The sequence below is a fragment of the Capra hircus genome, chromosome 13 (assembly GCF_001704415.2).
Source record: "Capra hircus breed San Clemente chromosome 13, ASM170441v1, whole genome shotgun sequence".
NCBI classification, from domain to species: Eukaryota; Metazoa; Chordata; class Mammalia; order Artiodactyla; family Bovidae; genus Capra; species Capra hircus.
Window position 1 is genome coordinate 76989403 of NC_030820.1, and position 127149 is coordinate 77116551.

General features: G+C 48.9%; 1 protein-coding gene across 1 annotated transcript; it reads right to left on the minus strand.

The window, feature by feature from the left end:
• Positions 580–117027, minus strand: KCNB1 (potassium voltage-gated channel subfamily B member 1). The gene is made up of 3 exons (XM_018058007.1): positions 116603–117027; positions 114650–115382; positions 580–11530 (listed from the first exon to the last, which is right to left on the minus strand). Exons 2-3 carry the CDS (start codon positions 115214–115216, stop codon positions 9521–9523), a joined length of 2577 nt encoding a protein of 858 aa, XP_017913496.1. The 5' UTR covers positions 115217–115382; positions 116603–117027; the 3' UTR covers positions 580–9520.

The window sequence follows — 127149 nt, forward strand, 5'->3', positions numbered from 1 at the left end:
GTACACCCTTTTATTTATTTTAAAAAATTATTTATTTATTTTTGCGGCACTGCATAACATGTGGGATCTTAGTTTCCCTGATCAAGGATTGAACTCGAGTCCCCTGCATTAGAAGCACAGAAAGTTTGAACCACTGGGCCTCCAGGGAAGTCCCAAGTTCACCCTTTTAGACAGGAAATGTGATCCTCCGTTTGCCACACTCACCACCATTCCCTTATGTCTCTTACCTGGGTCGCTTTACTCATTTATGTTACCTGCTTGACTCCTATGGGCATTTGAGCTTGTAACTTGTACTAGGAGAATTTTTATGAGGTATCGAGATCAGGAATACCCAGGCATGGTTGACAGGAGTGTCAAATGACCAGGACAGGAGTTCCATGGACACAGCATGGGTTGGGTTACCACTGCTTGCATATTGGGATGGCAAGTCAGCTAGATTCTCATACTTCTTCTCTTTCGGATGAAGAGTAACAGTTATCGCTGCTCCTCTAGGTCCCCAGGCTCTCCAATTCAGCCTCCCTTATGGATCTTCACATCCTCACGCCCCTGTCCCCTCCAGAAAATAAACCACCACGCCTGTTTTCTCCATACCTTTTTATTGAATTCTGCAGACTCATTAAGGGACCATTTGCTTAGAAATTCTTAAACATTTGGACGTATTTTACAAGACAGGACAGCAGCTGGAGGTCACAAATTTCATCTCATCACATGCATAAAAAGACACTGGGTTTTTTGTTGTTTGGTTTCCGTGTGTGTGTGTGTGTGTGTGTGTGTGTGTGTGATGCTTGTTTTTCACCTTTACAGGAAGGACTAGAGACAGCAACTGACCAGAGATGAACAGAATCCATGAACGTGACTCCAAGAAAAGAGTGGCTAAGGACATTGGTCGTTTATGGCTAATGTGATTGGCTTGGCCCCTGTTATGGGCGGGGCGATCAGAATGGCTTTGCTGGCAGAAAAGCCTCAACCTCACCCCGTGGTTCCTGGGAGAGACAGAGGGTCATAGCTGGCAGGATCAAGAAGCATGCTACCATGGGGGGGCACTGGGCTCAGAAAAAAAGGAAGACCCTTGGCTCTGAAAACTGGAGGACAGGCTGGCCTTGCTTTCCAGCTCAACTGCCATGGCTCAGGGAATGCAGTCCAGTTTCCAGATATCAGCTCCCACATTGCTGCCCCCAGCAAGTCCCAGCCCAGGGGAAGCCGTGACCTCGGACCCTTGGCTTAGCCTACTGGAAAACCACCTTGTGCTATGGGCTAGGGTGAGCTAAAGTAGGGTCTGAGGGTGAAAATGCAGGGCAGGAGAGCCGAAAAGAGACTGGGCCCCTGGAAGTGTAGCTCCGAGAAGACCCTCAGGGCCGAAAATTTGACTGTCATCTTGGCCCCCAGTTGAGTCAAAGAACAGATGGCAATGCTGGGGGTTACAGGCTTCAGTGGGAGGGGTTCCCCATTTCTTCCTCTTTCCCAGAATGAACTCCTCTCTCCACTCACCCATTCACTCATTCATTCATTCACTGGGAAGTCAATCATTTTCACATTTACTCACTCACTCAAAAACAAAACAAAACAAAACAAAACCAAAACCTACAGGTTGGGTGCCAAAGTCATATGTTAGGGGCTAACCCTGAGTCCCTTGACCTTGGATTGAAGCCAGGACAGCAAAGGGGCCATACAGCCCGACCCCTGCTGGTCTTCCTCATCCCCACCCCCAGGCACTCTGAGCTCAGATGTCACGCTCATCGGAGAGAGACCCCCAAAGTCCTAGTGAAGACGAGGGGGCCTGAGCCACACTGAGAAGTCCAGATCCTGTGGGCATCTTCTCCCATGCTTCTTTCCTTGTTTTCCAAGCCTGGATGAGCTTAGGGAGGCAGGAAGTGGGTGGCGATCCATGCAGGACTCCGGAGGGCATCCCAGTGGGAGAGAATTGGGAGTTCTCTTCATTTTCCAGAACGCTCATGTCATGGGAGCCAGCCACTTGCACTGCTTCTGCAGGACAGGGCCTCAAGGGGGGTCTTGGAAACTGGGCTTTTGTTGAATTTTGGTTTGGGAGGAAGGCAGTTGCTCAGACTATCCAGCCAAACCTCTGTCTCATCCTATGATGAAGCAACCTGAGACTTCCTGGATGTGGGGTCACCCTGAGGACGAAGTCCCTGCTCCTCCAGGCCCACCATCCACAATTAGGAGGAAATTTAAAACCTCTTTTGTCAAATGCTGTCCTTGGATGTGGACGTTCCACCTGCAGGCCGCCGTAGCCAAAGCCTCGTTTTGTAGTAAAACTAGATTGCAGCTGTCTCTCTCTTTTGGCCCTTCTGGACTTCCTTCATTGGGTGGGGACTTTCAAGGGTCTGGAATGGGATTTCTTGTTTTATTTGTTGAAAAAAAAAAAGCCCTTTGGGGATGATGCTGTTTGCCATTGCCTGGCCAGTCGGTTCCTTAGGCAGCTGGCGACTGGGTAAAAGTTAACTGTGTCTCTTGTACAGAAAGCCTGAGGCCCACGAGGGCGCAGGACCTGGGCAGAAGGCTGAAGCACCGTGAGCAGGCCAGCCAGAGAAGGGGGGTTCACTCCGTGGCTGGCCTGTGGGAGGGGAGCAGGAGCCTCATCCCAACACAGTGTGGTCCCTGTCAGGGCACTGGGGACGGACAGGCAACCAGCGGTGCCACAACAATCGTCCAAGACAGGGAGCAGAGAAGATCGGGGTGTCCTGCTGCCACTTCCCTCCCTGATACCCTCTCAGAAAGCGCCACACTCTAGAATCTGAGCTTCTGCTAACTGCGCCCTCTGCCTTTGCCCCCGTGGCTTAAGCCTGTGCTCAGATGTTCAGACCACACACACACACACACACACGTGCACATACAGGCATACACTGGAAGGGGGTGGGGAAGGGGTGGTAGAGACAGACTTTCCCTGGATATTCAGTCCGGTATGCAGTTGGTATGCAGTACTAGGTGCCCTCAGCAACATCCGTTTCGTACATCAAATAGCCTCTTTTAAAACACCTGTGATGTCAGAGATCTCATGACCCGACATGGCACCAAGTTCCATTGGGAGGCAGCCCTGCTTAGTAGAAGGACTTTCTTAATCTGAGCTGAAATTGACTGCCAGGTCCCTTTCATACAGGAGAAACTTGCAGAGCCATCCTGTGGTTAGGTGGTCCCTTCTTCAGGTGAATGGTCCCACTCCATCCCATCCCCCTCCAGCCTTTAGATATTTCCAGGATCCTCTCAAGAAGGAGTGGAGAGTTAAGAGTTAGCAGTGAAGATGAGGGGCTACTCGACGAACAGACTCCCTTCCACATCCATTTCTTCAAGCTGGCATTTGGGGGAGTTCAGGAGAAATTCCAGGTTCAGACAATATCAGGGGCAGTGGATGGAAACCCCAGAGACACAACGTTTTCCTAGATGAACCACCCACAGACACCCACAGGCAAGGGTGTTTGCTTTTCTGACCATCAAGCCTAGCAAACTGCTGGGAGACAGTTTTGTTGTTGTTCTTGTGCAAAAGTTTTTTTTTTTTTTTTTAATTCTTGTCTATTTTATTTGGCTTTGTTTCAAACCAGATTACTGGGAATTGGGGAGGTGGGAAAACTGATTAGAGCCTTAGCCCAGAATGTAGTTCAAATGGTAAAGAATCAGGGTTCGATCCCTGGGTCAGGAAGATCCTCTGGTGGAAGGAATGGCAATCCACTCCAGTAATCTTGCCTGGAGAATCTCATGGACAGAGTAGCCTGGCAGGCTACAGTTCTTTGGGTTGCAAAGAGTTGGGCACGTCTGAGCGATGAACACACACACCAGAATGATACGTTCATTGTTCTGTTGGCTTCCCCTTGGGGTTGATGACTCAGTGGGCGATGGTTCACTGCCATCTAGGGGGTCCTGACTTGGCTCAAATCTCTGACCTGGGCAGAGGCCAGAGCCCTGCCCAGCAAGGCAGGTGGGATATGACAGTCTACAGATGCCCGCTGGAGATGATCTGGGCTTTCTTTCTCTTCTCGCACGAACTGATGGATGGAGAATTATCTTCTGGTGAAGATGCTGCTTCACGAGATGTTGCCAGCCTATCCGAGGCCTGGAAACCGCCTGGTGGAATGAATTATCCGTACAGTCCAGACACTCCCTGATAGGTGGAAGCTGGAAAAACACTACCATCCTTGCCATGAATCTCTGGCTCTGTGGAGTCAGGTAGCTGGAGAGGGAAGGGGAGATGAGATGGCAGATTCTGGGGACAGTCCCTTCTCAGGATTTGGCTGCAAGCTTGTCTGGCCGAGGGTGGTGGTGAGGCTGTTGGACGCGGGTTGAAATGCAGAACTGATTAAAAGTGGATGATATCTGAGGCCCAGGATTTTCTCTGGGTTTTGAGAACCTGAAAGTGCTCTGATCTTCAGATCCAATCGATGTCACAGCAGCAGGGCGCCGGATGCAGTGACAGGCCAGCCAGAAGGGGTTTCGGTGTCCTCTGAATCTCAGAAATGCCAGAGGGAGGCTTTCTTGCATGAGATTTTAGACTCCAAGATCTCTGGGAAGAAGAAAACTCAGTCCCTTTAAAACCCCAGAAGGGTGTGGGGGATGAGCTAAACCTGCCCACATCCCATCCCGACTTTGAGGGCCATCTGTAGCCCTGCTCCCCCTGGTCTCACTCTTGTATCTGTGCTCTGGATTCTTGAGAACAATAAACAAGAACAGACAGAATGAGGAAAGTAACAGGTCAACAGATTCTAGGCCTTGTGTTAGAAAATGCCTGCATGAGGCAGTCAGAACCCCAAAGTCTTTCCCCACCTCCAGAAAATCAGAATAAAAAAGAAGAAGAAGAAAAAAAAAACAGTCCAAGGAACAATGGGAGGAAATGAAAGAGACCAGAAGACATCAGCTGCAATAATGACCAACAATAGAACTCCCAAGATGTTACTGTGTATTACAAAAGAAGAAAGTAGACTCAATGGCCCAATTATAAATTTGCTAAAAATACATATATATATTATATATATATTTTATTTGAACAGAAAAATAGACTACTCTGAGATGCGTGGACATCCTATGATGTAGTCACGCATCAGATATTTCTAGAGCCAGAAAAATGGCAACAGAAAACGCAGAGGTAACTCTTATTTCTGGATGTAGCCAGCGCTGGTTTGGGTCGCCCGGGGTTGAGTAAAAGCATTTGGATGCTGTCATGTAAGCAGTGGGAGGTGAGGAAATTTCAGCTCAGGGCTGGAGGTTCTCCACTGTCCTGCTGGGGGAGTCACGGGAGGACTCTTTCAAGTCCTGCCAACTTCATGGTGGTAGAAAAAGTCCTTTCTCAAAGGATCATGTGCTAGAGGCTTTTCGCCTCCCTCGCAGAGGATTCAAAGTTACTTGACTGGAGGCTGAGGCTTGGGGTCATGTTACTTGAGACTAGTTAGTTGGCAGAGAAATGAGGAAAGGAGAGAGGGAGAGAGAGAGAGACCAGGCTTTAGTGACCCTTGTCTGGTAAATTTTAAATTCCCCCCGTGCCCATGGACTACACACTCCAGCCAAGACTTGGAGCAAGACAGAAATATACAATAGTTACAAACATCAACAATACATTACAGTTTTACAGAAGAGAATACTGTTCTGTTTTTTTTTTTTTCTCATTAGAAATGTGGATCTTATTAGGAGAAAGGGCAAGGATGAGGCTTACAGATACCAAGACACGGTGGAGGAGAGGTTGGGTAATCAGTCTGAAAAAGTCTGTGTCACCAGCAATTCTCAGGGGTGAGCCAGGTGGGTTGAAAGGAAATGGCCTCCTCAGGATTTTGCTGTTTCACCAACGTCACATTCTTCCTTCTCGATCCCCGATGCCTTGAGAGAAAGGGGCTTTCTGGGAATGAATGTTCTTTCCTCTTTTTTCTCTCCCCATTGAGTGTGCTTAAGATAAAACTCCTAAAGAAGGCACTGAGAAATCTACTGCACGGAAGTCCTGTTGCTTTCTTTACCCCAAGATAAAAAGGTGAGTAAATGGACTCCTCCAGAGCTTGCTCACCTCTCTCTGCTGGTCGGCGACGGCCCCCTGGGTGATCAGGGTGCACAGCTACCTGGTCCCTTGTTTTTGTTGTCCCATGTAGCCTATGTCTTGAAACACACACTCAGCTGTGTCCGGACCTGGTCCCTAGCCCTTTTTGATAATGGTGGAAGTTTGCTGGGGTTCTTGATGAGTTTTACTGAATGTGCCGAAGGGGCCAGGCATCCATCTACCTCCAGCCCCTAGATTCATTTCTTTGGGATGAAATAACATTTCTTGTTTTTTCTCCCACTTTCATTGGTTCAGGAATGGGTGGGACCACCAGGTTAAAGCAGTATTTGCCTCCAAACCATTGCTTTTCTCTCCTCCATCAATACCAGTCTATCAAGGTTAGCTTCTCAGTGGAGACTCTTAGGTAGATTTCCCAGTGCACGTACACAGTACATGTACAAGTAGGGTGTACACATCTTAAAAAATCTGGGCATGTTTCTTTTTGGCGGGTGGGGGCCTGGGAAACCTTACAATACTCTATTTTGAATCGGCACAGGGTAACAACTATATTCCTACGATAACATCCACACATAAAAGGAAAACCCAAAACAAAATGCAATACTTTCTAAGCATAGTATATGCTGAGTTTCAGTTATTCTGTTTCTATAAGAACTCTATAGGACTCTGGCTATTAAGCCTGAACAGGTAGGTTCTTCATGATACTTCTGAATTCATCCTTCAAAAGTGACTCAATAAAATGCTACTTTAAGTTCAGACAAAATACATGAGGAAGGAAAGGGATAGGTCCTGCATGACCATGCAAGGCAGATAGGGCCTTTGGTTACAAGGAGAGTTGCACCAATTGGTTATTAGTTTTTTTTTTAAAAAAAAAAGAAAAAAGAAATCATTTCTAATCTGTACACTTCTCGACTGCTTCAACCAGCAAATGAAATGCCTCGATTTGAAGAAGGGGTGATAAGTTCCTTCTCACTATATATGGCTATATTTAAACATGTTCACTTTCCTGATATGTAAAATAGACTATATTATTATTATTATTATTAATTTTTACAGATAGCATCAGCTCTAAAAATATCTGAATCGGAAATCACAACTATTTACTTTTATCAAAAAGCATTTGTTTGTTTTCCCTGAATTTTCACGTTTGTGCTGATGGCAGATGTGAATGGCGACAGAAACAAAGAGACGCGAGAGATGGCCCTGGGAAGACGGTCTTGCAGCCACTCCTCCACCGGCCCCCAGCCTGTACTGTGTGCTCAGCAAAGCACCTGGGGGGCCCTGCGCTTCCTTTTTCCGGTGAGCCACCAGCCCAGGATAACCTCGTACTCCCTGCCCCTTAAATCCCTTAGGATTTGATGCAAGAGTACTCTGGTACTTCCGGAGTCAAGACACTGTGTTAACGCAGCAGAAAACAGGACTGCGCCCTCTTGGAGGGATCTACAGTCCTTGGAGATGCTGAGAAGCAGTACGAACTGGGTGCATATGCAGCAGAGGATACAACATTTTCAAGGGCAGTGGAATGACCTCGTGTCATCATACCTGCGACAGTTGGCCCAATCTCATGCCACTGTGCAGAGGGCAGGCAGAACGATTCTGTGATGCTTGTGTACTGACAGGTGGATTGTGCCATTGTACTAACAGGCAGACCAACAACAGATTCTATGAAGGACAGGCAAACCACATTTTGTTCCATCAGGAAGACGAATGCCTGGCACTATATTGAGGATCGGCAGAGCTACGCTATTGTACTTGGGACACCATCCATCAACATTGTGTTAGGAGAACGACATTGCCCCATTGTACTGAAGACAAGGAGATCAATAACGTGTCATTTTCACTAACAGATGGGCCAACAGCATGGCATCGTGCTAACCGGTGGCTCCACCCAGTGTTCCTGAACTGGGGAATGGCCAGCACCACCACGCTGTTGAGCTAAAATCAGGCAGGTCAACGCCAGGTCATCAAACTACGACAGGAAGACCAACACCGAGAGAGAGCGACCAGAACTGCTCACAACGCACACAAATACTTATTGCTTTTGTCTGTACTGGCTGCACTGATGGCTGCAGAAAGGAGAGCTGAGCTGTTAGTACAGACAGTGACACTGAAAACACACCCACACCTGGTGGACAAGAAAGAGAACAGAGTACAACACCCAATGCCCAACCATCTACATCCTTCTTCTGAGATGCTCGTGTTTCCTATACACATGACTTGAGCACAGGACCCCACACAAGGGCCAAGTACCCTTTTCTGATGCAAGAGGGTTAAGGGGAAGCTTGAGGGGGACAAGGAAGGAGCCCACAGACTTTGACAGCAATACCAGCACAGTATCACCCACCGTGGCCAGACACACGCCTGGAGCAAAAACTCAGCTGTAGTCCCAATGAAGTGGCCCACGGGAAATCATGCTCGTTTTAAAGTGCGAGATGTTGACACTGTCCCTGGTAAAACCTATTTTTTTTTTGTAAAACATAAAGTGCTTTTTATTTTAACTTTTTTCTTAAAACTTAAATACCACAGGAAACAAAAAAGAAATTCTATTATAGTAAGTACTTTCCCTGCCTCAGCAGGAAGGATTCAAAAGTCTGAACTGGGCATTTCGATTGGGGATTTTTTTTTTCCTTTTGTTTTTTCAGATTAAAAAAAAAACAAAACAGATTTTATTCTGTTCTTCAGTAACATACAGTCACTTTGAAGAAGCTATTCTTTTGCATATTTGACACTTGCATATCTTTTGAGTCTACCCTAGCGATGTACAGAAAGCATTTTCCTTCTCCACCCTAAAGCAATGCTCAGAGTTCATACTGTTGCCTGAGCACCCGCCTTCTGAACCCTTTCCAGATTGCCAGGGGGCAATTAGAATTGAGTACAAGTGGTGCAACTCACCCTGATGATATCTCAAAATAAAATCTCAGGTACTATGGAATACTGAAGTCAATGAAGACATTTGAGGAAGGGTTTTGCGCTGGGATCCTGGCTTACGGTGCAGCTTTCCCCAGGACATGAGCATGCCCGGTAGCCTTCTAACAGTGGGATCCATCCAGCAGGTGACGGACAGAAGTTCCTAGAGGTGGCCAGGCAATGCCCAAAAACAAAATGGTCAACCCACTCTTCGAACACCGGCCACCTGTTCCAGCATCCTTCTTCAGCAGAAGCCAGGAGGGATGAAGATGTTGCCCTCGGAGGCTGTGATGGAGAGCCATGAGAACAGAATGAGGAGTAGGTGGCCTCGGTGGCGTCTGGAACATGGTAGTGGTGGCTGCGAGTTCTGTTCTTGTCATCTTCCAAAGAGGGCAGTAGAGTTGTTACAAGGAGGCGCCATACCCCATGGCTTGGCCGGCTTTGCTTCTGATGGACCCGTTAACAGCTCTCAAGGTTTTAAGGGAGCGTCCTCTGGAGTCTCTCTTCTTTCTGGGGGTTTTGCAGAGCCTTTCTGTTTCAGAGTTCATGCAGAAAACCTCCGCGGCAGGTAAGCTGAACAGCACCCCTCTTTGGACCCTGCCAGAAGTCTCTTCTCAGTGTGGGGGTGGTTCAGATGCTCTGATCCCGTGAGCTTCCGTGGGCTCCGCCCCCCGGCAACACGCGGACGTCCGGGGAGATGTGGTTCTCAAGTTTGCACTTTTCCGGACCACTGGGAGCTTTTCCAGTCAATGCTTCTGTAGAGTAAATACAGTTCTGCCTTAAGAACTTAGGGGAGGTGGGTAAGGGGGAGCTTTCAAAGTGGTTCTTCTCTGACCTCGTCCCGACACTGAACTTGGGACTCGTGTTCCCAGGGAGGCTCTTGGGAGGGCTGGAGTCCACACTGTAGAGGACTTGCCCTTCGTCATCTGTGTCCGCATCAATGTACTGGTGGATACCTGCTTCGAAGTTGAATGCTATTGCTGTGTGTTTCTCTGGCGACCGGGGGGGTGTCCGAGCACTTGCTGTGGTGTAGATGGAGGACTCTGGACTCAGCACAGGCCTGTCCAAGAGGGTGGCACACTCCAGTCCCGCCACAGCTGCTGCAGCACCCCCCCGGTTCCTAAGAGGGTCATGGTACATCCCCAGAATGGGGACTAATGGACTGGGATCGCCCTCCATGAAGTTGACTTTAAGAGCTCGAAGCTTCAAGGGGTTGGTGGTCTTCATGGAACTCTTGGGGCTCTCGATGAAGAAAGTGGAGTGATGGCTGGCATCAGGGGTGGAGTTGGCCTCCACAAACCTACCACCAGTGGCACCCAGAGCTCCCCGCCAGCCAACCTCTGGGGCCATGCCACCTCCAGTTTTGCTGGGAAGCGATGCCAAAGGGCTGTGGGAGAATCTGGTGGCTTCAGGGAAGTCTGTGGCACAGCTAATGAAGCTATCAATGCTTGACATGCTTCGCATGTCAATGACCCCTTCTGTACGAGTAGGCAGAGGGGCCACGGGGCTGGGGATGCTCTCCATTTCAAGTTCTTCCTTTGGTTTGCTCTGGGTGGCTGACTCCTTAGTATTGAGAATGGGTTGAGATTGGGTCTTGGCCATCTTGTTGTACATGTCTTCCAACTGCTGGACGTTCAGGTGCTGAGGACTAGAAGATGATCTGGCTTTCTCAGGGGATCCCTGCTCCTTGGTTTCAAAGGATTTGCTTGAGCTGGTTTCAGACAGTGTCCTCTTGGTCCATTTCCATTTGCTGGGAGACAAGTGATTATCTTGCACTTTGTCTTTCTGACCCACATTCTCTCCATTTTTCTCAACCACAATGTCCATCATCTCGATGCTCCGGGGGAATGCATCCTTCATATTCATGGATACGATGCTGCCGTTCCTCTTGGCTCTCTCCAGAGCCTCTCTCCGCTTGATGGCTTTCTCCTGCCTCTTTTGCTCTTTGTAAAACTCGGAGAAGTTATTGACAATGATGGGGATGGGAAGAGCAATCACCAGGACCCCTGCGATGCAGCAGAGACCCCCCACAATTTTCCCCAGGAGAGTCTTGGGGTAGATGTCTCCATACCCAACAGTCGTCATGGTGATGGTGGCCCACCAGAAAGAGGCCGGGATGCTTTTGAACTTGGTGTCATCCTCATCCTTCTCGGCAAAGAAGACAAGGCTGGAGAAGATCATGATGCCCATGGCAAGGAAGAGGATGAGCAAGCCCAGCTCATTGTAGCTCCTCCGCAGGGTGAAGCCCAAGGACTGGAGGCCAGTGGAGTGACGTGCCAACTTAAGGATGCGGAGAATACGCATAATCCGAAAGATCTGGACCACGCGGCGGACGTTCTGGAACTGCAGCACGCTCTTGTTGGATTCAGTGAGGAAGATGGTGACGTAATACGGCAGAATGGCCAGTAAGTCAATGGCGTTGAGTGGGCCCTTGAAGAACTTCCACTTTTTTGGGGAGGAGAGGAACCTCAATAGATACTCCATGGTGAACCATGCGATGCACACGGCCTCCACGTGGGCCAGCTGGGGGTTGTCTGTGGTCTGGCCGAACTCATCAAGGCTCTGCAGCTCGGGCAGGGTGTTGAGAGACAGGGCAATGGTGGAGAGGACGATGAACATGATGGAAATTATGGCAAGGATCTGTGAGGAGAAGAGAGTGGGATTTAGTTAACAACCAGCAATGGGATGGTCATCCTAATACTCTGGCTCTGCAGGACATTCCTGAATTCTCAAGAGCATTTTCATATCTTGTGAATTAGCTAATGGCTGGATGTTTGAGATAAAAATATTTATTCAAATCCATTTATCACATAGACTTGGAAGTGAAGTGAAGGGAAGTCACTCAGTTGTGTCTGACTCTTTGCGACCCCATGGACTGTAGTCCACCAGGCTCCTCCATCCATGGGATTCTCCAGCCAAGAATACTGGAGTGGGTTGCCATTTCCTTCTCCAGGGAATCTTCCCGACCTAGGGATCAAACCCAGGTCTCCCGCATTGCAGGCAGATGCTTTAACCTCTGAGGCACCAGGAAAGCCCTAGACTTGGAAACTGATGTCCAGATAATTGAAATGGTTTAAAGCTAATCATCAAGCCCAAGGGTCAATCAAATTTGTCTATGAAGGGCAAGATAGTAAATATTTAAAACCTTGAAGCCCATGAATTCTTGGTTACCACTACTTAACTCTGCAGCTGTAGCACGAAAATTAATGAACATAGCTGTTTCAATAAAACTTTATTTATAAAAACTGGCAGTGGATTGAATTTAACCTGCAAGTTATAATTTGTTGTCTTGTGATCTATACCAGTGGTTCATAATATTATGGAGTGGGGTACTGCTTTCCTGACATGATACTAATGATAATAAGTTACCCTTTATAGAGTGTTCATTGTATGCTAGGCACTGTGCTAATCACTTTCCATGAAGCTCCTAATTTCATTCCCTTTTTTAAAAAAATATTTATTTAGTTGGCTGTTCCAGGCCTTTACTGTGGCATGTAGGACCTAGTTCCCTGACCAGGGATCAAACCTGGATCCCCTGCTTTGGGACCACCAGGGAAGTCCCCTTATTCCACTCTTACAACAATCCCATTATCGTATTGTACCTCCAGAGAAGAGATGAGGAAACCTAGGCTTCCAAAGCTAGTCAGCTTCAGAGCCAGGATATTTACCTGGGTTTGTCTGCCCTCAGTACATGAGCTCTTAAGGTTATGTTAAAAATGAGATAAAAACTACAGACCTTTTTGCTAAACACTCAAGATTTTGCAGATGATTTTCAGGGAGGCATAGACATCCTGGTCTCATGTTAGTAATTCCAGAGTATGACTATGAGTTTTTGAGGCTAAGGATCACAGTTTAACTACTTTTGAGTTCCTGGAATCAAGAAGAGGATCTGGGGGCTTCCCTGGTGGCTCAGTGGTAGAGAGTCTGCCTGCCAGTAGTGAGGACGTGGGTTTGATCCTTGGTCCAGGAGGATCCCACATGATGCAGAGAAGCTGGGCTGGAGCGCTCTGGAGTCCAGGAACCCCAACTGATGAGCCCACTAGCTGCAACTGTTGAGGCTCGAGAGCTCTGGAGCCCGTGCTCTGCAATAAGAGAAGCCTCTGCAATGAGAAGCCAGCATACCACAACTAGAGAGCAGGCTCTGCCCTCTGCAACCAGAGAAGAGTCTGCACAACAACCAAGAGCCAGCACAGCCAAAAATAAAAGGAATAAATAAATTTCAAAAAAAAAAAGAGAAAAGGGTCTACTCTAGATATTTGGGCTCACTGGATGTTTATCGAAATTAATAGAACCTAGGCTAGACCACAGCTTAGGCAGAAATGCAAGCAGATGTAATACATTGCTCTAGGGTCTTTTTTTTTTTTCTTCAAAAATACAAATCCAATAACATCACTCTCCTGCTTAATAAATTTCCAGGCCTCTTCAGGAGAAAGTCGAAACTTCTAAACTTATCTATCAGCCCTCCTCACTTCTCCCCAAAACTGTCCTCTTCTCATAGGCTTGCCCCTCTCTTTCTTCTGCCTCTGCTGAAGAGCTGGGGATGGGGGTGAGGGCTCCAAGCCTGTATTAGTCGATCCTGACTACCGCTGAATGACTCAGGGGTGGATAGAAAATCCAGGCTGGGCCGAACCAGTTCACCATGGGAGATTTGAGTTCAGGGATCCAGGGGACGGTAGGTTACAGGGATGGTGAGCCTCTGAATTAAATGGTTGAGTACCACCTAGGCCTGAACCAGCTTCATGGTAAGCCCAAGCCCCAAGCAACTTATTCCCAAGTTGTAGGGGATCAGAAAAGACATTAAAAAAAAAAAAAATCAGAGAAAGCTGAACCTTTGAGAGAAGCCAGGGGTTAAAGGGAAGAGGCAGAGAAAAAGGGGCAGAGAGGACACAGAGGATTTGAAAAAGGGTGGAGAGGGCTGCAGTTAAGAGCTTGGGCTCTGCTGTCAGGCTGTTTTGGGTTCACGTCTCAGAGCTGCCACTTTCTTACCTTGAGCCAGGCATGTAACCTCTCTAAGCCTCAGTTTCTTCATCTGCAAAATGGGATGATAATAACAGTATCTACCTCAGAGAGCTGCTGTGAAACTATATGGGTTAGCACACACAGAGCACTCAGGACAGCTTCCAGCAGCACCTAGTGAATGTCTAATAAATGCCAGCTGTCATTACAGGGGAAATAGCTCAGCACAGGCCACCCTGTCAGCCCAGACCACCCGGCATCTGAGCCACTGGCTAGGCTTCGCTTCTCACCCTTGACCTGAAACTGCCTGCCGTATCCTGAAAGGAAACACCAGTGCTGTTTGGGTGAGCATGAGTGGGTTCAGGCCCCTGCAATGACTCTGCCATCAGGACGTGTGGTTGGCAAGTCCCTCTAGATTGAACTCTGAATCCTCTCTTTGGTGTCTCCTACCACAGGTACCACACTATTGTTGGTCAGTTCTGCAGGTTTGTGCCTCTTCCTCTCTGTCCAGTGAATTCCAATCTATCTTTTAAAATCCAGCCACATGGCCTCTCCCTGCAGGGGTTGTCCCTAGAGGGGCCAACCACTCCATCCACGGGGCCCCCTCATCATTTTGCCTAGCACACACAGCCTGTGTGTGTGTGTGTGTGTGTGTGTGTGTGTATGTGTGTGCGCACCACTGCCCAGAACCTGTGAGCTTTGGAGGGGACAGGGATGGGTTCTGAGATTCATCTCTACACCCCCAGGGCCCAGGACAGCTGGTTCCCATGGTGTTTCTTGGCTGTGGCTCAAGTTCTCGGAGCACCCATGGAAAGGTCAGGATCAGAGTCAGTTTTCAATTTGGTCTACTGTTTGTTAACCATCTTCGACGACTGAGGCGTGTTGAAAGGCGCTGGGGGTACCACAGGTAGCAGGAGGGCTCTAGCGTCTTTCCAGGCCAGCTCAGAAGATGAAAGGGAGTGTCGTGCCACGCAGAACTTCCACAGCCTGTTATTCCACCACCTTCTTGTTTTGGGTTTTGGTTTCTTTTGCTTTAGCTGCCTGGAGGAGGCCATGGCAACCCACTCCAGTATTCTTGCCTGGAGAATCTCATGGACAGAGGAGCCTGGCCGGCTACAGCCCATAGGGTTACACAAAGCTGGACATGACTGAAGTGACTTAGCATGCATGCATAGCTGTCTGACATGTTCCGTATCGTAAAAAGAAAACTTTTGTGTTTTAATTTCTTGATTAGCACTCACTGAAAAAGTAAAATTATACACGCATAATTGAATCACTTCGCTGTACACTGGAATGACATTGTAAATCAGCTATATTTCAATAAAAATAAATTTTAAAAAAGTAAGATTCTATAGTAACCTTCTAAAGTGACCTATCTGGCACATACAAAAGTAGACCTAATTTATGTACTTTTATGAACCGTATTCAAACCAACACCCAAAAAACAGGGCAAGGAGCAGTAACACTGACACTTCCGGTGTGTCCTCCAAGCCTGAGATAATCGGAACTTCTATCCAAGTCCCTTTTCTGTATAGTTTTTAATACAAATGTATGTATCCCTAAACAAATTATTACTTTCTCATTAATTTTTTATTGGCATCTAGCTGCTTTACAATGTTGGGTTCGTTTTTACTGTACTTCAAAATGAGTCAGTCGCACGTATACATATATTCCCTCCGTTTTGGACTTCCGTCCCATTCAGGTCACCACAGAGCATTAAGCAGAGCTCTCTGTGCTATCTGCTTGCTCGCTTAGTCGCTCCGTCGTGTCCGACTCGTTGCAGCGCTTTGAACCAGGCTCCGGTCCACGGTGTTTTTCAGGCAAGGATACTGGTGTGGGACCCAGGGATCGAACCCATATCTCTTACATCTCCTGCACTGGCAGTCAGGTTCTTTACCACCAGTGCTACCTGGGAAGCCACCACCAGTTGTACTACACTTCCCTTAAGAATAAAAAACAACAAATACTACTTACTTGGTTTTATTTTAGCCTTGTCCTAAGAAATAATCTTTGCAAAACTGCTGATTTTGCATAGCTAAAGTTATACGTATTAAATATTAATTAAAATATATAGGTGATCATTGGAATAAGCATGTGGAACTCTCGCATTGAGGTTAGCAATGTGGACCTGGGGGAAGTCCTTGGCAGTCCCCTGGTTAGGTGTCCTCAGGCCCGGGGCTTGGGTTCAATCCCTGGTCGGGGAACTGAGATTCTGCAAGCCAGGCAGTGTGGTCAAAAAAAAAAAAAAAAAAACCACACACACACAAAAAAAAGATGTGGGCCCTGGAGTTGGAATTCAGCTCTGCCATTTTTTGGTCAAGAGGCCTTGCACAGTGCAACTTTTCTTGCTTCAGTTTTCTTCTTTGTAAAATGAGGGTCTTCCAGTGGTTCTTAACTAGGTATGCCCCAGCCCCATCCTGGGAGACATTTGGCAAATTCTGCAGAAATTTTTGGTTGTCACGACTTGGAGGAGGAGTGTTACTGGCAGCTGGTGGGTGGAAACAAGGATGCTGTTAAATATCCTATAATGCACGGAACAGCCTCCGCCACAGAGAACGATCAGGTCCCAGATGTTAACAGTCCCAAGGTTGAGAAACTCTGGGATATACAGCAGTCAGCTTCTCAGAAGCCAGAGAATGAGGGAAAAGACTTGTTAACCCAGAGCTGGGCATAGAGGGTCCGACCTTCCAGGGTGGCCTGCCGGGGACCTTGGGCTGAGTCCTCCCTCCACGGGGAGGCACTGCTGTCTCTGACTTCTGGCCCCAAGGGCCGAGGGTGGCTGCAGGGGACGGAGCAGATTCCTGGAGAGTCTGCCGCTTTAAGAACTGGGAGGTCTGGTTTCCCCCAGAGGCTGGCAAGGGAAGCCTGCTCCAGTTTCTAACCCCCAGACAACTCCAGGGGAGGCCCACATAATTGATGTCGGCTGACAGTTGCATGAATTATGCACCCACCTATTGTACAGTCCTTGGCGCTGTTGTTCCAGGGCGGCTCCCCCTACTTTGTACCTAAGAATGTGCGCTTCCCTCCCCTCCTCTCAGCCTGAGATGCTTAGGGCAGAGGCTCACCCCATCCTGGAGAGGGGCTGAGGCTTGGGTTGGGAGGGTCAGAGCGTGCCCCGCCTCCTGCCTTGGTGCACGCATGCATCAAGTATCCTGAGTGCTAACACACTGAGACCCACTCTCCTCGGCTTGCCCACAAGACTGCTTTCTCTTCCAGACCTGCTGAAACCCTTAGGGTCAGGGTTAGACTTCCTGACTAGGGAGATTTTCAATGTAAGTTGAACCCTCTGTGTCTTGGTTTCCTCATCTGTAAGAATGGGAGGGTGGCCACTGCAAGGTGGCAAAGAGAATTCAATGAATTCATTAGGCCTTTGGCTCAACTTTTATTGCTTTTATCATTTCACAGCATCTTCTTTATAAGCTGGTTGAACTTGGCTTCGAGCACTAGTGTTATTCCCCACTGGCTGTGTGGCCTTGGACAAGTCACTCCCCCTCTCTGAGACTCCATTTCTTTATCTCTAAAGTGGAGAAGAAAGTAATTAACCACCTACCACAAGCTCTGGTAATTGGCGATGGACAGGGAAGCCTGGAGAGTTGCAGTCTATGGGGTCGCATAGTCAGACATGACTGAGCAACTAAACTGAACTGAACCACAAAACAGTCACTTAATATATATTTTATGTTATTAAATTATTATTTGGGTAATTTATTGTCCCCCCTTCTCCAAGCCTCTGGACTGGGGGCTTCTGGAAGTCCAGGACTAGGTATGTGGACCCCAGTGCCTGGCTAAGGCAGCAAGCATCCTCTAAACAGTCTTAAACCCAGATGAACAGCGTTTTTTTTGTTGTTGTTGTTATTGTTTGTTTTTATTTTTTTAAGCTGTTTTTTTTTTTCCCTCAGTTCTCAGTCGTTCTTTTTGCTTTTAATTTTTTTTCAAGCTGTGTGATTCTGTACTGAATGACATGCAGGATCTTAGTTCCCTGACCAGGGATCAAACCTGTGTCCCCTGCATTGGAAGCATGGATTCTAAACCACTGGACCAGCAGGAAAGTTCCCCAATGGACAGTGCTGATCTGATCTCTGGGATGGGCCCCAGGGACTGGGGAGCAGCTTGTGCCCAGTCCTTCTGACCCCAGCTCAAACTCCTGACCAGGCCTCTGCATCTCCAGCCTTGCTTTCCTGGGATCTGAGCCCAATCAGGTTTGGGCAGGACTCCAGGAACCCAGGGAGCAGGGAGGCAGGAACCAGGACCAGAATTTGCAGACTGTCCCCAAATTCCCTCCCTGCGAAGAGATTCTGAATCCTGCAACCCACCTGTCTGCACCAAATGTGGCAGGGACCTTTGGTCCTCTGAGAGAAGAGATTAGCAGGTCAGAGCGCCCAGGGAGGGACTCAGAGGTGTTGGACCCAGGCCTCTGGCATCCTAAAAAGAATTTCTTTTTGCCTCTGGTGGTTGACCATGGGATGACTACCTTTGGCACCAGCAATAAACAGGCTGTTTATTGTTTGCTTTGAACACTCCCCTGGTCTTCCATGAATATGGACAAAGCACAGAATGTCTGTGCAAAAAAGGGCCCAGGCTCCTCTCTGGGAAGATGAGGGGACTCAAGCAGAGGGAAGGGGACTAGCTGATGGTCACACAGCTCATTGGGGTCAAGTCTGTACAGTGACACTAGAAACTCTGAAGGGCTGAGGGCTGTACCGAGTGTTCAGGTCCTGCAAACTGTTTTCATATACCTCCACCTTCACGGGAGCATTATTTGTAAGAGGCAAAAAAGGAAATCAATCAAAATGTCCATCAGCTGATGGAGAAACAAACTGTGATCTCTCTATACAATGGAATACTGATGCATGATAAAATATGGATAAGTCTTGAGAACATTATGCTGAGTAGAAGTCAGACACAAAAGGCCACATAGTGTATGATTCCATGTATAGGAATTGCCCAGAAAAAGTGCATCTATAGAGACAGAAGGCAGGTTAGCTGTTGCTGGGGTAGGGACAAGGGGTAACAGTCAATGGGCATGAAGGATCTCATTGGGATGATGAACACATTCTAAAATTGATTGAGGATGATGGTTGTACAACTTGGCAAATTTACTGAAAAGTCATTGAATTGCTTACTGGAAAAGGGTGAATTCTGTGCTATGTAAAATAAGCCTCAAATAAGTTAAATAAAAGGCTGCTTTCCATAAAGACTGTCCCATTGCTTCTAATCCTCACAATCACATTGATGGGTTACAGGAGAGAAGCAGAAATCTGAGCGAGCCGCAGCCCTGCTGTCAACCCTGCAATAGCTCCCTGTCAAGTTCCTATCTCTGGCATTTATTAGGCATGTATTTACCGAGCACTTACTAAGTGCTATGCTCTTTGCTAGAGATGCAGCGTGGATAAGAAAGACAATTTCCCTGGCCTTAAATAACTGGTAGGTAAAAGCAGGCCAAAAAACCCATAAACCAATAAAGGAGCAAAATGATGTCAGATAGTATTATGCGCTACATGTTACTGAGAAAAACAAGCCAAGAAGCAGAGAAGCACTAGTGGCGTCCACATGAGGTTGGGTGGTCAGGGCAGGCCTTTCACGGGAGATGTCCTGGTTCTGAGACTTGAAGGTGAGGAGTGTGTCATTCAAAAATCTGAACATTCCAGGTAGGAGCACAGCATGTGCAAAGGCCCTGGGGTGGGAATGAGCTTGGCATACCAAGCAACAGAAAGAAGCGTGGGTGGGGCTGCATGAACTAGGTGGAGGGTGGGAGCAGATGAGGTCAGAGAGGCAGGAGGTGCAACAGGAGATCTGGATTTTGTCTTAAGACCACCTTCCTTCTCTCTCCAGACCATTTTCTCCATTTCCCATTGCATATTCCATAATGAATCCCAGCAAAACCTCGTACAATTCTCAAGCCTCGAGCCGCTCTGCCATGGTTGCTCACACCTCCAGATACTTGCCTCTGCCTGGAGTACCCTTTCTCTCCCCCCCTCTTTTTTTAATTAGTTACATTTATTTATTTACTTGGCTGCTTCATGTCTTAGTTATGTCACGTGGGTTTAGTTGTTCCGAGGCATAGGGGATCTTAGTTCCCCGACTAGGCATCAAACCTGTATCCACTGCATTGGAAGATGAATTCTTAACCACTGGACCAACAGGGAAGTCCCTCTCCTCCACTTCTCCTGGCTGATTCTACTGCCCATTGAAACTCCAGTGAACCTTCTCTGACCCTGATGTGTAGGTTGAGAATATCCGCCCTCGGGACTCTCACAGCCCCTGAATTTCTCCTTTCACAGCATTGATCTTGCTGTGCTGGGATTTTCCCCTTTGTGTCCTGAAATAGAATGTCAGCTGCAGGAGGGCCCAGGCTTGTCTGGTACTGTTGTATTTCCAGTTACTGAAATGGTGCCTGGCACAGAGCAGGTGCTCGCTAAATAGTTAAGGAAATGAACAAGCAAATGAATGAAAAGGAGATTCAGAGAATGAAGTGACTTTTCTAGGGCCACACAACTTGCAAAGATTAGATCTGGGACTCCCAGCTCAGGTCTGTGTTTCTCCCCAAGACATTTTCAAGGACGTAGGAGGTAGCAGTTTCCGGACCATCGAGCCTTGCTCTCCTATTATGGTGTTTCCGCTTCCCCAGCTTTAAAGGGGGATTTACAGATGGGGAGTTTTAATCAGAAGGGTCACTGGCGCAGATCCGATTAAGGGGATTGGGAGCAGGCTGATGGTTTTGACTGTCTTCTCTAGAGGTAGGGGCCTCTGGTGGGGGTCTGGTGAGCAAATGGAGTCAGGAGCCTGCAGGAGGCGCTCATGGGCACAAGAGACAGGAATGTGGGGATGGGAGAGGATGAGAGCCTGAGGCTGAGCCAGGCAACAGAGGGCTTCACCGTGAGAAGGCAACCAAGTCACAAAGGTGTAAGCAGGGTGCGGTGGCATTGCTGGGGGGTGTCCCAGGCATCATAAGCCAGAGGCCTTGGGGCTGAGAAATTTGTTTTTACTTATTTGCCCAAGTGTCCAATTTCAGAGGCTTCACATAAAACTCGAGATGTTCAGATTGCCCTTGGAACATCGGATGCTGAGCCTCCACACTCAGCCTGCCTTCCCTATGGCAGCCACTTGCTGGCGCTAAGGAGCAAGTGCCCCTTTAGACAGGGCATGTGCTCCCCAGGGTCCACAGGCCCCTTTACCCATTTCATTATTTTGTCAGGTCTCTGCTAGGTGTTGGGTTTGCCATCCTGGTCTCACTGAAGACAGTGACACTTAACTGACCTGCTACCATATACAAAGAACTTTCCAGACAAGACCTGCATCTAATTGCACAAACCAGGGACTTAGGGGTCACATTTGCCTCATCCAACTCTATCCTTTGCCTCCATATCCAAACCACCGTCAAGTGTTCATTCAGGCTCACAAACATCTTAGATCTGTTCCATTCTCCCCACCTGCTAAGCCATGACCTTGTCCCAAGTCAGCATCACCTCCCATTGGACCACTGCAAACAGACCTCTTTCTGGTGTCCCCAAAGCCACTCTGGCCCACTGTGGCAAAGACCACTAGATATCCTCAATAGCTATCCTTCCCTTCATTCACTGTAAGAGTTTTAGCAGGACAAAAGGCTACCCAGAACGAAGACTACATTTCCCAGCTTCCCCTGTAGTTAGATATGGCCATGTGACTAAGCTTGTCCTGTGGAATGTGAGCAAAAATGATGCTTGCCCTCTCTCGTCCTCCTTCTTGCTGGAGGGGAGGCAGATGTGATGGGCAGAGCTGGAGCAGCTATCTTGGATCTGAGATGGAAGCTAATTCCAGCCATAGAAAGGCCCTTTACTGGAGAAGTTTGCTAACTCCTGCTAACATCCATCTTGTTGAAGCCACTGTGCTTTTGGGTCTCATAGTTACAGTCGCTTAGCCTGTACCCTGCCTAACTCTCCAGCCTCGGCTTGTTCCACGTTCCCCTTTGGTTTCTCATCTCAGACACATTACCCTTTCTTTGGTCTCTCGTAGTCTCCGTGATCCTTCTTACTATGAGGACTTTGCCCTCGCTGTTCCTTCTGCCTGGAATGTTTTTCCCTCCTCTCTGCCTGGTTAACTCCACATCCTCTTTCTTAGCTCAGGCACCACCTCCTCAGGGAAGCCATCCCAGACCAGGTCAAATCCCTCATCACCGGCTCTTATAGTATCACGTCTTTCTCCTCATGATGCTGTCCAAGTGGCAATCTTACAATAACGTTCTCCTCTGTAGTATGTAAGCAACCGGAGGACAGGGCTTGCATCTGATTTTTCTCAAACTTGAATCTTCAGAGTACACCGTAGATGCTCAATACATTATGAAATAAAGGATGTCATTTTCACCCCCCAAACAACCTGCACGGTGTGCTGTGACCCCTCTCTCCATTTTATAGTTGGGAAAACTGAGGCTTAGAAAGACAATATCCAAAGCGACAGGAAAGGGGCAGAGGCAGGTTAAACATTTACTAGACTTTGAAGCGTCCCCCCTTTTCTTTAGAAACCAAGGACCACTCCTACCATCTTATGCTACCATCCTGCGGTCTGGGTTATGTTTTTAAATATATGCCCTCACTTAAACCATCTCCCCTAGATGACCTCTCTCTTCCCAACAAGCTCTGGGTTGAGTCTTCCTAACATGTCATCTAAGTTCCCATGAGCTTTGCCAAAGCAGGAATTCTAGAAGCTGGTGATGTTACAACGTCCTGCCCATCTGAGGACAATGCCTCAGATGGGGGAGGCAACTTGACTCTGATCCTGGTAGAAGGAGGAGGTGATGGGTAAAAATGTGGGGCAATGTCCTTCCTGCCTGAGTGATCGCCAAGTCCTGATATCTGCTGAGGGAGGAGGAGCTGAAGAAGGGATTGTCAGTCTTAACAGTGATGAATGGCATCAGTCTATCTCTGCTGCAGAGAGCAGTGTTTGGAATAAAAAAAAAGGCGCGTACGAGATGTTAAACCAGGACAGTGTCCACAGGCTCTGCTGAGCCCCAAACCTGTCCCCTTGCCTGCTGAGTCTGGCAGGATTGGGGTGGGAAGGATCATGTCTGAGAGCTTGGCCGAGGTGGCTGGGTTGCTAGAAAAAGCTAAATATGTCAGTCTGGAAGCTGAGATTTTGGGTACTACTCTGGCTAATGTCAGAATGATGGTCCATAGTGGTCATTCTTGACAATAGCCAGGTTTGCTGGTTAATGGCCAATGTATTTTTTCTTTTACTCTTTTTTTTTTTTTTTGGCTATGCTGCATGGCTTGTGGCATCTCAGCTGCCCAACCAGGAACTGAATCTGGACCCTGGGCAGCGAAAGCATGGAGTCTTAACCGCTAGACTGCCAGGGAGTTCCTCTAATACACATTTAGAAAGAGGCATTTGGGTGGCTTGTCAGTAGCTCCTTTTCATGTAGCGTTTTAGTCTTCCTAGAGATTCATATTGAAGTAAAATGGATGTGTGGATGGTTGAGAGGCCTACTTTTAATTCTGGCTGGGCATTCTTAGGGCTTCCCAGGTGGCGCTGGTGCTAAAGAACCCGCCTGCCAATGCAGCACACTTAAGAGACGCAGGTTCAATCCCTGGGTCGGGAAGATCCCCTGGAGAAGGGAATGGCAATCCTCTCCAGTATCCTTGCCTGGAGAATCCCGTGGACAGAGGAGCCTGGTGGGCTACGGTCCCTGGGGTTGCAAAGAGTCGGACATGACTGAAGCGACTTAGCACAGGCATTCTCAAGTGAAGCGTCTTCACATTTCTGATCTTTCTCACACAATATCCACTGAGGATCTGTTGCTGCAGGAACAGAGGTCTCATGTGGGGAGGATGGGGCTACTGGGTTCTCAAGTCACCACTCAGAAGAGAGCTGTGCGGGATTGTTACTGGTTCGCTGGTGGAAATGGCACGAGTCAGGAATAAACTTTGACGGAGAGTCATGAGACTGTGTGTGTGTGTGTGTGTGTGTGTGTGTGTGTGCGCGCGCGTGTGTGTGCTGCAGCATGATCTCGGGTATCCGAGTCCGCCTGGTGGAGCTGAAGTGCAGATTCTTTACTCTGTGTCCTGTGTGCTCAGTTGCTGAGTCGTGTCGCTCTGGCGACCCCATGGACTGCAGCCCACCAGGCTCCTCTGTCCGTGGGATTCTCCAGGCCAGGATACTGGAGTGGGTTGCCCTGCCCTCCTCCAGGGGGTCTTCCCCACCCAGGGGCTGAATCCTCTTCTCTTACGTCTACCTGCATTGGCAGACGGGTTCTTTACCACTAGCACCACCTGGGAAGTCCTCAGTACTCTGGTGTTAACCAAACTATTCCTTGAAGACAAAGATAAGAGTGAAAATGAAAGTAGCTCAGTCGTGTCTGGCTCTTTGCAACCCCATGGACTATATGGTCCATGGGATTCTCCAGGCAAGAATACTGGAGTGGGTAGGCTTTCCCTTCTCCAGGGGATCTTCCCAACCCAGAGATCGAACCCAGGTCTCCTGCATTGCAGGTGGATTCTTTACCAGCTGAGCCATCAGGGAAGACCACAGACAACGATGAATGGCTTACAAAGATCCTCGCAAAGAAACAACCGCTTGGAGATAGTATTAATAATGCAAGCTCAGGTGATCAGCAAGACAAACGCTAAACTGATGCTTCTCCTCCAGCCGTGAGTCTTTCAATAGTACTGTGAGGTTAAAAACAATGATGATCTTAGCAGATCGTCATTGTCGGGGAGACTCTGTAATATGGATTTTCATTCACTTTCTTTAGCAGTGAGCCTGGCTTCATTCATTCGTCACATATAAGCAGAAAGTGGGATAAGTGAGTTTAAAACAATGAATGAATGAACTAGGTCCAGTGAGATGGAGGTACTAGAATGTACTGGTTAAGAACTAGACCTGCATTTTAATCCCAGCTTCTTGATTTTTCCAGCTGTGAGGTCTTGGACAAGTTTCTTAACCTCTCGGAGCCTCTCAATTTCTTCATCTCTGCAATGGGGATAAGCAGTTCCTACTTCACTGAAGATTCACTGAGATAATGACTGGCACACAGTAAGGGTTCAGTGAACGTTAGTGGCTCATTAAAAAAAAAAAACTGAGAGGAAGACTTCAGCTCAATATAAGAGTATTCTTTTTTCTTTTTTTGACACCCCATGTACATGCAGGATCTTAGTTCCCCAATTCGGGACTGAACTTGGGGTCCCTGCAGTGGAAGCATAGTCTTAACCACTGGACCACCAGGGAAATCCCAACATAAAACTATTCTAAGGTGGGACTGTTACAATTAGCTATTGCTGTTGTTCATTGGAGGGAGGCCAAAGAGTTTGTATCCCTCACACAGCTTTGAAAATTTACACAAGGAACTTCACCTCTCTGAGGCTCAGTTTCCCCATCTGTAAAAAGGGAATAATAATATCAACATGGTGAGGTTTTTATTAAGATTGGCCTCATTCATTTGTTCAATGATGCCAGGTACCATTTTAACCTCTAGGGATATAGCAGTGAACAAACCAGGCAAAAATCCCAGCTTGTGCAGAGCTGATCATCTTGTAGAGGGAAGGGACATGCAGTGAACAGTAGCAAGCCAACAGGATAATTTTGGGTGGTGACAGTTGCTAGGAAAAAATGGAGCAGGTTATTGGGAAAGAAGATGCCCATGAGATGAGTTTACTGCAGCTGCAGGGGTCAGGGAGGGCCTCTGTGGGGAGGTGACATTGGAGCGGAGACTTGAATGATAAGGAGGAGGTGCCATGTGACCATCAGCAGGAAAAGCATTCCAGGCAGAGGGAACAGCGTGTGCAAAGGCCCTGAGGTGGGAATGTGTTGGCCAGTGCAGTTGAAGCAGGGTGAGTGAAAGGGAGAGGGAGAGGAGACGAGGTGAGAGAGGTCATGAGGGCGGATGGGAAAGGATCTCCGGGCCTCACACACTAAGGGCACGACAGATCGTGATTAGCATTTAGTATTAGTAGCAGGAATTTTACTCTGACTCGCTTCTTCCTGCCCCACCAAGGATCTGCTTTGGAAAGGAGTCCCTCAGATATTCAGCCAAGGATCCTGTCAGGTCAGTTTGGCTAGAATCCCCCCTTTTATAAAAAACGTCTATTTTTATTTATCTTTTAATTTATTTGGCTGTGCTGTGTCTTAGTTACAGCCGAAGGATCTTTTTGTTGTTGTTGTTAGTTGCAGCTTGTGGGACCTAGTTCCCTGACCAGGGATTGAACTTAGTCCCCCTGCACTGGGAGTGTGGGCTCCTAGCCTCTGGACCACGAGGGAAGTCCGCAGAGTCCCCCTTTCCCGCTGGTATTTCCTCTTAGTGATCTTCCGTCCACTGACCCCACCTTGTTCGTTGGCTATAACTTCCACTGGCTCTGGCCGTGCGCTGAGCTGACCCCCGCCTCTCTCCTTCCGTAAAACCCCATCCATTACAGTGGTCCCCATGCTGGTCTCAGGGGTCCCGAATAAAGTCGGCTTCCCTGTCTTAACAAGTGTCATTGATTTTTTTCTTTGACGCCTTCCTTCTCTGGATCCCAGCAGCCTCTCATTTTCCTGTCTTAAAGGGGTCAGCGGACCCCTCGGCATGTTCTCATTTGCTGCCCCTGGGCCTGGAGCGCCCTTTCCCCCTCCCTCACACAGCTTTGCTTCCTGACTTCTTTCAGGACCCAGCAGAAATGTCACCTCCTCAAAAAAGCATTTTCAACTTTCCCCGGACTGAATTAAATGCCCTTCTGATGTGTGGCTCAACTCTTACTGTCCCTGTCATAGCAGCCTTTTTAACGTGAGGCCTTGTCCTTCCCCTTCTTACAGCTGCCCCCCCCCACGCCACCCCCCAGCGGCTTCCTATTGCGTTCAAAATAAGGTCCTGTCTCTTGTGGGGCTTACAAGACCCTGCCTGATCTGATCCACGTGAGCCTCTCAGATTTCTTCTCCTCTGCTTTCTCCCACACGATCCCTCTCTCCTATCATACTGGCGTCCAGCTGCCCCTTAACATACCAGGATCATTCCTGCCTCAGGACCTTTGCACTTGTTACTTGCTCCCCCTCAAATGCCCTCGCTCCAGATTTCTCTGTGGCTGGCTCCTTCTTATTCCTCACATTTCTTCCTCAGAGAGGGTGCCGCTGACAACCTGATGAGTAAACTCCTCCCTTCTCGCTCAGTCTCACCACACACTCTTTCACTTTGTTGGGGATGAGCCACAATCTGCAGTTATCTTGTTTATTCGTTTGCCCACTCATTTATTTTTCCTTGCCCACCCACCCAGATTAGCACTGTGAGGGCAGCAACTGTGTCTCTCTCGCCAGGCTGGATCTCTATTGCCCATCACAGAGCTTGGTAAGGAGTTTGTAACGCTCAAAAATATTGGTGCAATAAATGAACAAATGAATGGACAGATGAGTGGATGGTTGTTGGATGGATGGATGAGTGGGTGGGTTCAGAAACGGTGGCCCCAACTAGACCACCCAAAAGCAGCAAGTTTATTGAGTCATCACCCTGCGTGAGGCATTATGGGGAAACACAAGCTGGAATTAGCAGCCGAACATCTAATAACAATGATATAATAATAACAGCTAGTGTTTATTGATTACTCATACTAGGTAGAGTGCCAACTGCTTTCCACCGGCAGTTCCATCTTATTAACTCCTTAAGTCAACCCTAAGATGAAAACACTCTCATTCTGATTTTGCAGTTGGAAAAAACCAAGGCACAGAGAGGGAAGCCTTCCTTATCAGGAGGACTCATCTGGACTTAAGGACTTGAGATGGATTCCAGCAGGTAGAGATGGAAGGAGGAGGTGTTTCAGGTGGAGGTTACCGCAGGTACAAAGGTTTGGAGGTAGGGATTGAGAGTCAGTCCAGTCTGGCTGGGGCAGGTGTGTACAGAGAGGGAAGGCTGGAAGAGTGGAAGCGGCCACCTATTGAACACCTACTGCATATCGTTTACTCACTCTAGGCTTTTACTCACAACCATCCCAGGAGGTAAGTTTTATCACTTCCACTTTTCAGAGGACCAATCTGAGGCTTGGAGCAGCTAAATAACATGCCCAAATTCACAAGGAGAATTAGGACTGAACTTGAACCCAGCCTTGCCTAACTCTAGGGTGGGCATGCTGAGTCAGGGGGATAGTCAGGGGTTCAGGAGAGAGAAGACAAAGGCAAGTTATTAACCGAGCAGGTACTAAGAGCCAAGCCCAGCATATTATCTCTTCTAATTCTCACAAGTACCTAGGAGGTAGATACTTTTGTCTTTTTTTTTTTTTTTTCCTGTACTGCACAGACAGCTTGTGGGATTTTAGTTCCCCACCCAGGGATTGAATCCAGGCCCTTGGCAGTGAGAGCGCTGAGTGCTGACTACTGCACCTTCGGGGAGGTCCCATGTCTTTTTTGATGTTTAAGACTTCAGCGTTTCAGGAGGAAATCAACCCTCCTCCACTCTTTTGATTGAGTGAAGGTGACTGTAGTCCTCAGTCCCAGGGTGGGTAGGAACGAGATCCAAGTTTACCAGCTGTTGTTGTTGTTCAGTTGCTCAGTCGCGTCCGTCTCTTTGTGACCCAGTGGACTGCGGCATGCCAGGATTCCCTGTCCTTCACCATCTCTCAGAGCTTGCGCAAATTCATGTCCAGTTGAAGCGGTGATGCCGTCCAACCATCTCATCTTCTACCATCCTCTTCTTCTCCTGCCTTCAATCTTTCCCAGCATCAGGGTCTTTTCCAATGAGTCGGCTCTTCCAGTGAGTGGCCAAAGTGTTGGAGCTTCAGTTTCAGCATCAGTCCTTCCAATGAATATTCAGGGTTGATTTCCTTTAGGATTGACTGATTTGATCTCTTTGCTTGTCCAAGGGACTCTCAAGAGTCTTCTCCAACGCCACAGTTCATCTATTCCCCCTGGACACAATGATTGGTTTAGCAGTGTGGGCCTGTCTCAGGCTGGCTAATCAAGTTTTGTTCTGGGATTGCTTCTGAAAATATTGGGAAACAATTTCATCAGAGACTGCTGAGTTGACAGGATATCCACCTATGGGGGCCAGAGAGTAATTTTTGGCCCTCTGGGAAGAATCTGCCCAAGAATACAGCCAGTGTAGAGGGACTCCATGCTAAGAGACAAAGGCAGGTTTCTGATGACACTAGCTGAGCAGCTGGATACAGCCATTCCTGAAATCATTCCCTGGACTTTGAAATAATATGAATGCATCAGTGCCCTTTTTTTGATTTGGGTTTCTGATTCTTTCAAATAAACAGTGACCTGGCTAACAAAATTTTTCTCTTCATTTAACCTGCAAGAAAATTAAGATTCATGGAGGAAAAGTGACTCGCCCAGGGACACACAGCCAGAAAGTGACTGAGCCACACTGAGATACGACACAGAAGCTGCCTGGCATCCAGTAAGTCCTCAGTAAATGCCAGTTCCCTTCCCCCACAAACCACAGGGTGGTGGATGGAGGACTGGAAGAGATACACCATGCAGAGCTCCAAGCTGCTGTTCAGGTTCCAGATTCCATCTGGAAACCTCCAAACTGTGTTGGGGTCTGGTAGGAGTGGGAACCAAGGCTTAGGAGTTGGCAAATAAAATGAATCAGCTGCCAGGATGTCAGTGTTTAAACAAAACTCCTGAGATTTCTAGTCCCTCCAAAAAATGCCATCTGAGGGTCCTGGCTGCAACCCAGGGTTTCCAGGGAAGGGCCCAGGGTCCTAGCACTTAGAAACTTACACTTACTAGGTGTGTACACAGGTGACGGTTTCAGCATTGTCAAGGATTCTGTGGCCGTTTGATTCTGTGGCTCTTTTCAGAGCTGCTTTTCTTTGGAGCGGGACAGATAATAAAGGGTTTAATCTGCAGGCTCTGACACTGGGCAGAAGTTGGGCTGTAATCCTGGCTCTTGCCAGCCGGGTGACCTCTGGGACACCTCTCTGAGCCTCAGTTTCCCGTTGTATGAAGGGGACAGGAATGGAGGAAGAAATCAGGCAAATTGGGCGAAACCTTTTAGTTCAGAGTTTAGAATCTCTTTAGCATCGGGGCCACACGAGTGAGTGCCATGTAGAGGCTGAGCCCTGGCATGGACAATCACACCTCTCTCTGAACCTCAGTTTTCTCATCTGTGACGTGGGGTTCAGGATAGTCGCCACCACACAGGTGTTTGGGAGGCAGGGATGAAACCATGGGGGAAGCATGCACACCCCAGACTGCCACTTGGTACCGGTGAAGGGTGAGTGGCCATGCCAAGTACGAACTGAGACCACCCTCCAACTGGAGGGCTCCACCTGCCTATGGATGGGTAATTTGAGCCCACACAGTAATTATCTGCCAACATTTATTTCGCTATGAACCCAGCTTTCCAACTTCTCAAAAAAAAAAAAAAAAATGACGCTCTGGCTCCTCTGGGCCCATGTTCCTCTGTGAACCCCAGGCTGGGGCTGAGCGCCAGCTCGTCCAAGCCTGAGCTTTTAAAGTCTTACAGGCGGCCCACGCAAGCTGTTTATGAGGCCTGCTTGGCCTCTGCAGGATCTCGGTCTGTGAGCCTAGGAATAAATCATTAGAAGTGTGGCCAGCAATGAGGGAAAGGATCAAGCAGTGCCAAGGAAGCAGTCACGGGCCCCTTAAGGACGCTGGGTCTGCAGCTGGGCCCATGGGGCACTCTGGATAAGGGGTGTGGGGCTGGAGTCTTCGCCCGCTCTAGCCCCCCACCGCTCTGTGCTAAGGCCTGCTCTTCCTGGTCGTGCTGTGCCTTCCTCAGTTGTTCAGTCGCTCAGGCGTGTCTGACTCTTTGTGACCCCATAGACTGCAGCATGCCAGGCCTCCTTGTCCTTCATTATCTCCCGGAGTTTGCTCAAACTCATGTTCATTGAGTCGATGATGCCATCCAACCATCTCATCCTATGTTGCCCCCTTCTCCTCCTGCCCTTAGACCCATCTTTGCATTTTCTTCCATTTCCAGACCTCCCTGAAGCCCTCCCCACCACCATTTTCCACTCCTCATCCTGCCAATAGAACAAAGTAATGGGATTTAAAAAAATAGGGAGGGGAGGAGTGACTACTTTAGTACGAGTGGCCAGGGAGGGCCTCTCTGAGGGGCTGACATTTGGGGGCAGATCTGAGGGATGCAAAGGAGCCAGGCATGGGAAGACATGCAGACAAGGTGTCCCAGGGAGAGATAACAGGAAGTGCAAAGGCCCTGAGGCAGGGAATAGATTTTAAGAGGAAGAGAAAGGCGAGCTATGCACCCAGAGCTGGGAGGAAGACAAGGGGTGTCGGAGATGAGGTCCTAGAGAGAAGTGAAGAAAGCCTTGAAGACTTGATAGGATGTTTAGATTCTGAGAACCACATAAGCCGCAGAGGGCTTCTCAGCAGACTAGTGGCACGGCGTCACGCAGGGTTTTAAGACCCTCCAGCTGCATTTGGTAAACGGCCTGTGGGGAGACTGACACGGAAGCAAGGATCTAAGTGACAGGACCTGGCAGGTGTCCGAGTGAGAGACAGCGGTGGCCGTTGAGAATCCAGAAAACAGATTCAAGGCATATTTTGAAGGTGAAATGAACCAAATTGCCTACGGCTCAGACGCGTGAGGTGAGGGAAAGAAGAGTCAAGAAGGAATCTGGGTTCTGTCCTGAGCAACCAGCAGGCCGGTGGCAGCCACTTCTGAGATGGCGAGAACAGGGAGGAACACGCCGATGAGGCCAGAGGAGGACCGGGGGCCGTGAAGACTGGCTGCGGGGCCTGCAGGGGACGCTGCAGGCAACGGGGAGCCATGGAGGGCTTTTGAGCAACAGCAGAATAGTCACTCAGTCATTCAGCCAACGTTTATGGGACAATGATCCACATTCGGGCTTCCCTGGCGGCTCAGACGGTAAAGAATCTGCCTGCAATGCAGGAGACTCGGATCCGATCCCTGGGTCGGGAAGATCCCTTGCAGGAAGGAGTGGGCAACCCACTCCGGGATTCTTGCCTGGAGAATTCCACAGGCAGAGGGGCACATTTAACTCTCTTCCAGACAACGATGCTCCTCCCAACCAACAAAGGATTTCGGGGCTCAAATCACCTTCCTGAGACCAGAGCAAGGATAAGGGAGGTCTCACCTGCTGACCCATGGCTTCCCTTCCCCTCCTCCATCCCCTGCTTTAGGAGCTGAAGTGCATTTAAAAACAATCTTCATTTCCTCACTGACTGTCTGTCCCGCCTTCTAAAAGCTCCAAGAATATAGCAACCACCTTTCTCACTTCTGTGTCCCCAGTGCCGAGACCTGTGCCAGGCACACAGTAGGTGTTCCATGACTATTTATTGAGGAACCACATTTTTTTTTAAGCCATCTTTTTTTTTTTTTTAATTCATTTTTTGGCTGCATGGCATGTAGGATCTTACTTCTCTGACCAGGGATTGAGCCCATGCCCCCTGGAATGGAAGCGAGAATTCCTAACCACGGGATCACCAGGGAAGTTCCCCCACCCAGTCTGCCATCTTGAAGGACCAAATGAGAAACCATCAAGTGCTGGGTTCAGGCCTGGAACATAGGAGACATTCAGCAAATGGCAATGAAGATGCTCGGAAAATACAGGCATGCTGTCTGCCAGCCCCTGCCCAGTGTCTGCTGGGTCAGACAGGATGGGCCTGAAAGGTGGGGACACAGAGGTAGCCTATGACCCACAATCCTGGGCCCCTGTCTCGGTCCTGGACAGGACAGGTAGGCATGGTGTCTGCACTAATCCCTGCTAAGCAGCCGGACATGTAAGGATGTGTAATCCGAGCGTTCTAGCCTTCCGGCTTTAGCCTGACCTTGGCTGGGCTGACCCAAGTCAAGGCGGACACCCTGGCCCCACGAGGCCCCCCAGAGCTGCGACCCTGCACACAGCCAAGCAGAGGGTGACAGGCTCATCCAGGCCCCCCCTCCCCCCGGCCACCGCTCCACCCCGGCCATTGTGGGGAGTGCGGCTCTGCACCGCTCGCCCATGCCCGCATCTCTATCCCAGAGTCCTTCCTGATGTGGGAGGCACCGTACAAAGACATTATGTCAGGGGAAAAAAGAGGAATCCATTCATTCATCTGGCAAATGTTTTTTTAGATTTTTTCTTTCTTTTTTTTATGTGGACCATTTTTAAAGTCTTTATTGAATTTGATACAATATTGTTTCTGTTTTATGGTTTGACATTTTTGGCTGAGAGGCATGGGGGAATCTTAGCTCCCCGACCAGGGACTGAACCCACACCCTCTGCATTGGAAGGCGAAGTCTCAACCACTGGACCACCAGGGAAGTCCCCTCAGCAAACATTTACAGAGCCAAAGCTATGTGCCCGGCCCTGTTTGAGATTCTCAGGAGACAGCAGTGACCAACACAGACTTTGTCTTCAAGTCTCTGACATTTGGGTGTGGGGAACAGATATTAAATGAGAAAACATAAATTAACAAGGTCGCTTCAGATACTACAAAGAAAATGGGTTAATGGAATAGAGAGTGACCGGGTGTGGGGAGGGTATTATTAGCTGTGGTGGTCAAGGAGGGCTTCCTGAAGGAGGTGACATCTGAACTGAGACCTGAAGGAGAAGGATACAGCTGTAGGAAGATCTAGGAGACAAGTGTCCAGTCAGAGAGAAGAGATTTTAACCCCCATAAGTTATATAAATTGGCAACATCACTTCTATTTATTCAGCACTTACTATGTGCCAGGCCCTGCTCTAAGCAATAAGTTGTTTAATGCTCAAAATAACTCATTTTTGTCATCTCATTTTATGGATGAGAAAATTGAGCCACAGAGAAGTTAAGTACTTTGCTCAAGGTCACACAGCTAGCATATAGCAGAGCCAGGATGTGAACCCAGCTCTGCTCTGTCATCCAGCTTAAGAGTTGTTCCCTGTCCCCGGAGCACAGGGAGGATAAAAGTTAATTGCTGAGCACCTACCAAGCACCAGGCCCTTTGACCCCTGGCACCTGCCGGCCCTGCCTCTGAAGGCCACCCACTGGTTTCCTGCCATGTACATCTCTCTCCTCCTTCCCTGTTGTCACCTATCCGCCTCCAGTTCTAGGAGTGGCCATACGACCTGGGCTGATGCAGTCAGCATATTCTGACCCTCCTAGACACAGTGATTGGCTGCGTGATGGACATGTGATACAAAATGGGCCAATGAGAACAAACTCTGGGACTTTGGATGGCATCCTGGGAGAGGAGCAGCTTTCTTTCAAAGGGGAATGTCTAGCTGGGAGATGGGAGGCCAGGAAACCCAGAGAGCTTGCCTGAGAATGAAGCTTACCCAGGGGAAGGCAGAGACCAAAGATGGAGAGAGACTAAGTTGCAGTGACAAGTCCTCACAATATGGTTCGAGGGCCTGTTTATCTGGGCTAGAAGCCAGAGCTACTTCTGGACTTTCCAGTTGCTTGAGCCAATAAATCATCCCTCCCTTTCTTTTCGAGCATAAGCCAGTTTGAATTGGATTTCTGTCACTTGCAACTGAACTCGGAATATTTTTTTCCTCCTAGAACGTCCTCCCTTCTCTCTTCCCCAGCTACTGATAGTTTTGTTCTTCCTATCACCAAGAAAATAACCATCACTGTCATCATCAATAAAATCGCTGCTTTCATTAATACTTCTATTACCACCGCCAGTAATAACACCATCATCACCACCACCAACGTAATCACTTCTGGGGCCATTATTGCTCCTATGATAGGTGCTAATGTTACTACTATTGCCTCTATTAATGTCACACTTTCCATCTATAAACCTCTCCCTAGTTTACAAAGCATTTTCCTTCTAAAAATATTTATTTATTCATTTATATGGCTGCATCGGATCTCAGTTGCAGTTCACAGGATCTCTGACCTTCCTCGCAGCATGTGAACTCTTAGTTGCTGCATGTGGGATCTAGTTCCCTGACCAGGGATCGAAACCAGACCCCCTGCACTGGGGAGCTTGGAGTCTTACCCACTGGCCCACCAGGGAAATCCCACAAAGCTCTTTCATAATCCATGGCAGGGGCGAGGGCACTGAGGTTTGCAAAGGTGATGGAGTCTGCCTCCTGCCATAGGACTACTAGGCTTCCATTCATTCATTCCCTCACCTACTCATTCATTTATGGAAGAAACGCCATTGACCGCGTTCTGTGTGAGGATGGGCTCCACGAGATGCCAGGGTGCAGCGGTGAGCACAGACGTGGTTCCTGCCCTCACCAAGCTGCCAGTCAGGGAGACATTTCAGCAAGCTTCCTCGCAGCCCACGCAAGAAGCCTGGCCAGGATCTTCTGCTCCTACTCAGGGTTCTGAGACTGCAGTGGAGGAGCCCGGTTTGCAGGCTGACTTGATGGACTGCTGTGGATTGTAGCTATTATCTGAGCTGTCTTAGCCAACGGACCTAGCCTCTGAATATTTCTCCCCAACTGGACGGTGAATTCCTTGTGTGCGGGGGAGAGGGTTCTGGAATACGGAAGTGAGGTGGGGAAGGAGCCTGACTTTATTTCTCTGTCTGTACAGTGCCTAGAATGGGGCTAGGCACACAGTGGGGGCTCAATAAATGCTTATTAGTGGATTGTTTTTCAGAGGCAGACCTCAGCCTCCTTTCTTCCATCCTTTCATCTATCCACTCAATTTTCTACCCATTCATTCATCTACCATCCATCAGTCCCTTCCTTTCACCTACTCTCCATTCTTACGTTCAGCCAGCCAGCCAGCCACTTGCCAGTTTAGATTTATGGGTCCACTCCTCTATCCATCCATCCGTCCAGCTAGATACGGTCCATCTCCCTCCCTCTCACTGCCCTACTGCCTACCTGTTCATTCATCCACCCAGTTTTCCACCTGTCAGTTCCTCTACTTTCCTTTTCTGTCTTCCTTATCTTCCCTCCCTCCCTTCATCTTTCCTCCTTCCACTCATTCTGCGTTTTAAAATTCACCCATCTTCTATCCACTTATGCAGCATCCAATATCCTTTAGTCCTCTACCATCCATCCATCCATCCTTTCCTCTCTCATTCCCTATCTTCGTCTTTGTCTCCATCTTTCTTTTCATCAGTTATTCATGCATCCCTCAAGCATGTCAGGCCCTGTGGCAGCTGCCAGGGGTAAGGTACTCACCACTCAATTCCCTCCTCAGAGAGATCACAGTTGAACCGGACCAGTGGTTGCTCAGGACCAGGCTCCCTTACCCCGTCCCTACAGTCTGTCTCCTGAGCCCTCAGCCCTCCAAGGACCCCAGCTTTCACCTAACATTTTTTTTTTGGTCTTGCCTGTGTTTGGAATCTTCCCTAGAGTTCCAGCCCACAGCCCAGGCAGAGATGATAAACACAGCTACTTTCTCCGGCTGTTCCTAGAGCTGTTAAGTCCTGCCTTCAGAGAATACAGCCCTGAATGGGGCCAAATTGCCACACAGCTCCATGCACCTGTGAGGAAAAACAGTCCAATGCTGCTTAAGCGCCTACTGTGTACTGGGATGATGATGAGTGTAATGAAGAAGATGACCTCAAATTTCAGAGCCTGAAGGCCCCTCCTTGGTTCAATTCTTCCCTTTTACTCATTCTAAGGTAAGAGTCTAAGATCAGCCCAGAGAGGGGAATGACTGACCAAGGTCTCCAGGCCAGTCGGCTGCAGGGCAGGACTAGATTAGGGGTCTCCTGACCTGGTGCTCCATCCCTATCTGATTGGTCCCAGCCTCTGCCCACTTTCCTTGGGCAATTTAGGAAGATTCCAGCATCCAGGTTTTTGCTCTCACTATGCCTCTTCTCAGCCTCCATCCCTAGAATGTTAACATTTTCCTGGCTCTTAGCAATTTGCGATGAGCTTGCAAGATTGAGCAAATAAAACCTGATTCTCTCAGCCACTTTTGAGGCACTCGAATTCCGCCAGGGCTTCTTATCTTCCCTGACAACCCTCTCCCTCGCTTCCTCTTAGAACCCTTCCTTCCAGTTTCCTAAGGAGTGCTCCATCCCTCCCCCTCCCTCACAGCCAGCCAGGGGTTGCAAACGGGGTGGCCACCAGACCCAGGCAGGAAGTGCAAACAGCTCCAGCCAGCCGGCTGGATGTAAAATTCCCAGAGTGGGAAGGGATGCTCAGGCCCCTCTCACCAGCTCCTGGAGGGAAAAGAGGTGGTCCAAAGGCAGCCTCATTTTCCGACTTCTTAAGAGAAGCAAACAAAAAAACAAGTCTAGTTTTTCCCCATGAAATCTTCCAAATTGTTAATGCTGGCAGCTAATTAAAATATGTAAATACAGTTCAATTCAAACAATACACATTAGCAGGCTAGATCTGCTTCTTCCTTCACAACTTCATCTGGTAGCTGGTTCCTTCCTCCCCCACAAACTGCCACAAGAGAGCTTTGCTCCAAAAAGAGCTTACTGCTTTGAATACAAATGACATAATCATAACAGCAGCAACTACCACAAATTGGATAGTCAAACACTCAAATCATCCCTATGAGATACTGGTGTCATTTTGCAAATGAAGGGAAAAAAAAAAAAAACAACGAGAGGCTCAGAGAGGTTAAGGAATTTGCCCAAGGTCACATAGCTAAATGACAACCTGGATTTGAGCCCAGGTCTGTGTGACTCCAAGACCGTGACCTAGCCTAGTGGTGGTGGCACTGTCCTCTGGGAGGCATTGGGAAAACTGCAGGTGGGCAGGCATTTCTGATTGTCACATGTGGGGTTGGTATTCAGTGGGTGGGAGCAAGGGACAGGAGAAGCCCTGTGATGCACAGTCTTGCGTTGAAGTCTCATCCCACCCCCAATGCCAATGCCAGTTTCTCTCTTCCCCCACACTGGCAGCTATTATTGTGTGCCAGCTGTATGCCAGGGATTGAGATCCAGCCACACAGTGAGGTAGGTCCTGTTAGTAACACCACTTTATAGGTGGGAAAACTGCAGCTTGGAGGTGAGTGGGTGGTAACTTGACAAAGGTTATATTAAGTGGCACCAGGGCCAAGACTAGAGTGAAAAAATTTAAGGGTGCAAAACTGAAGTCTCCCCAAACTCAGAAATCAAGATACATAATATTTTAGGGCACTATTTTAGAAAATCATACTTAATGCAAAAAAAAAAAGCATGACGAGCAAAATATCTATATCTTATATAAAGACAGGATCTGCCATGTTGAGCCATCTTGGAGTCTGAAAGAAAAGAAAAAATCAATAATATCGATTCTGGACTTTTATACCTTGCCGGCCTCACCTGAGCCCCACCCCTGAGCAGCCGAGGCAGGGTTTGAACCCAAGGCAATGTTAATGGTACCCTGTCTCTCTATCACTAGCCTCAGTAAGACAGGGAGTAGAGAGGCCAGTCTTCTACTCGCAACTCTCTGGGGCTTGATTGCAACTGGTTAAATTATAGGCCCCAGAAAGCCGAGATTTGTAAGCCGAAGACAGACAGGCCTTTAATTAGAGCCAGGCGGGTGGGTGGCTGGTTAATACTAAGTTCCGTAATAAGAGCTGTATTTTTGAATTCCCTGGCTTGATCACACACATTCTGGAGGCCTCATTGGAAACCTGTTCATAGAAAATAGGGTAAACAGCTATTTCTACCCTGGGAGAAGGAAAAGGACTCTGCAGCGGGGTGACTGTAACAGGGTGGGCTCTGAGAACAGTGGATCTGGGGTGAACTCCAGCTTTGCAGTGGACCTGTTGTGTGACCCTGGGTGAGTCACAGCCCTCTCTGAACTTCTGTTTCCTCATCAGCAACACGGGGATGAGAAAGGTCTATCCTGGAGGTGGTGAGGATGAGTAGAATAACACACAGTAGGTCTGCATGCCTCATGGGTTTGGTTCCAAGGATAATTATATAAGATGAATCATGAATCATCATCCTTTACTCTTGAAAGATTCCTAGCTTTCAATCGGGAGGACTTAAAATCTGGACATTCTAAAGGCAAGAAGAGAAGTACTTTATTTCGGAAAAGATCGCCCTCTTGGAGACCAGGAGGTGCATGTCTAATTGTGGTGGGTGGCAGGGCTTGTTAGGGAAAGGTGAAAGATGAAGGAGGAAATAAAAGAAATTTTCTTTTCCTGTCTCTTCCTTCTCAAGGGAGAGAAAGCCAGCTATGCATTGGCTGCTTGGGTAAGGAAGTCTGTTGAGTTAAGTCTTTGGCTCATAAGGACTTCCCTGGTGGTCCGGTGGCTATGACTCAGCACTCCCAATGCAGAGGGTTCGGGCTCGAACCCTGATGAGCTAGCTAGATCCCACCTGCCGCAACTAGAGATCCCGCATGCTTCAATGAAGACTGAAAATCTCACATACCACAGCTAAGACCCAGCACAGCCAAAAAAAAAAAAAATCAACAAAATTATTTTTTAAAAAAAAGGCTTTAGCTCATAGAAGCACTCACTATGGTTCTGGTTCTAAAAAACAACTGCAGGGATACCAGACCTCATGAGCTGCCATTTCTGCTTGTGAGCACACAGGGGAGCTGGTTAATGTCCACAGGGCTGGTCTAGAGCAGCTGAGAATTCACAGTGGAGTCAGCCAGGGGCTGCTGACTTCTTGGGAACAAGGCTGGTTCAGATCGGTCAGGAGGAAATTTCTGCTGATATTGTCTCCTTTACTTAGAAGGCTAATTGCCTAGGACGTGCACAGATTGGAAAAAAAAAAGGCTACTGTCGGCGGTGTGCCAGGCCCCTGATAATGTAAATAAAGCGTAAACAAGCCATTAGGTTGAGAATAGAAGGACCAACGGATAACAGAGTGGCCTTCTGTTTGGACACTGGGTGTGAGCTGGAGGCTGTCTCCAGTGATTCTGCCCAGAAGGCCTGGAAAAGTGTGAGGCTGTCCCGAGGATAGGGGGGGACACTCGGGCACCCAGGGGGCAGAGGCTGGTACGCTGGGCGACCTGAACCACACAAAACAGAGCTGCTTACGACTTCTCGAACCTAGACTCTGGCTCCATTTTACATCTAAACACATCAAATATCTTCCATCAGTGCCAAGGTTTAACATATCCCAAATTTTCCAGAAATGCAACCACTGACTGAAACAGCTGTAGAACTGTACTTTCATCTGTTCATAACTTTACTGAGAGTTACTCACCACATTGGAAAAACACGTGACTGATGGCAACGCCACTCGTGGTATCTGGGCTGCCAACACACCTGTGGCTCTGTTTTCCACTCGGTCACACTTGCAGCGCTTCTATGTGTAGGGTACACACCTGACGCTTCATCGTGTTTTCTGGAGTCACTGTCGTGACCAGGCATTTGTATATTGAAATGCATACAAGTTTAATATAAATTATTTTCCTTGGAATTCTTTCTGCTAAATTTGGGGCATTACGTGTATTGATTTGGCTGGGGGATGAATAGGCAAAGTCTATTATCTACCTCTTTTCTTTCTTTTGACTGTGCAGCATGTGGGATCTTAGTTCCCCAACCAAAGATCAAACCCTTGGGAGTGCCCCCTGCAGTGGAAATGCGGAGTCTTAACCACTGGACTGCCAGGGAAAAGTGAAGTCGCTCAGTCGCTCAGTCGTGTTCTACTCTTTGACCCCAGGTACTGTAGCCTGCCAGGCTCCTCAGTCCAGGGGATTTTTCCAGGCAAGAATACTGGAATGGGTTGCCATTTCCTTCTCCAAGGAATCTTCCTGACCAAGTCAAGTATATTATCTATGACTTTCATTTAGTGGTGAGGCGTTCACAGAATATTTGTCATATAAAAGGGGCTTGGATTGGTTAGGGAGAGCCATTACCCTGAGTGATGTGTGTGTTTATACATCTTCCCTTCTCAGGGCTGCCTTCCATGACCCTCTCCTGCCTCCCTGATGAGGGCACATCTCTCTGCTCATGCTTTCAGGGCCAGGCTGAGGAGGGGGCATGCACTGTACCACCTCAAGAGTGAACATATTAAATTTTACTCCCTGGGTGCCTCTCTTCCTGGCCACACCAACGTGAGTTGGAATGTTTGCAGGATGAGGTGCAATGCGCATCTCCACCGCTCTGCGAGGAGCGCTGTGCAGTGGAGCCCAGTCTACTGTGTTCATTGTGTCCATCGCCAAACCTGCAGCTCCTAGCACTGTGGTGCCTGATGCGCAGGGGTCGCCCATTGAATGAATGAAGGCCTGGTATACTGCATATACACCTAAATAAAAATGCATACATTTTAACTAAAGGAAATCAACTCTGGGCCAGACACCAGGTCTGCAAGAGCAAGTAAGACCCAACCCTCCTTCCTGTCTAGTAGCAGAGGGACAGACACAACTTATTGCAAAGCAGAGTAAGAGGGTCCAGGGGAGAAGGGGAGAGCCCACTGCCTGGGAGAAACTGAGTCTATCTGGGAGCAGGAGGGAAGACTTCCTACAGGAGGCACCACTTGAGGCCTGGGATAGAACAGTTGCCAGGCCCCCCATCCCATCCAGTCTAACCCATTTTACAGCCGGGGAAACTGAGTCTGGTTCTAGGTCCAGCTCTGCCATGTGTGACCTCAGCAAGTCTTTCCCCATCTTTGGGCCTCACCCTCCCCATATGTACAATGAATGACCTTCAGAGTCAGCCTAATTTTGTGACTGGGAATAAAACTGGGAGCTTGGCCTGCCTCTCCTGCTCCCTCCTTGACTTCTCTGGTTCAAACCTTGAGGCAGAGGTCAGTGGCTAAGACTCTGTACTTTCAATTCAGAGGGCCCAGGTTCGATCCCTGGTCAGGGAACTAGATCCCACAGGCCGCAACTGAGGGTTCTCATGCTGCAACTAAGACGCACCGCAGCCAAATAAATATTTCACCTCTCTATGCCTTTCTGGTGAAAACTGAGCCCTAAATTTGCATGTGAAACAGAAACAAAGCTGCCTCTCTCCGGGCTTTGAGTTAGATTGCAGAGGGACTTTCTGACAGTGGCAAGTAGGGGAGTATGCAGAAATGGCATGGATGGTGGGGTTGAGTGGCAGGCAACATGGGGGCCGAGAAAAGAGGCTTTAGAGAGAGCGCTGAGTTCCAGTGTTTGCGTTTCACCCTGGACCCAGGACAAATTCCTTTCCCTCTCCAAATCTGTTTCTCCATCTGTGAAATGGGCGCAGGGATCCTTCGTCACCCATTGAGTGGTGAGGATCTGACGGGAGCGTGCCTGTTGAGGGCTGGTCCAGGGCTTGTTCGGTAAGGCGAGCTGGGGTAGCTCCCGGGTTTGTGGAGGCAGGAAGGTGACTGGAGAATTCCAGAAGGCAACAGCATGTCTTCCTCTCCACGGGATAAGAGGAAGGAAAAGGCTCTTTCAGCTGCCTTGTTTTCTCTTTCAGGAATTCTCCCCAACTTTTTTTTTTTTCTTTTAATGTTTATCTGGCCTCACTGGGTCTCAGTTGCGGCATGAGAGATCCAGTTCCCCGATAGGGGATGGAACCTGGGCCCCCGGCATTGGGAGTGTGGAGTCTTAGCCACTGGACCACCAGGGAAGGCCCTCTCCACCCACTTTCATGCCACAGAGGTCTCATCTCAAACCTTAGCCGGCCGCCCCCTGGGTGCTGAGTACTTCGCCAGGAGAAGAGCTTAGAAGTTTGGCTCAGCCCTTCTCTGGGGCATGTTCCACCTTTTTCGTTCATTCAGTCACCAGGTACTGAATAATTTCTGAGTTCTAGGCACTGTGCTGGGCTCTGGGGGGGCACAGCCGTGAAGGAAGCAGGAAGTCATTTCTCAGGAGAGAGGTGCAAGTGTACTCAGTCGCTCAGTTGTGTCTGACTCTGTGAACCCACGGACCATAGCCCGCCAGGCTCCTCTGTCCATGGGATTCTTCTGGCAAGAATACTGGAGTGGGTTGCCATTTTTATCCTCCAGGGGAACTTCCTGACCTGGGGATCGAACCCGCCTCTCCTACACTGGCAGTCAGATTCTTCACCACTGAACTGTCTGGGAAGCCCCAGGAGGGAGGAGGAGCCAATAAACAGATAAATAACAGCAGGGATGCGGTTGTGGGGAGAGAGATCTGTGAGGGAGAAGGCAGCCGGTCAGGAAAGGCCCCTCGGAGGTGGCTGTTGAGCTGAAGTCTGAGGATGAGCAAGATGGAGGAAGCAGAAAGTACAAAGGCCCTGAGGCAGGAAGGAGGTATATTTCGGGACCAGAGAGGAGACCAGGGTGAAAGAAGCGAGGAAAGAAAGGTCAGAGATGATGACAGAAAGGCAGGCGGGAAGCAGATCACGCGGGGTTTTGGAGGCTGGAGTGAAGTGCTTCCAGTTTCTTCTTAAAATCCCAGAGGAAAGGAAGATCTTCCCGGGTAGGAGAGCTGCCTTTCTCCCCGGAGTTCCAGGGCTCGCGGAGACCAGCCTCAATACTGCCTCCTCGACTCCATGTAGGCAGGCTTCCCTGCCTGGGTCACCCCTTGCTTTCTGCTCACCTGTCCAAACTCCTCCTCAGCTCACCCTTCCTCAGGAAGCTCCCCACCCCCACCAGCTGCAGCCCGTGGGGACTCCTCTGGCTGACCACCCCTGAAATCCTCTGGGGACTCTTGCTGACAGAGCATCCTGGGTCCTCTCCACAGAGGCGGATTCAGGAGGTCTGCAGTAGGACTCAGGGATTGCCTTTGTTTTTTTTTTTAAAAAGGATTTATTTGGCTGTATCAGGTCTTGGTTGCAGCAGTTGGGATCAAACCCAGGCCCTCTGCCTTGAGAGTGTGAGTCTTGGCCACTGGACCAGCAGGGAAATCCCAGGAACTTGCATTTTCAGCAAACTCTTCCAGATGATTCCATTGCCAGGCCTTGGAGACACAGTGGCTGGCATTTTTGCAGAGCCATCTCAGGCAGTGGGGTGGGTGGTGGGTGTGTACATGGAGGGGAAGGGAAGGGGGCAGTCAGTGGAACCAGAAGACACTTGTGTTTAAATCTCAGCTCTGCTACTCACCCAGCTGGGTGATCTCGGGCAAGCGCCAACACCTGTTTGAGCCTCAGTTTCTTCATCTATAAAATGGACATAGTCACACCTAACTCCAAGTGCTGAGATGAGATTTGTCCACATAATGTTTCTAGCCCAGGGCGCAGCCCACAATTAAAACCCAATCTGGCCCCTGCACCATAGCAGCTTCCCAAGGGCCTCAGTGAGTAACACCATCTGAGGTTTGTTGTGTACCAGGCAACGCTCTCTAGACGAGGCTTCGGCAGACTTTCTCTGTAAAGGGCCAGACATTGTGGGTCACACAATCTGTCACAATTGCTGCACTCTGCACTTGGCACAAGTGAAAGTGTTAATCGCTCGTCGTGTCTGACTCTCTGCGACCCCGTGGACTGTAGCCCCCCAGGATCCTCCATCCATGGGATTTCCCAGGCAAGAACACTGGAGTGGGTTGCCATTTCCTTCTCCAGGGGATCCTTCCAACCCAGGGACCAAACCCAGGTAGGTCTCCTGCATTGCAGGCAGATTCTTTACCATCTGAGCCCCCAGGGAAGCAGCGTCTTTTGCATGAGGGCAGCCAGAAACAAATGAGCTGTGTTCCAATAAAACTTTATGGGACAGTACAGTTTGAATTTCATATAATTTTCATATTCTCTGAATTGAGATTTCTTCTTTGATATTTTTCAGTGAGTGAAACATGTAAGAACCACTTGTAGTTTGCAGGCCATACAAAAACAGGTGGTGGGCTAGGCTTGGCCAGTAGGCCTTGGCTTGCTGACCCCTGCTCTGGACATTTTGTGTGTATCCATTCCTGGGATCGTTATGAAATAGGATGTTATTACCAACTGAATTTTCAGATCGGAAATGCAAGCTCAGAGAGGCTAAGATCCTTGTGCCAGGTCCACCTGACCTCAGTCGTGAGAGGTGGTGGTGAGATTTGGATTCAGGCAGAGCTGGGTTCAGAGCCCTCTCTCAACCACTGCACCTGCCCGCTTTGTGGGGGCCTCACATACCTCAGATGTATATACTGCATTTCAAGAACCAGTGACCTCTCCTTACTGAGAAAGAGAAGAAACATATTTGATATTGCATAAGTCACGTCTATTTGGGTCTCTACCACAGCAGCCAAATCTGTATTGTCCCAGAGTAATTCTTAGAATAGTTGGGGGGCTGCTGAGCAAGGTGGTTGATAACGGCCTTTCTAAGAGGAAATGTTTGAGCTAAGATCTGACTGTGAGAAGGAGGCTGGGGCAGATGGCCCCAGGCAGAGAGCAGTAAGTACAAAGGCCCTGGGGTCAGAAAACCTTTCAGAGCTGAGATGATGCTTGCATGCTCAGTTCTGTTTGACTCTGCCACCCCATGGACTGTAGCCCGCCAGGCTCCTCTGTCTGTGGGATTTTCCAGGCAAGAATTCTGGAGTGGGTTGCCATTTCCTACTCCAGGGGATCTTTCCAACCCAGATATCGAACCCGTGTCCCCAGCATTGGCAGGCAGATTCTTTACCTCTGTGCCACCTTGGAATTACTGTAGCTTCCGATTCACATCCCACCGGCAGACAGTGCTATGATCATCCATAGGGGTCTCTCTCCTGTGATAAGTGGTTTGATTTCTCATCTGAGAAATAAGAATAGTACTCTCTTCATAGGGCTTTTGTGAGGATTGATTAATGCACATGAGGTTCTTAGGATGGTGCCTGATCCATAATGGGTGCTGAATACATGGTGGATCTGTTTCCTATCTTCTTTGAAAAGAGTTGGCCTCTGAACTGCTTGATCCTTGAGGTCAGAAGGGAGCATCACCAATGACTTAATGTGTAAGAACAGCTTTCTCATGTGGAAATTGTCTCTCTCTCACACCTTTCTTGTCTTTTTCTACGCCATCCACCTCACCCGTCCTTCCTTCCTTCCATCTACCCATCTATGTACTTATCCACCATCCATCCATCATTTAGCCACTTGTCCATCTATAATTCATCTACCCACCCATCCACAAATCCACCCACCCATCTACTAGGTATCCATCCATCTATCTTCCTACGTATCCATCTATCTATCCAGCCACCCAGCCAGCCAGCATGTATGGAGGGCTTGTGCCAGATTCTGGGGATGCAAAAACTAAATAAACTCAATCTATGCCCTTGAGGAGCCCAGAGTCCCTTAGGCACAGAAGTACCTAAGCTGCTCTGGAAAACATGACAGAGTGTAGTTTGAATTTCTGCCACCCCTGCCGCTTCCCTCACATGACCTCAAGATCGTGACTTCACCTCCTTCAGCCCTAACCTGCTCATCAGTAAAACAGAAGCAGTCATCTCTATCTCCAAAGATTAGATGAGGCCAGCAAGATAAATTACTTTTTACAGAGCCTGGCACTTAATAGGCATTTAAAATATGGTACCTATTATTCTAAGTGGAAAGCCAGGAAGGTTTCTTGGCGGCTTCTGGGCTTGACATAAAGGGATGGAGAGAATATGTGAGAGCTGAGAGGGGAAGTAGGGTGGAGGGACTTCCCTGGAGGCGCAGGAGTTAAGACTCCACCTTCCAGTGCAGCGGGCACCGGTTCCATCCCTGGCTGGGGAACCAAGGTCCCACATGCTGTGGGGTGTGGCCAAAAATTAAAAAAAAAAAAAGAAGAAGAAGAAGAAAAGGAGGGGAAAGGAGATTTTAGGCAGAGGGTAGCAACAAGAGCAGAGACAGGGGGATCCAGGGCTCACAGATGGGCCAGGGGAACCGCAACGCTCTGGGTTCCCTCCATCAGTGTTCCTGGGGCTGCAGGGTCCAGAGAACTGAGAACGCCAGAGAGGGGAGGGTGGGTGTGGGACAAGCTCTGCGGGCAAGGCCCTGCAGTCCAGGTGACCCACATAGCCACCGGCAGACAGAACTGGGTCATGGGAATTAATCTCTGCTGCAAGGCGGGCTCCCCTCCACATGCCATCTGGGCAGGCAGGGCCGGGCTGGGTGGGAGGAGGTTGGCTTTGACACTTGGATGTCCCACTGGTGTCTCCAACTTCATGAAGCCAAGCCAAGCCCCTACTTGCTCTGTACTGGCTCTTCCCTGTTGTGGCAGAGGGCATTCCCATCTTCCCAGAGCCTCAGGCCACCAACCTGGGAGCCCTCCCTGACTGCTCTCTCCACCTTCAAAATGGACCCAGAGTCTGACCACTTGTCCTCACATCCCCCACCACCACCCTGCTCCAGGTTCCTGAGTCCTGCAAGGACAACGTTAGTGGTCCCCTTATTGGTGTCCCCCCTCACCCCTGCAACCCATTCTCCGCTCAGAAGCATCTTTTAAAAACACGATGATTCTGTGACTGCCCTGCTCAAAAGACCCTAGGGTGCCCCGGTGCACTGGGAACAAAAGCTGATCAAAGGCCTCAAGGCCCTGCCTGATCTGGCTTTGACTGCCTCTCCCATCTCACCCACCTCTTCCTCATCCTGGCCTCTTGGCCCTTCAGCCTCAGGGCCTTGGCACTTGCGGTCCACTATCCTGAGGCCTCCCTAGGCCTCTTTCCTCCTCCCCCTTCAGGTTTCAGCTCAGATGTTACCTCCGCAGAGAAGCTTCCTGACCATCTTGGTAAAGTAGCCTGCCCTGATCCTCACTTGTTATCCCAAGACCCTCTTCCAGGGATTTGAAAGCACTCGGTCATTTCTTTCCTGGCTTGTTGTCTCATGCACTAGAATGAGGGGCAGGGACTGGGTCTGCCTTGATCCCCCATGTGTCCCCAGCTCCCTGTACACAGGAGGTGCTCAGCAAATGTTTGTTGGATGAATAACTACACGAGGCCTTCCCCACTGGGGAAGTTGAGGAGATTTCTCAGAATCAGAATTGCAGGCTCATGGGAGGGTTTTTGAGACATCTGAGTGGTGAGTTTCCTAAAGGGCCTGCGAGCCAACATGCCCATTATACAGGTGTGGAATCTGAGGCCCAGAGAGGGGAAGGAATTGGCCCTCAGGCGCACAACCCTGCTGGGGAAGAATTACGCCTGGGACCCAGGTTTCCCGCCTCTCAGCTGAGGGCCTGTTTTCTGTTGTGACCTCATAGTGGTCCCCTCCCCTCCCCCCTTCTCTCCCCTCCTCTCCCCTCCCCTCCCACCTCCTACTCCTGCCTTTCCACAGCCTGCAGACCCTGCCAGACTGGCTGCCCCTCCTCACAGCCCTGCACAAGCCACTGCGTCTTCCTTTGCTCCACTTGGGAATTTCCCCTAGACTTGCTGGCTTTTGGAAAGTCCAGAAAGAAGCAGAAAAACAACAGCCTTCTCCCCTCTGACATGGGGGTGGGGTACTAGAGAGGCAAGATAACTGGATTGGGGTTTGTGCTGCCTCTGGGGTCACAGCCAAGGGTAGCCCCAGCCCCAGAAGCCCCTGCCCAGACAGACCAAGTCCTGCCAGGCCGGAGTTCTCATTAGCAGTCAGAGGATTACCCCTCCACCTCCTGCAGATCTGGGGCTTCCCAGGTGGAGCTGGTGGTAAAGTATCCACCTGCCAATGCAGGAGACTTTAGAGATACAGGTTTGATCCCTGGAGGAGGGTACGGCAATCCACTCCAATACTCTTGCCTGGAGAATCCCACGGACATAGGAGCCCGGTAGACTACAGTCCATGGGGTCGCAAAGAGTCGGACATGACTGAAATGACTTAGCACGCATGCATGCCTGCAGACCTAGATAGGGGAGGGTAGGCAGTACTCAGGCCTGGTCAGGCCAGGGTTTGCAGCTCTGCTTGGTCCGCTGCCATGAGACAGCCTCTTCTTTCTCTGAGACTCAGTTTTCCTGTGTGTAAGGTGGGGTGAAACTACTGCTACTGTAGAGAAGACAACAGGAAGTCTTTTCTTGCTACCCACAAGAAAACATCAGCCACCACAGTTTGAGTGTCTACAGTATGAACTTTGTTGAGTATTTTAATTGTACTTTCAAGCCTTCTAGAAGGGCTGCCTGAGGAAGAGAGACATTTTCAAAACAAACCAGAGAGCATTCCTGCTCTGAAATAAAGGCTCCTCACACAACATGGATTCTTAGTGATGACATATTCTGGCATTTTTGTTTGTTTGTTGTTGATGCTCTTGGGTTTTCAATGGTGGTTGTGACCCACTAAATTGATTTTATGACCCTCAGGTTGAAAAGTACTGTGTTAACTCAATTAAACCTTTCAGAACCCTATGAAAGAAGAATTATTAATACCTCAGTTTATAGCCCAGGAGGGAGCTTGCCCGAGGAAGTGATGGGGCTTTGAGGCCAAGCCAGACCTCAATCCCTAGCCGCCACGCCCAGCTGCCCCTTTAAGAGCCGGGCCCCTTCCCGGGACCGGGCGTTGGAAACCTTCCCACAATGCCCGGCGGCTTCCCAGGCCTGGCCCCGGGCAGATCCTCTTTTGGTTTCCCTAAGCAAGATGTCAGGCTAGTAAAACAGATCCCAGAGTTTAATTAAAATAATGAGCTCTGCCAAAGGAAGGGCGCCAGGGCCAGCCAGCGTGGGGAAGATGAATTAAGAGTTCTGTTCAGGGAAGCGGCGGGAGGGAGGGAGAGATGGAGCCGGCGGGAGAGGGGAAGGTGAGTGAGTACGAGAGAGACACGATGGTAGGAGAGAAGAGACAAGGAGGAAACAGGGAAGGGAGGAGTGGGAGAGACAGAATAAAAAGAGGGGGAAGGGGGACAGAGGAGCAGGACGGACGGACAGACACACCCGAGAGGGCAGTCATGGTTCCAGTCGGCGCTGCCCACTCTCTTGCCTCCTCTAACCCTTCCTCCCGGAGAACCCCAAGATCAGACTTGTCTGCGGGATCTGAACCCTCACCCCTCTGCTTTCGAGCTTCCTATGGCTCCCCAGTACCTTGGGAATGAACTCAGACCCCAGAGCTGTGGCTCTCAAGGCCCTGCAGGGTCTGGCTCCTGCCCCCCTCCCCCTCTGGTCCACATGTCCTGCCTCACTGCCCCACAGCCCGTCGCCCCACTCCCCTTTGCCCACTGGGCTGCCCCCAGGGTCCACACACGGGCTCTGCTCTCCCCCCACCCCTCCTGCCCCAGATAACTCTAGACTTCTCCAAGGTCTCTTTAAATACCACCTGGGTTCAAGGGCTGAACCCTTCCTGAGCTCACTGTTCAGAACAGGAGCCCGATGACACACAAGCAATGAATGAAAGGAGATGAGATTTAAGGCCCTGGGTGGAAAAGCAATGCCCGACCTTCTGAGCACTCTCTGTGCCAGACCCTGCTCAGAATACTTCATGGGCATTTGTAGCACCTCGCTCCAGCCCTGAAAGGTGGGGGCCGGTACCACCTTCACCCCTATGAGCAGTGAAACCAGGCTGCTCACAGCTTGTCTGGGCAGAGTGGGGCTGTGAAACCACCAGGCTTCCCCGTGGCTCCAAACCGGTGAGGAGATGGGGGCAAGTTGGGCAGGTGGGTTGGGGACCGGGGGAGGGAGGTAATGGATCATTTGTGGCCTAAGAAGGTGAGCTGCTCAGAGAGAGATGGGCTGGCCTTGCAAAGATGGATGAGAGTGTTTTAGAGGGGCCAAAGCAGTGGGATATTCTGAGCTCTGCCCACTTTAGCACCCATGAGTTCCCATCATTTAAAAAACCTGTGAGATTTCCCTGGTGGTTAACTTCCCTGGTTTTGGTGGTTAAGACTCTGTGCTTCCAATGCCAGGGGCACGGGTTTGATTCCTGGTGCAGAACCAAGATCCCACATGCCACGCAACACAGCCAAAAAATAAATAAAATAACAATAAAAATAATGAACAAAAGTGCTTGCCCCATGCCAGTTTGGCACTGGGAGAGGCCAGAACCCAGCTGATTGAAGACCTAGCGGGTTCCAGCCCCGTGGCAGGTCACTGGGCTCCTTCCTCTCTGTGGGTGACCTTGGGGAAAGCTCTAGCGGACCCAAGGGGGGCGGCCACCAATCTTCCCAGAGGTCGGGGAGGGCCATGCCTGTCTCTTGGAATGTGATGTCTTCAGTTGTCACTGAATGAATGTCAGTGCCTGGCTTCATTCATTCATCAGCTCCCTCCTGCCTCACCTCACCATGGCTCGATTACCCGCTGAAGTCCTCTCTAACCTCTCCCCCTCACAGGTTCCACCCCACCCACAATGGCCTGTTTGCCATTTCTGAATAAATTGAGCTCATTTCTGCACTAGGGCCTTTGGATTGCAGTCCCCTCTGCCAGAAATGTTCTCCGTGCATTTTGTGATGCTGTCCTTAATCAAGCTTCAGCTTCCAGGAGGGGGTTGAAGGTATGTAAAAAAGGAGCCATTCCTCCCAGACCTCATAATCCCTAAGGGTCTTCAACAAGTTTTCATGATGTAAGCATAAAGTAACTCACTGCATTGTTGTTTATTAGTTTAGAAAGTTCTGAAACAACCTCAGCGTCCATCAACAATGCAAGTTAAATCAACAATGAGTCAGCCATGCAATGGAATACTATGCAGCTGTAAAGAAGGGGCAGGATGGCTCAATATGTGCAGAGAATAATCCCTGAGGAATAATGTTAGCAAACAGAGCAAGATGAGAACAATGTGTGTAGCCAGCCCCATTTCAATAAAGCAAAGAAAAAGGATCTGTGCACACATGAATTAGGATGAGCTTGTATGTGGTTAAATTGTTTTTGGAAGGAATCGAAGAAATTAGTAATTGTGGCTGCCTCTGGGGAGGAGGGCTGGGGACAGGGGTGGGAGAAGGACTTTTCACTGTGCCTTTTTTAACACTAACTTTCACATCAAGAAAATATATCACCTATTTAAAATACTGACATCCCAATATTTTTAGAATTTTGACCTTAACTCTAAATGGGTAACATACCCAAACAGGGACACAAGTGATGATGATGAGAAAAGACGGCTTTTGCCAGACCTCACCACTCTTGCATCTCATTACTGGCTCAGGGTACGAGAACAGCATGAATTTAAAATATAAATATGTAAGCACATAAAACAAATACTGTGGTTTTCTTGTGAACCTCACACATACACTGTGTTGTAATTTTGTTCAGGTAGGTCAAAAGCAGGAATTTGTTCAATTTAATATTTTAAATGTTATGCAAATTTTGGGAGGTCTTCATTTAGGGGGTTTAAGAAAATAAATTCATATTCCAGGAATCTCAAAAAATAGAAGTCTTCTAGTCTTCGATACTTTGGCTACCTGGGGCGAAGAGCAGACTCATTGGAAAAGATCCTGATGCTAGGAAAGATTGAAGGCAGGAGGAGAAGGGGATGACAGAAGATGAGATGGTTGGATGGCATCACTGAGTCGATGGACATGAGTTTGAGTAAGCTCTGGGAGTTGGTAATGGACAGGGAAGCCTGGCATGCTGCAGTCCATGGGGTTGCAAAGAGTCAGACACGACTGAGCGACTGAACTGGACTGAAGTTTCTCTTGCCCTGAAGGACCCAGTTCTAAGGGAGAGACCAGGGAAGCTTGGAGAAGAGGAACAGTAAGCCCACGATCCACATTTAGCCACTCCCAGGGGACAGTGACAAATTCACCAGGATGCAGCCGCGGGGCCTGGCTCCCCTCTGGGAACCTTGGGTGAGAGAGGGCATGAGGGAATACCAGGCTGGAAGGCTGATCTGCCTGTGAACTGAGGGGATCATTGGGTTTTTTTTAGCTGACTTTCCAGAAACTGAGTTAGAAGCTCCACCCAGTTCTGTCTGACCCCACATGCAGCCCAGGCTGTTTAGCCACAACATTGAAGTAAAAGATGTATGTTTTCACTTATAAATCTAAGAAAATGAAATAAATGAATCAATATAATAAAATGGAAACAGACTCACAGATACAGAGAATGGACTCACAGCTAGCAGTGGGGAGAGAGGCAAGATCGAGTAGCAGATTAAGAGAGATAAATTACTAGGTATAAAATAAATAAGATACAAAGATTTAATATGCAGCACAGGGTAGCTCAGATGGTAAGGAATCTGCCTGCAATGCAGGAGACCTTGGTTCGATCCCTGGGTCAGGAAGATCCTCTGGAGAAGGTAATGGCAATCCACTCCAGTATTCTTGCCTGGAGAATCCCATGGATAGAGGAGCCTGACGGGCTACAGTTCATGGGGTCGCAAAGAGTCGGACACGACTGAGCGACTAACCCACACACCAACACTACAGGGAATATAGACAATCTTTTCTGATAACTTTAAATGGAGTGTCATCTGTGAGAATATAGAACCACTAGGTTGTACACCTGAAACTAATATTGCAAATAAACTATACTTCAATAAAAAAGTGAGATGTGTTCATTTAGCATAGCTGTGGCCTGACCTGAACCAAGGTCAAAGTTGCCCAGCAGCCCGTAGGACAGCAGAAATGACCAAACATCACTACTGATAACGTGGTTGAGTTTAACCCCTTTGTGAACGTGGCCCTTTATTGTCCTCGGAACTCATGCCCAGCCTGCATCTGACTTCTCACGGCCACCCCAGGAGGAAGTAGGGTTGGTTTCAAAATTCCCACTTCACAGATAGGCAAGCTGAGGTTCAGCATGGGGAAGGGGACTTGTCTAAGGTCACACAGTGGTGGGGTGTCACCCATGGTAAGGCTCTTCAGTCCAGAACTCTTTCTGAGACACCACCTGGGAGAAGCCAGGGAGGCCCTTGCCCAGTGCCTGGGTCCCCAGGGCATGGGTGGACAAGGCTGCCATCTCCTCAGGTGGGCAGAGCCCAGCTGAGCCGGTCTGGATTGTGCTGCTGAGTCTGCTGATGGGGGAGCAGGTGGAGGCACCAGTGACAGGGAATCTCAGAAGAGCTAATGCATCAGCAAGACCTGTCACATCTACTTTCAAGGGGTTTGGGGGGAATTTCCCTGGCGGTCTAGTGGTTAAGATTCTGGGCTTCCACAGAAGGGGGCGTGGGTTCGATCCCTGGTCGGGGAACAAAGATCCCATGTCTCACAGTGTGGACCAAAAAATAAAAAGAGGTATCCTGAATGTACCCACCTCCCCCTGCCCTCACTGATGCCCTGGGCCAGGCCACTATCCTCTTCTGCTTGGTCTGTGGCAGGTGCCTCCTCACTATCTTTCTGCTTCTGTCCTTGTGCCTAAAATTTTCCACATTCATTTGAGGGGTCCCAGAACCTAAGCTGGCTCATTTCTCTCTTCTTGGCTCAAAACCCTACTGTCTCCCACTGCACTCAGAACAAAGGCCGACATCCTTACGAGGCCCGCAAGGCCCTGCGTGGTGGGCCTTTCTTCCCTCTCTGGCCTGCCTCTCTCCGCTCCTCCCCTTGCTCACTCTGCTCCACCACCCTGGCCTTCTTGCTGCTCCTGGAGCACACCAGGCACTTCCAGCCTCAGGGCCTTTGCACTAGCCACTCCCTCTGCCTACAACACTCCACCCCCCCCCCCCCCCCCCATAACACTCATCTCTTCTTCACTTATTTCGCATCTCTGCTTAAATGTCATATCCCCAGAACGGCTTACCCTGACCTCCTTCAAATGCCACCAACTTTCCCTCAAAATCTGTGTGCTTCCTTATTACATCTGTGGATTTATTGTTGTTTAGTTGCTAAGTCATGGCCAACTCTTTTGTGCCCCAAGGACTATAGCCCACTGGGTTCCTCTGCCCATGGGATTTTCCAGGCCAGAACACTGGAGTGGGTTGCCATTTCCTCCTCCAGAGAATCTTCCTGACCCAGAGATCAAACCTGTGTCTCCTGCATTGGCAGGTGGATTCTTTACCACTGAGCCTCCAGGGAAGTGCATCGTGTGGACAGATATTATATATTCCATGGTGTCCTGTTTTTTGTTCCTCTCTCCCTTCTAGACTGTAAGCTTCATGAGCTCTGGGGCCTTGGCTCTTTTCCTTCATCACTGTAGGCTCGGAGCCTAGCAAGGGGCTGGTGTACAGTAGACACTACAGAGAGATTTGTTGGAGAACAAACAAGGGAATCCAGACTTCTTAATACTCCAACTGGACTAAGGAGCTCTGAAATGCCCTGTGGATTTTTCCTTCCAAGAAATGCAGATCTGAGTTCCCATTGGGGTTGCCAGTTTTTCTGCTGGCCACCTGCCCACATCACTGCAGTAACAATACCTGTTTTGTGTGTTTGATTGGAGGCAAAGCAAGCTAGTCAAGAAACACAATGAGAACTTTTTCGGGCTCAAGGTAATATTTGTATAGTAACATACTGCTCCAAATGCATGGTTACTAAGGAACTAGGAAATGTTCCTTTGTAAACAACAAATGAAATCTTTTTAAAATAAAATATTATTTATTTCTTTAGTTGGCTGTACTGGGTTTTAGCTGTGATACTCGGGATCTTTGATCTTCACTGTGGCATGTGGACTCTAGTTCCCCAACCAGGGATTGAACCCGGGGCCCCCTGCTTTGGAAAGTAGAGTCTTAACCACTAGACCCCCAGGGAAGTCCCAGCAAATGAGATCTTACGCAAAACTGGCTTTTCTTGGAATTGGCTCCCCTTTCCAAAAGACCATTATTAGGCAGAAAATGATCATTCATCATAACGATAGTTACGATTAACTGAGCAGCTATTATGGGGCAAAGCACTGTATGGAGTATAATAGGTACGCTGTCTACTTCATTCTCACACTATCTGGGAATGGTATTTCTGCCTACCAGAAAAGGAAACAGAGACTCAGAGAAGTGAAGTCACTTGCCTGATGACCCACAGCCACTAACAGTGGAAGACAGCATCCAAAACCTGGTCTTGTCCCCTCCTATCCAAGAAGAGATCCTCTAAGCACACTGGTGTTAGCAGTTTGCTGCTCAGACAGCCATGCAGGTAAGCACAGGCCTGCTGCCCAGGGTCTGAAGAAAAAGGATTCTAGAAAATCCAGATGACAAGGGTGTCTAATCATGTGGTACCCTGAGTTCAGGGGGGTTACGCTTCACTGCTGACGTGTTCCCGGAAGAAGCTGGAGAGCTCTAGCTATTTTCCCTAAAAGCTCTGATGAAAGGTGTGTCTGGAGAGGTTTTTTCTGGATTCCATTAAAGCAGGGGCTTAGGGGCCTGGCGCACACACGTGTGTGTTGCCAGACCAGCTCACTAGTGGGTCTCCCCATTCTTTTTTTTTCTTTTTAAAGATTTTTTTTTTTTTTTTGCTATGGACCATTTTTAAAGTCTTTATTGAAGTTGTTACAACATCATTTCTGTTTTTTGGCCAGGAAGCATGTGGGATTTTAGTTCCCTGACCAGAGATGGGACCCACATGCTCTGCGTTGGAAGGCTTAACCACTGGACTGCCAGGAAATTCCCTGGGTTTCCCTACTTGTGAGAGGATGTTGTGGGCCAAGACTGAGCAAGAAGGCCTGCATTTACAAAGGCAAGACACTGATCTGGGCGAGTAGAACTGGCAGTGTGGGGTCCTGCTTTACGTTTGGCCCATGGGACAAAATGAAATTTGGCTGAAACCAACTTTGGCCAGGGGCTTTCCAGGTGGCTCAGTGGTAAATAATTTACCTGCTAATGCAGGAGATGCAGGTTTGATCTTTGAGTTGGGAAAATCCCCTGGAGAAGGAAATGGCAACCCACTCTAGTACTCTTGCCTGGAAAATCCCATGGACAGCAGAGCCTGGGGGGCTACATTCCAAGGGGTCACAAAGAGTCAGACACAACTGAGTGACTGAGCAGGTATGCCATGTTGGCCAACACGAGGCAGTCGGGGGGTCTTATTCTAGGTTTGATTGTCCCATCACAACTTCCTCCAAAACCTCCTGACCTGCTGACGTGCCATGAACTTGCTAGCCATGTGAGTCTTAAAACTTCACGTTCAGGGCCTTCCCTGGTGATCCAGTGGCAGGGGGCACGGGTTTAATTCCTGGTCTGGAAACTAAGATCCCACACGCTGCACAGCACAGCCAAAACAAAACACTGCCATCACGATCTTTGCCTCTCATTTGTCACGAAGGGTGGCTGATGTTCCTTCCTCCTGAATTTGGGCTCTGCAATCGCTTGTTCAATAGAGTGTGGTTGAAATGATGTGCTGGCAGTTTCAGGACCAGAGCCGTGAGAAACGGCCACCTATCACTTCCGGTTTCTTGGTGTGATCACGCTTGGAGCCCAGTTACCGTGCTGTGAGGAGATGCTCCATGCAGAGGAACGACTCCTAGGCTGGGCTGTGTGAGGGAGCCCCGGCTGAGGTGTCACAGTGGGCATCGTGTGCCCCATAGAAATGAACTAGCCCCACCCATCCCTGTACCCACTGCAGATTCGTGAACAAGTCAATGATTTTGTTTCAAGCCACTAAGTCTTGGGGGTGGCTTGTTACACAGCAATAGGTAACCAGAACACCTCCCCAACACACTCCCCAACTTGGAAGGCATTTCCTACATCTTGCAGGAACCCTAAATCCAGATGTAGGATGCGAATAACAACGGAGAAGCCTGGCTATTTGAGGAAAGGAGGAAGTGAAGTCGCTCAGTTGTGTCCGACTCTTCGAGACCCCGTGGACTGTAGCCTGCCAGGCTCCTCCATCCATGGGATTCTCCAGACAAGCGTACTGGAGTGCATTGCCATTTCCTCCTCCGGGGGATCTTCCCGACCCAGGGATCGACCTGAGTCTCCCACATTGCAGGCAGACTCTTTACTGTCTGAGCCATCAGGGAATCCTGATTCCTGGTTATTTGAAGGAAGGTCAATAAATCAGGCCAGAAAACTTCACCTGCTGACTTTTCCCCCGTCTCTCTCCAGCTCATCAACTAGAATAGCTAAGAATAGTCGTGGACTCTTCCTTTTTTGAGACAGAATCCTTTATTAACCAAACACACCCCCAGAGCCTCCATAGTCAGGGGTGAAGGTGGCAGAGGTGGAGAACAGATGTTTTCCTTTAATTCCGTATTGCACATATTTTTCAAGGAACATGAAATTATCTGGGAGTTCTTGTCCTATTTGGAATGTCTAAGGAGATAAGGCCATTGGATAGGAAAGCACCAGAACCCTCTCCTGCTCTTCCCTTTGGACGATCATGTGGGACTGCCGTGGAGATGGAGCTGGGAAGAGGCAGGGGAATTTGGCCTGTAAAATCTTCATGAATGCCTCTTTCTCCAGGGCTTGGACTGGCTCCATGGAAGTGGGTTTGCTTGCTTTTCATGGAAGTAGATGTGCCATGTGGTTTTAAAAGTCTCTAAAACTCCATCTGCCAAACTGCTCCTCTATTTTCAGCTCGCTAGGACTCCCCAAAGGGCCAAGATGACAGGATAAGGCCTAAGGAGTGCCAATAGCAGGATCCCCGCTGTGACAGTCAATGCCCGTGCTGGAAATGGCAGCATCCCAAAAGCTCTCATCAGGAACCTAGGGAAGGTTATTGGGTACAAAGTGTGGACTGGACAAAGAATGGAATACTACTCAGCTATAAAAAAGGGATGAAGTGCTGATGCATGCGACGCTGCAGACAAACCTCTAAAGTACTATGCTCAACAGAAGAAGCCAGACGCAAAAGGCCACGTATTGTGTGAGTCTGTTTCTATGAAATGTCCAAAAGGGGCAGATCCAGAGAGACAGAAAGCAGATGTGTGGTTTCCTGGGCCTGTGGGTGGGAATGGGGAGTGAATGCAAGTAGGTGGGAAATTTTTTCTTGGGGAAATGTTGTGAAATCGGGTCATAGCACAGCTCTGTACATTTACTAAAAACTACTGCATTGTACTCTTTAGAATGAAGGAATGTTATGGTATATACATTATTTCTCCAAGAAAGCCATTAAAAAAAAAGAACCCAGAGAAGTCAGAGGGAGGAGCCAGGGTGTGGACTAGGGGCTGTTAAAGCTTTGAGGAGCCCGGGAGATAGGTGGGTATGTCCTAGTGAGAAAGGATAGAAGCTGGGATTTTCTTAGTCACCTAACTGGGAAACCACAGAGCAGAAGGCCTCTGACTTCCTACTAAAGAGAGATTATATTATGAAGGGAGTTCCCTGGTGGTTGAGGGGTAAAGAATCCGTCTGCCAATTTAGGAGATGCGGATTTGATCCCTGGGTCAGGAAGATCCGCTGGAGAAGGAAATGGCAACTCCTTGCAGTCCAGGCAAGCATTCTTGCCTGGAAAATCTCATGGACAGAGGAACCTGCTGGGCTACAGTCCATGGGGTCACAAAGGAGTCAGACACGACCTAGTGACTAAACAACAGCAAAAGCTGAGAGTCATATGATAACTGCTGACATTATTAAGTGCTTATTCTTTGCCAGGTGGTCGAGTGAAGCAGTTTACATGTATGAACTCTTTTGCTCTCCCAACAGCCCTACAGACTGATGCAGGAGACGATTCTCCACGGGTCACTCCATATCTGCCTGTCTTCCGAGCAAGAGACAATGAGAGCCTTGTTCTGGACTCTCTTCTCAAGGATGTCTAGCCAGCAGCCTTGGAAGATAGAAATAGTACAGTGAGAGTTGTTTCCCCATCAGTATAATAAAGATGAGGTCTCCTACCAGGGCAAAGGCTGAGCCACTTTGCCAGCAGCTTTCTTATAAAATTGGGGGTTTCCTAAGCCCAGGGATCCTCAGCTGTGACAAGTCCAGGTGGTGCAGCAGCCATGTGGGACACCTTGCAGGGCTCCCACGGAACCTGGGGGCAAAGAGGGCTGATGGGAACGTGAAGTTCATGCTGCCTACTGGGCTGTAATAGTCCTTTGTCTCCGACACAGCCAGCTGATGTCTCCTGCCAGTATCCACTCAACTGTGGCAGGCTCACTTGTTAGCTTACAAGCCAAGTGAAAGCTCAGACCCTCCACAGTTCTTGACCATTGGTGTTCACATCACCCCCATTTTACAGATAAGGACTTTGAGACCCAGAGAAGGAAAGCTTGTCCAAGGTCACCCGGCTAGCAAGTGAACGGAGTTGGGACTGAAACCCAGACAGACTGGGAAAGGCAGGAGATCTGGGCAGGGGATTGGTAAAGGTACCGCCCAGGAGAGACAGGAGCCGAAGTCTCTGAAGACGCTCAGGAGGTCGTGCCTCTCAGCCTCCCAACCCTACACGCCCCCAGATGCTGCCTGTCCCCATATCCGGCTGCCAGGGCTGAGCTGCCAATTTGGGACGGCCTCGATATATTTAACGGTGAGTCACGCTCTCCCCCAGCAATCAGCAGTGGCAGGCTCGGGGAGGATGCAGGGAGCATCTCTGGGAATCCATGCCCGAGGGTCGCCATGGCAACCCCACCAGACTCGCTTGCCAGCAGCTGGGACGCCAGTGCCTGAGTCAAGGCAGAAAATAGTCTCATAGGCCGAGTGCGGCCAAGGACAGGAGCTGGTCTGCCACATGCTATCACCAGTGGGTTAACCAGGGGTGGCTGCATGAGTCCTGAGGACTTGGTGATCAGAAGTCTCATGGGCACGCTGGGGAGCTCAGAGTCCTCCAGTGGAGGCCGGGTGTCCCTGGCCTGCTGGGATGAGGGTGCTAGACGGGCACTCTGGTGAGCCCCATCTCTTTCTGCCTGGTTCCTCTCCATTTGTCTGTCTTTCTCATACATACCCACCCTCATGAAGACCCCTCTCCATCTGAGGCTTTTAATCAAGCACCATTAAAACACCTCCAGACCGGGCGATGTTAACCACAGAACAACGTCTTCCAGCATAATTCTGAAGACTTCAGACCCTAAGACAAAGCAGCCACACCCACACTCCCACAGCAAATATGGATATTCCGGTGAGCAGTTTGGAACCCATTCATTCATCCGCTCATCCATTTGTTGTCTTCACTGTTCATTCTGAATTAAATTCAGGCTCCCACAGGCCCTGTATAGATGTGGACCTGGTTATTACTCCTCATCCCCTTCCCCTCGCCTCCTGTTCTACTCCGCCCCAGCCTACAGTCTTGCTGCTATGTCTCAGACACACCAGGCTCTTTCCTGTCTCAGGGCCTCTGCGTTTGCAGTTCTGACTTCCTGGAAAGTTCTTCCTCCAGATTAACCACAACCTGACTCCCTCACTCCCTTCAGGTCTTTGCACAAATCTTATCTCCTCAGAGAGATACTGTCAAGACCACCCTAGGAGAGAGCACCCAACCCAGCCTCAAGGATAAGGCCAAATATGTCTGTATCACTTATAACAGGGGTCCCCAACCTCTGGAATTGAATGCCTGATGATCTGAGGTGGAGCTTATGTAATAATAACAGAAATAAAGTGCATAATAAACGTAATGCACTTGAATCATCCCCAAACCATCTCCCCATTCCCCTCGTCCGTGGAAAAATTGTCTTTCACAAAACCAGCCCCTGGTGCCTAAAAGGTTGGAGACTGTTGACATATAACACACTGTGACTTAGCTTCTTCTGTTTGTAACAAGGAAAGGGAAATTGACAATTGGTGGCCTGTAAATTGAATCTGGCCCATAGATACATTTTGTTTGGTCTAAAGAGTGTTTCCAAAACATTGAATTAGTTGCTAACATTCATATAATTGAGGAGATTTCATTTTATAACCCCAATTTTCACCTTCTCTTGCAAAACTGGAGGATCAAGCTACATGTTCCTGCATCTCAGCAGCTGGGGAGGTCTGAGAAGCATCCGCTCCGTTACACTGAGCTTGGGAATTTCTGTCTGCCGGGCACCCCACTTGGTCACCTTCATTCATTTACCTGACCACACGCTGTCTCTGGGGAATTTTACACTCTCAAGCCAGGTCTCTAGGCTGAGGTCACTAAGCTTGGTTTGGGAGGGAGGGAGTGGAACATAGACTTTTTTTTTGCTTTGATTAGATAGAATTGAGTTGATGGACTAATCTAGGGGTTCCAGGTGGGTAAGCAAAGGCATGAAAGTGTAGGGCAAGTTCTAGGACTGCCAAGAAGTGGCCTGGAGTGGGAAGAGGCCAGCAAAGTCACTTGGGACAAGAACCTGGAGGGCCCTGAATGCCTTGTTAAGTCCTGCAGCTTCTCCTGAGGGTAGTGGGGAGCCACAGAAGATTGTGGAGCAAGGCAAGGGACACGGTCAGAGCCAGCAGGGGTGTGGGGAAGCAGGAGTGAGAATCACCCTTGGTATCAAGTCTGGCTCAGCGTTCTCTTGGGGCCAAACTCCAGTCTGGAGAGCATACAGGGGTGATTAGGGTGGTGTCTTCCATCAGCCCCTCCTGGCTCCTTTCTCTCCCTGTCTTATAATAACAGTGTTTTCAGTACAGACGTTCTGGGTTCCCTGCCGTGGCTCGCTCAGCCACCCTTCCAGAGAGAAAACAAAAAGCAGTGTTTTTCTGCATCTATTTTAGACTGCTGCCTACATCTTTGTTCTTCGTGAGGAACACACACTCCCAGAGGGCCCCTTTCTCAGTTGTGGCCAGCAGGCAGGTCTAGACCACCAGGCTGGGTTCCACTACAGGAAAGAGCCAGAAGATGTAGCAGAATCATGCCTGTTAGGCTGGGAGCTGCCTGGGGATAGTGGTGTCACCAAGTCCCAGAGATGTGGAAGAGAGGGGGAAGGAAGCTTGTTCTAGTCCACACACCTTTCCTGGATGGACCATCTTAAACTATTCTGAATGTCTAGGAAGAGCCCACTCTCCTTTTTCCTAAAGATGATCCCTGCAGTTTGGGAGTTTGTGTCCGTGCAGTATGGTTCATTTGTGCCCAGTATGGTTCATTTACTGATGGACTGCACCTGGATGTATCCAGCACACCCCTTTAACAGGTGGTAAAACTGAGGCGTGAAAAGGAAGCATGGTTTGCTCAAGATTATAGAATGGCTGGCCACAAGACCAGAATGTAAAATCTCAGAAGGCGTGCATTTTATTTGCCTTGGTCACAGGTCCATATCCATCACATAACATAGTATCTGGCAAATAATAGGCTCTTGATAAATATCTGTTGAATGAATAAATAACATCTCTGCTGGTGTGCTGTAGTCCATGCGGTCGCAAAGAGTTGGACACGGCATAGCAGCTGCACAGTAACACACAGCTGTCTTTAGCTTTTACAAATTCTTCTTTCACATGTGTCCTCATTTTGACTGTCATAATTATCTTTCAAGCTAGGAATGGCATCTTTCCTTATTTTGCAGGGAAGGAAATGGAGGTTAGAGAGGTTTAGTCACCTACCCGAGATCGCACAACCTTGAAGAAGCAGACCTGAATCCCAAATGTCTTAATGTGGGATCCCTTTAGAATGTTCAAGTAGAGGAAGAAAGCTTGGTAACATCCAACTACGAGGTGAAAGCCTTGGCCCACAAGAGCAGCTCTGACCTGAATTCTGCTCCACAGTCTGGGGGGAGAGAGACCCAGAGAGCGGTTCCTCAAGCTGTTAAACGGAGGTGCCCTACGGGCCAGCAGTTCCACTCCTGGGTATAGATCCAAGAGAACTGAAAACCTCTTTCCACATGAAAGCATGTACACGAATGTTCATAGCAGCCTTAGTCATAAAAGCCAGGAGGTAGAAAAAACCCAAATGCCTAAACTGACGAAGGATGCGCCAAATGTGGCATATCCGTACGATGGGATATTATTCATCCATAAAAAGGAGTGAAGCGCTGATACCTGCTACAACAGGGATGAGCCTCGAACACACAATGCTAAGTGAAAGGAGCCAGATGCGAAAGGCCACCGGTGTAGGATCCATTTATAGGGAGTGTCCAGAAGAGGCAATTCTAGATGGACAGAGAGCAGGTTACTGGTTGCCAGGGGCAGGGGGAACCCATGAATGAAGCGTGACTGCTCATGGGTATGGGGTTTCTTTGGGGGATGATGTAAATGTTCTAGAATTAGACTGAGGTGATGGCTGCGCAAACTCTGCAAATACACTAAAAACTACTGAGTCATACCTTTTAAAAAATATATAGGTTCACAGGGTTTTATTTTATTTACGTATTTTTTGGCCACACTTTGAGGCATGTGGGATCTTAGTTCCCTGACCAAGGATTAAACCAATGCCCCTTGCAGTGGCAGCTCACATCTTAACCACTGGACTGCCAGGGAAACCCCTGAGCTATACTTTTAATGGGTAAATTTTATGCCATGAATTACATCCCAACCAAACCGTTAAAAAAAATTTACCAAGAGAAGCATTTCCATGACAACAGAGTTTTAGTTAGAAAGGGAAACACACAAATAAGAAAATATCCCCAGTTCAGGCAGCCCCATGCTGTCTTTCTGGATGTCTCAAGAAGGCTTTCAAGACAGAATTCCAACCCCAAGCCCCAACGTTTCACCTGTGGGCTTGTTTCTTGATGCCTTGCTGAAGCCACCCACCTTGCTTAGTTTGAGAGAAACTTGCCACCCCGATTATCCTGGCAAAGAGATGGAGGCTCAGAGAAAGGAAGTGACTTACCCAAGGTCACACAGGGTGTGATGCTTTCAGCTATAGCACAATACAAGCAACTAGCCAGGTGACTTGGGGCCACTTGCTGGGGAATGCCAGTCAAGTTCCTCGCTCTCTGTGGGCCTTAGTTTCCCCATCTGAACCACAAAATCCCAGCTCACTGCCCCCTTCACTGTCCAGGTGGGTGATTCAGCTAGAACACTCCTCACTACCTCTGATAGAATGATTCTCCACATTTCATCAGATTTCACTTGAACAAAGCCAGCTTTCCTCAGACCTCCACCCACCCAGGGATTTTAGGCTAAATCTGTGCTGTTTTTCTCGACTCTGTCCTTCCACTGCCTGGCAGGCTGCTCTGCACTGTGGCGGCCTCTGTAGCCACTTCTCAAACAACCCTGATGTCTAGGTTCAAGGAAGACAAGGTTGTTGTCTTGTGAAGCATTTGCATAATGTGATTTCACAGGCGTGCTTTCTTCAGAGCTGAATGAGATGCTTTTCAGGGGCCCTCCCTTTACTTTTGAAGTTCTTTCTAGGTTCAGCTTTGGGGTTTGCAGACCTCAGAAGACTTCCCCACCAAAGTGTACAGGCACAGCTTCAAACACACACCTTTTCATATCTCTATCCATATGCCCACCCATTTCCCCATTCATTCATTATTTCAACAAAAATATATCGAGGGTCTCATACGTGTCAGGCACTGTGTTAGTCACTGGGTATGGTGGAAAGAAAAGATAAAACAGGTTCTTTGTCCTCCTGGAGCTCACAGACTAGTAGAGGAAGATGAGTCTTAACAGATGCATGAAATATTAACACAGACTGGATGAAAGCCACCAGAGGAAAGTTCAGAATAATAAGGGCAACCTAATTTCTACCAGGGAGCAAAGGAGATCTCTGTGAGGAAGTTGACATGTGAGATAAGGTCTAAAGCATGATTTATCAGTGAGAAATGCTCTTGGCTCATGAAATAGAAAATTCTGACTAAGAAAGGGTCAAACAAGCAGGAGATTTATAGCTTCACACAACAAAATGTCCCGAGATATACTTACCCCATCACTGAGGTTCACAACAATATTATCAGAGATCCAAGTTCTCTACCATCTGCTCTACCAGCCTCAGAGGATTGGCTCTTTTCCCAGGCTCACTCACCTCATGGACCCAAAGTGGCTGCCATCATTTGACCATCATGTGAAGACATGACCACTACCAAGAACAGGAAAAAAGTCCTTCTCATCCTCCTATCATTTTCTGAAATAGATGACAATCCTTCCAGAAATGTCCCAGCAGATCTGATGGGTGGCATCACATATCCACATCTAAGCCATCACTGGCAAAAGGAATGGGGCCACCGTAATGGTCTCAAACCAGCAGTTTTTATCCAAGGTGATTTTTTTTCCCCTCCACAGGACATTTTTGGTGCAATAATTGTGTGTGTGTGTGTGTGTGTGTGTGTGTGTGTGTGTGTGTGAGGGCATATCCAGGATGCTACTGGCATCTAGTAGGTAGAGGTATGTGATACTATTAAACATACTATAGTGTACAGGACAGTCCCCACTACAGAATTATCCAGATGTCAACAGTGCGGAAGTTGAAAAATCAGAGGCAAATCCTGGGGACTCATGGGGCCGCAGGTGGAAGAGGGGTGGGGAAATTGGTTAGGGAAGGTTTCCTGGAGGCTATAAGAGCTCAGCTGAGTCTGAAAAGACAGGACATTGCCCAAACCAATCCAGGTAATGAGTCGAGCCTAGCATCTCACCAGTGTCTGAGCAGAAATGCAGATGACCCTTCCATTTTCCCTGCCTCTACCAGCAGGAGCTGAGCTCATGTGGGCAGGGATCTTACCTATCCTCCTCATGGCTCCATCCCCATTCCCAGTCAGAGGCTGTTCGACAGGTCACTGGTAATGAGGATGTGAACGGACGGAGGCAGCAGTCTTTTGACTGTGGAATCTCTGGAAGTTTCTGGGCATCACACAGAGTGGACATCATGTCACACAGAGTACATGAGCATAGCAGGGGCAGTCCGTCAGCAGTAGCCAGACCCTCCGAAATGATCCAGCCCCATCGTGGTACAGATGGACGGGGAGACCCTGGGAGGGCGGAGCGTTCAAATGCACTCGGCAAGCTGGGGGCAGACGCAGGCCACGCGCCCCTCTGTGAGCCCAGGATCAACACCAACAGGGACTCGCCCGGTGGAGCAGTGGCCAAGAATCTGCCTGCCAGTGTCTCCTCACAAAGCGGTTATCCTGGATGCGCTGACCTCGCGACCCCAAAAGCGCGGATGACGCTGCTCCGCTCTGGTCGCGGAACTGGCCAGACAAAATGGCTGGCCCACGCACGTGTTTTGTTTGGCCCACGCTGTTCTTAAAATTTTTACGATGTGCCGTCTTTGCCAACAATAAAAGTAATTGGGAGAGTGAGCCTATAAACCAAGCTTCTCATTTAGATAATCGGGAGGTTTGGCAGTACTTTGTGCCCATTTTCTGGCACGGTTGCCATTTTCCGGAGCTCGACTGTGGCCTCAGTCGGGATACCAGCGCTCCATCCCAGCTCAGGGGCACCTCACTCGCCTGCAGCTCCAGAAAGGCGTTCTGAGATGAGTCCAGCCCCAGCAGAGGGAACCCATACGGGAGAGGGCGAGGCCGTCCGGGGACCCCCAGGCAGGCCACTCCCCACCCTCCCTCAGAAGGAAGCGCCTTAGTGACCATGGCAACAGGCTGCCAGTTGCAACGTATCTTCCATTCGAAACAGAGAAATGAAAGGACACCTCTCTTAGCGCCGGCAACATCAGCTCCCAGTACCCCCCAAATCTGAGAGCCAGAGGAGGAGTGTGATCTGTCCTCTCCAATCTGAGCCCCCAAACACCCCCATTTGTCCAACCAACCCAGAGATGGGGTGTTGGGAGGGGTTGATTAGATTCCACCTTATATAAAAAGACCAGAAAGTGTTTGATTAGAGATAGAGGAAGGCGTGGGTGTCTGAGACGGGGCTCTGTTTCTGGGCAAATGTACACGTTCCCTGCTGTCTCCCTCCCTCTCCCCTTCCTCCGGGCAGAAGCACTGCCTCTCCTGGCGGCTCAGCGCAGCCATCTTCCGCTCAGCCGCGACCTCAGCCCTTCGTCAGTATCCCGGAGCCCCCCGTGCATCCGGCGTGTTTCTAGACTGCTTACAGGATCAGAAGGAAATGAGGGAATGGAATGAGAGAACCATCCAGAAATAAGAAAATGCCTCACGCGATATTTCCCTTTGAAACGAAGAAGCTGAAACCCAGAACATTGGAAATCGGCAGCCGCATTGAGAAAAGAAGGAAAGGGAGGAGAGCCAGTTAGCGCCCAAGTCCCCTCCTGGGACTGAAAGCCATGCATATTAACGGCCGTAACCATCTGGTATTAGTCATAATGCCTGATAAATTTTCCCGAGAGTAAAGAGCCCTGTTGATGGCAGCAAAAGGTGACAGTGCTGTTGGCTGCGTGACTGGTTGGCCCACCAAGGTGATGGCATAAATCAGAAGACCCAGGTCCAGTCTGGGAAGCGGGGTAGTGGCTTCTAGAACAGGTGGGCTGGGGGTCCTGGGACAGGGCTGATCTAGATGTAGCTTCAACAGGTGCAGGCTGGGAAGATAACGCTTCCAGAGATGGGACTTCCCTGGTGGTCTAGTGGTTAAGACCCTGCCCTTCCACTGCAGGGAACATGGGCTTGATCCCCAGTCTGGGAATGAAGATCCCACATCTAATGCAGTGTGATAATATAAATAAATAATTTTTTTTTTTTTTAAAGAGAGAGCTTCCAGAGGAGGTGAGTCCAGGTGGTCAGGGAGAGGGGGAGTATCAGGGGAGGCGAGTCCCAGGGTGCAAATGCTCGGGCAGAGAGCAGAGATTCTGGCTGCCGCCAGTCCTGTTTCGTTGCAGTCGCGGTGTTTCTTCTTCCTCTGCCTTCTCCCTGCTCCTCTCTTCTCTTTTTTCTCTGCCTTTACACCTGCCAGCGCCAACTTCTCTATGAAACGCCAGAGGGACAGAGCGTGGGGCTCACGTGGATTCTAGGGACCTCTCCCCAGTGTTCTCACTACTTTAGAAGGAAGACCATGAATTTTTAATTTTTTTGGTTGTGCCGCATGGCTTGAGGGATCTTAGGTCACCGACCAGGGATCAGACCTGGGCCCTTGGCAGTGAAAAGCAAGGAGTCCTAACTGCCGAACCACCAGGGAAATCCCCGAAAGACAACGGACTTTTAGACTGCAGAAGGTGTTTTCATATGTAATCTTACTCTGTTCACCTTTGTATCAATGCAGCCATCAACTGTAACGTTTAGTAGTTTTTGGGGAGCGAGGCCAAAGTTCTCAGGGCCCGTGAAATGGGTAACATGGTCCTGCTTTCTGCCACGCCCCTCTGCTCCATCTGCCTCCCCTGCTCCCACGAGCCAGGGGATCTTAAGCAACAGCATTGCCTTGCGGAGTCTCAGCTTCATCCTGTGCAAAACGGACTGATAATAATAACAATGATGATGGTTCGGTGAAATAACATTAGGGAAAGCTCTGGGCACAATATGGTGCTGACCAGTGGTGTTTCCCTTCCCTTCCAGGAGGTTTCGGGGTCCTGGGAGTCAGAGGTGTGATTTATAGAAAAACCTCAGGGGACAAAGTCCCTGATAATCAGCACCCTGCCCCCATCTTTTTTTTGTTGCTGTTGTTTAGTCACTAAGTCATATCCAACTCTTTGCAGCCCCCACCTCCTCCCTATTAGAGCATCGAGCGGCCCTCTCTCTCCCTGTTTCCTGGGCTCTCTGATTTGTCTTTTAGAGGAAACTCACAAGCCGCTTGATGAGAGAGATCAAATAATGTCTCCAGGTCCCAACGGAAAGCAAGCATCCATTTGGCTGGCTCTGGCAAGGAAAGGGGGGCCTTCTAGCTCAGCTCCGTGTCAGCCAGGGCTGGATGCCCGATATACAGAACCCAGTGCCAAGTGAAAATGCAGGGCCCCTTGTTCAGAAATTATTATGATTTTCCAGACAGTGACAGCAGAGCATAAACAAAGTGTGGGGCCCTTCCGAGCGTGGAACCCAGCGCTACTGCAGGAGTTGGGAGCTCGAGACAGTGCCTGTGGTCGGTTTGGAGCTGCTGGCCTGAGGGTAGGGGTGGCAGTGGGAGGGGGAGGTGTCCGCAGTGATTCTAACTCTGGTTCTCCATCCCCACTCCACTTATGCCTAGCCACAGGCCTGGCACATCATAGGTACCCTGCAAACTTCTTTAAGAAAATTTCTTTTTATGTGGACCACGTTTTAAAAAATCTGTATTAAATTTTTCACAGTATTGTTTCTGTTTTATTTTAATTTTTTTGGTCATGAGGCAAGTAAACTTTTAGCTCCCCCGGCCAGGGATCAAACCTGCAACCCGCACATTGGAAGGGGATGTCTTAACCACTGGACCGCCAGGGAAGTGCCCTTTTGAGTTCTTCCTGACTCACAGCTCACTCACTTATCCTCTTAGCACTGGGCCTACGATGTCAGATGAGACCCCTCCTGGGGGTCTGTGCCCTGGACCCTCCCCCTCCTCCCTCTGCCCCCAGATCCCTGGCTCCAAGTTATGCCAACCAGAAGCACCCCCACCCCTGCCCATCACACACAGTATAGGGCAGGAGTAAAAAAAAAATGAAAAAGCAGTTGAAATAATAAAAGCCAGATTTGTTAAGCATTTACAAGGTGCCAGTCTAAGCACTGGGTCTATCTCACCCCACTTTTTTAAAGCTTCACTTGAATGTATTTTTTTTTTAAATACATGTATGTATTTGGCTGCGTCGGGTCTTCTTTGTGGCACTCGGAATCTTCCCTGCGTCATGGGGGTCTTTTTGTTGCAGTGCATGGACTCTCCAGTTGTGGTGCTTGGGCTCCAGAGCTCGAGGGCTCAGCAGTTGCGTCGTGGCATGTGACATCTGAGTTCCCCGACCCGGGATTGAACCCACATGCCCTGCACTGCTAGGTGGATTCTTAACCACTGGACCGCCAGGGAAGTCACGATCTCAGCCAATTCTCACACAGACCTTCTGAGGTGAGATCTCCATTTGGCAGAGAAGAACCTGAGGCCCAGAGAGGTCAGGTCCCTTGGCCAAGGCCACGCAGTCGGGAAGTGGCGGACCTGGGCTCCAGTGAAGGCTGATGCTGGGCCCCAACAGGGCTGGGAAAAGAGGGTCACGTTGTGTCCTCCCAGCCACTGGGCAGGAGAGCTACAGACGCCCACGAGATGCCTTCTCCTGGGAGTGGAGAAGAGAGCAAGTGTGACAGAGAGAGTGTGTGGCCCCTGAGAGAGCCCTGGGCTACAGGTCCTCAGAGCCAGGTTCAAATCTGGGTTCTCTCTAGAGGTCTCCCTGCGAGGTCACTTACCCTGATCTGCACCTCCCCTCAAGCTGCTGACCTCACCTCCTGCTCCCTCCCTTTCCTTCCACACCCGCACACTGGCCTCCCTACTAGTCCTAGAAACTACTAAATGCATTTCTACCCCAGGACATTTGTACTTGCTGCTTTCACTTCTGGAGCACCCTTATGCTGCAATTCACACGGCTCATTTTTTCTGGTTTAAAGTCAATGCCCATGAAGTGTGTGTTTGTGTGTGTGTGTGTGTGTGTGTGTGTGTTGCAGGGGTGGGGCAGTCCTCTTAGCATTAGGCTTCAGCCCTGCCCTAATCTGGAGAGCAGTTGAGTTGGCTGAGCCATGTAGATTTTGTCATTCAATTCACTCTCTCAAGTAATGTTCATGATTAGCCATGAGGGAAAGGCAAGTCAAAAACACTGGGAAGGGACTTCCCTGGTGGTCCCATGGCTAAAACTCCACAATCCCAATGCAGGGGGCTTGGGTTCAGTCCCTGGTCAGGGAACTAGATCTCACATTCTGCAGTTAAGTGTTTGCATGCTGCATCTAAGACCCAGTGCAGTCAAGTAAAAAAAATTTTTTTAACTATATAAAAGAAGAAGGGAAATTCCACTTCATGCCCATTAGGATGGCTAGAATTAAAAAAAAAAAAAAAAGGAAACACAAAAAACAGACAGTAAGACGTGTAGATCAAGATGGTGTACTCGCTCACCTAGAGCCTGACATCCTGGAATGTGAAGTCAAGTGGGCCTTAGAAAGCATCACTATGAACAAAGCTAGAGGAGGTGATGGAATTCCAGTTGAGCTGTTTCAAATCCTGAAAGATGATGCTGTGAAAGTGCTGCACTCAATATGCCAGCAAATTTGGAAAACTCAGCGGTGGCCACAGGACTGGAAAAAGTCCATTTTCATTCCAATCCCAAAGAAAGGCAATGCCAAAGAATGCTCAAACTACCGCACAATTGCACTCATCTCACATGCTAGTAAAGTAATGCTCAAAATTCTCCAAGCCAGGCTTCAGCAATACGTGAACCGTGAACTTCCTGATGTTCAAGCTGGTTTGAGAAAAGGCAGAGGAACCAGAGATCAGATTGCCAACATCTGCTGGATCATGGAAAAAGCAAGAGAGTTCCAGAAAAACATCTATTTCTGCTTTATTGACTACGCCAAAGCCTTTGACTGTGTGGATCACAATAAACTGTGGAAAATTCTGAAGGAGATGGGAATACCAGACCACCTGACCTACCTCTTGAGAAACCTATATGCAGGTCAGGAAGCAACAGTTAGAAGTGGACATGGAACAACAGACTGGTTCCAAATAGGAAAAGGAGTACGTCAAGGCTGTCTATTATCACCCTGCTTACTTAACTTCTATGCAGAGTACATCATGAGAAACGCTGGGCTGGAGGAAGCACAAGCTGGAATCAAGGTTGCCAGGAAAAACATCAATAACCTCAGATATGCAGATGACACCACCCTTATGGCAGAAAGTGAAGAAGAACTAAAGAGCCTCTTGATGAAAGTGAAAGAGGAGAGTGAAACAGTTGGCTTAAAGCTCAACATTCAGAAAACTAAGATCATGGCATCCGGTCCCATCACTTCATGGCAAATAGATGGGGAAACAGTGGACACAGTGGCTGACTTTATTTTTCTGGGCTCCAAAATCACTGCAGATGGTGACTGCAGCCATGAAATTAAAAGACATTTGCTCCTTGGAAGGAAAGTTATGACCAACCTTGACAGCATATTCAAAAGCAGAGACATTACTTTGCCATCAAAGGTTCATCTAGTCAAGGCTATGGTTTTTTCAGTGGTCATGTATGGATGTGAGATTTGGACTATAAAGAAAGCTGAGTGCTGTAGAATTGATGCTTTTGAACTGTGGTGTTGGAGAAGACTCTTGAGAGTCCCTTGGACTGCAAGGAGATCCAACCAGTCCATTCTTAAGGAGATCAGTCCTGGGTGTTTATCGGAGGGACTGATATTCAAGCTGAAACTCCAATACTTTGGCCACCTGATGAGAAGAGCTGACTCATTGGAAAAGACCCTGATGCTGGGAAAGATTGAAAGCAAGTGGAGGAGGGGACGACAGAGGATGAGATGGTTGGATGGCATCACCGACTCGATGGACATGGGATTGGGTGGACTCCGGGAGTTGGTGATGGACAGGGAGGCCTGGTGTGCTGTGGTTCATGGGGTCGCAAAGAGTCGGACACGACTTAGCGACTGAACTGAACTGAACTGAACAAGTGTAGAGGAACTGGAACTCTCAGATATTGCTGGTGGGGATGCAAGAAGGCACAGCCACTTTGGCAAACAGTCTGGCAGCTCCTCAGAAGGTTAAACGTAGAGTTACCAAATGATCCGGCAATCCCACTCCTGAGCATATACCCAAGAGAAATGACAACCTATGTCCACGTAAGAACTTGTTTACAAATGTTCACAGCAGCATTATTTATCATAGCCAAAGGAAGAAACGACCTGAATATCCATCAGCTGTTGAAGGATAAGCAAAATGCAGCATCTTCCATACAACGGAATGTTACTCAGCCATAGAACTGAATGAGCTACTGATACATGTTGTGTGAAAGAACTTTGAGAACATTATGCACCTGAAAGAAGCCAGACACAGAAGGCTGCATGTTGCATGACCCCACTTGTGTGAAATGTCCAGAAGAAGCAAGCCACAGAGACAGAAAGTAGATCAGTGGTCGCCGAGGACTGGAAGGGGGAAATAGAGAGTGATTGGTTAGTGCGTACGGGTTTTCTTTCTAGGATGACAAAAATGCTTCAGGGACTTCTGTGCTGTTCCAGTGGTTAAGACTCCATGCTCCCACTGCAGGGGGTTTGGGTTCGATCCCTGGTCAGGGAACTAAGATCCCACATGCTGTGTGGTGCGGCCAAAAAAATAAAATGATAGAGCATTTATGTGAGCAAGGTTCTCCTCTTATCAAACAAAACTATTTTAAAAATGCTTTAAAATTGATTATGGTGATGGGTGCACCGGCTCTGTATATACTAAAAATGATTGAACTGTACATTTTAAATGGGTGAATGACACATCTCAATATCTCAACAGAGCTGTTATATATATGTGGACGTGTATGCAGACAGATAGAGATATTTATGAGCTGAGTGAGCAAAACAAAGTGCCTGGCCTCTCAGGAAGCTAACAGGAGGAGACAAGGGAACAAGCAAAAGTGTCATTTGACTTGTGGAGATAAGAAAAATAAAGCAGGAGGGGAAGACAGGGATAGGTGGCAGGGGCGAGGCCCTGCGGTTCAGGGAGGCCGCTCTGAGGAGGTGACTTTTGAACCTGAGTAAAGAGATGGAGGAAGTCACTGATATCTGGGGGGACAGCACCCGGAGAAACAGCAAGTGCAAAGGCACTGAGGCAGGAGCAATAATCCAGTGGGGCTGGGGACTTCCCTGGTGGCCCAGTGGCTAAGACTCCACACTCCCAATGCAGGAGGTCTGGGTTCAATTCCTGGTCAGGGAACTAGATCCCACATGCTGCAACTAAAGATCACATGCAGCTCCCCTCTCCCCCCACCAAAAAGAAGTTTAAAAAAAAATCCAGTGGGGCTGGAATATAAGGAGTCAGGGGGAGGGTAGCAGGAAGTGACACCAGAGAATTGATGGGGGCTGGATCATGGAGGGGCTGGTAGGCCATGCTGAGAATGGTAGCTTTATTCTGAGTGAGGTGGGAGCCTTGAGGCAGTGGAGAGTAGAGGGGGGATGGGTTCTGACTCAGGTGTTTGGACGCCCTTTGGCTGGGGATGGAGAGTGGACTCGGGGGTGGAAGTCGGCAGGAGGGAAGCTGGGAAACCAAGGAGGAGGCTACCATGACGGACCAAGGCGAGAGGTGATGGGGGCCTGGCCTGGAGGCTGAAAGAGGAGGTGTGGGAAGTGCTCAGGGGCTGGTGTGGAGTGCACCGGCCCATCCCTGGACTTGCCTGCACCTCCCTACAGCCCTGACATTTGCAGGGACTTTTAGAGAGCGGGCTTCCCACCTAATGAACAGTCTGAATTCCTCGCACTGTCCAAGGTCAACACCCAATGCGCAGACCCTACCCAGAACCCTGAAATCTCCTGTGAAAGCATAGATTCAGGATCCTTGCTGCATCCCTCTCCTGTGACCAAGTGTCCCTGTCCCTGCCTGGGCCCTGGCTCAGCCTCTACTACCAATTTCCATGAGAAACCCAACTCCATCCAGCGCTGCCATTCTGGCAGACTTAACTGCAGACTCAGTTTCTTTTTTCTTTTTTGCCGGACCACATGGCATGCAGGAGCCCGGTTTCCCCACCAGGGACGGAACATGCACCCCTTGCATTCAAAACTCAGAGTCTTAATCGCTGGACTACCTGGGGAAGTCCCCAGACCTAGTTTCTTCATCTATAAAATGGTAATAATAATTGACCCCTTGAATGACTGTTGTCTGGGTTAAGTGAGCAAATGTATGTAAGAGCGCTTGGGACAGTGCCTGGCACATGGTTGGCACTCAAAAAAAGCTATGAAAAGCCTAGACAGTGTATTAAAAAGCAGAGACATCACTTTGCCAACAAAGGTCCATATAGTCAAAGTTGTGGTTTTTCCAGTAGTCATGTATGGATGTGAGAGTTGGACCATAAAGAAGGCTGAGCACGGAAGAACTGAGGCTTTCAAATTGTGATTCTGGAGATTCTTGGACAGCAAAAGATCAAACCAGTCAATCCTAAAGGAAACCTATCCTGAATATTCATTGGAAGGACTGATGCTGAAGCTGAAACTCCAATACTTTGGCCACCTGATGCAAAGAACCTACTCATTGGAAAAGACCCTGATGCTGGGAAAGGTTGAGGGCAGGAGGAGAAGCGGGCAACAGAGGATGAGATGGTTGGATGGCATCACCAACTTAATGGACATGAGTTTGAGCAAACTCTGGGAGATAGTGAAGGACAGGGAAGCCTGGTGTGCTACAGTCCATGGAGTTGCAAAGAGTTGGACACGACTGAGCGACTGAACAACAATGCCCTATTCCCACCAGGAATAGGGCATTGTTTATCTTCTGTTTATCTTCTGTATATCTCATGAAGCATAATTTCACTCCCTTCCTGGGAAGCATTGGCTGCACCCCTACTGCCTCCAGAAGCTCACTTATTTAAAGAGGTCTCCGCAACAGCACCGGGCTCCTGGGAGGAATTCTCTGCCAGCCGCTCAAAGAATGTGTGTTTCTGTATCTTGTTCAAGGAAATGGAAGCACAGAAAGATGAAGATACATGCCCTAGATCACAAAGCTTAGACGTGGCAGACCTGGCAATCTAATCCACAGCTGATGCTAAAACAAGTGCTTAAATAGAAGGTCAGCTTTACTGAGAGCCTATTATATTCCAGGCATTTTGTAGACATTGCCTCTTTTCTAAATTACATTTTTACATAAATAATATTTTTTGAGAAGGTAATACATGTGTATCATTTGAAAATCAAAACTGTACAAGACGATATACATACAGCTAAAGGGGGGACTCCCTCTGTCCCCATTCCTTGTGGTTCAGCTGCCCTCCCTGGAACCAAGCACTGTTCCTAGTTTCTTATGGATCCTCCCACTGATGAGCTATGAATGGTGGATCCCCTACTCAGTATCCATCCTCCAGCTTACTAACAGAATCCCAACAAGGATCAGCCCTCAGTTCTGTACAATGAAATGTAGGCAAAAGTCTCTGGGCAAAGCATCCCTTTCTACTTGCCCCCAAAGACAAAGCACCTAGAAAAGAAGACTTGTCTTTTTATTTTCCTTTTGCTCTTTGTCCTTCGTTTTCCTTCCTGCCTGGAATGTGGACTCGATACCTGGAGGCAGTGCAGCCATTTTGAAACCACAAGGATCAAAGCCACACACTCTGAATGGGGAAGAAGGAAGAAGGAAGATGCTTGAATCCTTGGGAATTTGGGTTGGCACTGGTTTACCCAACTCTGGACTTTTGTTGTGTTTGTTCATTCATTGTCGAATGTTCTGTTCCTTGCAGCCGCATGCCTTCCTGACTAATGTACCATTCATACATAGCATTTATATTTTCCCTGGTGGCTCAGACGGTAAAGCATCTGCCTACAATGTGGGAGACCTGGGTTCAACCCCTGGGTTGGCAAGATCTCCTGGAGAAGGAAATGGCAACCCACTCGAGTATTCTTGCCTGGAAAATCCCATGGATGGAGAAACCTGGTAGGCCATAGTCAAAGGGGTGGCAAAGAGTCGGACACCACTGAGCAACTTCACTTCACTTCGTATTCTTTTTTCCCCACGAAAAGGTAGCACTCTTTATACCTACTCTTCAGGATCTCTCTTATTCACTTAATGATATGTCTTGGAAGTTGCTACAGATCAGTACACAAAAGGTCTCAAAGTTATTGCGTCAAAGACTTTGTATTCATGTCCCATAAGTCCTTCAACCAGCCCCCTCTTAGGCCACATTTCTCAACCTTGCAAAGATTATCCAGGTGCATATATTTCCCACATGTGAGGGCATAGCTGTGTACACGTGTGTGTTCCGTGTGTGTGTGTGTGTGTTTAGTCAGTCATGTCTGAGTCTTTGCAACCCCATGGACTGTAGCCTGCCAGGCTTCTCTGTTCGTGGGATTCTCCAGGCAAGAACATTGGAGTGGGTTGCCATGCCGGAGATCCAGGAGTAGAAATGGCAGATGTCATTTATTTTTTAATTTAAATATTTCTTTTTATTTACTTATTTGGCTGAGCTGGGTCTTAGTGGCAGCTCTCAGGTTGTTTGTTTTGGCATACAGAATCTAGTTCCCTGGCCAGGGATGGAACCTGGGCCCCATGCATTAGGAGCATGGAGTCTTAATCACTGGACCACCAGGGACGTCCCCAGATGCCTTTTAAGTGTTCCCAAATGTCAGATCATCCTGCAAAGAAATTTGGCCAATTTGCGTTCCACCAGCAATGTGCTAGAGCCCCCAAGCATTGCCTTAACCCTTTCAATGACAAAAAATTCTAATGCCCTTTTTACTGAGGCTCAGAGAATTGTACGTGGCCTACTCAAGGTCACGGCAGGTAACTGGTAGAACTAGGATTTGAACCAAGGTCTGTCTGAGGTCAAAGCTGTGCTTGTGAACACTTATATGACATTGCTTTCCAGGCAGGCTGGACTCCAGAGGCTCTCTTCAAAGAGGGAGGAATGACTATAACCTGGATACCAATCTGTGCCTGAGAAGGGCCTTTGGGTGGAGCTGCTCAGATCTGCCGCTGCCTTGCTGTATGAGCAAGTCTTACCCCCTCTCTGGGCCTCAGTTTCCCCATCTGTAAAATTAATAGCTTGTGGTTGTTGGTCTCTAAGACCTTTCCATGCTCAGCTTCTGGAAAATCCCCGACATCTGAGGGTCCCCTGGGAGCTGCTTTTTCAGCCCCCAAAATGGAAACGGTCTTCTGAGCAGTTTTTTCTCCATTCCTGACCGATCAGAGGTCAGTAGCATCCAGGGGCTTCTATTTCTATCTGTGGACTATAGTCACACTCCCTGAGGGAGGCTGGGCTGCGGAGCAGGGAACGGCCTGGCTGCCCTGTTTTCGCTACAGAGCACATCTTCCTCCAGCTCACTCTGACACCTAGATTCTCAGGGCAAGGATTCCAATTATGGTCTCATGTACTGAGAGTTTACCATAGGTGAGCTCTTGCCAAAGTGCTGTACAAACCTAATACATATAAGTTTGGGAGAAAGGGCATCTTCTTTTATTTGCTCATTTATTTATTTATTATTTGGCCATGCCCGGTCTTAGTTGCGGCCCATGGAATCTTCAGTGTGGGCACGCAGGGTCTTTAGCTGCAGTGTGTGGGAATCTAGTTCCCTGACCAGGGATCAAACCCAGGCCCCTGCATTGGGAGCTTGGACTCTTAGCCACCAGACCATCAGAGAAGTCCCGAGAGTGCCTATTCTTATTCCCATTTTACAGATAAGGAAACAGGTACAGAGAGGTTAAACAGCTTGCCTAAGATCGCCCAGCTGATAAACTTCCTTTGGTTCCAGGAAGTCTGGGCCAGAGTCCATGCCCTTCACACAGGGTTGCTCCACCAAGGCACCATGGGGCTGGATCTTTCTTGTTTAGAGAGCCGTGAACTGGAGGATGTTTAGCACCATCCCTGTCCGCTACCCGCTAAATGCCAATAGCACCCATCGTCCTGGGTAGGATAACCAGAAGTGTTCCATACATTGCCAAGTGTCCCCTGGGTGCCAAAACACCCCTGGGTGAGAACTGTTGCCTTAACCACAGCTCTGGAGGAATGGATCCCAGGTCCATCTAGGGGCTCTTACTCTCCTGAGCCTGCATTAGGCTCTCGGGAAGCATTGCAAAGTCTGAAAGACCCTTGTTGAAGGTCCATACCCTGTACAGGAGATCAAAGTGTTGCAGGGAAGCTTTCTCTGAGATTGGTGATGGAAAAACTCAGTGGTGGGCCTCAGTGTGGTGGTGGAGTGGGTCTGGAGGTGTGCTGGGTGAGCTAGGGCAAGTGACAACCCATCTGAGATGTTGTCTTAGTAAGAATCAGAGACAACTGCTTGCAGAGTCAATGCATGGTATCACAAAAATGGAGGCCAGGACTTCCCTGGTGGTCCACTGGTTAAGAATCTGCCAGCCAATGCAGGGGTCACAGGTTTGATTCCTGGTCTGGGAAGATTCCACATGGCCAGGGGCAGCTAAGCCTGTGAGCCCCAACTACTAAAGCTCAATAGCCCTAGAGCCCATGTTCTGCAATAAGAGAAGCTACCTCAGTGAGAAGCCTGCACACTGCAGCTAGAGAGTAGCCCCTGCTTGTCTTAACTAGAGAAAGCCCTCATGCAGCAATAAAGATTCAGCTCAGTCAAAAATAAATAAATTAATTACATTAAATTAAAAGAAAAATGAAAAAAACAGAAACTACCTCAATGGAGGGTCTAATTAAACAAATTATGGTTCATCCATGGCCTGGAAGATGATGTAACCATTAAAAACAAATGAGGTAAATGTGTTTTTGCTGATGTGGAAAGAGCTCTAAGGTTTATTAATTTATTAATAGTTAAAAAGCAAGGTACAGAGCAGGATGTATGACATAATTCTATTGGTATTTAGGAAAAAAATTGAATTTTTAACATGCCCTTATTGAAAACCTGCTCCTTGCCAGGCTCTGTTTTAAGCAGTGGGAATATAGCAGTGGATAAAACAGACAAAAATCCTTATTTCTGCAGTGCTTGTGAAATGTTTGAGTATGAAGAAAACAAACACATGAAAAAGATTTTTAAAAGAAGTATAAGAAAAAAAATTTTTTTTTCCTGAGCCTGGAGATGTGGGGGTGAGATTGCTATCTTTCCATTTATACCCTTTGGTATCATTTGAATTAGTCTTCACTGGGTAGGTGAATTCATTTTAATGATCAGGTTTTAAGATTGGATCAAAAAATCAGAGGCAAAGCACAGTGCCTGGATACCTTTATTATGATCACATATTCAGTAACTGTTTCTTGAGCATGTACTGTGTGCAGCTGCTACACTGGGTGCTAAGAATACAGCGTTAAGCAGGAAAGATGAGAAACCAGCCCTCAAGGGGTGGATACTATAGTTGGGAGCACAGATCCACTGGAGAAGTAACTACCAGCATTATTCGTAATACATTGATGGTGTCCAGGAGATTACAGAGGCATTGGAACTTAACAGAGAGAGGGCTTACAGATCTGAGGAGTTGGCCAGGGGTCAGGAGCCTAGGCTCAAGCCCTCTCTCCCCTGATAGGACTTCCCTCCTAGGCTGTTCACAGAGTGTGGCCCCATGTGGCTTTGGAACTAAGACAATTAAAACCCAGAACTTACAACCTACCAGGCGCTTTGTGGGCAGGAGGACAAGGGGGCGACAGAGGATGAGATGGTTGGATGGCATCAGAGACTCAGTGGACATGACTCTGAGCAAACTCTGGGAGATAGGGGAGGACAGGGAAGCCTGGCATGCTGCAGTTCATGGGGTCACAAAGAGTCAGACACAACTTAGTGACTGAACAACAACAAGGCACTCTGTTGGCATTTTACACGTATTAATTTACTTAATCCTTACTTCAACCCTATAAAGTAAATGGACGTAAAGTGTGGCTCAGATGGTAAAGAATCTGCCTGCAATGCAGGAGACCTGGGTTTGATCCCTGGGTTGGGAAGATCCCCTGGAGGAGGGTGTGGCTACCCACTCTAGTATTCTTGCCTGGAGAATCCCATGGACAGAGGAGCGTGACGGGCTGCAGTCCATGGGGTTGCAAAAAGGTGGACACAACTGAGCGACTAACATTTTCACTTTCATGAAGTCAATAGGATTTTTATCCCCATGTTGCAGATAAGAAAGCAAAGGCACAGAGAGGATAAGTAACTTGCCCAAGGTCACACAGCTGGTAAGTGGCAGAACCAGAACTGAAACCTGGGCTGTCTACTCTGGATCCCAAACTTGTAAATACTTCCTTTCATGACTTTCTTCTCTTTTTCTTCCTCTTCCCTGTTCATCAGGGGCACTCCTCTGCCTCTACACCCTCCTCCAGACCTGAGGATGGCTCTCTGGTCCCACCTCCAGCAGAACACACAAGGGTGAGGGAGCACCCCTCTGTAGCTCACTTGACCCCGAGGCGCAAGTGGCACCTTGGCTTTGCCCTCGGAGCCCAGGGGCAGGAGGGAGCAGGATGGGCAGGAACCACCAGGAACTCACAGTGCCTCTGCCTGCCTGTCCTTTAGGATAAGGACCTGAGTTGGCTGTTAGAGCCCAAGGATGCAAACTGAATCTAGTTCCGGTCCCTACATGAGCCCTGCCCTGGGTCACAAACTAAGCTCTAATCCTGGTCACACTGAATCCTGATTCTGGCCACAGATTCCTTCACGACCCTGATCCCAGTCTAAGCCCTGACCCTGCTTACAACAGAGCTCTCAATTCGGTCACGGTCTGAGCCCCGGTTCTGGTCACAGACCTAGTGTTACGCTAAGAACTATGATCCAGGTCACACACTGACCTCAGTCTCTGATTTAGCTCTGATCCTTGTCAAGAATTAGCCCTGACCTGTATCACCCTGAGTCCTGGTCCCAGTCACACTCTCAATCCTGATCTTGCTCATTGCTTGAGCCTGGAAACTCGTCCCTGACAGATCCCGAATTCTGGCCACAGAGCTAACCCTGACTTGGCCCTAGGGTGAGCCGTGACCTTGGTCACAGGCAGAGAGCCCTGCTCCTGGGCACACGCTGAGCTTTACTTGGCCTCAGCTACAGAGGACCATCCCCAGCTGATGCAGTCTACTGTCCAGTGGTCTGGAGAGCTTCCAGAATGCCCTCGTCCCACCGTTCCCTGAGCCTGGACCAATCCATCCCTCCACCTGCATGAGCATCGCCCAGACTGCCACCTCTGGGAGGCAGGGGGGGCAGCCTGGCGAGACCTGGGGAGCCCTGAAGAAGCTAAGGAAGCCATGATTCAGATGGAGCTGGATTCTTGGGAGGCCCCTTTCCATCCAAAGGCTCTCAAACCCCTCCTTTTTCTCCCTGCCCATCTCCTCCCATAGTCATGCACAGTAATTACCCTGAAATAAAATCCATTGGCAGGATTCTGTCTTTAAGGAAGGGAGGTCAGACAGCCGCCCCGCAGCTGGGAGAGTTCTGTCATCAGGAGGAAGCTCCGCCAGTGGGAAAGGACAGGGCCCTCTTCTTTCTCTGCCGAGCTTAACCCACTCCCCAGAGCCTGGCTCCATTCTGAGGGGCCGCGGAGCTCCCTGTGGGAGGAGGAGGGCTGCTGGCAGAAGGAATCTGTCTCCTGCCCCTCAGACGGCCGGCCTGGGAATCCGCCCGCCGTGTGTGAACAACGTGAGTGTAAAGACTGAAAAGGATCCCCCTCTTCCAAGGGCGGCAGGGCCGGGGCGGTACTCAGCACTCTGTGAGCACGACCCTGTGATCTCCCTGAAGCACGTTTCCTCTGTAAGGCCTCTGGGGTTCCCCGAAAACAGGGCCGGGGGATGGGGTGAGGGACACACGTTCATCACGACTTCCTCCCCCTGCCCAGAGTGCAGACAGTTTGAAATCGTGGAGACGAGCAGATGCTGTTTCCCACCCAGTTCCCTTCCCGCCTTTGGAGGGGAAAGGACTTTAGCTCCTGTGGGTGGCGGGGGCTAAGGCGGGGGGTACATGGGGGCGGTGGGTGGAGAGATGGCGGGAAGTGTGGTTACTGAGGCGGGCTGGGGATGTTCCAGCCGGGCGTCCTTCAAGCCCTGTCACTAGCTGGGACAGCCTGTGAGCTGTGTCCTAGCTGGGGAGTCACGTGGAGGTGAGAAAACAGCCAGTCATCCTGTCGGCCATCTTGTCAGTTGGACACAGAGACAGGCAAATACAAGCCAGTCATTCAGCCATCTGAGCAGGCACACGGTCAGTCAGTCAGACAGACAGACAGACACTTTGTCATCATCTATTAGTCAGATTCAGCAGACACCCAGCAGACAGACCGACAAACAGGCTGTCAACCCTCTTGCCAGTCAGACATGGAGACAGGGAGACAGCCAGGCAGGCAGGCAGGCAGGCAGGCCAGGAGATGAAGAAATACATTTGGTCATACATCTAATTACAGCCAAACACCCTGGAAAACTGATAGCCCAACAGACTGTCAGCCAGTCAGAGAGACACGGAGGCAGGCAGATCATCAGGCGGTCACTAAGCCACTGGGGTCAGACACCCAGGCAGACAGACGGCCAGTCTGTCAGACGCTCACCAAGGTGTTTAAACAAGGAGACGGACAACCTGTTATGCAATCAATTAGTGAGATACAACACTCAGTCAGTCAGTCATCCTTTTAGTCAGAGCTCTGCCAATGTTGTCAGACAGGGAGCCATTCAGTTTTGCAACCACTCAGCCAGCCTGGAGATAGAAAAAGAGTCCGTCACCCATTCAGTCAGCACAGGTGAGTCAGGCAGACACCTTGCTGGACAGAAAGACACAGTCAGACAACTGTTTATCCAGTCAGTTAACCGTCCAGTCAACCAGACACCCAGGCAGGAAGACAGGCAGACCAACAGTGACCTGGGCGTGTGACCAGTTTGTTAGATGGACAGGTCATCAGGAAGACAGGCAACCGCCAAGCCAATCACTCAGGCATTCCTCCTCTAGTCAGTGGTTTGGTCAACAATCCAGCCAGTCCGACCCAACCTGCCCCCGACCCCTGCCAGAGACCCAGCCGGTCATCATAATGATACAGGCTGGGCAGAGTAGTAACCGGACCCGTGAAGGATGTTGGGAAACAGGTGGTCACGGAATAACCATCTGGGGGTCTGAACACCCCTTGCAGGACCCTGATACAAACACCCGCACAGTCAGGGAAGACTTCCAAGAAGAGGAGCGGGGAAGACCAGGCTCAACAGGCGGGAGCACAGCATTCCAGGTGGGCTAGCTGCCCATCCCTCAGCCAGGATTGGAGGCGATTTTCCAGCTTGTGTCTCCTCTTTCCTTAGCCTCAGTCCACTAGTTGTACTGGGCATGGGGTCCACACACATTCCTCAGTGTCTGTATTTTCACCATGCCCTGTTCCATCCCTGGAGCCCTTTCTTCCTATGAAGTAGCCAAGGGCCTGGGACCACCCTACAGCCTTCCTATTTTTTACAGGCTGCCGGGCTGGAGAAGGGCTGTAGTGTGTGTGTGTGTTTGGGGGTGGTGCGTGGAGTCCTTGGCTGGGCCCCCTCCTTTCTCACAGCTCTGCCAAGTTCTCCCTTTCCTCCCTCCTTCACCGGAGCTGGGGGTGGGGAGGCCCTCCCCACCTCCCAGGCCACTTCCCATTTTGGGAATTGGTCTGAGAACTATGCAAGGAGACAGAAATAATTCCTTTTTCGAGCCTGGCCAGGGCCAGAGCAGCCCAAACATTGGCCCCAAACCAGTGTTGGGGAGGGGCCCAGGAGGGGGCAGCTGGGGGCGGGGCTGAGCCCTGGAGCCCAGGGAGACAAAGGCTGGGGAGTCCAGAAGAATTTCCTCGGCCAGCCCCAGGGCTGGGTATCAGGAGGCTGAGAGACTCAGAACCTCCCAATGGGGCACTGCCAGGCCAGAAAAGGTTGGGGGCAGGGTATGAGGAGCAGGATAAAGAAAGAGGAAGAGAGAAGTCACAAAGTCCCCGCTAGCAAATACAACTTGAAAAACAGACCGTTTCTGGAAGCCAAGAAGGGATTTCTGATATCTCTGGAGAACAAGCCCCCTTCCACAGGGGCTACTCTATGGCTTAGCGGGTAAAGAATCCGCCTGCAATGCAGAAGGCACAGGAGACGTGGGTTCACTCCTTGGGTTGGGAAGATCCCCTCGAGGAGGAAATGACAACCCACTCCAGTAGTCTTGCCTGGAAAATTCCATGGATAGAGAAGCCTGGCAGGCTACAGACCACAGGGTCACAAAGAGTCGGAGGCAACTGAAACGACTTAGCACATAACAGCACACAGACAGACCGGGTTTTTGGCAAAATGGGGACAGGCCCACTGAGTCCTCAAGCAAGAGATGGTGTCCAGGGAAGCATCTGGCACACAGGTGGTCCACAGGGAATGCAAGCGGCCTTTTTTCTAAACTTTTTATTTGGCTGAACTGGGTCTTAGTTGCAGCATGTGGGAGCTTCGATCTTCCTTGGGGCATGGGGGGGCTCTAGTTGCAGTAAGTGGGATCTAGGTCCCTGGCCAGAAATTGAACTCAGGCCCCCTCTATTGGGAGCTCAGAGCCTTAGCCACTGGACCACCAGGGAAGTCCCATGAGATGCAAGTGTCCTTCTGATGGGAATTCATATACAACCAGCTTAGTACCCCAGTTGCACCATTTCCTAGCATGTGTGACTCTGGGCAGGTCACTTTGAGTTGTTCAATGTCACATTTCACATCTGTATAGTGGGAGCAATGACAGAACCTACAGAATGAATACAAGGATTAAATGCCATGATGAGGGTAGAAAGCCTAGCTTGAAGTAGGCATACAACGCATTTTAGTCCTTCTTTTCCTTCCTAAAGCATTATTATTATCTCAATGTGATCTAACAGCAACCCACCAAAGGCAGATCTCAGCTCATATTTTCTAGGTGACACCCACCTGGTACCTCTTTTCCCTGAGCCTCAGTTTCCCCTTGGGTAAACGATAGTGAAGGACAAGAAATGTCCCTGAGAACTCTTTCATCCTTGTCACCACTAGAGTCTCTGGTAATCTTCAGCCTCTTATCGCATCATTCCCAGAATGCATTTTTCCCTTCCCAGCCTCTTCTTGGTCAACTAGAGATCCATTTGGTCCTCAAGAAGCTGACTCCACGCCTGCCCCAGGGATAAGCCAATCAGCATACTGCATCCTCTAACCACTGAGATTGCTCAGAGTGTGACATGTGACTTTAACTAGTCCAATGAGATTGACTTCTGAAACTTTTGCTGGAATGCTGGGAGTTCTCTTTTCTTCTGGATGACATTGTATGCAAATGTGAAGCCTAGAATTACCTTTAGGGCTCTCATGAGGGGAACCAGCCCAAAAGCAAAACTGACTCACAGGGAAGGGCAAAGCAGAATAAGCCATAGACACTAAAAAGACATGTGACTCCTCTTTCATCCCTGGATCAAAACTCGCTGAGACTTTTCTGTTACACCATCCAATAAATGCCCTTCATTGCGTTAGCCAGTTTGACTTGCTTTTCTGTTTCTTGCCCCCAAATGCCTCCTTGCAGACATATTCCCTTTAGAAAGACTTTCTGCCATTTTTAATCCTCATCGTGACCTTTCTAAATAGGTTCTATCTTTTTTACATTTTAGAGATGAGGAAACAGGCTCAGAGAATGAAGTGACTTGCTCAAAATCACAGAGCCAGGAAGAGTGACCTCTGGGATTTGAGTCTGGAAATGTCTGTGCTCCTTTATTCATGCTATTTGACCTCCCCTTTTCTCATCTATCTTTGAGCAACTGAAAGGGAGAAAAACAGTAACAACCACTATATTCCACCTAATAATTGTTCCAGGGAAGACAAATCTCACAATGTCAAAGCCTGGAAGATTCTTAGAGATCATTCAAGTCAACCTCCCTCAACCCTCCATTTTGTCGATGCAGAGAAGGGAAGGGGAACAGGAAGCAAGAAGCAGGTTGGGAACCAAGGCCTGGGAGAGTAAGAGGAGATTGTTCCTATGAGAACTGGGGTGTCAACTGCTGTTTCGTGTCTGCCTGGGGGGCTTCCTCCTGGTAAAAAATGCCCTCATCTTAAAAAAAAATTAGTTTTTAATTTTTGGCTGTGTCAAGCATGTGGGATCTTCGTTTCCCAAACAGGGATCGAAACCTGGGTCCTCTGACTAAGAGGTGAAATCTTAACCACTGGACTCCCCGCTCCCTCTTTGGAGGAACTATCCCTTGGCTCTGGAGCCATGAGGCTCATTGAGCTGAGCTCACCAATCAGAACTGTGCATTCCCCTGGCAACAAGGATTGGCTCAGTTGGAGCACATGACCAAGCCAAGCCAATCAGAATGGACCCTGGGATTTTTGAGGAGATGGCAGGAAAGAGGTTCTCCAAGTCCCAAACTCCAGGCTCCCAGCCTGTGGCAGGCCACAGTATAATAATCTGGCTCATTTACACACTTTTCTTTTTTAAACTTGCCTTCCATTCAGGGTAAGCAACTCAACCCCGTTTGCTAGGACCATCCCAATTTTAAAACTGAAAATTTCCATGTCCAGAGAACTGCCTCGGTCCCAGGGGACAGGGAAGGTTGGTCACCCTACTTCAGTTTATGGGTATCTGATCCTCATTTTCCATTCATGATAGAGTCCTTTGAAAATAAACTTATTTTAAAAATTTAAGTGAACTATTTATGGGAAAAATACTAAGAAAACAATAGCAGCTTTAGTAAAAGGAAAAGGCAAAAAAAAAAAAAGAAAACTACATGTGAGTGCCTGATGGTGGTGAGAGACACACATGACTGCAAGGCTCTGGGTCCTGGGTGCCTGGCCTGCTAGCTGTTTGACCCTGCACAGGTTGCTAAGCCTCTCTGAGATTCCATGTCCTCCCTAACTCACAAGGTGGTAGAAAGGACAGAGGCCGGGCTGGCGTGAGTAGACAGGCTCTGTTCATACTTTTAGAAGTGTGGGTTCCTTCCAGGAACAGCCAAGAGTGGCTCACAAGTTGGTGGAGGCCCATCACCCCCCTGCTGTGCTTGGCTGATGGGACATGTCTGCAAATTAGCCACCAGTCAGCCAAGATGCCCTTTAGAGATGCTAATTGCCTGGTGCCCATGAGTCCCCACCCCTCCCTGGCACAGGCGGCGGGCTGTCGGTCTCTTGCCACTATTGTCTGAAAGAGCGTTTGATTTGTCTACACAGATCAGGGCCTGGCACGCCATTAGCATCTGGCTACGGTCCAGTGATGCTCCTGCATATAGCACACAGGTGCTGGTAGACATCTATTCCTGTGCGTGTCTCTGTGGACATGTGTGCACCCTCGTGCCTGCCTGCTGAGGCCCTCAAGTTTGGGAATGAATGAGTGTATGTGTGTGCTCGGTGACCCGCTCCTACGTCTGCACAGAAAGAGCTGCAGACAAGGTACACACAGATCCGGGTGCCTGAGTGCAGACACAGGCATGCTATGTGGGGCTGCTGTGAGGAGTAAGTGGTAGACACCAGTACGGCGCCCAGAACAGGGCCTGGCATGTGGTTAGTTCACCCTCAGTGAACGAGATCGCATCCTGATCATTTTCCTCCGAAATGCTTTTATTTATTGAAATACAATTTACGCATATAAAATGCACAAGTTTTAAGTGTTTCAGCACAATATCTTTTGATAAATGGATATACCTGCGTGACTACCATCCCAATTAAGGTACACATATTTCCATCACCCAGAAAGTTCCCTCGGGGCCTCCTTCCAGTCAACATTCCCAGAGGCAACCACTGTTCTGATTTCTTTCAACAAATTTCATTTTGCCTGTTCCTGAAGCTCATATAGAGATGATGACTAATAACATATTCAGACACATTCAAGTAAGATGCCATCCAACCATCTTACTTGCACATATGTGCATGGATGTACCATGTACAAGCAGAGCCTTCATTCACCATCCTTAGAGGACCCCTCCTCCTGGAGAGACTATGAGGGTTACTATCTCCACAGCTGTTGTTCAGTCACTCAGTTGTGTCCCACCCTTTGCAACCCCAAAGACTGCAGCACACCAGGCTTCTCTGTCCTTTACTATCTCTCTGAATTTGCTTAAACTCATGTCCATTGAGTTGGTGACGCCACCCAACCATCTCATCCTCTGTCGTCCCCTTCTCCTCTTGCCCTCAACCTTTCCCAGCATCAGAGTCTTTTCCAATGAGTTGGTTCTTTGCATCAGGTGGCCAAAGTATTATCTACATCTTGCTTGGAAAATCCCATGGACGGAGCAGCCTGGTAGGCTGCAGTCCATGGAGTCGCTAAGAATGGGACACGACTTCTCTTTCACTTTCACTTTTCACTTTCATGCATTGAAGAAGGAAATGGCCACCCACTCCAGTGTTCTTGCCTGGAGAACCCCAGGGATGGGGGAGCCTGGTGAGCTGCCGTCTGTGGGGTCGCACAGAGTCGGACACGACTGAAGCAACTTAGCAGCAGCAGCAGCATGCCCTGAAAAATAGTAGGCGCTTAATAAATGTTAGATGTGGCTACTACCAAGAACATTTGCATTCCCTATCTCAGTGATGTCCCAGCACAACCCTCCTTTACAGATGAAGAGACTGAGGCTTGGAGAAGTCAGTGGCAAAAAAAAAATCCAGGTCTTCTGATTCAAAATTCACATTCTTTCTATTCTCCCAAGTAGGGCTATGCTATCCCACAAGGAAGGGACTTTGTTTCATTTATTGACAGACAGAAGAGCCTGGTGGGCTACAGTCTGCAAAGAGTTGGACATGACTAACGGCTAGCGACTAACACTACTACCACCAGTCCCAAAACCTAGAAGAGTGCCTGGCACATACTCAGCACATCGTAAATGTTTTTCCAATGAATGGGTGCATCAGGGAGCTGGGAGGAATCACCCAGCCCAATGCCCTCCTTTAGAGTTGGGGGATCAGGGACCCAGCAAGGGGGTGTGATTTGTCCAAGGTCAAACAGGGCCTTAGGACCATTGAATCTATCATTTTCTCCCTGCCTGGCTCACCCTCTCTACTTCCTGACCTGAACAGGCCAAAATCTTTTGGGAGCCCCTGAGACACCCTCAAGGGCCATGTTAATGGGACCTGGCACACACCCTCTCCCAAATTCATTGCGCAGTCCAAGGTCGGTTCGGAGACTGCCAAGCCAAACCTTAGAAAACACCCAGGCCAAAGGGAAACAAGGCTCAGCTTGCCAGCGCTTTCTACTGGGGAGGGGAGGTGTTCCTGGCAGAGAGGGCAGGGAAGGAGGGCCAGGCCAGCCTTTCAAAGCCTGTTGCACACAAAGGCTTGAGCTGCAGCCCACTCTGGCTATTGTCCCCACCGAGTCAGCAGAAGACGCTAAAGCTTTCAGCCCCGCAGGACAATGGGGAGTGGTCTGGGGTCACCCTGAAGATGGAAGGGAGATAGGAGGAGGGCAGGAATGCTGGGGACGGGGTGGACTGCCCTAGATGGAGGATCGCTTTTAGTTGTCAGTCCCTAGTACTTGTGTGTGTTAGTTGCCCAGTCATGTCCGATTCTTCGTGACCCCGTGAACTATAGCCCACCAGGCTCTCCAAGAATATTGGGATGGGTTGGCATTCCCTCCTCCAGGGGATCTTCCCAACCCAGGGATCGAACTCAGGTCTCCTGCATTGCAGGCAGATGCTTTACCACTGTCTGAGCCATGGGGACTTGCCGGATGCCTCGGTGGTAAAGAATCCGCCTGCCAGTGCAGAAGACCTGGGTTCAATCCCTAATCCTGGAAGCTCCCACATGCCGAGGAGCAGCTAAGCTCCTGCGTCATAACTAATGAGCCTGAGCTCCAGGAACTGCGACGACTGACGCGCATGTGCCTGAGAGCCTGTGCTCTGCTCCAAGAGCAGCCGCCGCAACGAGAAGCCTGCGCACCGCAACGGGAGTAGCCCATGCCCACCACGATGAGAGAGAAGCCTGGGCAGCGGTGAAGACCCAGCACAGCCCACACTCGAGCTAAGTAAATTAACACAATCATCTTTAACAATGTCAACACAAACACTTCCCCGATGACCATTAGGTGGGTGTCCCTAGAAGCAGACACTGAGAGCCTGAAGCCCAAGCTTCCCTGAGGAAGAACTTTAGGAGACAGTGAGTGAGGGAGGCCCGGAAAGGGATGTAGATGAGGTTCCTACAGCACCCAGCCTGTGGACTTACTGCGTTAACTCATCAAGCCCTAAACATCCCTGATCAGGGCTTGACCCTTGGAAGAAAATGAGGAAAAGACTGGAGTGAGCTGAGGCTCAGTTTCTACCATCCTCCCTGCATGGCAGGCCAAGGAATCTAGTATTTGAAAAAATAAGAAATTAAAAAAGAAACAGCACTTTGCATATCTGGGTCCACAGAGTACAAGTTAGAGTTATCCTGTTTGTAGGATTCTAGAATCTGCGAGGCCCTCAGGGTGGCACGTCGGAATCATTGCTATCAGATGCTCTGAGCTAATTTGCTCACTGGGGAGGCCTCACCCAAGGAGGTCGGTATGGGGGCCAGACTGGAGGAACAGGCAGTGTGGACGAAGTTACAAGGTGAAGAAAGACAAAGCGGCCTGGCTGGGCCTTGGAGAAGGCCCCAGAACAGGCCGTGGGAGGATGGTGGGATCTGATCCTGTGAGAAGGGGGCATGGTGGAGCAGGAGAGGTGAGGCAGAGGGTCCTGGGGAGGTGAGGGCCTGGCCTGCCCCCACCCCAGCTGCTAAGGCATCAGACCCTTCGGCACTGAACTGGCCCACACCTCCCCTTCACTCATGCCAAGTTCAAACCCCCTTCCCTGGGAACAGCAATCTACAGTGAGCAAAACACCCATTAGCTCAGAATTTTGAAGTGGGTAAGTCAAACTTCTGCATGCGTGCATGCGTGCTAAGTTGCTTCAGTCATGTCCGACCCTCTGTGACCCCATGGACTGTATATGTAGCCTGCCAGGAATTCTGTCCATGGAATTCTCCAGGCAAGAATACTGGAGTGTGTTGCCATGCCCTCCTCCAAGGAATCTTCCTGACCCAGGGATCAAACCCATGTCTCTTATGTCTCCTGCATTGGCTGACGGGTTCTTTATCACTAGCACCACCTGGGAAGCTGGAGTCAAAGTCTATGCGTGGGGAAACTGAGGCTTAGAGAGGTACGGTGACTTCATTCATTAACAGTTCAGTTCAGTTGCTCAGTCGTGTCTGACTCTTTACGACCCCACAAACTGCAGCATGCCAGGCCTCCCTGTCCATCACTAACTCCTGGAATCCACTCAAACCCATGTCCATCGAGTCGGTGATGCCATCTCATCCTCTGTCATCCCCTTCTCCTCCTGCCCTCAGTCTTTCCCAGCATCAGGGTCTTTTCAAATGAGTCAGCTCTTCGCATCTGGCAGCCAGAGTATTGGAGTTTCAGCTTCAACATCAGTCCTCCCAATGAACACCCAGGACTTATCTCCTTTAGGATGGACTGGTTGGATCTCCTTGCAGTCCATTACACGTGTTGATTAAATACCTGCTGGGTGTCTGGCCCTAGTTCAGGTGTTAGGGACACTTTAATAAACAAAACAGAAAGCTCTGCTCACAGGGAGCATATATGCAAGTAGGCCGGGAGTTAGGGGGGCCAGGAGGGGACAGTTGCTATGGAAGAAAATGACAACGAAACAGGGAAGGCTGAGAGAGTGCAGGAGCAGAAGGGGCCGTTTGGAAGTGGCTGGTGAGGCCTTCCCTGGCGGCCCAGCAGTTAGGAACTCTGTGCTTCCGCTGCAGGAGGCGTGAGTTTGATCCCTGATTAGGAAACTAAGATCCCGCATGCCAGTGCGCGGGGAAAAATTAAAAATGCATGCAGAGAGAACTCCAGCTTTGGAGTTAGGCAGGTTCAGTGTTTGAATCCCAGCTATGCCATGTACTCATGGCAGAGCTCTGGGCAAAGGACTTGGCCTCTCTGAGCTTCAGTTTCCCCACCTATAAAAAGGAAAGTGAAAGTGAAGTCGCTCAGTCATGTCCGACTCTTTGTGACCCTGTGGACTGTAGCCCACCAGGCTCCTCCGTTCATGGGATTCTCCAGGCAAGAATACTGGATTGGGTTGCCATTTCCTACTCCAGTATAAAAAAGAAGCTACTGGGAAAAGGGTGTGGCTCATCTGAGCTGAAGAAGAGGTTTTTATGGTGAGCCCCAAGGCAGAGACACCATGTTTTTAAAGTGTACTTCAAGGACCACCAGCATCAGAATCAACTGAGATCCTTGTTCAGAATGCAGATCCCAGACTGCCTCTAGAGACATTGATTCTGTAGTCTGGAGCCTGGACCTGGGAATCTGTATTCTGCTGGAGTTTGACAATCCCTGACCTAGGGCTTGGGTGGGCGGTTGAGGAGCCTGTGGCTGCCTCCCTGATGAAGATCCATGGATCCCCAGGGTAAAAATGCCCTAAGGATCACACAGCCCAGCAACGTGTCCCCCGGGTGCAGACGAGGAACCTGAAGACCAGAGGGGCTGAGTGACTTGCCTGGGGCCGCACAGCTAGCCTGCCCCAGAGCTGGGTCTGGGATGGCTGGCAGATGGATGAAGAGGTAGCAGCTGGTTCAGATAGCAAGCAGTCAGACCTCAGATTATCAGACGGTAGGGTCAGGGTGAGAGTTGAATTTCTTTCCAGGAATCTTATCCTGCTGAACTGGGAGATAGATGAGTGTTTCCTTCCATTTTGAGTGTGTTAAATGATCCTCCCTGGATGCCTGCTCACTTAATTTCTTAGGGAAAAGGGAACCTGCCTTTGGACCACTCTGACCAGCCCAGGGCACCCTAGCTTCTCAGTGAGCCCCTACCTGCAGCCCAGTGGGGTTGCTGAACCTCTGTGCGTGCCACTGCGGAACACACACCGCCAGTACCAGACACATTGAAATCTGATTTCTCAATCGGGATGCACACTGGAATCACCTAGGAGCTTGGCAAAATACCAGTCCCTGGGTCCTACCCCCAGAGAATCTGATTTAATTGGTCTGGGTCAGGGGTGCTGGCATTGGGATTTTTCAAAGATCTTCAGGTGATTCTCATAGGCAGCCAAGATGGGTTTAGCTGTTCAGGGAAAGACATCAAATCCTATTGATTCAAAGTGAGATGGTGCTGGCTTTTCTGATTCTCCTTTGAACCTTCAGACTCCCTCAAGGGGAAAGTCCGTGTTGGAAGCTACTAGGACTGTCACAACTCTCTAACACACAAACGTGGCCCCTTTGAATCCAAAGAAAGCAAGGGTCAGGCTCCAGCATCTGGCTAGAATATCACAACATGATTTATGGCGAATGGTGCCAATTCTTCATGATAACTCTCTTAAAATAATTTGATTGAATTAAAATAAATTAATGAACTTAAAGAAGAATATTAAGTAAATATTTTTTAATAAATACGTTTCGGGTATTTCCCCTGCACTCAGTGGTGGTTTCTGACCTAAGCGGGTCCCCTTGATGATGTCCTCCTCTGGCCACAGGGATTGGTTCAGAGATGAGCATGTGATCCAAGTGTGGCCAATTAGAGCCAACCTTGGGACTTGGCGGAAACAGCCAGGGAAGAGGAAGGGAGTCTCTCTCCTGGCATTGGTCTCAGAAGATGAGGTTCAGAGAAAATGTCAGCTCAGAGAGAGAGGAAGTGACCTGTTGGAGGCTCCAGGCACTTGTGATGGAGCTGGGATTTGAACCAAGTCCATCTGCCCCCAAAGGTAGCATTAACTTCCAACTGCACCATATTTCTGGTGAATCTTCTGGGATCTTTCATTTAGAAACCTCCCTCAGAACTTCTGTTTCCTGGGTTTAGAGTCTTCCAATGTGGCATTTGCTTTAGAAAAGCTCAATAGCACCCTATAAAAGATAACGCAAGTAAGCACCTTTTTAAAAAGCTGATAGAAGACTCTAAATATCAATCAGTACATTCTGAGCACCAGAGAAGATATCTGGCTCTTTGGAAAGAATCTGGTACCTTTGTTCCTTTCAGTTTTGGATGATAAGAGCCTTCTGGTTGGAGTTCCAGCCAGACATTTCAAATGATTTCACCCATTCCTCACTCAAAAGAGTTTGATATTTGCTTCGTGCCGATTGTGACTAACCTCCAAATTTTTCCATTCATCAATTCATTCAACACAATCCTACAGAGTGCTTACATGGAGGTAGGCACAGTGCTAGGTGTAGGAGAGACAGGGGAGCACAGCAAAGTCCTGCCATTGGGCGGTTCACAATCTGCATGTGCAAAGGAAGGCAGAGTAATCAGATAGTCACCAAAATGGATGTGAAATTACAGTGGGAACAAGGGCCATCCAAAAGAGGTGCATAGAACTTTGAAAACCATTACTGGGAGGTTTGACCCATTTGGAAGTCTTCCTGGAGGAGGTGACATTTGATCTGGGAGCTTCAGGATGAACAGGCAATAACTGGGTGAGGAAGAGTGGGGAAAGAATTCCAGGCAGAGGGCAATCATGTGCAAAGGCCTGAGGTAGGAAGGAATTTAGTATGAGATTAATGTAGCTGGACACAGGGAGCCAGGAGACTGTGGCAGAGATGAAGTCAGAGAGGTGAGAGGCCTTGCACAACCCTAGGAGGACATTTAGCCTCCCCTTCCACCCTCTCCTCCAGCAGAGCAATTGGAAACCACCACCTTTCCCCTCCACCCACTTTACATCACAAAGGTGGAAAACACCCACTGCTCAATGCTTTCTGGAATTTGAAAAATACAGCAAAACATCCACATAATTGGGGTTCTTTTTAAAACTTGGAGGGTGTTTGAGCTACTTACGGAGAAAAGGGAGACGAGTCACAAGAGAAAGGCAAGAATTCCAAGAAGGAAAGGAAGAAGCACATGAGGGAGGACTGTGGAGAGAAGAACAGAGCGGGTGCTGGCCCAGTGTCTGGGCTCTGCAGGTGACCGCCGGAGTCAGACGCTGCCCTGCCCCATCTTAGTTGCATCCTTGTGTGTATTACTCCGTCTCTCTAGGGCTCAGTTTTCACATCTGTAAAATGGGGATAACTGTTGTACCTCCGGGGCTTCCCCAGTGGTCCAGTGGCTGAGATTCCATGCTCCCAATGCAGGGAGCCCAGGTTCAGTCCTTGGTCAGGGAATGAGACCCCACAAGACACAACTGAAAGATCCCACGTGCTGCAGCTAAGGCCCAGTGCAGATAAAGAAATAAATATTTTAAAATGACAAAACACAGTCTCTTCCTCAGAGGGGGACATGAGGGCTGTCTGAGTTAACATCTGTATGGGTGCAGGAGTGCAGCTATGTGGATGTGGTCAGAGAAATAGGCGGGGTGGTGCCTCTGAGGTCCTCAGAGTCCCCAGGGAGGCCTGGACAGCTGGTGGGTGAGAGGTGCTGAGCGGACACAGGGTCCACAGTGACGGGTTAGTATGAGACAGACTCAGGAGGGCAGCTAAGAAGTCTTCCTGGGAGATGAAAACTCCTCCTCCCTGGAGTGAGAATGCCTCATATCTGGGAGAAGGAACCAAGTTCTGCATTTTTCTGAGTGAAAGGGAAGAGACTCTGGGCACCTCCTCCAAGGAACCTCCAGTTCAGGGAAGATTATCTCTGAGTTGTGAACTTGGGAACCCACAAGCAGTGACTGAGGAGGGTCTAATGACAAATCCTTGAAAGAAATATCAGGGCCCACTGGACGGCTTAGAATGACATCAAGTTTGGGAAGTCAGGGGGCTTCCCTGGCAGTCCAGTGGTTAGGACTCTGCACTTTGCAGACAGTTTCGAGTTCAATCCCGGTTGGGGAACTAAGATTCCTAAAAGCCATGCAGCATGGCTAAAAAATAGATAAATAAATAAAAAGTGTGGGGAAAAAAAATTTTTTTAAAAGGGTGGTGGGGGTAAAGAAGAATCAAAAGTTTGGGAAGTCAAGGGAAGGGTGTTCAAGTAGAGTTTTAAAGGATGAGTTAAGGAGGCCAAGAGGCCAGGGTGGGAGCAACTGGATTGTTCTAATCAGCACAGCATGTGCAAAGGCCCTGAGATGAGACCCAGGATGGTGTCTGGAAGATTTGAGAAAGGAGATAAGGAGCCATATGACGTGTGTGCAACGTGAAGGTGGGGTGGCAGCTCTTACAAGCCCTTAGCAGCCAGATAAGGATTTTGGAAATTATTCTGAGGACAGTGACGAGCCCCGGAGGGGTGGATGTCTCTTCCTGTCACTGCTCCCCCTTATCCCCATCTAGACTGTCCAGGTGGAGTGGATGCTGCTGTAGGAGGGCTCTGCATGAGAGAGCGCTCATGATCTGAGAGCTTAGAAAACTCTCTAAGACTACATTAGGGACTTCCATGTGGTCCAGTGGCTAAGACTCCACGCTCCCAGTGCAAGGGGCCCGGGTTCAAACCCTGGTCAGGGAACTAGACCCCACGTGCTGCGGTGAAGACTGAAGATCCCACATGCCAAAGCTCAGACCTGGTGTAGCCAAAAAAATAAAATAAATATTTTAAAAAAGACTATATTAGAAGGGGCCATTCATCAGAAGTCATTCATTCACTTGTTCAACAAACATTTATTTATGAACTGCTAAGTGCTAGGCACAGTTTTAGCACCGGGAAGATAGAAGTAAAACCTGACCAAGTTCCTGTCTAATGGGGCTTATAATCCAGTGGAATGAGACAGGCAAGAGTCAGATAAACATATAGCATTCTAGGTGGTGGAAAGGGCTATGAGAAAACACAAAAGGTAAAGGAGTGCAGTGTGTGAAGGTGGGGAGAGGGGGCGCTGTAACCATTTTCTAGTGGATGCGACCCAGCAAACTGTCCCTGCAAGACCCCTCCCCACTCAGTGCCCCTTGAGTGTCCATTATTTGCAACATTGTAAGCAGAGTTTTGGGGCTTGCTTGATGGCTCAATGGCAAAGAATCTGTCTTTCAATGCAGGAGACATGGGTTTGATCCCATGGGTCGGGAAGATCCCCTGAAGAAGGAAACGGCATTCACTCCATTCTTGCCTGGGAAATCTCATGGACAGAAGGAGCCTGGCGGGCTATGCTCCATGGGGTTGCAAAAGAGTCAGACATGACTTAGTGACTAAAACAACAAGAAGCAGAGTTTAAAGATGATTTTTTGGCACCTCTCCACCCCACAATCATTGAAGCTCCCCCTCCTGTTGGCACCAAGAATGCATTTGTGGTGACCACAGTGACTAGCAAACTCTTCCACACCCCCCCCCCCCGCCCCCGTGTTGCTGCCAGCCACATGTGGGGAAGCCATGAGCCCTTGGCACTCTGTTCTCACCTTGCCTGACACCGTTTGTCTTTCTCTGAATAACAGGGTGGTATGATCATCCAGGTGCCCCCCAAGGGGTTGGCAGGACTGTGCCTCTGGCCCTGCTCCAGGCCCACCAGCAAGAAGAAGTGGAGCTGACAACTGGCTGAAGGGTCTTTGGCAAGGGTGGGGCAGGGGAGTCACTCTTGGGCTGCCTTCCTGAGGCATGTCACCTCTAATGGCACCACCTGAGTGGCTGGGCGTCAGAAATGAAAAGAGCTATAATAGAACCCCGCTGGCTAAACCAAGGTTTGGGGGCCTTCTGTGGTTTGTATTTCTTCAGGGACTCTGCCATGAAGGTGAATGATGAGTGGTAATGTCACATACAAGGGATGAGACCCACAAATAACGAATTGGAAACAAGAGTTCCAACTCTAAACACCAGTGTTCCAAATGTGCCTGCCAGAATTCCAATCACGAGGGCCACTGAGGTGCCCTGACCTTGAACCTCAGAATTCCAACTCCATCCATGAATTCCACTGGAAACATCAGCAATTCAACCTCGCTGATCACTCTGGCTGTGTACTTCTTTGGGTACAGTGACAAATCTGAGGATTCTGACCTTGAACCACAGAGCAGTGACCTTGAATGGCGATGCTCCAAGAATGAACAATCAATCACAGCAGTGATCTTGAGTGACAGAATTCCAACCCTGAACACCAGAATTCAAATCCCAGTTACCCTAGTCTCCACCAAGAATTTCTGAAATCTCAAGATTTCCCACCTGAATTTGGAGAGCCAACATGACTCCACAAGGATTTAAAGTTGAACTCTACACAATAAACTCTCCCACAGGCCCACGGCCCCCAGAAAAAAGTCGGCAGCTTGGATGATATGAAGAGGATGAAAACGAGAATATGAATAATCATTCAGTTCAGTCGCTCAGTCGTGTCCGACTGTTTGCAACCCCAAGAACCGCAGCACACCAGGCCTCCCTGTCCATCACCAACTCCCAGAGTCCACCCAAACCCATGTCCATCGAGTCAGTGATGCCATCTCATCCTCTGTCATCCCCTTCTCCTCCTGCCCTCAATCTTTCCCAGCATCAGGGTCTTTTCAAATGAGTCAGCTCTTCGCATCTGGTGGCCAAAGTATTGGAGTTTCAGCTTCAACATCAGTCCTTCCAATGAACACCCAGGACTGGTCTCCTTTAGAATGGACTGGTTGGATCTCCTTGCAGTCCAAGGGATTCTCAAGAGTCTTCTCCAACACCACAGTTCAAAAGCATCAATTCTTCGGCCCTCAGCTTTCTTTCACATCCATACATGACCACTGGAAAAACCATAGCCTTGACTAGACAGACCTTTGTTGGCAAAGCAATGTCTCTGCTTTTTAATATGCTGTCTAGGTTGGTCATAACTTTCCTTCCAAGGAGTAAGTGTCTTTTAATTTCATGGCTGCAATCACCATCTGCAGTGATTTTGGAGCCCAGAAAAATAAAGTCAGCCACTGTGTCCACTGTTTCCCCATCTATTTGCCATGAAGTGATGGGACCAGATGCCATGATCTTTGTTTTCTGAATGTTGAGCTTAAAGCCAACTTTTTCACTCTCCTCTTTCACTTTCATCAAGAAGCTCTTTAGTTCTTCACTTTCTGCCATTAAGGGTGGTGTCATCTGCATATCTGAGGTTATTGATATTTCTTCTGGCAATCTTGATTCCAGCTTGTGCTTCTTCCAGCCCAGCATTTCTCATGATGTACTCTGGCTAACAATTATTTGTTGTATTTTGCTGAGCGCTTCACACGCTATATATCATTCTATCCTCTGGACCAACCCAGGAATTTACTATTCCCATTTTACAGATGAGGAACCTGAGGCTCAGAGTCAAGTTGGCTTGCTGATTCAATATTCAGTGCTTTACTAATCACTTCAGCAGATTTTTCTTCCTGCTCTCTTTGGAGGCTGGGGAGAGGGACCTAGGATCCTATTAGCTAGTCAGTTTAGGACAACACATGGATTTCCCTGACATGTGTTGGCATTCACCAGGAATGGGCTGCCTCGAGTTTCGGAGCCAAGTTCCATCTGTGTGGGACAGTCATTCATTCAACAGACACTTGCCACCCTGTGTTGTCCTTGATGCCAGGAGTAAGGAGAGGGGAACTGTTGCTTCTGTCATCCAAACTCTATCCCGCTCACCCCACTCCCTTCCGGATAGGAGGGTCTCAGAGGCAAGAAGCGATCTCCCCTGCCATTTCTAGCCATTGAAGGTTCTATGCTGCAGGGGTTAAAAAGTGGAACCCCAAAGGCTGAATATGGCTCTCAGAGGCATTCTGTTTGGCTCACTCACATGTTTTTAATTTTTAAAAAATTCTTCAGCCACATTGAAAAATTGGGATATCTCAGTGAAAGCTCACGTTTCTGGTTGGGCCCAGAACCCAGGCTGGATGCAGAATCCAACCTAGACCTGAATCCAGCTGCCTCATTAGATGGGCGCGTCTGCCCCAGGTCACCACGGTACGTACCACTCCCTCCTGCCTCCCTGACACTAAGGGTGAGTGTTGAAAACCACCTCTTTGGATTGGCCTATCCTCCCAGTCATGAGGCCAGCAAGAATCTACAGTTTTTATGCAGGGCGTACTGGCAGGTAGAAACCTGGAGGGAGGCAGAGGGCCTAGGGGACTTAGTTTGGGTTGCATTTGCTTGGGGCTTCGTGTAAGATGGGGAAAGCTCCATGCATCCACATCAAAGGATGCAGGGGTGATGGAGACTGGGGAGAAGGTTAGGGGAGTGTCTAAGCCCCCACCCGCAACTCTGCAGTTACTCCTTGGCACAGTCATTGCAGGAAGGGTTTGAGCACACAAAGGCCTGATTAAGGCAAGGTTTAGTGTAGCCCCTCCTCCCCCGCTTCCTCTTGAGAAAAGGAAGAGAGAAGGAAGATAAGCAACGTGAGTGGAGCATCCCTGCCTGGCCAGCGCAGTGCTGGCCACTATAGCACAGGGGAGTGCAGCTGTCTCTCCAGCAGTCCTGCTTGACAGTTTACAGGCCTATTTTTCAGGTAAAGAAACTGGGAACCAGAGAAGAGCTGGATCTGTTTGCGCAGGGTCTCAGAGCTCCTATGTGGTGATGCTGGGGTTATGAACGCAGGCCTCCAGAGTTCCAAGTCAAAGCTCTTTCCACTCATCCCACCAGGGTGATGGCATAGGAGACAAGGAAAAACACTGGTGAAGAGGAGGGGAAGGACGCCTGCCTCAAGTGGGCCTAATCTCAAATAAACCAGAGAGATTTTTATCACGGAAAGAGCAGAAATGTCACCAAGTCCAAACTGGTAGTTCAAGGTCAGGGAGAGTCTTTCTGAAGAGGTGCCATATAAGCCAAGATCGGCGGGAGAAGGGGCAGCTAGCATTGCAAGATACAGAGACAGAGGCCCAGAGAGGTTAAGTGATTTGTTCAAGGTCACACAGCTAGCTTGTGCCTTAGCTCCCTCTCTCCTGTCCTTCAACAGACTCCCTCTGAAAAAGCCAGCCACTTGCCTGCATCAGGCTCTGGGATGAGTTTAGAACACAGATCAGAAAGCTTTCCCTCTAATGCTGTTGTTTCCAAAAGTGGCCCTTGTTAATAGATAAATGAACATGATGATGTTCCAGTAAAACTTTATTTACAAAACTGGCCACCCCTCCTGCTTTAGAACACAGAAATGAGTGAGATAAAGTCCTAGACTTTGAGAATATCCTGCTGTAGCTGGAGCTATAAGACAGGATGAGAAGAAAATAGAACACAAGAGGGAGCATGCTAAATGGTGCAGGAGAGGTTGAAACAGAATTTGTAGAAGACGATCACTACTGTGGCTCAGAAAAGAGAGAAATCAAGTTCAGGGTCTCAGAAAGGGCCACCTGCGCCCCTCTTTGACCTTGGCCTGTTACTCTCTATCAAAACACCTTCTTTCCTTCCCAGCATACATGCTACACTTTGTGATTATTCTTTCATTTAACTTTCTGTTTGTTTAATGCCTATCTCCCTCCAGCAGGCTATAAGTTTCCTAATGGCTATGGGTTATTTCTGCCAGCTTACATTTATTCTCTCCTTTCTTAGCAACAGTATTTCAATTCTCCTTTGAAGAACTATCTATTTCCTATTCTCAGTCTCATTTTAGAGCCAGCCATTGTCACATGACCCAGACCTGGCTAAGTAATTGGCTTAGGGATGGGCCAGTGAGAATCAGCCCTGGGATTTTGCTGGAATCATTGGGAAGGAAACTCTCTTTTCCCCCAGAATGGAAACATACAGTTGCTGGATGCTATCTTTCCAGCCATGTTTGCACAGCCTGCTGAGAAGCCAGCATGGTTAAGAAGAAACTAACCATGGATTGGAGACCAATCCTTAATGACATAGTTAAGCCCCTGGATCCAGCCCTACCTGAAGCCTTACCTAACACAGGTCTTTTCAATTATCTTTTTTTTTTTTTTTTGCTTAAGTCCATTTGAACTTTAAGTCTATTTCAACAACCTCAGATAGGCAGATGATACCACTCTAATGGCAGAAAGTGAAGAGGAACTAAAGAGCCTCTTGATGAGGATGAGAAAAGAGAGTGAGAGTGGCTGGATCTGAGATGAGACTGAGAATGGGAAATAGGAAAAAGCTGGCTTGAAACTCAACATCGAAAAACAAAGATCATGCCTGGAGTAGGAAATGGCAGCCCACTCCAGTATTCTCCCCTGAAAAATTCCATAGACAGAGGAGCCTGGCGGGCTACAGTCCATGGGATCTCAAACAGTGGGACATGACTGACTGGCTGAGCACACAAAAAATGATTAAAGTGGTCAAAAGTGGATAATATGGATTTATTTAAAGAGAGTGTTTAGAAAAAAAAACCAAATAATGATAATTTCTGCAAAACTATAAAATAACTATTAGAAATTTAAATTTAAAGATAAATAATAATGAAATAAAATAAATAATTAAATCGTTTAAGTGCAAAGAAAAAAAAAGCCAGAAAATGGGTGTGAGATTTGGAGAAAAAAACTAAGATCATGGCATCTGGTCCAGTCTCTTCGTGACAAAAAGAATGGGGAAAAGTGGAAACAGTGACAGAATTTATTTTCTTGCAGATGGTGAATGCAGCCATGAAATTAAAAGATGCTTGCTCCTTAGAAGGAAAGCTATGACAAACTTAAACGGTGTATTAAAAAGCAGAGACATCAGTTTGCTGACAAAAGTCCATATAGTCAGAGCTATGATTTTTCCAGTAGTTATGTATGGACTTGAGAGTTGGACCATAAAGAAGGCTGAGCACCAAAGAATTGATGCTTTTGAATTGTGGTGCTGGAGAGGACTCTTGAGAGTCCCTTGGACTGCAAGGAGATCAAACCAGTCAATCCTAAAGGAAATCAATCCTGAATATTCACTGGAAGGACTGATGATGAAGCTGAAGCTCCAATACTTTGGCCACCTGATGCGAACAGCTGACTCATTTGAAAAGACCTGATGCTGGGAAAGACTGGAGGTAAAAGGAGAAGGGAGCGGCAGAGGATGAGATAGTTCGATAGCATCACGACTCAATGGACATGAACTTGAGCAAACTCGGAGATGGTGGAGGACAGAGGAAACTGACGTGCCGCAGCCCATGGGGTCGCAGAGAGTTGGACCACCTGTCTTTCCTCTTCTCACATGCCCCTGGCAGGGCAATCATAGGTTGCCTCTTTGTTAAGTACAATTGGGTCTACAAAGACTCTAAGAATCAATGCTGGCCAAGGTCGAGGGCCCTAAGGATCACACAAGCCTTGGAAAGTCTCAGGGATGGCCCTAGGTAGCAATTAGAGAAATATAATGGTCTATTTTTAGAAGCTGTTTGATTCCAGGCCCATTACCTGGCGGATGAGAATGATGTGTGAAACTGGCCAGTGTAACATTATTCTCTCAAAGACAGTGTCTGCGTGCCAGGCCATGGTGGGCAATTACGGTGGAGACCAGCCCGCCTACAGAGCAAAAATGGAGCAGTCAAGATGCAAGAGAGCATCTCAAGTATCTAATTTAACCATGCCTCCCTGCTATGAATGGAAGCTCAGAAGTCCTTTCCCAGGAAGCGTGGGGATGGTGGTGGGCAGGTCGACTAGGAAGATGGGAGGAGACTGGGGTGGGGGGAGGGTTCGCCTGGGAGACCCTTGCCTGATAAGAGAGATCCCTCTGACCACCATACGATCATGCCAATTGGCTCATTCATTCACTCCACAAACATTTATGAACCCTTAACTGCAATACAAAAATAACAACAGCAGCAGCAGTTAACTCGTACTGAACACTTGCTGAGCGCCAGGGGCGGCTTTCCTATAGAATTGTCATGATGATTCCGGAGGCACCCGAGTTACGGCTCAGGAAATCGAAGCCCGGAGAAACTGTCATTCCCCCAAGGGCCCACAGTTTGAATCGCCACTGAGCTGAGATGTGAGTGTAGGCAGTCGGGCTGCTGAGCCTGCTCTCTTACACGTCCCTTTCTCTCTGCGGGCCTGGCATCCACAGAACAACTCATAAGCTAGTCTTCAGAGCGTTTTGTGCCAGGAAGGTATGAACATCAGTTTTCCGGAGCCTGGACAGGGGTGGAGGAACAGGCAGCGCTGCCTGAAGCGGGTGTGGGTGGCGTGGGAGGCAGAAGCTGGCTCTTGAAGGGCAAGGAGAGAGGGAGGCTGCAGGCAGATAGGAGGAAGAATGGGGTGCAGGGCGGACAAGTTGGCTGGATGGAAGCGTGGAGCAGGACCCGGGCAGGCTGCAGTATTCGGGGAGCATGAAAAGGTGGGTGTGATGTGGGCAGAGGGTACCACGGGGAACAGACAGGAGACCACGGTGGAGCGGTGAATTGAGGTCTTGAAGGTCAGGCTGAAGAGTCTGGACTTGACTCTGGGGGCAGTGAGAGCCACGGAAGGGTGAGCATGAGCAAATTATCATCTTTGAGAAAGACGGCTTGGCTTCCCAGCAGGCGATGGCCTCGAAGGGGACAGCTGGAGGCAGGGAGGCCAGTGTAGAAGCTCAGACTCTGAAGAAAGGCCAGAGTCCCACAGCAACAGTGTGGTCCCTCTGATCTCACCCCCCCAGCCCACGCCTGCCCCACTCCCCCCGCCATTCTGGCCGCTGGCTGTTTCTTGACTCGCCCAGGTGTGCTCCTGCCTCAAGGCCTCAGCACGCACTATTTTCTCCATCGGAAACACTCTTCCCCTCAAGTGCACCTGCCTCCCTCTCTCCCTTCCTTCAGGTTTCTGCCTCATTGGCACTTTCTTTTCTTTAATTGTTTATGTATTCATTCAGCTGTGCCGGGTCTTAGCTGCGGCACGTGGGATCTTTCGTTGTGACCCACAGACTCTCTGGTTTGGTGGGTCAGCTCCATTGCTCTGAGGCATGTGTGACCTTAGTTCCCTGACCAGGGATGGAACCCGAGTCTCCTGCATTACAAGGCAGATTCTTAACCACTGGACCACCAGGGAGGTATCTATATTTGTTTTTTTGGAATGGTGTCTGTCTCTGTGCTGTCCTGTGCTTACTCGCTCAGTCGAGTCCAACTCTTTGCGACCCCATTGACTGTAGCCCGCCAGGCTCCTCTGTCCATGGGGATTCTCCAGGCAAGAATACTGGAGTGGGTTGTCATGCCCTCCTCCAGGGGATCTTCCCAACCCAGGAATTGAACAGGGGTCTCCTGCATTACAGGCAGATTCTTCACCATCTGAGCCACCAGGAAAGCCCAAGAACACTGGAGTGGGTAGCCTATCCCTTTTCCAGGGGATCTCCCCGACCCAGAAAAGATTCCACATGCCTTGGGGTAATTAAGTCCATGCACTCTGGAGCCCAGATGCCTGAGGGCGCTGCAATAAAAGATCCTCCACGATGCAACAAAGATTCTACATGCCCCAACTAAGATCTGAGGCAGCCTAATAAATTTATTAATTAAATCACGCAGAGACTGTTTCAATCATGGGGCCTGGGCACAGGTGTTTGTCGAAGCTCAGGTGACCCAAATATTCAGATGGGGGTGAACATCCCTGCTCAGTGAAGAGCAGCACCCTATCTATTATTCCCACCCCCAGACTTGCAGAAGTGAGGAGCCTAGTGGGTTCATACGGCCAGGAAGCAGTGCGGGTGGAATTGAACCCAGGCCATTCCCGTACCCGCAAGAATATGTCTCATGTGGTTACATTATGTCTTATTTGTTATTGATGTCATCAGGGAAATTTTTAAAGGAGAATTGGTGCTCCTGATACGAACGTGTGAATTTCAGCTCCTCCTCCAATGTGGGAGCTGGGGTGTCCATCTGTCCCTGCCCACCTCTACCAGAGACACCAAAATCGAGAACACCCCCCCTCAAGAAGGTGGAGCTTGATCTATTTAAATTATCCATGAAAATAAAGCTTATTGCTAAGACCGTGTCTCCAATAGTTCTGGCCCATAGCCCTTTGGGGCCAAGCTCATAAAGGAGCAGAAGCCAGAAACGCTCCGAAGTCAGGTGGGAGACCCTGGAGGCCTCTCACATCCAGAGCATTTCCATTCTCCAAGGTGAAGAGGCCGCGTGAAACTTGCTTCTCACTTCCTGACGGTCAGTTGCCTGGTACGGAGGCCAGATCGCAGGCTCACAGACCTCCCATTCACTGTGTGACCCTGGGCCAGTGACTTCACCTCTCTGGGCCCCAGTTTCCACAGTTGTGAGATGAGAATAATTACCCCTCCCTAGTGGGGTGACTGTGGGAATTGGATACCACTGTGCATCCAATGCTCTTTGCACCGCGCTCAGCATTCAGCAAGCAGAGGGGTGGCCGCTGCCACGGCTGCTGCTGTTTTTATTTTCTGCAGGAGATGGAGGTGAGGCTGACTGAGCCCAGTCAGCCCTGGAATGTCTTCTTTGAAGCTGATCCCAGCCACTTCCCTGGTGGTCCAGTGGTTAAGAATCCGCCTTCCAATGGAAGGGACATGGTTCGATCTCTGGGAGAGGAACGAAGACCCCATACACCGCAGAGTAACTAAGCCCACGTGCTGCAAACTGCTGAGTGTGTCACGACTAGAGACTTTGTGCACGGCAATGACAGCCCCACGTGCTGCGCCCCATGCAACCAAACAAATACTTAAAACAAAGAAAGATGATCCCAGATAGGAGTCTGAGTTTTCCCACAAGTCTTTGGTTGCGGCCCCAGAACCAGATCCTAAGACAAGAATCTGAGTAAAGTGGTTTAGGTGGGAGGTGATCCCAGGACACACCGCTGCCCCTACCAGAGGAGATCTGAGACAGAGAAGGGAAAGAGGCCAGAGTGTACTGTCAAGCAAGGAACCACTACGGGCACCTGGGGCTGAATTCTGCTGAGGACCTCTGGGGGCCACTGTGGACCATGCACCTCGGAGTTATACCCCTATCCAGGGGGAGGCAGCTGCCCAGGTATAAAGAACCCGCCTGCCAATGCAGGAGACGTAAGAGACGTGAGTTTGAGCCCCATCCCTGGGTGAGGAAGATCCCCTGGAGGAGGGCATTTCAACCCACTCCTGTATTCTTGTCCGGAGAATCCCATGGACAGAGGAACCTGGTGGGCTACAGTCCATGGGGTCACAGAGTCAGACACAACTGAAGCGACTCAGCATGCATGCAAGCATGCACCAAGGGGAGGGAGCTGAAGTATTTATACACCCTCTCCATCAGTTATCAGTTGAGGGCTACTTCCTCCAGGTAGGGCAGAACTCCCTGTCTTTACTGGATTCCAATGGCCAGAGGAAGTTTCTAGGCAAAGAACTGCAGGTGTTGTAGCTTGGAGTGGGCTAGTGACCCTGCAAAAGTTAAGAGCTAAAAGGACGCAGTCGAGACATTGACCATATCTTCTCCATCGTGATCGGGTCCCCGTTCTGCTCCAATGGCCTGTGTGATGTTGAACCAAGTTATGTAACTTCACCTTCAGTTCAGTTCAGTCGTTCAGTCGCGTCCAGCTCTTTGCGACCCCATGGACCACAGCGTGCCAGGCCTCCCTGTCCATCACCAACTCTCGGAGTTTACTCAGACTCATTTCCATTGAGTTGGTGATGCCATCCAACCATCTCATCCTTATGATGTATCATTTTGTAAGAATAATGAACTTTTGGAAAGGATCTGATTTATCTTGCAGGCCAGTTTGGAGGGTTAAATGAAACGACAATTAAAAACAAAACAAAACATAAACATAAAACATTTAAAAAATTTTTTTAAAATTCCAGACTAGGGAATAAGTAATAAAAATTAAGACAAACACAACTGGCATACAATAAAGTCATTAAGATGAAGGATATAGAACCCTAATTTGACATGGAAGGAATTAAACACATATTATACAATAAAGCCTGTTATAAAACAAAAAAAACAACAAAAAAGGGGAGGGATATGTGTATACATATAGCTGATTTACTTTGTTGCACAGCAGAAAGTAACACAACATTGGAAAGCAATTATACTCTAATAAAAAAATAAAATATTGATTGAAAAAAAAATCACAAAACAAAACCCCCTAAGAGTTACTGAGGGCTTTTTATGTGCCAAACTCTGTTTGAAAGGCTTTCTGTGCATTAATTCATTTAGTTCTGATGTCAATGCAATGAGACAATCTTGCTGTTGCCGCCATTTTATGTGAGAGAACCGGGCTGCAAGGAGGCAAGCGGTTTACCACACATCGTGTGGTAAGTAGAGGAGTCAGACCTTGAACCTGGGCGATCCAGTTCTAAAATCAGGGCTCCCATCCATGACGCTGTCAAGAATGAGGACGCCCAGTGCTGGGGATGGGGCTGGTGTGCGGCTTGTTCTCCTTCAGTTAATTAAACTTTGGCCAAACTGCTCATTTGTCCAGGACGTTTCCTTCCAAAGCATTTTGACAATCTCTAGCTTTTTAGAGCCTTTCAAAACCCCTGAGAGACCAGCTGCCAAGGTATGACCTGATCAGGGAATGGAAAGGAAAGGCCCGGCAACCTCAGTAAGGGTAACAGGGGAGCAAGGGCGGAAAGGCCTGAAAACAGCCCCTGATCTTGCCCAACTTGTTGTGTGACCCTGGCAAGTCCTTGAAGCATCCTTCGTGTTTCCCTTTATCAAATCAGGATGCTGGATTTATCAGGCTTCAGCACTTTCCATGCACTGGCATACTAAATCCTCCAGGCGCCCCTGGGAGGTGGCTTTACGTCCATTCTCATTTACAGAGGTGGAAACAGAAGCTATGAGAGGTGAAGAGATTGGTCCAAAATCCAGAGCTAGGCAATGTCAGGGCTGGGATTCAAATCCAGGTCTCTGTGACCCCACAGCGGGGATTCTGAATCTCTGGCATTTTGTTTCCCAGGAATAAATGCAAACATCCAGGATGACTGACCCAGGGCCAGCAGGTGCCTCAGCCAGATGACTCATGGCACCGGATTGGCCCCAAGGATTCTGAGTTGGTTTCCCTCACTTTTCTTCTTTTCTAACTGTATGTATTAATGCATCTGACTGTTCTAGGTCTTAGCTGTGGCATGCAGGCTCTGCAGTCTTTGCTGCAGCTTGTGGGATCTGGTTCCCTGACCAGGGATGGAACCTGAGCCACACGTATTAGGAGCACGGAGTCTTAGCCACTGGACCACCAGAGAACTCCCTCCCTCATTTTTCTCAATGATGAAACGTGAATGCCCCGTGGATCAGATGAGGGAAGCAGAAACATCATCACACTAAAGCCGTGAAATCCTAAGGGGGCAGGCAGTGAGCCTACAATCAACAACACTGTAACAAGGGATGTGGCCAACCGGGGGAGTAGTTAAAATAGAGGAATCCAGTGATAACACAAATAATCACTATTGTCATTTATAGAATGTTTACCATATACCAGGCACTGGGTTAAGCTCTCTATCCAGATTATCTTGTGAAGGCCCTAAGAGGTGAGCTCCATTATAATTCCCATTTTCGCCATTTTCTAGAGGAGGAAAGGAACTTGCCCAAGCTGTCATATTCCTGGTAATCGATGTCAAATGAACCATATCTGTAGGATCTCCAGAGCTGATTCTTTTTTTAAGTTCTTATTAATTTATTTATTTTTGGCTATGCTGGGTCTTGTTTGCTGTGATGGCTTTTGTCTAGTTGTGGCGAGCAGAGGCTACTCTCTAGTTGTGTGTGGGATTCTCACTGGGGTGACTTTTCTTGTTGCAGAGCCTGGACCCTAGGGCACTTGGGCTCAGTAGTTGCAGTTCCCAGGCTCTGGAGCGCAGGCTCAGCGGACGGGGCTCATGGGCTCAGTTGCTCTGTGGTATGTGGGATCCTCCTGGATCAGGGGTCTAACCCATTCTGCACTGGCAGGCGGACTCCCCACCAATGAGCCACCAGGGAAGCCCCAGAGCTGATTCCTAATCAAATCTGTGGTGGGCAAACCACTGACCAGCGTCTCTAAATGAAGGATACTTCCACTTTGGAATATAATAACAATGATTCATATTCATAAAGTACTTTCATTTGCAAATTACATTCGCCTTCTGAAATCCCAAGGGGTGGACACTTATGCCATCACCATTTGGCAGAGGAGTTCACTGAAGCTCAGAGAGCTTGAATGATCTGCCCAAGATTCTGGGATGAAGAAGCACAGGCTTGGGAACCAGGCCAACCCGGGTTCAAACCCTCACTCTGCTCTTTTCTTTCCTTCAACAAATATTAACTGAGCACCCTTAGTTGTGTGAGCTCCAGCAAGTGACTGCCCCTCTCAGAGCTTCCACTTCTTTGTAAAATAATATTAACACCACTCATCGAATCCATTCCCCCTCTTCATCTGAAAAGCCCAGACACTTGCTTTCCCAGGCTTCCCTGAGGATAAAGCATGAGCATGTGACCTGACCAATGGGATTTAAAAGGAAGTCTGCCAGGGGGCTGCTGGAAAAGGTTAGGCTGGGGGGAGGGGCGGGGAAACAACTGGCATAGAAAAGGGCATGCCCCTCTTCACCGGTTGGACATCATGTGTCTCTATTTGAAGGCTGGAACTGGGTAGCCATCTCATGATACCAGGCATCCAGCCTGAGGACCAAGCTACCTGCAGGAGCTGGAGGAGCAGAAGGACAGAAAGAATCTAGAATTCTGGGACTTCCTTGGTGGTCCAGTGGTGAAGAATCTGCTTTGCAGTGTGGGGGACTAGGGTTCCATCCCTGGTCCGGCAACTAAGATCCCACGTGCCACGGAACAGCTTAAACTGCGTGCTGCATGAAGCCCCAAGCGCTCTGGAACCCGCTTGACACAATTAGGGAGTCCAATGTGCCCCAGTGAGAGATCCTGCATGACTGAACGAATATTACTAGTACTGCAACTAAGACTTGACACAGCCAAATTAATTAATTTAAAGTAAGAATCTAGAATCCTAATGGCATCAGGGAACCATTAGCCCAAAGCCAGCTACCTTGAAACTCCCTGTTAGGTGAGAAGATGCATCTTCCTCCTTATAGAAGCCACTTCCAGTTTCCTATTCCGTGACTTGTAGCCCAAGTGGGAAGACTACCTTGATTGAATTGTGGAAAGGATTTCAATGCTAGTGCATAGAAAGCATCACTAATCGGTGCCTGGCACAACAAACGGCAGCTCCTCTGGAAATTATCTCAGGCTTTAACCCTGAGACTCTTCCAGGCACCAAAGACCCTCCTGGCCTGGCAAATTAGCTCTGTCTCTCCTACTGAGAAAAGCTTGTAGTTTTCCCAGAAAGCAGAAACCCAGCGGTGGCTCAGAACCACAACCCCATCACTCGGATGAGACTGACCCCAGCTTCCAAACTAGAATCAATCACATTGCCTTTTGTCTAATGGATTTTGATTTTCACTCCCCTGATGGGGAAGGCAAGGGCTTGTGCTTTGGTCTGTCTCCATGTTGCCAGAACATCCATCAATTATTAACAGCAGCAGCTCAGCCACTCAGTGCTGCTATCAGAAGGAAAAGACTTGCTGCAACCCAGCCCAGCCAGCCATAGAGAAAGGACTCTGCTGCTTATTATTTATGAAAACAAGCCCTATGTAATGTTGGGTAGGCACTGTGCTCAATTCTGGCAAACATGATGACCCTTCAAGGTGGGCCTTTTATCTATGCTTTACAGGCTGGAGGCTACAGCTTGGAGAAGGGAAGAACTCACCAAAGGCCAGAAACTGGCGAGACGGTGAACCTGGCCTTAAAACCCAGGTCTGTCTTTAGTCCTACATATATAAGATATGGCGTTTCTGTATCTCACAATCACCCAGCCGTGGTCCTCCATTCGACTTCTTATCCTGTGAACTCTGAGAAATTTCTACAGGCCTTGCTGTTCTAACAACTGAAGCTTCCTAGTTGGGGAGCTGGGGGCGGGTGGGGAGGGCAAAGAACAAATCCCCCAAGGGGGCTAGAGGCACAGAGAGCTGGGCTACAGGTGGGTTGACAGGAAGGCGTTACAGGTCCATGAGACACAGTGACTGATCACTCCATTCATTCATTCCACCTGGATTTATCTGGAGATGCTCTGTGCCAGGCACCATGATGGATACTGGGAATGGGGCAGTGAATACAACTCATGATACTCATACTCTTGTAGAGGAGGAACTGAGAAATACAAGGAAGTGGGTACAATTTCAGATAGTGCTCAAGCCCTGTGCAAGAAGGACACTGCAAGATGTCAGTGTAAGAAGAGAGAGGCTGTCTTAGATAGGGGTCAGGAAAGGTCTTTTAGAGGAGGGGACATCTGAGCGGGGACCAGCTCCTAAAAGGAAGGAGAAAGAGTGACCAGCCATGGGACAATATGGGGAAGAGAATTCCAGGTGGCAAGAACAACAAGTGCAAAGATCCTGAGTTAGGACAAAGACGGATCTGTGTAGGGACGCGCAAGGAGGCCAGTGGGGCTGAAACTGAGTGAACCAGAGGAGAGAAGAGATGAGTTTAGAGAGGTCATGGAGCTGAATTCGTGGTGAAGGGTTTGGACTTCATTCTGTAATGGGAAAACTCTCTGGAGCATTTTGAGCAGATGAATAATGTGATCCAATTACATCTAGAAAAGCTCACTCTGGCTGCTGAATGGGGAATGGATTGCAGGAGGCAAAGGTGGAAGCAGGGAGACTGGGAAGGAGACTATGGTACTTAATCACTGTGGAAAGAAGAGCAATTCAAAATCACACTTGAGTGTGAATTTCTGGCTACTCCCATTTGCCTGCTGTGTGACCTTAGGCAAGTTACTTAACCTCTCTGATCTTCCCTCTCTTTGAAAGGTGGGATATAATAATAGGGAACTGGTATAAGGCTAAATGTGTTGTCCATATACAGTGGATATGTGATCAATGGCAGGATTTCTATGCTGAGGGCCAATGAGCCTGCCTGCCACACCATTTCAGCGTTGGCTGCAAATATCCTAGACCATCCATCTGCCAGGACTAGCCAGCAGCCCCAGCCCAGGATCACAGAGAGGTCATGAAACTCGTCCCTGTGATCGGATTAACCCAAGGGAGTGATGAAGCTGTTTATTCCCAACCAACACCTTTTACAAGCCTTAGCCACTGCCTAGCTGCCAGGCACCAACCCAAACAGAGCCCTTTGCCTACTTCTTCTGGGAAACGGGCCCTCCCCTGCTCTGCCCCTCACTCTCTTGTCTTAGGGACAGAACAGAGAGAAGGGAGTCATAACTGGGTCTAAACCAGGTGTGGAAGGGAGAAACCTGGTCAGGCCTGGAAATAGCAAAATAAGTCTGCTGATCCTAAGCTGGTTAAGGGTGAGTGACTATGTCTTAAGACAGAGGCTTTTTGGACACGAAACCTGGGGCAGGATTATGGCCAGAGGCAGCCTGCAAAGAGGAGACGAGCCTAGGAATCTCTGCGTCCTCTTTAGGGTGGACAGGAAAAAGAGAAAACCTCTCTCCGTGCTCCAACAAGCCACTCAGTCCTACATTCACACTCTTAAAGGCTTCTCCTTGGGCAGCCAGATCTGGAGAGAGGGCCTCCTCAGAACCCCCTCTAGACCTGGCCCTCCACGTGGGCCTTCAGTGATGGGCCAGTTGAGCCAGGGGCACCCACAATGAGAGAGCAGGACAGGCCTCTGGACAGTAGGCTGGCCAGGAGGCAGCCCGAGCTCACACCTCATGGCTGGTATGCAGATCTCCTTCCCTTTTTCTTTTTGCCATGAATACATTTACCTGTTCTTCCCCTGTCTTATTGGCCCTGCTCTCCGGGAACAAGTTATGTTCAACGTATCTTTCCCAGCTCGGTCCTCCTGGATTCTGACCTTAATGCCCCTCTTTTCTGGCCCCCTCTGGGCCCTGCAGGGCCTCTTTTGTGGCACTCCACACAGTATGTTGTCATTTCCTTGCAACCTCCAGCACCTTGGCCACGTGAAGATAGGCCACCATCTCTCTGAGGCATCCCCGAGTCCCAGCCTAACACAGACAAGTTGCTCATCAGCAAATGACCTCCTGCCCTGCTCTGGCTCACACCCCAAGCCTTCCTTCATCCCTTACAGCCCCCGTTGTTTTTTTGTTTTTAACCTGGCAGCACATAGTTCTATCCATTGTGATGAGACCCATTCCTGCCTCTTTCTCCTGCTTTCTCTTTTTCACATTCCCTCATTTTTTCTCCCCTATTTCAAAATTTACATCTTCTTCCGATAGCCAAAGCATCTTTAGCAGCTGCATCAAGCATTCTGGGAATCAATTCACCAAATAAATGAAGATAGAGCAAACCAGGGGTGATCCTTCACCCACAGGCATCCATAACCAGCTGCATGCATCATGCACACACATACCCATCTCTCAGAGTCCCTTTGCCTCATTTTTCTCACTTATGTTAAAACTGCCTCACAGTATCTCAGTGTCCTCCAAGTAGGTCCGTAAGCTGCTTCATTCCCTCCTTGGAGCAAAGTGGGGTTATAAATATAGGGATAAGTATTAAAATTGCAGCGTGACTCTCCTCTAGCCTGGGTCTAGGCATCCACAAGGGAGCATTATGTAGAACAGACCTAACCCAACTCTACTCCATCTCGAGGCTTTATTGTCCCTCTGTGCCCCGTTATTTGCAGTGTCCATTCTCTTGATGTGGGTTTTCGTAAGTCTCCACAAAGCCTTTTCTCCAGCAAAGCTGGGGTATAAAGTATTGAATAATAAAAGGATGAGGTGGCCAGAGCCATACAGGAACGAACAGTCTGAAGGGGTTGTTGGTTCTCACCTCTGAGGTCTCAGCCACAGCCCTTTCTCTTTCCTGGTCTTCATATTTGTGGGAACTAAGCCACAGTCCCTCAACCGTGGTCCTCGATCTGGACACACAGGCAGAACCAACCCCCCCCTCCTCCCGCCCCAGCCCAGCACCGTCCGGATTTCACGCTCACCTTGGCGGCCACAGAGGAATTGGGCTTCTCCAGTAAGTCCCAGAGTTTCTTCCTCTTTTCCGCGCAGCACGTGTTATCGAACTCCTCGCCCTCCCGCTCGCGGAGAGTCTCTGCCTCGCGCTTGAGCTCCTCGTTCATCTGCTCCTTCTTCTGGTGGTAGCGGGCCTGGCAGCAGGACTCCAGGTATATTTCGTCGATGCCCCAGTAGTCCAGCTCTTGGCTGAAGCTGAGTGCGCACATCTCCTCCATCATGTGCAGCCGCCCGGTGCGGTAAAAGTTGAGGATGGAGGTGAAGGCGCCCGGATGGCGATCGAAGAAGTACTCGTTGTCGTCGAGGCTGTAGTCGTCGCACACCTCCAGCAGCGAGTCGTGCGTGTTGCAGTCGCGGAGCTTGCCCAGCCGCGTGCGGGGCAGGCGGTCCAGGGTGCGCCAGAGCACCTCGTGTGCCAGCCCACCAACGTTGAGGCGGACGCGCCTCGAGCACGCCTTGCTGCGCACGATCTCCATGGGCTCGGGTGGCAGCGAGCTAGTGGAGCGGGAGCCATGCTTCGTCATGCCCGCCGGCATCGCTGGTCCGGCCGCCCCCGCCCCCCCTGCCCCCCCAGGCCGCTGTCACTGGACGGCGAGGCCAGCCGCCGCGGGGGAGGGGGGCAGGGAGCGCTTTGGGCTGCTGGGGGTGCAGGGGGCCGCGCGGGCGCGCGTCACGGCCGTCTTCTCACCTCCATCCCGACGGCTGCGAGGCAGAAAGCGGACGCAGGTCAGCGGACGAGGAGCTGTGCGCGGCCCCTCCCCGCCTCTCCACCCCGGCCCCTGCCGGCCTTGACCTTCCCCGCGCTTAAGCGGCTCAGGGCCTCAGCCGGGCTGGGCGCTGTCCCTCCCGCCGGTGCTGAAGTCCGCCCCACCCCGTGGCTGGAGGGAGGGGCCGCCCTCCGGAGCGGGGAGAGGGCCCCCAAGAGGCGCCGGGGGGACCCGGGAGGCCCCACCCCGGGCCTTCCGCCGCCCTGGCTCTGTTCTGCCGCCTGGGGCGCTGTCCGCCCCGTCGAGTGCTGAAACTCGCTTTTCTGTGGGTCTCCCCGTCGAGGGCCGCACCTGGCCCCGCCATGCGAAGAGGAGGGCAGCTGAATGAAAAAACTTTTTTTCTTTTTTCATAAAAATACTTATCTTTTCCTTCCCCTGCTCCGAGATAATTAGGATTTGAAGGCTGGGGCGGGGGGGAGGCGGCGGGGCGGTGGCAGGGGGATTGCTTTTTCTAAACCTTTAAATATTTGGGGGAATTCTGGAGCGTTTCAGGTGCCCACCTGTCGGTCACAACAGACCGGATAGTCACGACAGCCCCACTGTCCTGGAGCGACCCCTCTCCCCAAGCCACACGGGAGCACCTCTTGAGGTCTCTCCGGAGACGAGGTGAACACTGAAGACGCAAAGCCAAGCTCTGCGCCGGGTCCTGCCCCTCCCTCCGCGCCCCCTGCCCCACGGCGGGGGCTGGCGCACAAAGTCGGGGGGACCCACCTGGCCCATCCTCCCCTAGCTCCTTCCCCGCCCCCTTCTCCTTCTCCTCCACCTCCTCCTCCTGCTCGCTCCTTTCCTGCGATGGCTTTTTATAACTCCGGGTTCTGCGCCTTTCCCGGGGCTTGGAAGGGAAGGGGTGGGGGAGGTGGGAGGCGGGGAAAGGAGCTGAATTTTCTGGCCTTTTCAAAACGAGCCCTCCTCCCTCCGCGCACTGGTGATCTCAGGGTTCCTCTGAGCCCCTAGGCATGTGAAGCTCACGCCCTACCCCCTCACCCAAGAATGAGGATCGCGCGTCTCCCCCGAGCCCCGGCTCTTGCCCCCCCCATCCCCCCCCACCTCCCAGCCTGAAACCGCGGAGCCTGGGTAGACCAACAGGCCGAACCGAGACAAGCGAGCCCCATCTCCTGGGACCCCTGCGTCCCCGCCGCGCGCCCCAACACTCACCCCCAGGGTGGCCGCCTCCCAGGGCCAGGGACCGCGCATTGCCGCGGTCGCCCGGGCGCCCCCGCCCGCGGGCAGCGGCGGACCCGGGGCCGGGCTGGGCCCGGCCTACGCCGGCCGGGCAGGCGACGCGCCGAAGCTGCAAGGCGCTGCGGGGCCGGAGTGCACTCTCCGAGGCTAGGGGCGCGGGCGGGCGCTGGGCGCGCGGGCGGCAGGACTGAGGTCGGGCGGCGCCTCGCGATCCACCTCCTCCTCCTCTGCTCCCGCGGCAGCGGTGGCGGCTGCTTGGGCGAGATCAACAAGTCGGGGCTGAGCTTGGCTCCGCGCTCGCTGCGATTCTGTCCCGCACTTCTGAGTGCCCAGAGTCGGGCACCGAGGCGGGACGGCGCCACCTGCGGGTTGGAAGCGTGCGCGCCGCTTAACTCCTGCCTGCCCGGCCCGGCCGGTTGGTGAGGCTGGGGGCGGGTTAGGGATTTGGGCAATGGATGTGCCCCTAACATCTGCCTGCCTCTCAATTCCACCTTCCTTCATCCAGTCATCAGTGTGGCTTGAGTGCCTACTGTATGCAAGGTCCTGAGATAAGCGTCTGACATAGAGCTGTAAACCAAACGCAAACAATCCAGCCCTTGTGGAGCTGGTTGGAAGCAGATCAAAACCAAGAAAGTCAAAGAATATGTCAGACCGTGATAAGCGCAGAGGAAAGGGAATGGGGGATGGGGGGGGGTGGTGAGGAGAGAGGGGATATGGAGTGAGTGGGGAGAATTGCAATTTTAAATAGCCCTTGGTTTCATAAGCTTCCATTCTAGACTCTAAACTCTAATTCTAGAAATGAATTCTAGATTCTAGTGGGGGAAGGTGAGCAATGAGTATATTAACAAATAAATATCCAGCGTGGCAGCTGGTGGTAACTGCTAAGAAGAGAAATAAAGCAAGGTGGTGGGAAGAGAGAGTGAGGGGTAAGCTAGCTTATAAACCTTGGTGATTCATTCATTCATGTTACTTTGGACAATTGGTTTTGAGAGCTTCTTGTGTGCCGGGTCCTACGCCAGGCTCAGCAAGGAATATGTCCTTCCCTGGAGCTCCCTGTCCAGTGGGGGAGAATGGATGGATCGAACAATCTCCAGAAATGAATAAAAATGTTGAATAACTTACCTAGAGAAGTGAGCAAGGCCGCCCTAAGGATGCCACAGTTGGGCCCCCATGTTTACTCTTTTCTTTTGCTTAAAGATTTTTAAAATGTGGACCATTTAAAAAGTCTTTATTGAATTTGTTGCAGTATTGCTTCTGCTTTATGTTTTTTGGCCGTGAGGGATATGGAATCTTAGCTCCCAGGGCGCGGATGGAACCTGCACTCCCTGTACTGGAAGGCGAAGTCGTAACCAGTTGACTGCCAGGGAAATCCCCACTTGTCTGCTCTTTCAAATACATTTCTCCTGCCTGGTAAGCAAATGGATGCTGCCGACACAGCAGTGAGCCCCTTGCGCTGGAGCAAAAACTGAACAAGCCACAGTGCCCTAAGGCACAGTCCCCTCTACCACCCAGACCCTTTCCTTCATTTCTAAAATTAAGATTCATTTCCACATAGTTGCACATAATATTATTATATATTTTAATCGGTTCATTTCTCGTCATCTCCATTTTCATGATCCGTGTCCCAGATGCCATCCTTTTGTAGGTAGAGGCCACAGATGCGGTTAAACATCCTCCAGTGCCCAGGTCAGAGCCCCACAATAAAGAATTCTGCAGCCCTGAATGTCAATAGCGTAAAGGTCGATAAACCTTAGATCAATTTAATAGAAGGCAAAGGTATTTCCCAATCTGAAAACTTTATTCTTTCAGCCAGTAATTAGTGAGCACCTACTACGTTATGTGCCAGGTTAATAGGCTTCCCTGGTGGCTCGGTGGTAAGGAATCTGCCTGTCAACGCAGGAGGCGTGGGTTCGATCCTTGGGTAGGGAAGATCCCCTAGAGAAAGAAATGGCAGTATTCTTGAAATGGCAGAAACTCCAGTATTCTTGCCTAGAAAATCCCATGGATGGAGGAGCCTGGCAGACTACACTTCAAGGGGTCACAAAGAGTCAGACACAACTTAATGACTAAACAGCAACTACTCTGAACACTGGAGATACAGTGAGACTAAATCAGGCAGCCTCTATACTCACAGGTTTTTATTCTAGTGGGGGATACAGTTAATGAACAAGTGAATGAATAAGCCAGATTATTTGAATAGTGAGAAATGCGGTGAAGAAAAATAAGTGAGAGGAAGTGAGAGACAGCATGACTGGAAGAGGCATCAGCAAATTAAGATAGGGTGATAAGGCAGGAAGGGCTTCCTGGAGGAGGTGATATATCTAAGGTGAGAACCTGAGGGCAGGGAGAAGACAACCATGTGAAGTTCTAGGGAAGGAGGCACAGGAAGGGGAAACAGAAAGAGCAAAAGTCCTAAAGTAGAAATGAATTTGGGAAAAGAGGTTAGAGAGGTGGATGGGATGAGGCAAGGCAGATCTCTGTTGGAATTTTATTCTCAAGGTTAAGGAATGAGTTTGGCTTTTTTCTTAAACGTAATGGGAAGCCATGATAGAGTTTTAAGCAGAGAAGATCCATGTGCTGCTATATATTTTGTGGTGATTCTTCTAGCTGCTGTGTGCTTTACAGAATTTGGGGGACAAAAGGTAGCAGCAGGAAGACCCATCATGAGGCTTCCACAATTGTCCAGGTCAAAGATAATGTGGTTTGGACTGAGATGGTGGCAGTGGGAATGGCTGGGCAATTTCACAGTCACAGGGCTCTGACAAGGGAGAGTGCTCTGCAAGCCCAAGGCTAGAAATTCCATGTCATTCAGATTCATCACTCCCGGTGGCCTGACTCCTGCAAAGTTCTTACTCTGGCTCCAGATTCAATAGCTGTGAAAAGAAGAGAGGCGAAAAGCAAAGGAGAAAAGCAAAGATATAAGCATCTGAATGCAGAGTTCCAAAGAACAGCAAGAAGAGATAAGAAAGCCTTCTTCAGCGATCAGTGCAAAGAAATAGAGGAAAACAACAGAATGGGAAACACTAGAGATCTCTTCAAGAAAATTAGAGATCCCAAGGGAACATTTCATGCAAAGATGGGCTTGATAAAGGACAGAAATGGTCTGGACCTAACAGAAGCAGAAGATATTAAGAAGAGGTGGCAAGAATACACAGAACTGTTCAAAAAAGATCTTCACGACCCAGATAATCACGATGATGTGATCACTAATCTAGAGCCAGACATCCTGGAATGTGAAGTCAAGTGGGCCTTAGAAAGCATCACTACGAACAAAGCTAGAGGAGGTGACGGAATTCCAGTTGAGCTGTTTCAAATCCTGAAAGATGATGCTGTGAAAGTGCTGCACTCAATATGCCAGCAAGTTTGGAAAACTCAGCAGTGGCCACAGGATGGAAAAGGTCAGTTTTCATTCCAATTCCAAAGAAAGGCAATGCCAAAGAATGCTCAAACTACCGCACAATTGCACTCATCTCACATGCTAGTAAAGTAACGCTCAAAATTCTCCAAGCCAGGCTTCAGCAATACGTGAACCGTGAACTTCCTGATGTTCCAGCTGGTTTTAGAAAAGGCAGAGGAACCAGAGATCAAATTGCCAACATCTGCTGGATCATGGAAAAAGCAAGAGAGTTCCAGAAAAACATCTATTTCTGCTTTATTGACTATGCCAAAGCCTTTGACTATGTGGATCACAATAAACTGTGGAAAATTCTGAGAGAGATGGGAATTCCAGACCACCTGACCTGCCTCTTGAGAAATCTGTATGCAGGTCAGGAAGCAACAGTTAGAACTGGACATAGAACAACAGACTGGTTCCCAATAGGAAAAGGAGTACATCAAGGCTGTATATTGTCACCCTGCTTATTTAACTTATATGCAGAGTACATCATGAGAAATGCTGGACTGGAAGAAACACAAGCTGGAATCAAGATTGCTGGGAGAAATATCAATAACCTCAGATATGCAGATGACACCACCCTTATGGCAGACAGTGAAGAGGAGCTTTTTAAAAAGCCTCTTGATGAAAGTGAAATAGGAGAGTGAAAAGGTTGGCTTAAAGCTCAACATTCAGGAAACGAAGATCATGGCATCTGGTCCCATCACTTCATGGGAAATAGATGGGGAAACAGTGTCAGACTGTTTTTTTTGGGCTCCAAAATCACTGCAGATGGTGACTGCAGCCATGAAATTAAAAGACGCTTACTCCTTGGAAGAAAAGTTATGACCAACCTAGATAGTATATTCAAAAGCAAAGACATTTCTTTGCTGACTAAGGTCCGTCTAGTCAAGGCTATGGTTTTCCTGTGGTCATGTATGGATGTGAGAGTTGGACTGTGAAGAAGGCTGAGCACTGAAGAATTGATGCATCTGAACTGTGGTGTTGGAGAAGACTCTTGAGAGTCCCTTGGACTGCAAGGAGATCCAACCAGTCCATTCTGAAGGAGATCAGCCCTGGGATTTCTTTGGAAGGAATGATGCTAAAACTGAAGCTCCAGTACTTTGGCCACCTCATGTGAAGAGTTGACTCATTGGAAAAGACTCTGATGCTGGGAGGGATTGGGGGCAGGAGGAGAAGGGGATGACCCAGGATGAGATGGCTGGATGGCATCACGGACTCGATGGATGTGAGTCTGAGTGAACTCTGGGATTTAGTGATGGACAGGGAGGCCTGGCGTGCTGCAATTCATGGGGTCGCAAAGAGTCGGACACGACTGAGCGACTGAACTGAACTGAACTGGCAGTGGATCTTAAAAGCACAGATAGTACAAACAGCTCTGTAGCTTTTTTTGCAAAAGTCATGTTGCTACTACTTGTTTATTCGTTTATTCATTGCAAAGGATTAAGTGCAAACTTACTCAAGAAGGAAGTGTGGCTAGTGTCTCAGAGAGTGAGTTTTGGAGTCAGAACAACTGGTGACTGGTGTTATTTTTTGCAGAATGACCTTGGGCAAGTAGTTTAACCTCTCTGAGTCTTGATTTTTTTTCTGTGTAAAATAAGGATGAAAATTATTATGAGGAATGTATAGAAAGCATGTACTCATTGCTAGCTCCCATCATCTGATAGATTATAGGTTACCCAAGGGCAGGAAGTGGTCTGTCTTGCACATCTCAACTATCAGAAAACTTAATTAACAGGATTTTAAAGAATAAGGATATTTGGTTATCTCACATAAAAATTCAGGAAGAGGGTGGGATGAACATTGATTAAACAGCTCATCATGTTATTAAGGACCTTGGCTTCTTCCATTTTTTTGCTCTGCCTTATTCAACACATTGGCTTTTTGTCCCAAGCTTGTTGCCTCATAGTCACAAAATGGCTGCCACCACTCCAGGCATCAGCCTCCACAAAACCATATTCAAAAGCAGAAAGAAGGAGATGGCCAATGTGGCAAAAAATATTTCTCCTTTTATGCTTTTATCCCTCAGCAGTCTCTACCAAGTTCCATTTCATGGGTCACTTCCATATCAATCACTGCCAAAGGAAATAAGATTCATACCAGAAGCCTAGGCCAATTACTGCCTTTACAAAATTGAAGTTTATTTAACAAGGAAGAAGTGGAGATTAAAGTTGGGTAGCCAGTCAACAGTGTCTGCCACACTATTCCCAGTGCCCAGAAAATGCTAAGGACAGAGTAAATGCTCAATAAATATTTATTGAATGAACAAATAAATCCTCTTATAGGAAGGTATATAAACACCTATGAATAACGTACATCTCTGACTCCACGCATATTCAGTCCGATTGGTGAGGATGGGGGCAAGTTACATAGGCAATAAAACTGGCTAAGAATTCTCTTATGGCCCTTTTCTCTGACTCCAGGCCTTTCATGAGCAGTCTCCCCCGAGATGATTCACAGTCTCAGATCAGCTGAACTCATGTTTGTACATATCTTTCTAAAAGAAATGGCTTGTATGTAAGCAGTGTGCATCTCCTTATAATGTACTTATAGGAACCAGTGCAAGTCCTCTGGGCAATCCGCTATGCTAAATAACGTAGGTTATGAGCTGGTTATCTGCAGTCTTTGGTTGTGTAGCCATCACAGGGTTTTTGGTTTGTTTTTAAGTCAACATCAGAGGAGTTTACATGAAAATTTGGATTTCTGGATTCTCTTGAAAAATTAGAGGAACTGATTAACACTGGCCTGCATTCCTGTGTAACATGGCAATTACAGCTGGCACAGAGGAGTGGCTGGCCTTGAATCACAGCTGTACCCTTTAGGCCGAATGTGCTCTCTAATTGGCTACAGTCCCTACCACTCCTTAACGTTCCTCACTCAAGTCACTTTTCTCATTTATGTTGCTTTCTTCATCTTAGTATAAATTCAAGCTCATGCTTGTTGTGCACAAAGGCCATGGAAGTCCAAAGAAGCTGTCTTGCTGCTCTCTGTTTCCCCAGGCTCTGCAGAGTGCCCAGTTTAGAAATTTTATTTTCTGAATGAAAAGACTATACATTATTTGAAAGCATTTGGTCTTCATTTCTTAGAATTTTCCGTCATCACAAGAAGAGAGACTATCTAGAAATAAAGCCAATGGAAGCGACTGTATAGCCCAGAGACTGAGATACTGAGTCCTGTCAACGTCATAGAGCTCCTGGATCCAGCCATGCTTGAAGGCAGTGCCTCTGGATTTTCCACTTGTGGGAACTAGTAAATATCCCTTCTTACCTAAGCCAGACTGAGTTGTGATTTACGTCATTTAAGTTCCAAAGAGCCCAACTGATTCGATTCTCTCCACTAATCAGAAGTTTACCATCTCCTTATAATGTACTTATAGGAACCAGTGCAAAAAGAGTAATAAAACTTAGAATGCTCCACAGAGAAGGAGACTTGCATTGAGAGTTCAAGGATAACCATCTCATTTTACAGGTCAACCAGTGAGTGGGCAGCCGAGTACCAGCACCAAGTCACAAACTGCCTTCTGTTCAGACCCTCTTGGCAGACTGCCCGCTGAGAGGTGTTGAGAGCTTCCCTGAGGCTGTGTGAGGTCAAGTCAGCCTAGTTCATCCATTTAAATACAAGTGAATCCCCCTCTAAGCTGGGCTGGCAAGAGACATGTCCGTTTGGAGTCAGATTTTTTTCTTGGACTCCAAACTACCAGGCATCACTTATTTATAACCCCACTAAGTGTCTTACTCAGGTTTCCGGGCACTTCTGGGTACCGAGCAAACTAATTAATCCCCTCCCGCCTCTGCCCATGGACCCTTGGGAAGGAATCATTGTTTTCCGAGAGTGGCTATGGGGGTACTCAAAGGCTCAAGGGAAATAATTGACATCTCTGCATGGCTGTCACTCAGGACAATCGCTCTATGCTATGGCCTTGCCCAGATACAATTCCAGTAGCCCCAGGGATTTTTCTAGTAGCTTGGATTCTGGTCTTTTTGCCTGTTTTTCTTTTGACCCAATAATAATAATAAAATCAAATAATCATAATCATGAGTAAAATGGGGTTAATGATAGAATCTACCTCCCAGGGTTGCTGGGAGGGACTAATGAGATAAGGCACATAAAGTGCTTAGCACCATACATAGCACTAACAAGTTCATATTAAGATAACATTAGTAACAATACTAACAAGCACAATAACAGCAGCTAACATTAAGCAGTTAGCTGTTGGATGATCCTTGAGTGACCAGATATTTGATTCTAGCGCCTGTTCTATGCTAGCTTGATTACCTTTATCAAGCCCTGAGTTTCTGGCCTAGGTTTCTGGAAAGTGGGTGTGCTTGGTTTTCTGATCAACCTAAACATTTTCCCATTCTTCTTTTCATCTTTTGTGTCCACCCATATACTCAGCCACCGAACTACCCAGATATACAGCCACCCATTTATTTACTTACTTACCCATCAATCCGTGCACTCACTTGCTCACTCATCCATCTTTCTTTCCATTCATCCATGTATTCTACCCAGTACCCATCTTTCCACCCACTCATTCACTCACCTACCATTTATCCATGTATCTACCCACCCATATAGCATCTTTCCATCCGTCATTCCACCCATTCATCCATCCAGTCATTCACCCCTCCATCCATACACCCAATCACTTAGCTACCTATTCACTCATTCACCTACCATCCGCTCACCCATGCCTCTACCTACTCATTCATCCCTACCCAATCACTCATCCAGCCCAGACATTAACGCATCTACCCACCTAGTCACCCACGAATCTATGCACTTTCTCAGACATCCCCACCATCTACCACCTACCGTTTTGAAGTCTTTACTACAGGTAATGCTCTGTGCTAAGCCATGGCCTGATCTCTTGAACTCCCTCCCTGGGAGAAAATGTGAACGCCACCAGAGGGTCCTCACAGAGGGAGATTGGTAAACCTGCATGTAGTCCATGAGCTCCTCGCTGGCCTGGACTTTGCAAAAGCCACTGACTTCCATCCAGGGTCTGTGGCCAAACAATGATGAAATACAGGAAGGACTGAGGCATGGCCTTCCAGCAGAGCAATTACAGGTAAACTGATACCTCTTCCCCACAGAAGAGCCTGGGAACTCCAAGATGCAATAGAAAAGGCACGAGTCAGCAAAAGGAGGAAATCAAAGCCACAGAGATCAAGAGCTAATTAACTGATTCTCCAAAGATAATATTTCATTAAATCCAGCCCTCCTGGTCTTTGGGGACTGATCTCTCTTCTACCTCTTTTCCACCGCGCTTGTCCACGCTGACCTGATCTCTGTCTCCTTTCTCATCTGCCTTCCCTAGTTTTATACTTCCTTGACTCCAACCTCCCTGCTGTGACGAGGGTTGACCTTTAAAGGGATAAGTGTGACCAACTCACTCCCCTGCTTATAATCCTTTATGACTCCTCACTGTCTAGATAAAGGAAAAACTCTCCCAAGTTGAGAAAAAGGCTGTTCACTTACATATTAGCACATATTCCCCAAGCACCGACTAGGTGTTGAGCTTAGGTTGCAAGCTGGGAATGCAGCATGGTGAAACCAACCTACCTTCCTGGAGCTCATATTCAAACAGGAGACATAAACAGAGAGATTTAAAAATAATCTAATATCGATACTCACTGTGAAGGAAGGAAGTAAAAGTGCGAGAGTACGAATAATTGCAACCCCTGGAGTAGGAAATGGCAACTCACTCCAGTATTCTTGCCTGGAAAATTCCATGGAGCCTGGTGGGATACAGTCCATGAAGTCTCAAAGAGTCGGACATGACTGAGTGACTGAGCATGCATGGAACATTATATCGTATTGTACACTATTTAATTTTTAAAGGTGGGCTGTGAAATATTTCCCTCTTGATTATCTTATCATGTATCCAAGAATCACACGTCATGACAGTCCATCCTCATGTTCTGATTTTAATCACGTCATGTCATGCTGTCTAGTCGCTCAGTCATGTCCAGCTCTTTGTGACCCCATGGTTGCATGGCTCCTGGTCCACCAGGCTCCTCTGTCCATGGGATTCTCCAGGCAAAAATACTGGAGTGGGTTGCCAGTTCTTGCCCCAGGGAATCTTCCCAACCTAGGAATCAAACCTGGGTCCCTCACACTGCAGGCAGATACTTTACCATCTGAGCCATCAGGGAAGCCCCCAAATCAATACCATCTTCTGCCAGAACAAAATGGGCGATTGTCAGGATGGTGGTATCATTTCTGCTGAAAGGTTTGTTGTTGCTTTAAAACTCTCCTTCCTTTAGAAAACATCTGCTGCTGTGCTGTGCAGAAAATGGTGATCCTCCCCGTCCTCCTTCTTGGGCTGAGCCCCAGGAAGTTTGTGCTCAGAAGTAGTCCTTTCCACCTCCCACCATGCAGACAGTCCAAGCAACGATTATTTATTTACAACAGCTAACACAATCGGTGGTAATGACTTCATAGGCAGCCTCTAAGTGCAGGGAAGATGAAAAATTGACTAAATTGGAGAATAAAAATGCATAGGGAATCAAAAAAAAAAAAAAAGAATAATGGGAAGGTAAGACAGTGACTTCAGCTCAAGAAATCCCTGAGAGAGTGATGATGCTGATGAGTCTTAAGCCAGAGTGATCATAGAGCCATAAAGGAAAGGAGAGCAGGTGCAAAGGCCCGGGGCAGGCTAGAGGGCTGAAGGAGATAGAAGACGGCAGCTGTGGCTAGGGCGGAGTATGGGAAGGCAAGAATGGACTGAGGAGTGGGAGAGAAAAACAGAGGAGAGAAAGACCATGTAGGTGAGGGTTGTCTGGAGGTGTCTGGATTTTATTGCAATGGAGTTGATGGGTTTTAAACAAGGGAGTAACTGATCTGATATTTACCATCAGGGTGTAAAAAAGCCTCTCCTTCTCCCCACAACTTTCACTCCTTAACCCCTGGAAACTACTAACCTACTTTCTGCCATTATTGACCTACCGATTCTGGACATTTCACATAAATGGAGTCATACAGTGTGCACTTTTTGTGACTGGCTTCTCTTGCTAGGTATATGTTTTTTGAAGATTATCTATGTTGTACCATGGAACAGTACATCACTTCTTTTCATTGACAATTAGTGTTCCGTTGTATGCACATATCACATTCTGTTTAT

Bases quoted from the DNA above. Each gene is read 5' to 3' on its own strand.
- KCNB1 (XM_018058007.1), bottom strand. From the start codon at position 115,216: ATGCCGGCGGGCATGACGAAGCATGGCTCCCGCTCCACTAGCTCGCTG. The intron at 11,531-114,649 runs GTGAGCGTGAAA...TTCTCCTCACAG, and splicing joins ATTCCTCTGTGGCCGCCAAG to ATCCTTGCCATAATTTCCAT.